Genomic DNA, 144,179 nt, shown 5'->3' on the forward strand with positions numbered 1-144,179 from the left:
ACAATAATAAGGTTGAGCAGGGAGAACAGCATAGTTAATACATTACTACTTTATCCTTGTGCTCTTAATGCAACCAATTCATTTTGTGGCTATTAATAAAAGGGAAAATAGCGGCTGAACAGAGCCACTAGATGCTCATCTTCATTCAAAACTGCTTGAGAGACTGGAGGAAATTGACACTTTATTGTAGCTCCCTGGTGCTTCTTCCAGCTCCTTTAGTTAGTGGCAGAAGTGGGACCTTCCCCACATTTCTAGAATGCACCCTTTTTACTCTATCCAAACTCTTACCATACTACTCCAAGCAGTTATTTGCATGGCTCAGTGGAAAGAGCACGGGCTTGAGAGTGAGAGGTCATGGGTTCGAATCCCACTCTGTCACTTGTCAGCTGTGTGTGTGGGCAAGTCACTTCACTTCTTTGTGCCTCAGTTCCCTCATCTGTAAAATGGGGATGAAGACTGTGAGACAACTTAATTACGCTGTTTCTCCCCCAGCGCTTAGAACAGTGCTCTGTACATAGTAAGCACTTTACAAACATTATTATTGTCTAGACTCCTGCCACAACCTCCCTGCAGACCTCCATGCCTCCTGTCTCTCCCTTCTGCAATCTAATACTTTACTCTTCCCCTTCCAGTCTTCACTTCACTCTGCTGCCAAGATCATTTTTAAAAAACCACGTTCAGGTCACATCTCCCCACTCCTCAAAAACCTCCTGTGGTAGCCCATACATCTTCACATCAAACAGAAACTCCTACCATCAACTTTAAAGCACTCCATAGCTTGCCCCATTCCTATCTTACTGCACTGATTTCCTACTACAACCTGGCCCACACGCTTCGCTCCTCCAAAGCCAATCTACTCACTATATCTCGATCTCGTCTATCTTGCTGCTGACCCTCTGCCCTCTCCTCTTCCCTCTGGCCTGGAACTCCCATCCTCTTCAGATCTGACAGACCACCACTATCTCCTCAAGCAAAACCTTATTAAAATCATATCTCCTCCAAGAGGCCTTATTGAACTGAGCTCTCGTTTCCTCTACTCCCTCTCCCTTCCACTTCACCTAAGCACTTCGATTTGTACCCTTTAAGTGCTTGATAATCACCTCACCTTCAGCCCCATGGCACTGATGTACATATCCAAAGCCTACTGGCAAGAGCATGGCCTTGGGAGTTAGAAGATGAGGGTTCTAATCTCAGCTCCACCTTGTGGCTGCTGTGTGACCTTGGGTAAGTCATTTAACTTCTGTGCCTCAGTTGCCTCATCTGTAACAGGGAGATTAGATTGTGAACCCCATGTCAGACAGAAACTGTATCCAACCTGATTACCTTGTATCTATTCCAGCGCTTAGAACTGTGCTTGACACAAAGCACTGAAATACTGTTATTATATCCATAATTTATTTCAATATCTGTCTCCCCCTCTAGACTGTAAACTACTAGTGGTCAAGGAAGAAATGTTCCTCCCATATCTGTCGTATTATAATCTCCCAAGTGCTTAGTGTAGTGCTCTGCACATAGAACGTGCTCAGTAAGTATCATTGATTGTACTACAATATCGCCAAGATCCGCCCTTTCCTCTCCACCCAAACGGCTACCTTACTATTACGGGCTCTCGTTATATCCCGGCTAGACTACTGTGTCAGCCTTCTCTCTGACCTCCCTTCCTCCTCTCTCGCCCCGCTCCGGTCTATTCTTCACTCCGCTGCCCGGCTCATCTTCCTGCAGAAACGATCTGGGCATGTCACTCCCCTTCTTAAACAACTCCAGTGGTTGCCTATCGACCTCCGCTCCAAACAAAAACTCCTCACTCTAGGCTTCAAGGCTCTCCATCACCTTGCCCCTTCCTACCTCTCCTCCCTTCTCTCTTTCTACCACCCACCCCGCACGCTCCGCTCCTCTGCCGCCCACCTCCTCACCGTCCCTCGGTCTCGCCGATCCCGCCGTCGACCCCTGGGTCACGTCCTCCCGCGGTCCTGGAACGCCCTCCTTCCTCACCTCCGCCAAACTGATTCTCTTTCCCTCTTCAAAACCCTACTTAAAAATCACCTCCTCCAAGAGGCGTTCCCAGACTGAGCTCCTCTTCCCCCTCTACTCCCTCTGCCATCCCCCCTTCACCTCTCCGCAGCTAAAGCCTCATTTTCCCCTTTTCCCTCTGCTCCTCCACCTCTGCCTTCCCATCCCCACAGCACTGTACTCATCCGCTCAACTGTATATATTTTCGTTACCCTATTTATTTTGTTAATGAATTGTACATCGCCTTGATTCTATTTAGTTGCCATTGCTTTTACGAGATGTTCTTCCCCTTGACTCTGTTTATTGCCATTGTTCTTGTCTGTCCGTCTCCCCCGATTAGACTGTAAGCCCGTCAAACAGCAGGGACTGTCTCTATCTGTTGCCGACTTGTTCATCCCAAGCACTTAGTACAGTGCTCTGCACATAGTAAGTGCTCAATAAATACTATTGAATGAATGAATTCACTCTGCTGTGCAGATGATCTTCTGAAAACCCATTCAGTCCACATCATTCCACCTCTAATAGCTGCCCATGTACCTCTGTGTCAAACAGAAACTCCTATCCGTTTTAAGGCACTAAATCTGCTTTACTAAGGTAAATCTATCTTACCTTGCCAATCTCCTACTACAACTTAATTCAACATCTCTCTTCTAACAGCCACTCATTCTCTATACCTCAGTCTCATCTATCCTCCTTCCAACCCCTTGCCCACATCCTCTTTCAGTTCTAGAACACCCTCTCCTTTCATATACGAGAAGCAGCATGGCTCAGTGGAAAGAGCATGGGCTTGTGAGTCAGAAGTCATGGGTTCGAATCCAGGATTTGCCACTTGTCAGTTGTGTGACTGTGGGCAAGTCACTTAACTTCTCTGTGCCTCAGTTACCTCACCTGTTAAATGGGGATTAAGACTGTGAGCCTCATGTGGGACAACCTGATTACCCTCTATCTCCCCCAGCGCTTAGAACAGTGCTCTGCATGTAGTAAGTGCTTAAAAAATACCAACATTATTATTATTATATACAATAGTAGACTGCTCTCCCCACATTCAAAACCCTCCTAAAATCACATCTCCTCCAAAAAGTAATCCCTGACTCAGCCCTCATTTCCCCTAAATGCTCTCCCCTCAGTGTTGCCCACACACTTGCCTGTGTACCCCCTTAAGCACTTCAATATTCACCCTAGTCCCACAGCACCTATGTACATAACCTTAAACTCTACCATTTCCTCTATCATGTTAATAGCTCTCTCCCAGTGTAGACTATAAGCTTCTTGTGGGCAGGCATCGTGTTTACTAACTCTATTGCTCTGAACTTTACCAAGCACTTAGAATTGTGCTTTTTTGAGACAGCAAAGACTCAATAAAGAAGCAGGATGGCCCAGAGGATAGAGCATAAGCCTGGGAGTCAGAAGGTCCTAGCTTCTAATCTCTGCTCTGCCACTATTCTGCTGTGTGACCTTGGGCAAGTCACTTCACTTCTCAGGACATCAGTTACTTCAACTGAGAAATGGGCATTAAGATCTTTGAGCCCTGTGTGGGACAGGACCTGTGTCCAAACTGAATTACTTATATCGTCCTCCCTCTGCCCCTGCAGTACAGTGTCTGGCACATTATAAGCATTTAAAAAATACCTTTAAAAAAAAATTTATATCATTCTAAGGCCCTCTAGATTGTAAGCTCCCTGTGGGCAGGTAATATTTCTGTTATACTATTGTATTCTACCAAGCACATAGTGAAGTAATTTGCACACCATAAGTGCTCAATAAATATGATAGATTCAACAGTATTCATTAAACCCCACTGAGTACAATGTACTTTACTAGGTGCTTTGAAAATACAAAACAAACATGTGACACATTCCCTGCCCACAAATAGCTTATAGTCTAATGAGGTAGCCAGATATAAAAATATTTACAGATAGCTATGTAACTAATGTATAATTAAATATATACAGCATAGATGTTGGAAATTTATGGGAGTTTGTAGGATTTGAGGTGCTGGGAAATAATCGAGGAAGACATTCTTTATGTCCGCCACCCACTCATCCCTTCAACACACTAATATTTCTTGTGTTCATATCTGGTTCATATAAATTCAACCTAGTTGAAGTAATTAAATTGCACTCTCTCTCCCTCTCTCTCTCTCTTTCTTCCTTTTTCTCTTTCTCTGCCAGCCACACTGTCTCATCAAACAAGGCAAAAATGACAGCAGGGTGCAGTGGCAGAAATATGATTTGTTAATTTTAAATGATGCATGAAAACTGAACACAAAGATTCATTTATATCTTAGTTTGATTCCACAGGCCTGGAAATCTCAGTAAAAAATGTTTGAATAGGAAACTAAGGGAAGGTAAAATTGAAGTTATAGAATCACCACATAACTTTAATAATACTAACTGTTTTCCACCAATGCTGCTTTTGAAGTTATCTAACTTTTCTATTTAATTGTATTTCTGACTAAATTTTTATCCATCAATCAATGATATTACTGAATGCTTACTGGGTGCAGAATTCTGTACTAAACTCTTGGCATTGTTCTAAGATGCTTATGTACAGTCCTGTAATTTTACACAGTTATAAATGATTATATTCACTTATGTGTTCTTGGGAGTACGTTAGGAATTTGTACTGTAGGAATTCTTATCCTTCTTATTCTTCAGCAGACACTAGAGCATTATAAAGCAAGAATCAGAAGAGGGCAGTATGGTGTAGTGGAAAGAGCACAGGCCTGGGAATTACAAGATCCTGGCTTCTGATCCTGGCTTCTAATCCTGGCTCTTCCACCTGACTGCTATGTGACCTTGTTAAATCACTTCATTTCTCTATGCCTCAGTTACTTAATCTGTAAAACAGGGATTAAAGGTGTGAACACTATGTGGAACATGGACTCTGTCCAACCTTATCATCTTTTATCTACCCCAGTATTTATTATAGTGTCTGGCTCATAGTAAGTGCTTAATAAATACTATAAAAAAAGAAAAGAAAAAGAACACAGGCCTTGGAGTAGCTGGACCTGATTCTAATCCCAGCTCTACCACGTTTTTTTCTTTTTCTTTCTGGTATTTAAGTGCTTAATATATGTCAAACACTGTTCTAAGCACTGGGATAGGTACCGGTTAATTACGCCAGACTCAGTCTTTGTCCCACAAGGGACTCACACTCTAGTAGGAGGGAGAACAGTTTACAATTTTACAACTGAGGAAACTGAGGCACAGAGAATTTAAGTGATTTGCCCAAGGTCACACAGTAAGCAATTGGCAGAGCCAGGAATAGAACCCTGGTTGTTCTGTCTCCCAGGCCCATCTTCTCTCCACTAGCCCTGCTGCTTCCCACTGCAGTATGATCTTAGGCAAGTCACTTAACTTCTTTATGCCTCAGTTACCTAATCTGTAAAATGGGGGCTGAATTATCTGATTCAGATTGTGAGTCCCATATGGGACAGGGATTGTGTTCAACTGGATTATTGTATATCTACCCCAGAATTTAGTTTAGTGTCTGGCACATAGTAACTACTTTAAGTGCCATTTAAAAAAAATCAAAGGTAACTTGGGCAGAATATTGTACAAAGCAGCTGGGAGAGTAACATAGTGAACACAGTCACTGCTCTTGAGGAGCTTAATTGCAATACAGTAGTGGAGGCAGACCCTAAGGTGATTTAGACAGAGGACCAAGGAGGAAAGTGGACAGGTAGGGTCCTTATGTAGTGGCCTATATTCTACCACTCCCACTAAAGTATAGCAAAGCCTGAACCACCAAACCACCAACTCACTCCAGATTCAAGATCTTCATTCCCATCTCCTCCTGGATGATCTGTAGACAAATCCACAGGGCTAAGCAGATCTGGCCTATTATCAGTTTTCCCATGTGCATAATCCTATCTGAAACCAACCCTAACCGACATAGTCACCTTCCCCTGTCCTTCACTAATGTGCTCCCACCAGCATAACTCCTCTGTGGTCTATCATTAGTCCCTGAGCTGTCAATCTGTTTCTTTTGCCTGCATTGGTGGTTGGACAGGAAGTCTGATCCCTTTAATCTCTGACACTGCACATGTATCATACCTAGTCCCTCCTCATTGATCCTGTAGTCACTAAAACCCCTGAAGTTCCCTGTCAGTGGCCTCAAAGCCCATTTCTTGAATTCCTGCTCATGCCCCAATCTATCTCCTTAGAGGTAGTGCCATCACCAGCGGGCCCTATAAAATGCTAAGGCTCCTACCCTAAGAATTTTCCTTCATATTAGACTGTGAGCCCGTTGTTGGGCAGGGATCGTCTCTATCTGTTGCCGAATTGTACATTTCAGGTGCTTAGTACAGTGCTCTTCACATAGCGTTCAATAAATATGATTGAATGAATGAATGGGCAACTTTCTCATTTTACAAGAAATTCAATCCACATAGACCAGAGTGGTTTTTTTTGAATCAACATAATATCACCTGCCAAAGTTGTTCATTGTCCATGAAACCTATTTAAATCTTTTCTTAAAAAAGAAAAACTACCAAAGAAATGGAAATTTTACTTGACCACTGATGAAATTCAGCTTAAATTTTTCACCAGGAAGCTTTCAAGTGACTTGGAGAATTAGTAAAGTCTTTTTACTCATTCTTCATATTGTCCAGTCTTATTCTGTTTACTGGACCTCATTCTTATCTCTCCTATTGGCAATCTAATAATAATAATGGTATTTGTTACTGTGTGCCAAGCACTGTTCTAAGCACTCTCTTGTGCACATCTTCCATCTTGCTTTAAACTCCTTCCCTCTTCACGTCCAACAGACAGCCATTCCCACAGTCTTCAAACACCTTCTGGAGTCACCACTTTCAGAAGCTTTTCCCAATAAATCAACCACAACTCTTCCAGAAAGTCTTCTTGACTGCTTTCTAAACTCACAGTTTATATCCTCCTTCTGCCATTTCAGCACTCCCACGTCACCTAAAACAATTAAGTACTCACAACAACCTATAGCACTTATATACAGATCTTTATATTAGAGTCCAGAGCAAAATTCAGTTTTCCTCTGAAGAGCATTTAGGTTCACATTGCTATATATCTGCCAAATCAGATATATAGCAATCCCTGCCAACCTGTGTTTAGAGACTCCAAGAAACATATGGACCTAGATAACATGGGTCTGGGAGTCAGGGTAACTGGGTTCTAATCCTGACTCTGCCACTTTTCTACTATGTGACCTTGGTCAAGTCACTTAAATTCACTAGCCTCAAATTCCTGAACTGTGAAAAAATGAGGATTCAATACCTATTCTCTTTTCTGTCTAGACTTTGAGCCCTATGTGGGAAAGGGACTATTTCCGACCTCATTGTCCTGAGTATGTACCAGTGATTAGAACAGCGCTTGACATATAGTAGGCACTAAACAAGTGCCATCTTGGCTTAGTGGCAAGAGCACAGGCCTGGGAGTCAGAGGGCCTAAATTCTAATCCCTCCTCAGCCACTTGTCTGCTGTGTGACCTTGGGCAAGCCATTTAATTTCTCTGTGCCTCAGTTATCTCATCTGTAGAATGGGGATAAAGACTGTGACTGCCACATGAAATGACCCATTTACCTTGTATCTACCCCAGCGCTTAGAACAGTGCTTGACACACTATAAGTGCTTAACAAATATCATTATTATTAATATTACCAAGATATTGAGAAGTAGCATAGCATAGTGGATAGAGCATGGGCCTGGGAGTCAGAAGGTCATTGGATCTAATCCTGGCTCAGCCATTTGTCTGTTATGTGACCTCGGCCAAGTCACTTCACATTTCTGTGCCTCATCTGTAAAATGGAGATTGACACTGTGAGCCCAATGTGGGAAGGGGACTGTGTCCTAACCAATTAGCTCGTGTCCACCCCATTGCTTAGTACAGTGCCTGGCACATAGTAAGTGCTTAATAAATACCATAATTATTATATTCCACCTGGGTATGCTCTTACAAAGGTGTACAAGCTACAGTGGTCACGACTGGGGTGCAACCACAGACAGTCTAGAGAAACAAACATGATCTAATTGTGAAAAAGATAAAAGAAACAAATACAGAATATTGGAGGAGAGAGTCCCAAGAAAATTATATGTAGCACTAGAAGGATTTTAGGACTTGAAAATATACCACCTTCTAGAAAACAGATATTCACATGGTCATGTGCTCTGAAGCCTGAGTGACTTGAGAGAGCCCTGAAAACTTGGATTTAAGCTGCAATTGATGTACCACTGAAATACATAACTAAATTAACCCAGTCCAAGCTTCCTTTTTAATCCCAAAGGAAACTTCGAGATAAATCATTTGTCACATGTGGTGAAACCGAATTTTGGTTTCTAAGGAAAGAAGTAATTCCTAGTTCCAATGAAAGAGGCACAGAGCTCAGCTTAACCACCAGGATGGGAGATTTTTCATCCTATTGGCCAAATGCCTTCATGTCATCTTACATATCTGTTAATTAATCAATGGTATTTATTGAGTATATACTGCATGCATAACTGTATTGGGCAGTTGGGATGGAGAATTAGTAGACATATTCCCTGTTCACAAAGAGCTGACAGTGTTGACGGAGAGACAGACATTAAAATTAATAATGGATATGTACAAACGTGCTATAGGGCTGGGGGTAGAGTGAATATCAGATGATTAAAGGAAACAATTTCAAGTGCAAGGGTAACACAGAGGGAGAAGGAGTGGAAATGTGAGCTTAACCCAGGAAGGCCTCTTAGAGAGAAGTGAATTCAATATGGCTTTAAAGGTAGGGGGCGAGCCATCTTCAACCATTCACTCTCCAATGGCTTCTTCCCTACTTCCTACTTCCCTTTGAACATTCCCATGTCTCATAATCCCACAGCTTCCTACAGTTATCACACAGTGTGGCTTAGTGGACAGAGCATGGGCTTGGGAGACATAGGTCGTGAGTTCTAATTCTGGCTCTGCACTTATCAGCTGCGTGACTTTGGGCAAGTCACTTAACTTCTCTGTGCCTCAGTTACCTCATCTGTAAAATGGGGATTAAAACTGTGAGCCCCACGTGGGACAACCTGATTACCATCTATCTACCTCAGCACTTAGAAGAGTGCTTGGCTTAACAAATACCATTATTATTATTCCTCTCCAAACTCCTTGAGCAAGTCACCCACACCCACCGTTTCCAATTCCTCTCCTCCAATTCTCTCCTGGACCCCCTCCAATCTGACTACTGTCCCCTTCATTCCATTGAAACCACCCTCTCAAAGGTAACCAGTGATCTTCTTCTTGCCAAATCCAACAGCTCCTACTCCATCCTAATCCTCCTTGATTTCTCAGCTGCCTTTGGCACTGTGGACCACCCCCTTCTCCTGGAAACATTATCTAACCTAGGCTTCACTAACTCCGTCCTCTACTGGTTCTCCTCTTATCTCTCTGGCCATTCATTCTCAGTCTCCTTCACGGGTTCATTTATTCATTCATTCAATCACATTTGAGTGCTTACTCTGAGCAGAGCACTGTATTAAGCATTTGAAAGTACAATTTAGCAATAAATAGAGACAATCCTTGCCCAATGGGCTCACAGTCTAGAAGGGGGGATGGGGGAGATAGACCACAAAACAAAACAAGTGGACAGGCATCAATAGCATCAATATAAATAGAATTACAGAAATATACACATCATTAATAAAATAAATAGAATAATAAATATGTCCATATGTACACAAGTGCTGTGGGTCAGGGAGTGGTGGTAGAACAGAAAAGTGAGTAGGGGCAATGGGGAGGGGAGGAGGGGCAGAGGGAAAGGGGGATCGGTCTGGGAAGGCCTCCAGGAGGAGGTGAGCTTTCAGTAGGGCTTTGAAGGGGGGGTGGGGAGTGTGCCCACCCCCTAACTGTGGGGTTCTTCAAGGTTCAGTTCTGGATCCCCTTCTATTCTCCATCTATAACCACTCCCTTGGTGAACTCATGTGCTCCCATGGTTTCAACTACCACCTCTGCAGATAATACCCAAATCTACATCTCCTCCTCTGATCTCTCTCCCTTTCTTCAGGCTCACATCCCCTCCTGCCCTCAAGACATCTCTACTTGGGTGTCCTCCAGTCACCTCAAACTTAACATATCCAAAACAGAGCTCCTAATCTTCCCACCCAAACCCTGTCATCTCCCAGCGTTTCCCATCACTGTAGACAGCACCACCATCCTTCCCATCTCACAAGCTTGTAGCTTTAGCATTATCCTTGACTACTCTGTATCATTCAACCCACATATTCAATCGTCACTAAATCCTGTCAGTCCCACATGGTTAAAACCCGCCCTTCTCCATTCAAACTGCTACCACTTGATGCAGTCACTGATCCTATCCCTCATAGATTATTGCATCAGTCTCCTTGCTGACCTCTCAAACGCCTGCCTTTCCCCATTCCAATCCATACTTCACTCTGCTGCCCAGATCATCTTTCTACAAGCATTCAAGACGTCACCCCACCTCCTCAAAAATCTCCAGTAGTTGCCTATCTACCTCCATATCAAACAAAAACTACTCACCATTGACTTTAAAGCCCTCCATCACTTTGCCCCCCTCCCTCCCCAACCCCACCTTGCTTCTCTCCTTCCACAACCCAGCCCATGCACTTCGCTCCTCTGGTGCTAACCTCCTCACTGTGCCTCAATCTCACCTGTCTTGCTGTCGACCCATGGCCCAGATCCTATCTCTGGCCTGGAACTACCTCCCTCCTCAAATCCACCAGACAGTTACTCTCCCCACATTCAAAGCCTTACTGAAAGCACATCTCCAGGAGGCCTTCCCAGACTAAGCCTCCCTTTTCCTCATCTCCCACTCCCTTCTGTGTCACCCTGAATCGCTCCCTTTGCTCTTCTCCCCTCTCTCCCAGCCCCAAGTACTTGTGTATATATCTGTAAATTTATTTATTTGCATTGATGTCTGTTTATTTGTATTGATGCCTGTCTCCCCCCACCCCCCAGACTGTGGGCAGAGATTATTGCTCTTTACTGTTGTACTGTACTTTCCCAAGCACATAGTACAATGTACACAGTAAGCACTTAATAAGTATGAATTAATGAATGAATCTGTTTTATATGAAGATGGAGGGAGTTTCAGGACAGAAAGAGGACATGGGAAAAGGATCAGTGATGTGATGGATGATATCGATGTTCATTAAATTGGTTGGGATTAGAAGAGCATAGTGAATGTGTTGGGTTGTAGTAGGAAATCAACCAGGTAAAATAGGAAGGGGAAAATAGGACAAATGCTTTGATGTCAGTGGAAAGGAGTTGCAGAGGTTGATGGACAATTACTGGAGGGTCTTGAGAAGTGTGGAAACATTGAATTTCTTTTAGAAAAGTTATCTCGGTAGGAGAGTGAAGTGTGGACTGGAAAGTGGGGAGAAAGGAAGCAGGGAGATCAGCATGAAGGCTCATGCAGTAGAAAAAGCATGATAAGAACTTGGATCAGCCTAGTAACAATTTGTATGGAGAGGAAAAAGTGGAGTTTAGCAAGTTAGAACCAACAGGATTTGCTGAAGCATTCAATATGTGGTTTAAAAAAATGGATGAATAGAGGGTAATGCCAAAGTTATGGGCTCATGATATGGAGGTTACTGGTGTTGTCTACATTGATTGGAAAGACTTGGGGTGCACAGGGTTTGGGTGGGAAAATGTGTTCTGCTTTGGACATGTTAAGGTTGAGGTTTCAGAGCAACATCCAGGTAGTCTGAAGATAGGAGGAAATGCTCTATTGCAAAGCTGGAGAAGAAGACTTGGGAATTGTACATGTAGAGATGGCATTTGAAGCCATTGTCTGCTGTGTGACCTTGAGCAAGTCACTTAACTTCTTTGTGGCTCAGTTACCTCACCTGCAAAATAGGGATTAAGGAAGTGAGCCATATGTGCGACATGGACTGTGTCCAATCTGGTTACTTTTTATCTACTTCAACACTTAGAAAATTCTAATAATGTTGGTATTTGTTAAGCACTTACTATATGCAGAGCACTGTTCTAAGCACTGGGGTAGATACAGGGTAATCAGGTTGTCCCACGTGAGGCTCACAGTTAATACCCATTTTACAGATGAGGTAACTGAGGCACAGGGAAGTGAAGTGACTTGCCCACAGTCACACAGTTGACAAGTGTCAGAGTCAGGATTCAAACCCATAACCTCTGACTCCCAATCCCGGGGTCTTTTCACTGAGCCACACTGCTTCTACCCCAGTGCTTAGAACAGTGCTTGGAACATGGAAGGCGCTTAACAGATACCACAAAAATTGAATGAATCCTCCAAGAGACGACGTGTAGATGAAGAAGATGGGAACCCAGAACTGAGCCTTAAGGGCCTATCAAAATTAGAAAGTGGGAGGCAGAGGATGAGTCCACAGGGCAACTGAGAAGGAATAGCCAAGGAGATAGGAGGAGAACCAGGAAAGGACAGTGTGAGTGAAGTCAAGATTTAGATAACGTTTCCAGGAGAAGGGGTTGGTCCACAATGTCAGAGGATTAAGTTGGAATAAAGGCCATTGGATTTAGCAAGAAGGAAGTGATGTGTGACTGTAGAGAAGCCAGTTTCTGTGGAGTGAAGGAGACAGAAGCCAGATTGAAGGGGGTCAAGGAAACACTTTGAGGAGAGGAAGTGGAAGAAGCAGGTGTAGACAACTCGGTCAAGGAATGTGAAGAGGAATGATAAGACGAAGTGTGAAGAGGAATGATAAGACGAAGGAGTGGTAACTAAAGGGAATCGTAGATCAAGGGGTTTGGGTGCTTTGCTTTAATCTCTCCTTATGTATCTGTTGCCATTCTCCTCTCCCCCTTTTTATTTTTAGATTGTGACCTCCCAGAGAGACAGGGACATTTTTGAATCCCCACTTGTTATATTCTTCCCCTGCTCTTGATCAGTGTTCTCCATCCAGAAAGCAATTAATAAATGCTATTAATACTACTACTACCCAGGTTATTCCAAACATCTTGGAGTGAGCTGATGGGAGAGAACAGTACCAATCTATTGGCCACCTGTGGCTTGGTTAACGCTTTATTACTTCCCCCATCTATAATTTATTGGGGATCTGTCTCCCTGACTAGATTGCTAACTCTAAGGTCAGGGATCATCTTTATTTAATTCTATTATACTCTTTCAGGTGTAAGTGCAGCAGCCTGTACACAGTAGGTGCTCAGTAAGTACTATTGGTTGACTGATTTTAATTCAGTCATTCTGTTGGCTTCCTCTAGGGTTTGACTGCTCAGTCTAGGAATTCAAATTGCAAACTCTGAAGAATGACTTTAAGAAGCACGGAATGAAACCATCCCTAATTTCTCTGGAGCATAGACTATTAGCTAAAGCATTTTTTTTTTCAGATGCTATAGAAGGCAAAACTCCTCACTCAAAAAAAAAAAAATTAGAATTGGATTGATCCAGTCCACTTCGTAAATGTCACTGCTTAGAAGCCTAAAGCTTCTAAGAAGGTATTTTGGGTCAAAATTTTGCTCTTTCCTTGAGGTGACTTGATAAACTAGAACAGTTCCCTGGGCTCTGCTGAGTACTGAATCAATCAATTAATGATATTTATAGAGTGCTTAATGTACAGAACACTGCACTAAGCGCTTGGAGAGTACAAAACGACAAAGTTGTTAGACAAGTTCCCTGCCCCCAAGGAGCTTACAGTCTAGAGAAGAGCTTATAGTCTAAAGGAATGGTTGAAGAGGGTATATAAATGGTGTGTAGTAATGCCAAAATCCCTGACTTCTTCCATCAGGCCTGATTTAGCCTAAGTATCTCCTACCATGGCTGCTTTGTCTGGCCACACCTGGCCACCAAGGGCCTCTGGGAGCTTACAAATGTACCTGTCTTAGCTAAAAGTTATTAGACAATGAGATTCTCTTCAAATCTTCCCTGCTCCATGCTCACTGCTGGGAGAGTGGGGCCCCCGGCCGGCTCCTCACCTGGGTCACAACACTTAGTATAACAAACGAAGACCTTCCTGGAAGATTTAATCCTCTCCCCGAGAACTCCTAGAAACCACAGATCCACAACTGTCTAAGGGTGACCCCTATTTTGGAAGGTAGACCGCAAGAGGGCAGACTTGATCCAGCTCTGGAACAAGACCAATTTGATTTCTCCATTTTAATCTCAGCCAATTTGGAAAACAGCGTGACCCTGACTAAGATCAAAGCACAGTTTTCATCCTAAAACAAATATTTGCAGTTTTGAATGCTCTCTGCTGTTCCTTCTCCTAGCTATCTTCCAGTAGAAATCCTGCCAGTGTATAGTGCTAGGACTTTTCTGTCAAAAGTCTGTTAAAGATGACACTGTCAAATTTTGAAGAAAACAAGAGATTACTGTTGACAAACTTTGAATTAAATGAACTCTATGCCAATTAGTCATTGTTCCACTGAGGCAGGTGTGGGTATGCCCTGATGGAAGGGGGTGGAATGAGGGAAAGGAGAGAAGGAGGGAGGGAGAAAGAACAGTCAGGAAGATGAAGTAGCCCTGGGTGGTGGCCTGGCCCACACAGCCCACAGAAGAACACATCAAGAAGCAGGCTGCAAGGAACCAGACTGTCCAGTCATGAGGAACAATAATAGGAGGAGCTAGATGGATGAGGGATGTTTCTAGAGCAGCAGACTGGAATAATAATAATAAAAATTAATGGGATTTGTTAGGCACTTACTATGTGCCAGGCACTGTACTAAGTGCTGGGGTGGATACAAGCAAATCAGGTTGGACATAGTCCCTGTCCCACAAGGGGATCACAGTCTTAATCCCAATTTTACAAAAGAGGGAACTGAGGCCCAGTGAAGTGACTTGCCCAAGGTCACACAGAAGACAATTAGTGGAGTCAGGATTAGAACCCATTCCCTTCTGACTCCCAATCCTGTGCTTTAGCCACTATACCATGCTGCTTCCCTATAATTATGGTATTTGTTAAGTGCTTACTATGTGCCAAGCACTGTTCTAAGTGCTGGTGTAGATACAAGGTGATAAGGTTGTCCCACATGGGGCTCACTGTCTTAATCCCCATTTTTTACACATGAGGTAACTAAGGCACAGAAAAGTAAAGTGACTTACCCAAAGTCACAGAGCTGACAAGTGGTAGAGCCAGGATTAGAACCAATGACCTAGACCCATGGCTAGAGAAGCAGCGTGGCTCATTGTAAAGAGCACGGGTTTGAGAGTCAGAGATCATGGGTTCTAATCCCACTCCACCACTTGTTAGCTGTGTAACTTTGGGCAAGTCACTTAACTTCTCTCTACCACAGTTACCTCATCTGTAAAATGGAGATTAAGACTGTGAACCCCACGTGGGACAACCTGATCAACTTGTATTCCCCCTGCCCCCCAGTGCTAAGAACAGTGCTTCACACATAGTAAGCACTTAACAAATACCATCATCATCATTATTATTATTATTAGTACTAGGCCACGCTGTGACCCCAGCCCAGGGAACCTATTCAGGACTGGTGAGCCCTTGGAAGCAAAAGTGGGGATAAAAGAGTCTTGGGAAATGACTTCCATGTAACCTTTCTTATTATTATTATTATAGTTAAATAATAAATTGTTCAGCACTCTCTATGTGCCAAGCATTGCATTAAGATTAATAACAACAACAATGGTATTTAAGTGCTTACTATATGCCAAACATTCTTCTAAGTGCTGGACTGGGAAACTTAGTCCAGTGCCTGCCCTCATCAAAACCCAAGGGCCCCATGGGAGTTGAGGGTCAGGCCAGTAAAGAAGGAGTTATGAGATCCACTGTAATTGGGCTCATGAGAGCCCACCAGATGGACCAATGGAAAAATCAGGAGATTGTGAATGTGGAGTTCTAATTCCGGCTTTCAAGCTCTCCTGCTGTGTGACCTTGTGCAAGTCGCTGAAATTCTTTGGGCCTATCTCCTCATTAGCAAAATGGAGATTAAGTACAGTTCTTGCTCCCTTTAGACAGTCAGCCCCATGTGAGCCAGGGCTTGAGCAGATCTGAGTATACTGTATCCACCCAAATGCTTGGCACTTTGCTTAGCATATGGTAAGTACTTAACAAGTACCACAGTACTATAGATATTATTATTATCACACGGTTAATCTGGAAAGATCTCCAGTCAAAGAGAGGGAGCCCGGAATCAATTTAAAACTGCACCATCTTCCTCCAATTCTGTCAGTCCCTCAGGAGAGGAAGCCGGTGCTCTGAACCAAAGCCACATCTGGACTCCTTGTTACCTAGATCTGGCTTTCCCAGAGACCTCATCTTCTTATCTGCAGTGTGCCCAATACACATTTTACCACAAACCTGCTCTGCTGGAAACCAGGAACAGGGCCATAGACAGGCTGCTTTCATTGTCACCCATGGACCCCAGAAGGCCTAGTGACTTCAGCCTTTAGCGCTAACCCCTATCCTGTGCATTCCAGCATGACAAAAAAAATATTTAAGCAGTAGCTGAGGGAGGCATAGGAACATAAGCAACGTAGTATCATAGAGGACCAGACCTATAGCCTGGTTTGGGGAGAAAAACAGAGGCGGAGAGAGGAAGTCAGTTAGGGAAAGGGGCTTTACTTCTAAAACATGTGATGTTCTTCTGATTTATCTATTAGGACTTAGGGACACTGTTTTTTTTTTTATTCATTTGTGACAATTTGGAAGTTTCCTAGTGCTTCTCCATGACCCCAAAGCCACTGAAAAGAGAATTGTAGGGTGACTGGAATTGTCTCCCAGTAATGAATGCCTTATTGGTCTACCTTACAGGACAGAGGGAGTTGAAAATCTATGAAAAGAATCCTTAAAATTGTCCCTTCAAATTACTGCCACTACCCTTTGCTTCTCCAAATAAGCACCTTAAGTAACAAGGGGATCATTTGGGGGTCCAGCCAGTCAGTTCCTGCTTTGAGAGATCAGGTTTCTGGTGAACCAGAGAGGTTTCTTTTATCCTTCCTCCCGCTTATACTTCCAAGGTAATGAGCCTGTCCCTTCAGCTGGGGCCATGCACTTCCTAATTCATTCAGAATACTATCTTGGTTATAATAAGCTTTTAATAGATCATTTAACAAATAAATAAAAGCATGATTCTTAACTTCCTATCTCTAAATAGTAATTAAGAGGTTAACTTTCCTCCCTTTACATTATCAGAGTCCATATACTCCCTTAAAGAAATTCCTCCCAGGATCTGCCAACCTGAGGTATTTTTGGACAGTTCACTTCAGCTTGCCCTTTCTTCACTGGATTCCACAGTGAATTGCCACAGTTTGTGTGATGACACATTAATCAGGCAAAATCCTTCAGGATGATCCACTAAACGAGCAGTTTCTATCGGGTTCTGATCGATCATCTTCACAGTTCAGATCATGAAGTCGCCCAATCTTCCAACCGGGGCAGCACTGAGGAACAGGGAGAGAGACTTTCCATGAAGCTCTGGAGGAAGGGTCCCAGGCCAACAGCATCAGGAGTGTCAATCGGGGGGCTACTCCATATCCAGGAGGGACTGCTCCCTGGGGAGAAAACTGTTCACAGGGGACTCAGACAGGGGTTTCCACCGGAGCTGCTCAGATGATTCCACCAGAACAGACCGGGGTTCATGTGAAAAGTAAAGTGGGCCTTCACAATGGGTCACATCCACTAGGAACATATCCTCCAGATATCCTACCTGGAGGTTGCTGCCCCTTCAAGGGACAGAGAGAGGCTGCTTCAGCGGGGCAGGGGTACAAAGTTTCTGTTGTGGCTGGGGTTGTGGACCATCCCCTGGTGATGTGAATCCAAGGAGGGCACCAGGCTGGCTTCTACTGGCCGAGTTTCCATTTGCGGTGCCATTTGCCAGTTTGTGCTTTGAGAGATCTGGTTTCCAGTTTCTCTCCAGGGAGGTTTCTTTCATCCTTTTCCCCACTTATACTTCCTAGGTAACAAGCATGTCAAGTCCTTTCAACTCCTACTAGGGATTGGTAGATTTGTTAGGACACCCAGGACACAACTGTAATCCAAACAAACTCCTCTCATGTAAGTAACACTGTCCTTGCAGGCCCTCTTTAAACTCCACATCCTCAGAACTGTACTCTGGTTTTCCTTCCTTCAGAATTTCCAAAGAGAGATTCCAATATGCCTCCAGTTCTGGATCTTTTACTGTACTTATTTTTCCCTCCTTTTCCATACTTAACTCCTTCTCTTCTTCTTATCCCTGCTATCTATCCCACTCTCCTTGCCTAAACTACCTTTCTGATTGGCTTTCCCTTAGTTATCCAGATGGGGTCAGCAAGTCACCTAGTCACTGGTGACGTCTCTCCAACGTCACCAATGACCTTTTCTGGCTAAATCTCTTAAACTCTGCTCTCATAGACTTTCTCAACCTCTTGGCCTTTGTCAACACGGAACAATATCTAACCAATATCTGATTGGTTTTCCAGACTAAGAGTCTTCTCTTGGTTAATAATAATAATAATAATGTTGGTATTTGTTAAGCGCTTACTATGTGCCGAGCACTGTTCTAAGCGCTGGGGTAGACATAGGGGAATCAGGTTGTCCCACGTGGGGCTCACAGTCTTAATCCCCATTTTACAGATGAGGGAACTGAGGCACAGAGAAGTTAAGTGACTTGCCCACAGTCACACAGCCGACAAGTGGCAGAGCTGGGATTCGAACTCATGAGCCCTGACTCCAAAGCCCGTGCTCTTTCCACTGCGCCACGGTTCTTCTGTTCCTGTTCTATCCCCTCTTTATTGATGGCTTTCACCAGTTATTCCTCTGTCTCCTACTCCCTAAATTTTGGTGTTCCTCAAGACTCTGATGCTGGTCACCTTTTCACTTTACACTCATTCCCTTGAGACACTTAACAATTCCCATAGTTTCAACAAAGAACTCTATAAAGATAAAACACAAATGGATGCTACAAGCCTCATCTTTTCTAGAACTTTCAGAGAGGGTGCGAAAGGCCAGGAAATGCAAATCTACTTTCCTTCATGGTATCAGTTAATGTAAAAGACTTGAGAGAGGAGGCTGAAACAGACTCACATGAGGTTTTTGGTGTATTTGTGTTCAATAATTTATGCCATCTTCTTCCACTCTGTACTACAGATAATTGCAATTTGTCAGTGGGTATCACTGAGAAGAAATGGGATGTGATGCTGATAGTCAAAGGGGCCTAGAGAATGAATATCAAAAGCAGACTCTGCAAACCGTATAAGCTTATGGGCAGGGAACGTATCTCCCAACTCTGTTATATTGTTATCAATATAACAATCAGTGGTATTTCTTGATCACTTACTATGTACAGAGCATTATTTTAACTTTCCCGAATGCTTAGTATAGTGCTCTGCTAACAGTAGGCACTCAATAAATATGACTGGTTGATTGGCAGGGAAATTCAGATTAGAGCAGTGGTGAGGACTTTCAACTCACCATGGGAACTGAACAGATCGAACCCCAAAATGGAGATGTCAATTGTTAGGTTCTTTTTCTGAGCTGACTGATTCTTCCCTATGATTCTATAATGAAGAGGAACACTGTCTAGTTGGAATCTGTATCTTCCCTAAATAACTCCTTTAATAAATCTCTAGCAAACATCACTTTCTTTGTGGCCTTAAAAGTCTGCTTAGTAGCTACTGATAGACTAGACTCTTGTCAAATGAATGATCTTGGGATTCATACCTGAAGTGACAATTAAGACCTAAGCTAAATATTTTCTGACTGAATGAAGACTAGCAAGACAGATTGCTCTACAATGTCCTTCATGTAATTTGCAAGCCCAGAAAAATACTGCATAGATTCTTTAATGATAATTTAAATGTATTTGAGATATATTTGACATAATGATAATTATAAATACTGATTACCATAAATCACATGTAACATGTGTATACATAACTCCTTTATTCCTTTCATGATCCTTCTCTTCTTCCAATCCTCCCTGTCTTATTTCATTTCCCCCCATCGTAGTTTTGTAAAAAGTTATTAAAATCCTAAAAACTACCAAATTTTGCTGCTATACATAGAGGCTGTTGTGACAGAATGTCCCTTGTTGACAGTTACCCTTTACAATCAATCAGTGATATTGATTACATGCTTACCCTGTGCTGAGCATTGTATTAAGTGCTTGGGAGAATACAATATAGAATACAATAGAGGTGGTAGACATGAACTCCTTTCTGCATCACCCAAACTTGCTCCCATTTTTCATTCCCCCCTCTCAGCCCCATAGCACTTATGTGCTTATCTGTAATTTATTTATGTTAATGTATGTCTCCCCTTCTAGACTGTAAGTTCACTGTGGGCTTGGGTTCTCTCCCAAGCGCTTCGTACAGTGCCCTGCACACAGTAAGTGCTCAATAAATACAGTTCACTGACTGACTGGAGCTTATACTCTCAAAGGAGAGGTTCACCTGTGGGTGGGTGTGACGAATAAGGACAACAGATGCTGTTAAATTGTGAGCACAAAAAAGCTGTCCCGTTTGATGTTCATAGCAACTGGCATAGTTGTTGCTTTGCCCTTATTTTCTCTAAATCCTCACAAAGTTATTGCCTAAACTGGCATGTCTAAGCTCTAGCTGGGAGGAAGCCAAATACTAGCATTGCTAGTATTACTATTACTTTTCTGAGTCTAAGTTTCCTCATCTGTAAAATAGAGATTAAATCTTTCTCCCTCCTACTTAGACTGTGAGCCCCATGTGGACAGGGATTAGAGCCAATCTGATTAATTTATAAATATCCCAGCACTTCAGTGCTTGGCACACAGTAAGCCCTATTATTCTAAACATATTCTCACTGACTTCCTGTATGCTGAGAAAAGTAGGTGAACCGCAGAGAGTCACTGGGTAAGTTTATAGTCACATAGCTAAATGAAAAGAAACCACAATGAGATTTCCAATCTAATATTTCACAATTTAAGATCGTGTGGCCCATGTGGGACTAGGACTGTGTCCAACCTGATTATCTTGTAGCAGCATGGCTCAATGGAAAGAGCACGGGCTTAGAAGTCAGAGGTCATGGGTTCTAATCCCAGCTCTGCTGCTTGTCAGCTGTGTGACTTTGGGCAAGTCACTTAACTTCTCTGTGCCTCAGTTACCTCATCTGTAAAATGGAAATTAATACTGTGAGCCCCACTTGGAACAACCTGATCACCTTGTATCCCCCCCAGTGCTTAGAACAGTGCTTTGCACATAGTAAGCACTTAACAAATACCATCATTATTATTATTACCAAAGAGTTTAGAACAGTGCTTTGCACAGAGTAAATACTTAACCGTATTTTTTATTATTGTTATCATATGAATGGGAATTTGCACAGACTGAATACCTCAGGAAGTCAAAGAGTCAGTAGGAAGTCCTAAGCCCAAGGATTCGGGATAGACACTATTCAGAGATATTCAAAATGAATGACTATAGCAATGAGAGCAACCTTTATAAAACTTAAGGGCAAAACCCAAGAAGCTAATTTTCATCAGAAAGCTGTAAATCCTCTAAACAATCATCTGAAAAATGCAGGATCTGTTCCGTTGTTGAGAGTATCGAAATATCTCTATCTTCTTCAAGTTCCCAATTGAGAGGAATAATTTATCAGTCAAGATGTTAAAAACAGGAAAACCCAGTTTTTGGTTGACTCTGTAAGAAATAAAATTATCACAAGATACAATCTTACCTTTTGTATAGTCTTCAAGAAAATTTGAAAATCAAAAGCTCAACAATTTCTCAAATTTCAAAAGCCCCATTTGGTATTGGGATGTCTAAGAAAATGACCTCCTAAAACATTTCTTGGGTAAACAAGTGGAAATGAATTTTCACTCACACCATTCAGCTAAGTGCAGCCCTTTTTGAAATTAGTCTCAGTCTTGTCAGCCAGGTCAGGAAATGCTTAAAGTGTTTTCCTAAAGACAATTTTTAGTAAACGCTGCATTGTATGTTCTACCAACATCTTGAATGATCAGGTGAAGAGCTCTCATTAGCCCAGTTTAAAAAGTTGACCCCATCCTAGTTGCAGTACAGTAGTAGTTGTGTGTTTCAGAATTTAGCTCCCATTTTGTGCATGGTTCCCCGCTATGTGATGAGGAATTACAATTGAAGCACACAAGAAAATCTCTGCCCTCCCAAAGCATATTGCCTAATGGAGAAGAAAATAAAGAGTAGCGGAGATGTAGAAGCATAGAGGATTACATTTACCGGAGACAGGTAGGTGAATAAAGAATTTTGTGTTAGGAATTTGAGTGAAAGATATTGTTACCCACTACTTGTTTGCACTCTACTTCATCAGAGGCTGCTTTATTCATTATGGTGTCAAGTCCTCAAGGTAAAATATATGTAACCAGCTGTGCTGCTTAATGCCTGTGCTCAAGGGATTGGGATACTATTTAAGCTAAACTAACTGGATCCCTGCAATTGGTCCTCATTAATGGACCACAAAATAACAAGTGGGCCTATTTGGGGATCCCTCTTCTCAGATGCCCTGAGAGCTTCTGGGAATGGGCATTTAATCCCCATTTTACATACGAGGAAACTGATGCACAGAGGAGTTAAGTGACCAGCCCAAGGTCCCAAAGAAGGCAGAAGACTGAGCTGAGCTTAGAATCCAGGCCCTTGAACTTTCAGGCCCACACCAACAAGCTTAAGACACAGGATCCCTACCCTTAAAGAATCTATGGCCTAGTTGGAGAGAAACTCATTGAAATAAATTACAGATAGGAGAAAATAATAGCATATCAGACGTACATAAATGTTCTGGGTGAGTGGGTCTAGTTAAGGACAGGTGTCATGAAAGTGCTGACATAGCATTTTGGAGATATAGAAATTAATAGGGAAAGGCTTCAAGAAGGAGATGTGATTTTTGGAAGTGCTGTGAAGAGGACAGAACTGAATTCTGTTATATATGAAGTGGAGAACATGAGCAAGAGGTTGAGGGTGGGAGAGATGAGAATGTGGCACTTAGTACAGTGCTCTGCACATAAGTGCTCAATAAATATGATTGAATGAATGAATGAGTAGGGTAACTTAAGAGAAATGAAGAGGACAAGCTGGAGTGTACTGGGAGGAGAACATCGAAAAGCAGGAGATAGCTTATTGACTGCCTTAAAACCACTGTTAGGAGTTTCTGCTGGTTTAGAGATGAACGGGCAACCATTGGAGTATTCTGGGGAATCGGGGAAGTTGTGCAAAATGATGTTTTATAAAAATGATCTGGGCAACAGAGTGAAATAAATGTTGTGGAGGGAAGAAGAGAGTGGCAGTGAGGAGGCTGAGGAAAATAACTATGTCAGTGTAAGCCAAGTACCTACTCTGGCAAGGTGGCTGTTTGGATGTGGAGAGGAAGGGGTGTGACCTAGAAATGTGGAGGAAAAAATGATGAAATTTGGTGAAACTGAATTTTGGGGTTGAAAGAGAGGGAAGAGATTACAGGCTGGAGAGATGGGAAGGATGGTGGTGGTGTCAATTATGATGGTAAATTTAGGCAGAGGAGAGGATTTGGGAGGGAAGATGAGGAATACGCTTTTGAACATATTGAATTTGAGATTCCAGTTGAACAACCATGTAGAATTCCACTGAAGGTAAGAGGGAATGCAAAATTGCACAGAGGGGAGAAGTTGGGGCTAGCAAGTGAATTTTGAAGTCAGACACAAAGACGTGGTAGTTGAAACCCTGGGAAACACTCAATTCCAGGGTTTTTCCTCTTTTAGTCATTCCTGTGGCTGGGAAATGGATTCTTCTAAGTGAGGTAGTGTTGCCTATGCTAGAGTAATCTTGCATCTGAAGTTTCAGTTTCATTCAGAGCTGACCCATGATTTCCATGTTCTGTGAATTGGTAGTGAATCCACTCACCAAATCCCAAACTCAACAATCATCATCTCAGAAGCAGCGTGGCTCAGTGGAAAGAGCCTGGGCTTCGGAGTCAGAGGTCATGGGTTCGACTCCGGGCTCTGCCACTTGTCAGCTGTGTGACTGTGGGAAAGTCACTTAACTTCTCTGTGCCTCGGTTACCTCATCTGAAAATGGGGATTAATTGTGAGCCTCATGGGGGACAACCTAATTACCCTGTATCTACCCCAGGGCTTAGAACAGTGCTCTGCACATAGCAAGCGCTTAACAAATACCAACATTATTATTATACATCTGAATTAAGAATTAGAAATAAGTTTTAAAAAATTACTTGAAGAATAATCAGAAATACAAAGCATTTCTTTCTGTCACACTTACTTCCTGAGTACAGAAGAAATGGGGGGAGATAACAACCCTGGGGCAACACTCCATTCAACTATCTAGTTTCCCAAGATAAAAAGGTAGCCATGCAATACCTCATGTTTCACTGTGATACTTTGGAACACATTCCATATGCTTGTGCCAATACGTGAATTGATGGCATCCACTTTGGTTAACAAAACCAGATTCGCTTAGATCTAGAAAACAAATAAGATTTTATATATCATTAGCTTCAGTTAGTTTTTCACTAAAATGCTTAAAAATAATAATAATAATGTTGATATTTGTTAAGCGCTTACTATGTGCAGAACACTGTTCTAAGCACAGGGGGAGATACAGGGCAATCAGGTTGTCCCACGTGAGGCTCACAGTTAATCCTCATTTTCCATATGAGGTACCTGAGGCACAGAGAAGTTAAGTGACTTGCCCATAGTCACCCAGCTGACAACTGCCAGAGCTGGGATTCGAACCCTTGACCTCTGACTCCCAAGCCCAGGCTCTTTCCACTGAGCCACGTTGCTTCTCTAGACAGTACTTAGTACTTAAATGGCTCTTAACCTTGAGTAGTTTATAATCTAAAACTATGAGCACCCACCTAATATGTACTGCCTGGCTACTGCTGGAATTCAGAAAATGTGTTTCTTTTTAATGAGACAGCATGAAGACAACCATTCCCTTCTATGATTCTTTCAATCCACTCAAAACCCATTTTGATCCTACTGCCCTTGAATATGTCTAAACCCTACTTGAATCTCCTAGGATTTCCATGATTTCCCTGTAAAAGCTAATTATGAATTTTTGACTATTAACATCTCAGTGTCACTTAAAAACTTAAAGCTATTCTTTCTGGTAGCAAACACTGTATTTACCACCTGCTGTGTAAAGAAGTGTTTCCTTTTGTTTATTTTCAATCAATCATTTTCTAGGCTTGATAGCTGTCCCCTAGTCAGAAAAAAGTACAGGCCTGAGACTGAGGACCTGACTTCTAATCCTGGTTCTGCCTCTTCTCCGCTGTGTGGCCTTGTACAAGTCAATTTATCTGTGCCTCAATTTACTCATATGTAAAATGGGGATTATGAGCCTTTGTGGGACAGGGACTCTGTCCAACCCTATTATCTCTCTCTATCCTAGCGCTGAGTAGCGTGCCTGGCATATAGTAAACACTAAACAAATATAATAATTATCATGATTATTATTATTATTAATCCTGGTGAACAACACAATGACCCCAACATTCTGGGAGTCAGGATACCTGGATTCTAATCTCAGCTCCATTTCCTGCCTGCTGAGTGACCTTAACCATGTTATTTAACCTCTCTGTGTCTCAGTTCCCTCATCTGTAAAAAGGGGATTAAATAACCCAATTAGATTATGAGGCCGATATGGGTCAGGAGATTTTGTATCTAATTTTTTTCTACCCTAGAGATCAACACAGTGGTTGGCACATAACAAGAATGTAACAAATACCATTATTATTGTTCATAGTTTTGTGAATAATAAACTTCAGTCATTCCCCTTTTTTTGTTTTTCCAGACTGGAAAGTCATGTTACTTTTATTCTCTCCTCTGGTCTATACTTCTGATTTTTTTAGCTGTAATTTCTTGCATTTTTCCTCCCCCCTTTATGATGGTCTTTAAATATGGTGTCCAGAGTTCCACAAGGTATTCCAGATGCAGATACAATGGTTTCATTTAATAGCAAAATATTCATTCAATGTGCTTTTGTTTTCAATGCTTTTACTGATAATGTCTGACAAATTTGATATTCTTTTTGGCTGCTGCCATTTGATGGAACAGTCAACAGGGACTCAAAGATCGCATTCCTAAATCATGATTTATAGTTTAGACCAGTAGTGCAATTGTAGTTAAGATTATTTTTCTGAGATTTATGATCTTCAAACTTGATCAGGAATAATAATAACAATTATGGTATTTAAGTGCTTGCTTTATGCCAAGCACTGTTCTAAACACTTAAGTAGATACAAGGTTATCAGGTTGTCCCACATGGGGCTTAGAATCTTAATCCCCATTTTAGAGATGAGGTAAATGAGGCACAGAGACTTGCGCAAACTGGCTTGCCCAAAGTCACATAGCTGACAAGTGGCCGAGTCAGTATTAGAACCCACGACCTCTGACTCACAGCCCATGCTCTTTCCACTAAGCCACACTGCTCATTAAGCCACGCTGCTTCTCAGGAATGCCTTGCCTACATTAATAATTCTGGTATTTGTTAAGCACTTACTATGTGACAAGCCGTGTTATAGGTGCTGGGGTAGATACAAGGTTGGTCAGGTTGGTCGGCAGCGTGGCTCAGTGGAAAGAGCACGGGCTTTGGAGTCAGGGCTCATGAGTTCGAATCCCAGCTCTGCCACTTGTCGGCTGTGTGACTGTGGCGAGTCCCTTAACTTCTCTGTGCCTCAGTTCCCTCATCTGTAAAATGGGGATTAAGACTGTGAGCCCCACGTGGGACAACCTGATTCCCCTATGTCTACCCCAGCGCTTAGAACAGTGCTCGGCACATAGTAAGCGCTTAACAAATACCAACATTATTATTATTATTATTATGGTCACAGTGTAATCAGGTTGGTCACAGTCCATTTCCCTCATGGGGCTCACAATCTTGATCCCCATTTTACAAATGAAGTAACTGAGGCACAGAAAAGTGAAATGGCTTACCCAAGGTCACACAGCAGACATGCAGCATAGCCAGTATTAGAACCCATTACCTCTGATTCCCAGGCCTGTGCTATTTCCACTAGGACATGCTGCTTCTCATATATGGTATTTGTTAGGCACTTACTTTGTGCCAGGCACTGTAATAAGCACTAAGGTAGATACAAGTTAATTAGGTTGGATATAGACCCTGTCCCACATGGAGCTCAGAGTATCAATCCTCATTTTACAGTTGAGGGAACTAAGGCACAGAGATGGTGAAGTGACTTGTCCAAGATCACACAGTAGAAAAGTGGCAGAGCTGGAAATAGAAATCATGACCTTCTGAGTCCCAGGCCCTTGTGTATCCACTAGGTGATATGCTTCACGTATGTAACCTCAGACTCTGTTAGTGATTTATAAAAGCCTCTTCCCATCACTACAGGAAGCCATCTATTACTGTGGTTGGCATGTTACAAGATAGTTATTCTGATTACAAATGCATTCAGATATTTTCATAGAAAATAAGTATAATTAAACTCACTATGTTTTGTGGCTTTTTTTATATGTTGAGGCTTCATTGCCATTTCATATGATAGGTTTTTGACAGAGTTTATATCCAGAACATATTCAACACAATGAATCCTGTTCCTCAGCAATGGAGATTTGATGTAGTTAGGGCTATCAGATGTAATGGATTTCTCTGGATCAAACTGTAAAGCAGGGAAATCATGTATCCCATCAAGAAGTGATAAATATGCAGTTTACTCATCCCTCAATTTGGGCCTTAGTAAATGAACATATTTATATCAATCAATAGATCCATATGTGTATGTATATATTTGTATATATAGATAATTATAATAATAATGGTATTTGTTAAGCACTTACAATGTGCTAGGCACTATTCTAAGTGCTGGGGTAGAGACGTGATAATTGGGTTGGAAATAGTCCCTGTCCCACATGGGACTCACGGTCTTAATCCCCATTTTACAGATGGGGGAACTGAAGCACAGAGAAGGTAAATGACTAGCCCAAGGTCACACAGCAGATCAGTGGCAGAGTGAGGATTAAAACCCATGAGCTTGTGACTCCCTAGCCTGTGCTCTATCCACTAGACCACGCTGCTTCACATGAAGCAGTACTGACTGGTGGAGCTGGAATGATGGTTATAAAGATATGGGCAATACTAAAAGGGAGGATCAGTGTGCAGTGTTGCCCATTTTGCCATCTGTATCTGCCACAAAATCCAATAAGGATTTTGATAATCACCAACAGGAACTTTTTGCCTTCAAAAGAAAAAAAGACATCATAGAAACAAAGCCCTAAACAAAGACATTTCACAGATTGGATCATCTACCATTAGCACAATTTGAAAAGAACTAAATGTTAGAGGATGATCTGAGTTCTAACTTTGAGGGAATATATTCCAGTTTCAAAATAATGAAAAGGGAAAAGAACCTTTTTGGATGGCATTTTGATAGCAACCTGAAAGCAAGGGAAAAAAATGATCCTAAAATAGCTGCACAGATTCTTTTTAGAAGTGATGATATTTACTGAGCACTCTCTTGGCACTTGGAAAGTGTGTTGACAAACAGATTTATTTTTACCAAATATTCAAAACGTGCAAGTCCAAGATGTTGACGTGATCCAAACTATTTGAAGGCATTGCCCCACACCCCGCCCGCTCTAGACTGTAAACCCAACGTGGGCAGGTTATGTCTCTATTACTGTATTATATTTTCCAAGTGCTTAGTACAATGCTCTGCACACAATAAGCACTCAATAAATACAATAGAATGAATGAATTTCAGACTAGTGAGCAATTAAACTCAGACAACCTCCTACCTCAGATTGATCTGGAATATGACCTTTCAAAATGAGGGAATATCATCTGTGTATAAGCCTCCCTTAATTGCCAAACATATTGTGTCACATAAAATAAAGGGCAATGGTTTGCCACCTCTTCTATCTTTAATTGCATATGTCCTGTACTATTAAAAAAAATTTAAAATGGCATTTATCTTTATGGGAAAGCACCAAAACCCAAACACCTATATTAATTCTTAAACAAACATCAATTTCTACCCGTGAATATAGGTCAAATTGAGCAGTGGCCCAGTGGAAAGAGCACAGGCCTAAGAGTCAGAGAACCTGCTTTGTAACCCCGGCTTTGTGCATTTCTTGCCTTGCACCATTGAGCAAATAAAACAAAAGTGTGACCGAGAATAGCCTGAAAGTTAAGGGACCTGGGTTTTAATCTCAGCTTGACCACTTGCCTGCTGCATGAGCACAGGCAAGTCTTTTAACTACTGTGTGCCTCAGTTTCATCATGTGTAAAAATGGGAGGTTCTTTCCCTCACATTAGATTGTGGGCCCCATGTGACTCAGGGATACTGGATCTACTGGGTCTACCACAGTGCTTGGTAATAATAATTATAATAATAATAGTAATGGTATTTGTTAAATGCTTACTATGTTCCAGATATTGCACTAAGCGCTGAGATAGATATAAGCAAATTGGTTTGGATGCAGTCCCTGTCCCTCTTGGGGCTCAGACTCTTAATCTCTATTTTGTAGATGAGGTAACTGAATCTTGGAAAAGTGAAATGACTTGCCCAAGGTCACAAAGACAAATAGAGCGAGGATTAGAACCCAGGCCCTTCTGACTCCCAGGCCCATGCTCTATCCACTAGACCAAGCTGCTTTTCTTCTAGACATAGGGACTGTTGAACAAATATCACAATTATTATTAAGTGGATAATTGACCATTTTTAGTCAACCTATTTCTTGCATTCAGCCAACGCAGTTAGCCCCAAACATAGAGTGAATTCTGGGTCTAAAATTTAGAGCTATCTATTGTTAGATTAAGATAAGCTAGTTAAAATCATGAATAATCACTCTTTTGAAGAAAGTGTTAATAGATGTTTCAGTGACTTTGGGAGTGGCTCTGTAAAAGCCATGAATATGCCAATGTACATTTTAAGAGCATTTTTACAAGCTCACAATTCACAAGCAAAATCAGGAGAGGCCTAGAATTAACAGAGGAAAAGAAAAGGAAATTCCCAGAAAATTCCAACCCTCGTTTGCCTAACCCAAGGTTTTCCATAAAATTTGCCCATTTAGCAAGTTGGTTAAAGGAAGACACCAGACATCATTAAATGCTCATCATGTGAATGGACCTACTGAAAGGCCTATTCTCAAGGAGAAAAGCAGACAGAGAAATGGAATAGAGCAGAACAGGAAACAGCCCTTTGCATCCTGGTAAATGTAGTCAAACTCCTTTTTTTCTTTTCCTCCCATAGCTCACTATCCTACAAGAGGTTTGAGCAGGCTGAAAATTAGACAATGCGTATATATAAACTCAACACATCTAAGAATCATTTCTCAACAATAGATGATAACATTGTGTTTGGCTCATGTTCAGATGTTACTGATGTGTATGGATCAGAGTAACATGAGAAACCTCAAAAGAAAAGTGTGTCATTAGCTTGGTAATTGGGGTACTCACAGGCAGAATGGCTCAGTGGAAAAAGCAAGGGCTTGGGAGTCAGAGGTCATGGGTTCGAATCCTGGCTCTGCCACTTGTCAGCTGTGTGACTGTGGGCAAGTCACTTAACTTCTCTGTGCCTCAGTTACCTCATCTGGAAAATGGGGATTAAGCCTGTGAGCCCCACATTCAACAACCTGACTACCCTGTATATACTCCAGTGCTTAAAATAGTGCTCTGCACATAGTAAGCGCTTAACAAATACCAACATTATTATTATTATGCTCTGTTACACTTTTTTTCATTTCTTTTTCTTTTTTTTTCATTTCTGGTAAGATCCTTGTTAATCACACGACCTCGAAAAACGGAATTCACTGTATTGCCTAAGCTGGATTTCCCACCCCCGCACGGGTCCCAGCAGCAAAATGTTTGTTTGGGGAACAGATTTTGCAATTGATTTGTACTATCTAATTTCCTCCATTAGAGTTGTTCTTTTCCTGTAAAAAAAAAAAAAATGAATTCCAAAAAATCCACCCCTATTCTTCATCAATACTCCATCCTTCAACCCTTCAACTTTTAGGTACACATACTTGGAATTTTAATGAGAAATTGAATGAAATCCACTAAACTACTGCCAGAGTAGCAGTGTATAGGAGAAGCAGTGTGTCTTAGTGGATAGAGATGAGGATTAGGATAATCTGAAGGATTGGGGACCAGTGGCAAAGATTCTGGAAGAGCGAGGCTGGTGCCCCTAAGGGAGAAAAATGGCATAGACCTGCCCTAGCATCCAAAGAACCTGGAAAGGAATATACAGAAACTTAAGACACCCCAAGAAAAGAGGGTAAAGACCAGGACAACATGAACACTGAGGTGCCTATAAGGAAGAACAGAGGGTCCTTGGGGAAAAAGACCAAGAGCTAGGGAAAGGCAGTTTGAACCAGATTTCTGCTTTATTTTTATGGCCTAGTGGATAGAGCACGGGCCTGGGAGTCAGAAGGCCTAGGGTTCTAATCCTGCTCTGTCACTTGTCTGCTATGTGACCTTGGGCAAGTCACTTCACTTCTCTGTGCCTCAGTTACCTCATCTGTAAAATGGAGATTGAGAATGTGAGCCCCACATGGGACAGGGACTGTGTCCAACTCGATTTGCTTGTGTCTCCTCCAGTGCTTAGTACAGTGCTTTACAAATACCATCATCATTATTATTATATTTTAGCAGACTAGTAAACATGACTGGCAGCTAACATTCCCTTCACCAGTCTCCAGCTCCCCACTCAAACAGGTACCACCTTGCTCTTAGTTTTTGTCTTGCCTTGGTTAGAGTATTATATTTGCCTCCTCACCCATCTTCCTACTCCCAGTCACTCTCCACTTCAGTCTATATAGTTCACATCCTGAAATACTGCTAGGTAGACATACCCCCAATCTTCTAAAACCTCAAATTGCTCCCACCCATTTCCTCTCACATCATGCAGAAACTCCTTATCATCAACTTCAAGGCTCTTAACCAGCTTTCTCCTTCACAGTGGAGAAGCAGTGTGGCTCAGTGGAACGAGCACGGGCTTTGGAGTCAGTGGTCATGGGTTCGAATCCCAGCTCTGCCATTTGTCAACTGTGTGACTGTGGGCGTCATTTAACTTCTCTGAGCCTCAATTACCTCATCTGTAAAATGGGGATTAAGACTGTGAGCCCCACATGGGACAACCTGATTCCCCTGTGTCTACCTCAGCGCTTAGAACAGTGTTCTGCACATAGTAAGCGCTTAACAAATACCAACATTATAATTATTATTATTATTTATATATTGGCTCTTTTCACCTGCTGATAATTCCCAGCTTTCACTCTGCTTGTGTCAAGTTGACCTCCTAACCATATGTCACTTGTGACTCTCCCATCTCCAATACCTCCCTCATACTGCTCCAGGAACTCCCCCTGCCCCAAACCCACCAAACTACCTTTAAATCCCTTCTAAAATCCCACGCTTTCCATCGGACTGTCTCCGATTAATAATTCACACCACCCCTATTATGCCCATCCAACACCCAACACCTTAGCCTCAGCACTCATATACATATATGTGTATTTGTATTTACTGAATGTTAATTTTTAAAAGGATTTATACTTTCAATTCTTTATTTTATGTGAATCATACATAAAGGTCACATATACCTTGACATAGTTCAATAATAATAATAATTGTGGTATTTGATAAGTGCTTACTACATGCCAGACTCTGTACTAAGCCCTGGGGTCAATACAAGCAAATCGTGTTGGACACAGTCCATGTCCCCCTGGGGCTCACAGTCTTAATCCCCATTTTACAGATGAGGTAACTGAGGCACAGAGAAGTGAAGTGAACTTATTTCCAGTTTCATCTACCTGCTCCTAATATCGGTAAATATTTTGAATCTGTCTCTGCTATGTGACTGTTTGCCACATGATGGCAGTGGATGCAGGTCTCAATTGTGTTTTACTCCCCCCATGCATTTAATGCAGAGTTTATCACTCAGTGAGTACACAGTAAAACTCACTGACATTAGTGCTAACCATTCATTATCATTCAGAGGGTGATAATAATATTAGTAATAATAATGATAATAATAGTAGTGGTATTGGTAAGTGCTTACTATATGCCAAGCAATGTAATAATACGAAGAATTATTATTACTATGGTATTTGTGAAGCACCTGCTCTATGCCAGGCACTCTACTAAATGCTGGGCTGGATACAAGTAAATCAGGTTGGATACAGTCCCTGTCCCATGTGGAGCTCACAGTCTCAATCCCCATTTTACATATGAGGTAACTGAGGCCCAGAAAGCTGAAGTAATTTGCTCAAGATCATTCAGCAGACAAGTGGTGGTGTCAGGATTCGAACCCATGACCTTCTGACTCCTAAATCTGTGCTCTATCAACTATGCCTTGCTGCTTTGTGCAGGGGTAGATGAGAGATAATCAGATAAAATACAGTCCTTGTCCCATAGAGGGATCAAAGTCCAAGTAGAAGGGAGAACAGATATTGATTCTCCATTTTACAGTTTGTAAACCTGAGGCACAGAGAAGCTAAACGACTTGCCCAAACTTACAGTTCAGTTCTAGCAGAAAACTGGTAGAGCTAGGATTAGAACCCAGGTCTTCTGGCTCACAAGCCCAAGCTCTTTCTACTGAGCCATGGTGTTCAGTAAATACCATTTTAACAGGGGAAAATCTATGCCCAGGATGAGGTTGGGAGACTGACATAGTAGAGTCAGAATGAGAGGACGAGCTGCAGGGGAGCCTACTTAAAGGAGGGTGGGGTGACTGGGGGCCGAGTGGGACTGGGGATGGGTGGACCAAACAAGATAAACTGCAGGGCCTAGTGGAGGGAGCACAGGCCTGGGAGTCAGAAGGACCTGGGTTCTAATTCCACCTCTACCAATTGCTTGCTGTGCTAAGCTCAGGCAAGTCACTTGACTTCTCTGTGCCTCAGTTTTATCAACTATAAAATGGATACCTGTTCTCCCTCCTATTTATACTGTGAGTCCCAAGTGGGACAGGGACTTTGTCTGACCTAATTAACTTCCCTCCCAGCCCCACAGCACATATTCTGTCTCCCCATCTAGTCTGTAAACTCACTGTGGGCAGGGAAAGTGTCTGTGTATTGTTAGATTGTACTCTCCCAAGCATTTAGTACAGTGCTCTGCACAAGGTAAGTGCTCAACAAATGTGATGGACTGACTGATATGTATATATCTGTAATTTATTTACTTACCCATTTACTCATTTATGTGTATTAATATCTGTCTCCCCCTCTATAGATGCAGAGCTCATTGTGGGCAGGGAATGTGTCTGTTTCTTGTTGTATTCTCTGAAGTGCTTAATTATGTGCTTTGCACATGGTAATCGCTCAATAAATATGACTGAATGAATTAATTAATGAACTTGTACCTCTACCAAAAAGAACAGCATGGCATAGGGCATAGAGCATAGACCTGGAAGTCAGAAGGTCATGGGTTCTAATCCTGTTCTGTCACTTGTCTGCTATGTGACCTCGGGTAAGTCACTTCACTTCTCTGTGATAAGTCACTTCACTTCTCTGTGACTCAGTTACCTCATCTGTAAAATGGGGATTGTGACTGTGAGCCTTATGTGGAACAAGGGACTATGTCCAACCCGAAATTATTATATCCACCCCCGCGGTTAGTACAGTGACTGGCACATGGTAAGCAAGTAATAATAGGAGCTTAGTACAGTGTTTTGCCCACAGTAAGTGCTCAATAAATACAGTTGAATGAAAAGCTTCCAACAGTGTTTGGGCACATAGTAAGTGCTTAACAAATATTATTTTAAAAAAAAAGAACAGGTGTTTTAGAGTATTTACCAGGAACTGAGTTAAATTTGTGTTGAGCTGGCAAGCCACAGTGGGAAAATACAGTCCAAGCAGCTGAAGTAGAACTTGGCCATAGTTACCAGCCCCTTCCTCTCTCCTTTTCTTTCTCCTTTCCTCTCTCAGATCTGCTATGTGTGACAATGTAGTCTGTCTGTCAAAGAGTCTGTCTTAGTCACACCCACCATGCTAATAGCTAAGCCCCAGGGAAGCTTTTTCTTAGCCTGTAGTAGTGTTTTTCTCATAGTGAGTACTCACTAAATAATATTGCTACTGCTATCACATTACAATGCAAGCATAACAAGTGTCAAACTTATTCCGAAGTCGATGTCACTAGCCTCCACGGAAAGGCAGCAGTAATACCTAAGGAAGAATAGTAGGAAAATTAGTTTCGTAGGCTTAGAAACTGTACGTTATATGTTCATTTTAACCTACCTTCAACTGCAAATGCTTCACATTCTCTCAGGGGGACTTGAAAAAATCTCCTGCTTAAATCCTTTTCAAATTTGTTGTTAAGCTTTAGCCTTGCAGATGATGTAGACATCTCTAAACACTGCCAGTGAAACAATAAGGAAAAAAAGGCACTCTCCAAATGAATGACTAATTTGCAGCCAATTGTTTTCAAATGCATCTTTCAAGAAATAGGTGGGCACAGTGATTTTGTCATTTTCCTCAATAAGGGCAAAGAGAAAGGCATACTTGTCTTTTTCCCAGACTGAACAATGTGAAGCTGCATAGTGTAGTGGCTAGAGCCTGAGTCAGAAGCTCATGGGTTCTAATCCCCACTCTGCCGCTTGTCTGCTTGGTGACCTTGGGCAAGTCACTTCACTTCTCTGGGCCTCAGTTACCTCAACTGTAAAATGGGGATTGAGACTGTGAGCTCCACATGGCACAGGGACTGTGTCCAACTGATTTGCTTGTATCCACCCCAGCGCTTAGTACAGTGCCTGGCACATAGTGACTATAGTGGGCTCCTGGTTACTGCACTTTTCATAAAACTCCTGAGGTGACAATCTATGGAGGTTTCCCTTATAGAGCAGGCAGAAGTGTAAATTTCCAAAGATCATTTGCAGTTGATCCAAGTGTGCATACATCAAGCAGGTTTGTACAGACCATCTTTCATTCCTAGAGAGAAAGCAGTGCAGATTCACATTGATATACATTGATTAAATTCCTTTCGGGTCCTTGGATAGATTAAAGAACTGGGATGCTCTCATTCATTTCCAAACACTGCCCACTCATTCTCTTTCTGTCCCCCACCCTCCCTCTCCCAAATAGCCTCCCTTCTGATTTACTAAAATATAAACCTTGAAAGAACTTGCAGAAAATCAGATCATTCCTTATTTAGTCTGTGAGCTCCGCTTGGGACAGGGATTATGTCCAACTTGATTAACTTCTATCTAACCCAGCACTTAGAACAGTGCTTGATTCGCATAGTATCACAACAAATACAATAATGATAATAGCAATCACTTACTGCTGCTCCGCAACATCCATATGTGAAAGATTTTTAATAAATCCTTTTCCCAACCTAACTGGAAAACAGGTAGGTATCTTGAAGGTAGTTTATTGAAAGTCCTTTCCCAGTCAACATGGAGCAGGTTCAGAGGAAAAACAACAAAAGTAGGAGGAGCTGCTGAAAAACAGAAGTAAATCTCAGTGAGGAAATGAAACAAAGTCGGAGCAGCTAACCACTCCTCATTTGGCAGTAAAACAGCTGTAGGTCTTCCACTTCTTCCTCCCTCTCATCCCAGTGTCTTACCCCACTCCACTTCTTTCAATCCCACCCACTCCTCCCTTCTTTCCTCTTCCCCTCCTCTCCATCTTTCTCTACCTTTCCTTTCCTCCACCTATCTCCCTCTCATTTCCACCTTTATCTTCATCTCCCTTGCCCTCCCTATCTTAGGATAACCTCTTCACTCCCCCATCCTCCTCTCTGCCCTTCCCTATTCCCTTCCTTCACCCTCCTTCCCTCTCCATTTCCTTTACTTTGTCTCTTCTCTTTCTTCTCCCTCTTCCTAGTCATTCAGTAGTATTTATTTCTCTCTCTCCCCCCTTCATTCCTCACTTCCTTCCTCTTTTTCCTTTTCTCTTCAGTCACCCCACTCCTCTGCCTCCTCAGTTACCTCTCCTACCCCTTACCCACCTTTCCTATCCCCTCTTTACTCTCTATTCCTTCCTTTTCCACCACTGGTCTCTCCACTCCTCCCACTTTTCCTTTCACTTTCCATACTCCTTCCCCTACCTCCTTTCTCTCTCCTCTTCCACTTCCCTTTCTTCCTTTCTCTAGTCTCTCCTTTTCCCTTCCTTTTGAACCTCTTCCATGAAAATCCTTCACTACTTCACTTTCCCCTTTTCTTCCTCATATTGGGTTCCACTAAATAGACTAGTGCACTAGAGCACTGATACTTAACAGATACAGGGATAGTGATGTTCAGATCTAAAGCTCCTTCATCTTCTCAAAAGGTTGACTGGTCACTCTATATCATTTTCTAGAATTTGGGCATTTAAAACTTGATATATTTGGGTTCTAATGCTGGCTCCACTATTTACTGGCCTATGTGACCCCTGGGCAAGTCATTTAATGTCCCTGTGTCTCATTTTCCTACTATGTAAAAGGGGAATAAAATTTCCATCTCCATTTTGGATAGGATTGTGTCCGCCACTTGATTTATCTTGTACCTATCTCAGCAATTAGTATAGAGCTTGCACATAATAAGCATGGGAAGCAGCATTGCCTATTGGATAGATCATAGGCCTGGGAGTCAGGAGGCCCTGGGTTCTAATGCCAGCTCTGCCACTTGTCTGCTATGTGACCTTGGCCTAGTCACTTAACTTCTCTGTGCCTCAGTTACTTCCTCTGTAAAATGGAGATTGACTGTGAGCCCCAGCTAACACATGGACTGTGTTCAACCTGATTATTTTTATGTAACCCAGTGCTTAGTATAGTGCCTAGCACATAATAAGCACTTAATATATGCCATAAAAATTTTTTAAATTTACAAAATTTTAAAAATACCACCATTATTGCCTTCGACTATTTCAACTTTTTGTTAGATACAGAGGAATTTTTAATTGGTTTTTCTCTCTGAGTAAATTTATTTCTTCAAAACAATATTGTTTTTAACAGGGAAAAAAAAGCTATATTTCTCTCTCACTCTGTACTGTCTTCTGCTATTATCTTTCAGATATAAAAGAAAAGCTCCAGGGAAGCTAGGGCCTATTCATACACTGTCATATCAAAATAAGGGGCAGAGTGTTCTTGTTCCTATATAAGAACGATTTGGAGTATCAGATCACACAACTGATTTTTTCAGGTAACCCAGATGTCCCATTTGGAATTTCTCTACTCATTACAAAGGCACCAGAGAGGTGGACTAACGAGAATTCTTCACAGCAGATAAGCGTCTGTTCTTGGAAAACTAGTTAGTCTGCTATACAAGATTCACTGAAGTATTGTCATGTGGCTAAGCGTTTTTCAAAGCTCTGACAAAAGAATCTGAATTGTCCCTACAAGAAAAATGGGGATGGTCCTGAGTCAGACAATAAAGCAGAAAGCAGATCAAATATGCCAGGATGAAACTGATGAAGAAATAATTGAACATTCAGATAAATATATGAATGATGTATAAATAAATATAAAAATATGTTTGTACCCAAGTGCTGAGATCATTCATGCCTGAGCTCACAACAAATGGAGACAAGTATAGGAGGGGGTTGCTCTTGGAAGGCTACATTTTAATTATGTTTTATCTGAGATTATAAATATCAAAGTAACCTTGAATTTATACCTTGTATATTGAGGTTCCTTGCAATCTTCTACTCTTTCTTGCTGACTAGTATTCATTATAAAAATGAGTTTTTAGTTTTTAGTTCAATGGTATGGTTCGTTGGCTGGCTAAGAACTATAATTTGTGCAGTGACGTCACTTCAAAAAAAATTTACGGGAGAAAAATGCATCCTCCCTTAGACTGTTAACTCGTGGAGGGCAGGAATTGTGTCTACCAATTCTGCTGTACTCTCATAATCTCTTAAAACAGTGCTCTGCATACAATATGTTCTCAATAAATACCACTGATTGATTTTTTTATGGTATTTGTCAAGTGCCTATTATGTGTCAAACACTGTTCTAAGCACCGGGGTAGATAGGAATGAATTAGCTTGACAAAGTCTCTGTTCCACATGAGACTCACAGTCAAAGTAGGAGGGAGAACAGGAGAACAGAGGCACATAGAAGATATGTGACTTGCCCAAGGTCACACTGCAAGCATCTGGCAGAGCCAGGATTATTCTTCCATTCATTGTCATATTTACTGAGCACTTACTGTGTGCAGAGCACTGTGCTAAGCACTTGGAAGAGTATAATACAGCAAACAAACAAATTCCATGCCCACAACAAGTTTACAGTATAGATGGGGGAAGAGAAAAACAATGCAAATAAATTACAAATATGTACTTAAGTGCTGTGGGACTGGGAGTGGGGAAGAACAAAGGGAGCGAGTTGAGGTGAAGCAGAAGGGAGTAGGAGAAGAGGAAAGGGGGTGTTAGGGAAGGCATCTTGGAGATGTGCCTTCAATAAGACTTTGAAGGAGGTAGTGGGGGGGGGAGGGAGTGTTTTTCAGTCCAGAGACAGAAGGTGGACAAGGGGTCAGCAGCAAGATAGGCAAGATTGAGGCACAGCCAGAAGGTTAGCATTAGAGAAGTGTGTGGGCTGGGTTATAGTAGGAGAGCAGCCAGATGAGGTAGGAGGGGGCAAAGTGGCAAGGAGTTTTTGTTTTATGCAGAGGTGGATGGGCAACCACTGGAGTTTTTTGAGGAGTGGAGTGACATTTGAGAAGCAACATGGCTTAGTGGAAAGAGCACAGAATCGAGCCCGACTCTGCCACTTGTCAGCTGTGTATCTTTGGGCAAGTCACTCAACTTTTCTGTGCCTCATTTATCTGTAAAATGGGGATTAAGACTATGAGCCCCACCTGGGATAACCTGATAACCTTGTATCTCCCCCAGTGCTTAGAACAGTGCTTGGCACATAGTAAGCATTTAACAAATATCATCAGCATTATTATTACGTCCTGAACGTTTTTGAAGAAAATGATCCAGGCAGCAGATTGAAGCATGGACTGGAGTCTGGGATGTCAGCAAGGAGACTGATGCAGTAATACAGGTGGGATAGGATGAACGATTGTATTAATGTGGTAATCGTCCAGACAGAGCAGAAAGGGGGAATTTTAGTAATGTTGTGAAGGTGGGACAGACAGGATATAGTGATGATTTAATAAGTGGGTTGCATGAGAGAGGAAGAAAGGATAACACCAAGGTTATGGGCTTGTGAGACAGGAAGGATGCTGGTGCCATCTACAGTGATGGGAAAGTCAAAGGGAGGACAGAGTTTGGGTAAGAAGATAAGGAGTTCATTTTTAGACATATTGAGCTTGAGGTTATGGGGAGACATCCAAATAGAGATGTCTTAAAGGGAAGAGGAAATGTGAGATTGCAGAGAGGGATTGAGATCAGGACTGGAGATGTAGATTTGGGTATCATCCACATAGAGGTAGAGGTTGAAGCCATGAGAGTGAATGAGTTCTCCAAGGGGGTGAGTGTAGATGGAGAATAGAAGACCCAGAACTGCACCTTAAAGGATCTTTGCAGTTAGGGGGTTGGGAGGCAGAGAAGGAACCCACAAAGGAGACTGAAAATGAATGGTCAAAGAGATGAGAGGTACTAGGAGAGGACAGCGGCAGCAAAGCCAAGGTTGGATAGTGTTTCCAGGAGAAGGGGGTGGTCAACAGTATCGAAGGCAGCTGAGCAGTCGAGAAGGATTAGGATGGAGTAGAGGCCTTTGGATTTGGCAAGAAGGTGATCATTAGTGACCTTTGAGAAGGCAGTTTCTTTGGAGTGAAGGGTACAGAAGCCAGTTTGGAGGTGATCAAGGAGAGAATTGGAGGAGAGGAATTTGAGGCAGCAAGTGTAGACAACTTGCTCAAGGAGTTTTGAGAGGAATGGTAGAGAGATGGGGCAATAACTGGAGGGAGCTGTGGCATCAAGTGAGAGGTTTTTTAGGATAGGGGAAAGATGGGTGTGTTTGAAAGCAGTGGGGAAGAAGTCATTAGAGAGTGAGCAGTTGAAGACAGCTGTCAAGGAGGGAAGAAGGGAGGGAGTAAGAGTTTTAATAAAGTGCAGAGGAATGGGATTAGATGCACAGGTGGAGGGTGTGGATTTTGAAAGGAGGCCAGAGATGTCCTCTAGAGATACTACTGGGAAGAATGGGAGAGTTGGAGGGGGCCAGAAAGGGAAGGGACTGAGGAGGGGCAGGGGAGATTTTAGGGAGCTCACACCTGATTATGTCAACTGTATTGATGAAGTACGTGCTCAGGTCACTGGGGGCAAGGGATAGAGGAGGCCAGGGGGACAGGGGGCCTGAGGAGGAAGTTAAATGTCTGGAACAACTGGTGAGGGTGACAGGCATGGGTGTCAATAACTGTGGAGAAATAATTTGGGGAGGACAGAGGAGAAGGCACACAAGGATAAATTCGGATGAAGTCGGCCTGATATTTAGATTTCCACCAGCTCAAACACAAGGAAGGCGGACTATAAAGGTGATCCAGGGCTGTGGGTTAGTGCTACAAGAGAGATGAAGGGATAGGGGAGCAAGTGAGTTGAATTCAGTAGAGAGGGTGATGTTGAGAGTGTCAATTTGGTCATTAAGAGAAGGTAGTTTGGGTACAGGGGCATGATGAGTTGAGACAATTGGATGGAGTTAAAAGATCAGAGGTCTTCGTGGGAAAATAGTACTGATTTATAGGGCATAGGTGTTTGAATACAAAGACCAAACATATGTGTAGATATACATATACAAGCATTTATCTCCACACTTATTTTGATAATGATAATTTTCCATTAGAGACAATAGACAAAACTTGGGACAGTCATGGAAGCTTTTGGACTGTGAATCTGTGCAAAGAAATTATTTATAATAATAACTGTGACATTTGTTAAATGCTTAGTATGTGCCAGGCACTTGCACTAAACGCTGGGCTGGATACAAGCAAAATGGGTTGGACACAGTCCCTGTCCCAAGTGGAGCTCACAGTGATAATACCCATTTTACAGCTGAGGCAAATGAGACACAGAGAAGTGAAGTAACTTGCCCGAGGTCACACAGCAGGCAAGTGATGGAGCTGGGATAGGAGCCCATAACCTTCTGAATTCCAGGCCTGTGCTCTATCTACTATGTTGTGGCACTCCCTGAACCAAGCCAGTTAAGTTCCCATTAGGAAAGAGAGTGTGTCAAGTGAGGCAAGGAAAAGTATGCAGCATACTGCAAAATACACACAACAGTTGTACAATGATATCCACTACGACCTAAGTGACCCCATCTACTGGGACTATTGCCACCCAAATCAGCCAGAAATTTTGGACTTCTCCTGAGCCTGTGAACACAAGAGATTCTCAAGGTAATTCATGAGTCAGAAACATTATTGCTGATTTCTTAACCTCATTAGTTTGGTGGGGGTGGGGTTGGTAATGATATTTGTTAAGCACTTACTATGTGCCAGGCACTGTACTTAGTGCTAGGGTAGATACAAGATAATCAGGTTGGACACCATTCAAGTCCCACATGGGGTTTATAGTCTTAATCCTCATTTTAAAGATGAGGTCACTGAGGTATAGACAAATGAAGTGACTTGCCCAAGATCACACAGCAGAGAAGTAGCAGAAAGGAGATTACAACCCAGACTCCCAGACCCACACTCTTTCCACTAGGCTACTCTGCTTCTCCCCTATTCTGGGGATTCTCCCCTCCTGCTTGACCCATTTCAGTCTTCTCATCTTGCAGTCAGGTGTGGTTGAACTTGGGTGAGGCAGAATGGGGGATTTGACATTTGAACATTGTTAGGACATCAGAGAAGAAACAGCTGTGTGCATAACATAGAGAAGCAGCATGGTGTAGTGGATAGAGCACGGGCGTGGGAGTCAGAAGGTCATGGGTTCTAATTCTGACTCCACCATGTGTCTGCTGTTTGATCTTGGGCAAGTCACTTCACTTCTCTAGGCCTTGGTTACCTCATCTGTAAAATGGGGATTGAGACTATGAGCCCCATGTGAGGCAAGAATTGTGTTCAACCCGATTTGCTTCTATCCACCTCAATGCTTAGTATGTGCTTGGCACATAGTAAGTGTGTAACAAATATCACAATTATTATTATTATTATTAACATGGCATTCATTCAATAGCATTTATTGAGCATTTACTGTGTGTGGAGCACTGTACTAAGCACTTGGAGTGTACAATTCAGCAACAGATAGAGAAAATCCCTACCCAATAATGGGCTTCCAGGCACTGACCAAGGTATGTTTACTATAATGGGAGTTTTTCTGAATGCAGATTCTATCATTCTATGATATTTATTGAGTATTCACTATGGGCAGAGCAGGGAACCAAGAATTTGGGAGCCTGGAGTACAACAGAGTTGGTGGATGCATCCCTAGCCCAAAATGAGCCTACAGTCTAGTTACAGGATAAGAGAGTGTTTTGGGTTTTCAGGCAAAACTCCTGTGGTCTAAACATCTGCTCTGAGTGTTTCTCTCTGTACTGCAAGATAAACCAGATAAGAAAGCACCAGTACCTGCTGTGCTTGATGAAGTGTCCTGAATCTTATCAAGAGTTCAGATGTCTCCCACTCTTTTTTTTTACTGAAATGGTATTTGTTAGGCAATTACTATGTCTCAAATGCTGCTCTAAGAATTGGGATGGATACAAGTTTATTAGGTTGGGCATACTCCCTGCCCCGCTTGGGGCTCATAGTCTAAATAGAAGGGAGATCAGGTAAACTGAGGCATGGAGAAGTTAAGTGACTTGCCCAAGGTCATGCGGTAAGCATTTGGCAGGGCTGGGATTAGAACTTTTTATTTGCTATTGTTTTAATGAGATGTTCTTCCCCTTGATTCTATTTATTGCCATTGTTCTTGTATGTCTGTCTCCTCCGATTAGACTGTAAGCCCGTCAAAGGGGAGGGACTGTCTCTGTTACTGATTTGCATATTCCAAGTGCTTAGTACAGTGCTCTGCACATAGTGCTCAATAAATACTATTGAATGAATGAATGAATGAACTCAGAGTTCTCTGATTCCCCAGCCTGTGCTCTTTCCACTCGGCCACTTTGTGTCTCTTGTTTATGCCTACCCTCAGATCTTGTGCATTTATAATAATTATTATAAGAATAATTGTGGCATTTGTTAAATGCTTACTCTGTGCCAAACACTGTTCTAAGCGCTGGGGTAGATGCAAGATAATCAGGGTTTTTTTTATGGTATTTGTTAAGTGCTTACTATGTGGCAGGCACCATACCAAGGACTGGGGTGAATACAAGGCAATCAGGTTGGACATGATCCCTGTCCCACATGGGGTTCACAGTCTTAATCCCCTTTTTATCAGTGAGGGAATTGAGGCATGGAGAAGTGAAGGGACTTGATCAAGGTCACACAGCAGACAAGTGGAAGAGGCAGTATTACAAACCAGGTACTTCTGGCTCTCTGACCCATGCTCTTTCCACTCTGTTACTAAAGGATGCTCAGAACAGTCTGTTTCATGGCCACAGACTGCAATTTCATCCCAGTGAACCATCTGGCAATCTCAGCCTAGTGGGAAAAGCATTTTCTTGAGATGCAGAGCATCTGGGTTCTAATCTTGACTCTGCCACTTTCTTGCTGGACGATCTTGGGAAGGTTTAGTGAAAAAAGCATCTGCCTATGAGTCAGAGGAGCTGAGTTCTAATCTCAGCTCTTCCACTTGCTTGCTGTGTGACCTTGGGAAAGTCACTTAACTTCTCTCTGCCTCAGTTTCCACAACTGAAAAATGAGGATCCCTCATACTTATACTGTTTGGCCCATGTAAGACAGGGATGGTGTCCAACCTGCTCATCTTCTATCTAACCCAGGACTTAATGTAGTGATTGACCTATAGTAAACACTTAACAAATACCATTTTATCATTATCATGAGGATTTGGGCCAAAAAGTGTGAAGACTCAGTACCAACCTTCAGCATTACTAGAAAAATCACTCAATGGATTCTGCTCCTGACAATCCAACACCTTTCATTAATTTAGTCAATAGTATTTATTGAGAGCTTACTATGTGCAGAGCACTGTACTAAGTGCTTGGAATGTACAATTCAGCAACAGATAGAGACAATCCCTGCCCAATGATGGGCTCACAGTCTAAACTGGGGAGACAGACAGCAAAGCAAAACAGAACAAAACAAAAACAAGACAACATCATCAAGATAAATAGAATCAAGGAGATATACACCTCATTAAGAAAATAAATAGGGTAATAAATACATACAAATGAGCACAATGCTGAGAGGAGGGGAAAAGGGAAGAGCAGAGGGTGGGGGAGCAGAGGGAAAGGGGGGCTCAGTCTGGGAAGGGGTCCTGGAGGAGGTGATCTCTCAATAGGACTTTGAAGAGAGGAAGAGAGTTAGTTTGGCGAATGTGAAGAGGGAGGGCATTCCAGGTCAGTGGTTAGACGTGGGCCAGGGGTCGACGGAGGAACAGGTGCGAACGAGGGTCCATGAGGAGGTGAGTGGCAGAGGAGCAGAGTGTATGGTGTGGGCATTAGAAAGAGAGAAAGAAAGTGAGGTAGGAGGGGGTAAGGTGATGGAGAGCTTTGAAGCCAAGAGTGAGGAGTTTTTGTTTTGTGCAGAGGTTGATAGGCAACCACTGGAGGTTTTTGAGGAGGGGAGTGACATGCCCAGACCATTTCTGTAGGAAGATGATCCAGGCAGCAGAATGAAGAATAGACTGGAGCAGAGAGAGACAGGAAGAAGGGAGATCAGAGAGGATGCTGACACAATTATCCAGTCAGGATATTATGAGAGCTTGTACCAGCACAATAGCAGTTTGGATGGAGAGGAAAGGGTGGATCTTGGCAATATTGTGAAGGTGAGACTGGCAGATGTTTGTGACAGATTAGATGAGTGGAGTGAATGAGAGAGCGCTACACTCTCTACTCACCTGTACTCCGTCCCCCTATTGTCAGTGGCATTGTCTTGAATAAGGAAAATAATTCTTGGGTTTTGCAATCTTTTTTTTTTTTTTTTGCCTTTCAATGGCATTTTGCATTAAAGCAGAAGAGACTTCCAACTCCTAGTGAAGTCAGCCCAGGTGCTCCATTCAACAGTATTACATGAAATGGGTGAAGGCACAGCAGTGTCTGTTGCTGATGAAGTCTCTGGGCTATTGTGTACATTGACTAAAAAAGTCAACTACTATCCTAGCCAGACATCTCCCAGTGTGTGCAACTGGTAATGGTGGGACTGTGGTCACGAGGGTGGATGACAGTGCTAGCCATCACTCCTACAAAGACAACCTGTGTGCATGTCTTGCTTGCGGCATGGTATGCTGCTTCCTGTCTCCTCCTCCCAAATCTAAATTAAGTCTTCCTGCTGAAGGAGAGACACCAAATGCATTTGATTATGCCCCTGATGTCTGACCTACCCTAATCAAGAGCAGAATAAGCCCCTCCTTTTCCTCTGCTCCTCCTCCCCTCATCACCCAATTCTCTCCCTCTGCTCTACCCCTTTCCCCGCCCCACAGCACTTGTGTATGTATGTGAAAATTTATTATTCTATTTTATTAATGATGTGCATATATCTATAATTCTATTTATATTGATGTTATTGATGCCCATTTACTTGTTTTGATGTCTGTCTCCCCCCTTCTAGACTGTGAGCCCGTTGTTGGGCAGGGATTGTCTCTATGTGTTGTTGAATCATACTTTCCAAGCACTTAGTACAGTGCTCTGCACACAGTAAAAGTTCAATAAATACGATTGAATTGAATGGATGAAAGAGCACACTGCTAATTCTGAAAAGCAAAGCATGAAAAAGCTTTTTTACTATAGTTTTAAGACCATGGTAGACAAGAAGCTCTCTCTCAATGACACTCATCCATATGGATGTAATTCAGTGTCAGCAGTAACAACTTTGAAAAATAGACAACTCATTCAATTCTTTCTCCCCTCTATGATCCTGCAGACCCAAATAGAAGAATGGTTTTTAGAATATAAGACTGAGGAAAACAGACCTTTTTAATTAAGTTTTCTCATGAAGGCAAAGTAAAGAGATGAACAATATTCTATGGATTTCATCAATATTAAAAATGACTAGTTAAGTTCCCAAAACCCTTCTTCTTCTTCAAAAATGAGGGATGTTTGGCCAGAATTATTTCAGCGAGGAAATTAAGCAGGGTACAGGCACCCTTTCCAGCCAAGAGAGTCATCTGTTTTACCCTCTGAAAGGAGCCTTGGGCAAGTGCTCAGATATCTCCCTCTGCCCATCCAAAGCAGGCCCAAGCTTCACCCATCTGGCCTAATTTCCTAGGGCCTGTACAGGGCAGCTGTTGTCGCTCTGACTTTTTCAAAACAGATCAAGTCAATCACAGATTCCTGATTGAAACATGAAAGGGTTAGAGGTCCCCTGAATAGTGATCACAAGTCTGGCCACAGAGAAGCAGTGTGACTCAGTGGATAGAGCACAGGCCTGGGAGTCAGAGGTCCTGAGTTCTAATCCCAGCTTTGCCAGATTTCTGCTGTGTGACCTTGGGCAAACCACTTAACTTCTCTATGTCTCAGTTACTTCATCTGTAAAATAGGGATTAAGAGTATGAGTCCCATGTGGGACAGGAACTGTGTCCAACCTGATTAACTTGTACCTACCCCAGCACTGAGAACAGTGCTTGGCATTTTCACTCATTCATTCCATCATATTTATTGAATGCTTACTGTGTGTGAAACACTGAACTAAGCACTTGGGAGAGTACAATATTACAACAAGCAGATGCATTCCTGCATACAACGAGCTCACTCTAGAGGGGGAGGCAGAAATTAATATTAATAAATGAATACATACATAAATTACAGATATATATATATATATATATATATACACACAGATAAATAAAAAATATGGTTTTTGTTAAGCACTTACTATGTGACAGGCACTCTGTGTTGGGGTGGATACAAGCAAATTGCGGGTCCCTGTCCCACCTAGGCTCACCTTCATCTGCATTTTACAGCTGAGGTAACTGAGGCACAGAGAAGTGAAGTGTTTTACCCAAGGTCACAAGGCAGGTAAGTGGCAGAACTAGAATTAGAATCCAAGACCTTCTGACTCCAGGCCTAGTGCTCTATCCACTATAAATTTGTGCTGTGGGGATGGGAGGGAGGATGAATGAAGGAGCAAGTAACAGTGGGGCCGAAGGGAGTAGGAGAAGACGAAAGGAGCTCTTAGCAGGCTTCTTGGAGGAGGTGTGCCTTCATTGAGGTTTTGAAGTGGGGGAGAGCACTTATCTGTCTGACATGAGGAGAGAAGCTACCTACCAGGCCAGAGGTAGGATGTAGACAAGAGGTCAGTGGTGAGATAGACGAGATCTAGATACAGTGAGAAGGTTAGCATTAAAGGAACAAAGTGTGTCGGCTGAGTTGCAGTGGGAGAGTAGTGAGGTAAGGTAGGATGGGGAAAGGTGATTAAGTGCTTTAAAACCAATGGTGAGAAGTTTTTGTTTGATGCAGAAGTAGATGGGCAACCACTGGAGCTTCTTGAGGAGTGAGGAAGCATGGTCTGAACATTTTTGAAGGAAAATGATTTGAGCAGCAGAATGAATTATGCACTGGAGTGGGGAGAGACATGAGGTAAAGAGGTCAGCAGGGAGGCTGGTACAATAATCTAGGCAGGATAGGATTAGTGCTTGCATTAACGAGGTAGAAGTTTGGATAGAGAAGAAAGTGTGGATTTTGGCAACGTTGTAAAGGTAGAATTGACAGGATTTAGTGATGGCTTGAATATGTCGGGGGGGTGGATTTTGAGAGAGAGTAGGAGAATTCCTCTAGAGATAGTGCTGGGTAAGATGGAGAGTTAGAAGGGGCAGGAGAAGGGAGGGACTGGAGAGGGGAAGGGGAGATTTTTGGGAGATCATGCCCTATAATTTTGTTAATGAAGTAGGTGGTCAGGTCACTGGGGCAAGGGATGGTGAGATGGTGTTGTGAGGCCTGAGGATGGAGTTAAATGTCTGGAACAACTGGGGAGGCCAATGGACATGTGTGTCAATAAGGATGGAGGAAAATTTTTGCCGGGGAGAGGAGATGGCACAATAAAAGCATGCAAAATTAAACTTGAAGAGGACAAAAATCAGCCTATCTAGATTTTCGCTAGCAACACTCTGCAGCTGATGCAAAGGAGCAAAGGGGGAGGACTGTAGAGGTGATCCAGGTCTTTGGGTTAGTGGTACAAGAGTTGAGTTTAGTAGAGGGAGTGTTGTTGAGAACATCAATTTGGTCATCAAGGGAAGGTAGTTTGGGTATGGAGGCTAAATGGGGCATGATGCCTTGAGAAAATTGGATGGACTCAAAAGATTGGCAGTCTCTGTGGGGGAACAGTACAGATTTATGGGGAGGAAGTGTGTGGGAGAGAAGGCAGGTACATAGTAAGCACTTAAGTATTATTATTAAGTGCTGTTGACTCATTTCCAATTCATAGTGACTCTATGGGATATACTTTCTTCAGAACGTCCTGTCTCTGCCATAACCCGTAACCTTTCTAATGGTCTTTCTATTATTGTTGTCATGGTCTCTATCCATCTAGCTTCTTGGTTGCCTCTTCCACGTTTTCCACGGACCTTTCCTAGCATTAGCGTCTTCTCCAGAGTGTATTAGTCATTCTATGTGTCCAAAATATGCTAATCTAAGTGGAGTCATCTGGGCCTTCCAAAGACCACTTTAGTTTAAATTTGCTCTAAAATCCATTTGTTTTTTGGGCAGTCCATGTCCATGGTATATGCAAAAGCCTTCTCCAAGACTGAATTTCAAAGGAATCGTTGTGCTTTCTGTTCTGTTTTTTCACTGTCCAGCTTTCAGATCCATACACTGTCACTGGAAACACCATAGTTATTATTAAGGAAAGCCAGTGAAGCTGGCTTCATTGCCCATGTGAAACCTCCTCACTAGGTCCATCCCCTTCCCAGGACCTCCTCTTACTATGGGGAATGTGTGTGTGTGTGTGTGTGTGTGTGTGTGTGTGTGTGTGTGTGTGTGGTGGGGGGTGAGGGGAAGAGAGAGAGAGAGAGAGAGAGATGCAGTTTCAGTTTTGTAAACCTGGGAACACTGGCTTAACCTGCCGGCCCCTCTGCAGGAAAGGCAGGGTCAGGGTCAAATATGAGCTAACTACACACGTCCCCAGTAGGCCTTCCAGGCAAATAAGGTAAAGCAGATACGGTGGTCAAGAAAACTGTCATCAGCCATCATTTTAATAACAGGAGCAGTTAGAGCTTCATCACAAATGATTGGGCCTCCCAGAGATTTCCAAATTAGTTTCCCAATCTCAGGCCAATCCTTGAGAGAGAGAGATCCTCCAAAAGGTCAGAACCACAGAACCATTAATGCTTTTGAAGATTCAACAAGAAGCATTGCGTTCTCATCAAGAGTCAAATACTTCTGCCTTTGTTCAGAGTTTCTAGGGGTCACTGTATCAGCATGTCATTGTCTCAACATCAGGTCACTGGATGCAAGAGTTTGGTAAGGTGAGGTTAGGGGTGAGGTTCAGTAACCAACCTCCAAGGCTTTCCCTCATCAAAACACAAGTAAATTATCAGACTAATAATAAAGATAATTTCACTTTTTGTTAAGTGCTTGCTATGTGCTAAGAACTCTACTAAATGCTGGGGAAGATACAAGATAATCAGGTCCCACATGGGGATCACAGTCAAATTGAATCCCTATTTTTCAGATGAGGGAACTGGGGCACAGAGAAGTTAAGTTACTTGTCCAAGATCATACAACAGATTCGGCAGAACCAGGATTGGAATCCAGGTTTTTTTTGACTCCCAGACCCATGGGTTCTTTCCACTAGGCCATGCTGCTTTTCTAGTAGTCTGACTCTGCGGTTGTGACTATAGGCTACCAGTCCTTCCTCCCATCCATCAATCAATCATGGGATCTATTGAGCATTTACTGTGTGCTGAACACTGTCTCAGGTACTAAGAGAGCAATATATGAGAGTTAATAGACATGTTTCCTTGCCACAAGGAGCTCACAGTCCAAAGGGTCTTACAGAGGTGGCCCTCTCCGCAACCTAGATCCCACCAGTGTTTTTGATAGTGATGAGAGAGATGAAGATGACAACGATGATGATGATGAAGTTTCTAGTTATAAACTGACAAGCCTTGGTATAGGCCCAAGGACTTCATTAACAAGAACCTTCATGAAGAAATTAGTTCCAGCGGTAATGGTTTGCTTTGGAGTGACTGATAATCTCTCTCATGCCTGCCAGTTGTGTTTCAGCCAAAAGTGTAGAAAACCAGTCAGGCTGTGGGGTCAGGGAAAGAATGAGATGATAGAGATCACAGAAAGTTTCACTTTGCAAGATTAGAACTGGAGAATATCTGCAGAAACTCTTGAGAGTGTCTCTTTTACCTAGCCTCATACTGTGTAAATTGAAAATGAAGCTCCCATTACTCAAGGAATTATAACTTTGTTGCTTCATCAACTCAAGTTATCCAAATTCCACTAGGACTTTAAACCTAATCAGGTTTCTAGTATCTTGTATCTCCCTTGTAACCTATTCATTCCCACCAAGTAATCCAATGGCTACTATGAAGTAATTTTCCCACAATGCAGTAGGGTTTAAAATAAGGTAGATCTCAAAGTTCATTACTGAATTTTGGATCTGAGAGACTGTCACCTTGATTAGAATACTTTTAAGTACTTTTGGAGTGCATTTATTAACTTAACATCATCTTCCCAATGCAATTAACCCAATGATTGATTGGGGTATTTTATCTAGGATTTTAGGAAGAAAGTAAATTTAAAGGAGTACAGTAAATATTTGAGGTCTGAGGAGGAGAAGAATAAACATTTCCCACTTAGGTGATATTAGGTTCCAATTTGCTCCAATTGTTAGAGCAGGAAAATTAAGCTCCTATTTTAGGCAGTTATAGTGGAGCAAAGACCAGGAGGTGGCAGATGTAGTGATTAATATGAATAAATATGCCTGCTTCCTAATGATTGATTTCATAGCAATTCCCTAAAGCCTGATATCTTCTTTGGTGGATTAGGAAGCTGGACTAGGCTTTTAATTATTTATGAAGTCAGGAAAACTTAGCTCAGATGAAGCAAATATTTTCTAAGAAGGTCGTGCTTACCGTCCCCAAAACTTCTAATGGAGGCATCAAGTTCATTCATTCATTCAATAGTATTTATTGAGCGCTTACTATGTGCAGAGCACTGTACTAAGCGCTTGGGATGAACAAGTCGGCAACAGATAGAGACAGTCCCTGCCGTTTGACGGGCTTACAGTCTAATCGGGGGAGACGGACAGACAAGAACAATGGCAATAAACAGCGTCAAGGGGAAGAACATCTCGTAAAAACAATGGCAACTAAATAGAATCAAGGCGATGTACAATTCATTAACAAAATAAATAGGGTAACGAAAATATATACAGTTGAGCGGACGAGTACAGTGCTGTGGGGATGGGAAGGCAGAGGTGGAGGAGCAGAGGGAAAAGGGGAAAATGAGGCTTTAGCTGTGGAGAGGTAAAGGGGGGATGGCAGAGGGAGTAGAGGGGGAAGAGGAGCTCAGTCTGGGAACGCCTCTTGGAGGAGGTGATTTTTAAGTAGGGTTTTGAAGAGGGAAAGAGAATCAGTTTGGCGGAGGTGAGGAGGGAGGGCGTTCCAGGACCGCGGGAGGACGTGACCCAGGGGTCGATGGCGGGATAGGCGAGACTGAGGGACGGTGAGGAGGTGGGCGGTGGAGGAGCGGAGCGTGCGGGGTGGGCGGTAGAAAGAGAGAAGGGAGGAGAGGTAGGAAGGGGCAAGGTGATGGAGAGCCTCGAAGCCTAGAGTGAGGAGTTTTTGTTTGGAGCGGAGGTCGATAGGCAACCACTGGAGTTGTTTAAGAAGGGGAGTGACATGCCCAGATCGTTTCTGCAGGAAGATGAGCCGGGCAGCGGAGTGAAGAATAGACCAGAGCGGGGCGAGAGAGGAGGAAGGGAGGTCAGAGAGAAGGCTGACACAGTAGTCTAGCCGGGATATAACGAGAGCCCGTAATAGTAAGGTAGCCGTTTGGGTGGAGAGGAAAGGGAGGATCTTGGCGATATTGTAGAGGTGAAACCGGCAGGTCTTGGTAACGGATAGGATGTGTGGGGTGAACGAGAGGGACGAGTCAAGGATGACACCGAGATTGCGGGCCTGAGAGATGGGAAGGATGGTCGTGCCATCCACGGTGATAGAGAAGTCTGGGAGAGGACCGGGTTTGGGAGGGAAGATGAGGAGCTCAGTCTTGCTCATGTTGAGTTTTAGGTGGCGGGCCGACATCCAGGTGGAGACGTCCCGGAGGCAGGAGGAGATGCGAGCCTGAAGGGAGGGGGAGAGGACAGGGGCAGAGATGTAGATCTGTGTGTCATCTGCGTAGAGATGGTAGTCAAAGCCGTGAGAGCGAATGAGTTCACCAAGGGAGTGAGTGTAAATGGAGAACAGAAGAGGGCCAAGAACTGACCCTTGAGGAACTCCAACAGTTAAAGGATGGGAGGGGGAGGAGGCTCCAGCGAAGGAGACCTAGAATGATCGGCCAGAGAGGTAAGAGGAGAACCAGGAGAGGACGGAGTCCGTGAAGCCAAGGTGAGATAAGGTATGGAGGAGGAGGGGATGGTCGACAGTGTCAAAAGCAGCAGAGAGGTCAAGGAGGATCAGAATGGAGTAGGAGCCATTGGATTTTGCAAGAAGGAGGTCATGGGTGACCTTAGAGAGAGCAGTCTCGGTAGAGTGGAGGGGACGGAAGCCAGATTGGAGGGGGTCTAGGAGAGAATGGGAGTTAAGGAATTCTAGGCATCGATTGTAGACGACTCGTTCTAGGATTTTGGAAAGGAAGGGTAGTAGGGAGATAGGACGATAACTGGAGGGGGAAGTGGGGTCAAGAGTGGGTTTTTTTAGGATGGGGGAGACGTGGGCATGTTTGAAGGCCGAGGGGAAGGAGCCCTTGGAGATTGAGTGGTTAAAAATAGAAGTTAAGGAAGGGAGGAGGGCAGGGGCAATGGTTTTAAGAAGGTGAGAGGGAATGGGGTCCGAGGCGCAGGTGGAGGGGGTGGCACTTGCGAGGAGGGAGGAGATTTCCTCTGAGGATACTGCAGGGAAGGATGGGAAAGTAGGGGAGGGGGTTGGTGGGGGGGAGGGGAGAGGCGGAGGGGTGACTTTGGGGAGCTCAGACCTGATCGTGTTGATTTTCGTGAGGAAATAGGTGGCCAGATCATTGGGGGTGAGAGATGGGGGAGGGGGAGGAACAGGGGGCCTAAGGAGAGAGTTAAAGGTCCAGAACAATCGGCGGGGGTGACGGGCATGGGTGTCGATGAGGGAGGAGAAGAAGCTTTGCCTGGCGGAGGAGAGGGCAGAGTTAAGGCAGGAAAGGATAAATTTGAAGTGTGTGAGGTCGGCTTGGTGCTTGGACTTGCGCCAGCAGCGCTCAGCAGCTCGAGCATAGGAGCGTAGGAGACGGACGGAGGAGGTGATCCAGGGCTGTGGGTTAGTGGAGCGAGAGCAGCGGAGGGAAAGGGGGGCGAGAGAGTCGAGATGAGTAGAGAGGGTGGAGTTGAGAGCGGAGACCTGATCGTCGAGAGTGGGAAGAGAGGACAGGGCGGCAAGGTGAGGAGAGATGCTATTGGAAAGACGGATGGGATCGAGAGAGCGGAGGTCTCTGTGGGGCAGTAGCGAAGATTTGCAGGGGGTGGGAGTGTGACAGATGAGGCAGGTGAGAAGGTTATGGTCAGAAAGAGGGATTTCAGAGTTGGTGAGGGAGGAGATAGTGCAGCGGTAGGAGATGACGAGATCGAGGGTGTGACCGAGTCGGTGAGTGGGCGCGGTATGGTGGAGGAGGAGGTCGGCAGAGTCGAGGAGGGATAGCAGGCGGGCGGCAGAGGAGTCGTCGGGTACATCCGTATGGATGTTGAAGTCTCCAAGGATCAGAGTGGGCAGAGAGAAGGAGAGAAGGAAGGTGAGAAAGGGGTCAAGGTGGTTGAAGAAGTCGGAGGTGGGACCGGGAGGGCGGTAGATGACAGCGACAAGTAACTGGAGGGGGTGGTAGAGGCGAATGATATGGGCTTCGAAGGAGGGGAAGGGGGGGGGGAGGAGGGATAGTGCGGAAGCGGCAACGGGGCAAGAGGAGGAAGCCGACGCCTCCTCCCTTACCGGTGAGTCTGGGGGAGTGGGAGAAGGAGAGGCCTCCGCTGGAGAGAGCGGCGGCGGAGACCATGTCTTCGGGAGAGAGCCACGTTTCCGAAAGGGCGAGGAGGAGGAGAGAGCGAGAGAGGAAAAGGTCATGGATGAAAGGTAGCTTGCCTGTAATAGAGCGGGGGTTCCAGAGGCCACACTTGAAAGTAGCTGTGGGTGCAAGGGGAGGAGGGGGGGAAGGGCGGGGGGAGGAGAGGGTTTGGATGGGAAGGAGGTGGCGGAGCCCTGGACGGGGAGAGGGGGATGAGGGGTGGCGGTGGGACAAGAGGACTGGGATGGGGCATGGGTGGGGAAGAGAGAAGGGGGGAGGGGGTGAAGAGGGGGTTTGGTGGGGGGAAGAGTAGGGGGAGGGGGAAGAGGGGTAGCGCTGGTAAAGTGGGGTTCTAGGGCGGGAGAGGGGAGGGGGGGAGGAGACAGAGGAGAGAGCGGGAAAGAGCTGAGCAAGAGAGGGGAAGGGGAAGGGGAGGATAGGAAGAGGCGGGAGGGGGGTGGGGGGGAGGAGGGACATGGCGAGGCCAGAGAGGTGGGTGGCAGCACTGACAACAATAAATAGTAATAAACGAAATCGGTGTCTTGGCAGAACCATCAGTCAATCATTTGATCATTAATGGTCTTTAACTGAGCATCTACTGTGTGCAGAGCAGTGTACTAAGTGCTTGGGAAAGTAAAAATGCCATAGTTGGCAGACACATTCATCTCCCACAGTGAGCTTACATTCTAGAGGGGGAGACAGATATTAACATAAATGACTAAATTATGATATGAACATGAGTGCTCAAGGGTGGAGGGTGTGGTGACTATCAAGTGCCTAAAGGGTAGTAATAATAATTATAATAATTATGGTATTTAAGCACTTAATAATAATAATGTTGGTATTCGTAAAGTGCTTACTATGTGCAGAGCACTGTTCTCAACGCTGGGGTATACAGGATAATCAGGTTGTCCCACATGAGGCTCACAGTCTTAATCCCCATTTTACAGATGAGGTAACTGAGGCACAGAGAAGTTAAGTGACTTGCCTAAGGTCACACAGCAGACAAGTGGCAGAGCCAGGATTAGAACCCATGACCTTCTGATTCCCAGGTCCCTGCTAGGCCATGGGACTACAAGTGCCTAGATGATGCAGAAGGGAGAGAGTCAGGGAAATAGGATTTAATCAGGGAAAGACTCTTGGTGCAATAACCATGAGCCAATATTTACCCTTTAAACTGAGAATCAGAATGACCATGCTACTGAGACTCAGGAGACCAAGGTTCTCCTCCTGGTTCTCCAAATAGAGGGATGCCCATTGAGACTACTAAGTAATCAGTCAATAAGTCAATGATCATGATTCCCAAATCTACATCTCCATTTTTAATCTCTCTCCTTCTCTGCAGTCTCATTTCCTATTGCTTTCAGAGCATCTCGATTTGAATGTTCCACTGACAAATCGAACTTATGTCCAAAAGAGAATACTTCACCTTCCCACCCAAACCCAGTCCTCCCTCTGACTTTCCCATCACTGTAGACAGCCACACCATCCATCCTCTCTCTCAAACCTGTAATCCTGGCATTATCCTCAATTCATCTCTGTCATTCAATCTGAGAGATTAATCTGTCACCGAACTTTCACGATCTTGCTGAAACTGCCCTTTCCTCTCAATCCAAACTGCTCCCATATTAATCCAGTCACTTATTCTATCCCTCTTTGAATGCCAACCTATTTACTGTACCTTGATCTCATTTATCTCCCCACCCACCTCTCATCCACATTCTGCCTCTGACCTGGAATGCCCTTCCTCTTCATACCCAACAAATGATCTCTCTCTCCACCTTCAAAGCCTTATTAACAGCACATCTCCTCCAAGAGGCCTTCCCCGACTAAACTCTCATTTCTCTTCTTCCACTCCTTCCTGGGTCTTCCTTGCACTCATTTGCAATCTTTATTTACCGCTCCCTTATCTCCACAACATGTATCTGCATATCTGTAATTCATATATATGGAGGAGGAGAGGAATGAGAAAAAAGAGAAGGGGAAAGGAAGAGGAGGAAAGAAGGGAGGAGGAGGAGGAAGAAGAAAGTGGAAGAGAAGGAAGTGGAGGAGGAAGAGGAGATAGTGGAAGGGGAAGAGAAACATACCAAGAGGAGGAGGATGACGAAGAGGAGGAGGAAAAAAAGAAAAAGAAAGGAGAAAGAGAAGAGGAAGAGGGACTTTTTATGGGTAGGAATGAAAAGTACCATGGTCTAGTGGATAGAGCACAGGCCTGAGAGTCAGGATTTAGGCTCTAATCCTGCCTCCACTACTTATCTGTTGTATGACCTTGGGCAAGTCCCTTAACTTGTCTGTGCCTTAGTTTCCTCTTCTGTAAAATGGGGATTAAGACTCTAGGCCCCATATGGTACATGGACTGTGTCCAACCTTAGCTTGCATCTACCCCAGCAATTTGTACAGTGCCTGGCACACAGTAAGCGCTTAACAAAATACCATAAAAATGTTAATAGATATTCCCACCAAAATGCATTAAAACAAACAGAGGTAAGTGATTGCAAGTATGAGAGCAGGACAGTTTGTTCAAGTCTTGTGGTTCCATGTAGTCTTGGGTACAAGCAGAATGGTCTATGGACAACTCAGATGGCAACAGATGTTTCTGTTTAATGTAGACAAGAGGCCAAAAAAACAACTCATTTTTCCTCCTTTTCTCTTGGTTCACACTGCCATCAGTAATAGATAAAAGGCCAGTCCCAGAGGTCAGATTTTCCTTTGGATACTTGAATCGATTTAAATGACTAGGTTTTTTTTAACCCTTTAGAATCTTGCATGTCCAAAATATCCCCTAAACATAGGATAATTCATCTTTCCTATAGTTTCTCAGGAAACAAACCATACCTATACTTAGCTGTAAGTATATCTGTGTCTTTTTTTCCCCTATAGAATGTAAGCTCCTTGTGGGCAGGAGGCAAGACCCTGCCTTTTGTTTCTAAGCATTTAGTACAGTGCATAACATAACCCACATTACAAGCATTGCATTGGGCTCTCAATAATACTATTACTGACATTACTACTAGTATGACTACAAACTATAGCTAGCCTATTATTTTGGGTTAAAAATGGGATGTTGAATGTGTGACAGGTTATTGATAGAATCCACAGGGGTTGTTTCACCCTATTGATGGAGCAAACATTACCAGTGGGGTCAATGGAAATCCTTTAAATTCTATCAAATATTGCTACCCCAGTGTAATGTTTCCATTAAGGCTTAATTCCAAAAACCTTCTAACCTTAAATGTTCATTTAAAAAGTATTAATAGAAAACTAACATAAAATTTAAGTCACTTGGGTGTTTGTAATATTTTCACTCCATTACCTAATTTAATTGTCTTTTATTTGATGTATTAGAACCATTTTCAAGTTTACAATATGAGAGAGCCACAGAAAAGATTATTTCAAGCTCCTGTAAATTGTGCAGTTCTGAGTAGTTAAAACCATCTCAATTTTTAGTAATCTTTGTACCTACTAGTAACAATGCACTCATATCTAATATATCTAACTCATGTCTAACAGTATCTACATTTGTTTAGGGACTAGTAAAAATCAGAGAAAGCTTATTACAAAAACTAAATTTTGAAATATTTGGGAGGGTGTTCCAGCTCACATTAAATAACATTAGCATCTCTAAGTGTAAAGAGAAAAATAAAAGTGCTCTAGGAAAAACATGGCAAAAAACTAAACTCTGACCTTCGCAGTACCAAATGGAAATTCTGAAGTGGAAGTTCTTTTCAGCATTGTTGTAAATCATGGGATGTTAGTAACATCTTCCCATCTCCAGTACCAACTACTCTCACTTGTGCCTAAGATATCCAAACTTCTAGTAACTCCATTTATAGATCCTGAATCAGTGTGGGTGATGGGAGTGATGGACCCACTTGGGCTGGCTGTTAGATATGGCAGGTGGCTACAGCTGGCCTCCCCTATTTCATCGGAGCCAAAGAAGACCAATGGTGGATTCAAAATGATAGCACCACCTTTTGCCCACTTCCACTCTCCTCTCCTCTCATGGTTCTCCTTCTCATGTCTCGGGTTGCTCATTTTCAATCTCTTTCAAGCATCCTTTTCTGCCTCCCACCCTTTAACTATGGGAATCCCTTAAGGTTCAGTTCTGAGCTCCCTTCTATCCTCCATCTACACCCACTCCCTTGGAGAACTCATTTGCTTTCACGACTTCAACTACCATCTCTATATGGAAGATTTCCAAATGCCTTCTCTCCAGTCCTGCATTTCCTCCTGCCTTCAGGACAACTTTACTTGGATGCCCCACTAGCACTTCAAACATAACATGTCAAAAACAGAAATCCACATTTTCCCAACCAAACCCAGTCCTCCTCCTGACTGTTTTGTCACTGGAGTCAGCACCACCATCCTCTGTCTCCCAAGTCCATAACCTTGGCTATCCTGATTTATCTTTCTCATTCTACCTACATATTCAATCTGTCACCAGATTCTGTTGGTGCATTGCTAAAATCCACCCTTTCCTCTCTATTCTAACACTACCATGGTAATTCAAGCACTTATCCTATCCCATCTTGATAACTGCAATGGCCTCCTTGCTGACCTCCCTACTTTCTGTCTCTCCCCTCTTCAGAACATAATTCCCTCTTCTGCCCAGATCATTTTTCTACAAAATCATTTAGTCCAAGTTTCCCCACTCCTCTAGAAGCACTTGGGAGTTTTCCATCCATTTTTGCCTCAAGCAGAAACTCCATACCAATAACTTTAAAATATTCGATCACCTTGCCCACTCCTAACTTACTTCCTGATTTCCTAATACAACCCAGCCCACACACTTCACTCCTCTAATGCCAACCTACTCACTGTACCTCAATCCCATTTATCTTGCTGCCAACCCCTTGCCCATCCCCTGCCTCTAGCTTGGAATGCCCTTTTCATATCCAACATATCTCTTTTCATATCCAACATATCTCTTACCCCTTTCAAAACCTTATTGAAGGCGTATCTCCTCCAAGAGGCTTTCCCCAACTAGGCCCTCATTTCCTCTTCTCCCACTCCCTTCTCTCCCTTGGATTTGCACCCTTTATTCACCCCTTCCTAGATCCACAGTACTTATGTACATACCTGTAATCTATTTATATTAATGTCTGTCTCCCCTTCTAGACTTTAAGCTCACTGTGGTAAGGGAACCTATCTACCCACTTTTTTTACATTATACTCATATTCTCCCAACCTCTCAATACAGTGCTCTGCACACAATAAGCACTCAGTTAATACAATTGATTTATCCGTTGATTATCAGCAGGTTGAGGAAGAGAAAGAGGATAGGATGCTGCTATCAACACTGTTGTTCTTGTCCTCCCCAGGCTCTACGGTTGAGCATGGGCAGTTTCTCACTCCCATCCCCCAGTCCTCGAGGAGGATCCACCTGTCCCTGGACCCCAGCCTGATCCCTCTCCCTGGAAAACTGGAAGATCCTCCAGGGAAAGGAAGCTGTCAGCTGTCTGGGCCACAGATGCTACGGCTCTGGGGCCACGCTCTGTGGTCACAGAGGTGGAGCTTCTATTTCCCCTTCTTCTTCAAAATCCTTCTCTCAGTGCCCCATTCCCAGCTTAAAAATGAAAAATCAGTACCCCAGCTCCAGTGTTCAAGGAAGGCAGGTGCTTGAGTTACTGTTCTCTATACATATCAACTTTCCTTCTTCCTCTTTTCTATGAATTAAAGCTCGCTGTAACATGTGACGCTCGCAGGGAACTTGTCTCCCAACTCTGTTTTACTGTACTTTCTCAAGTACTTAGTACAGTGCTCTGAACACAGTAAGCACTCAATAAAAATGATTCATTTACTGATTTCAGTATCTGTGTCCCCTGATAGATTGTAAGTACCTTAAGGAATTAACTCCAGTGTAATCTCTCAAGCATTTAGAACAGTTTTCTCCACATGGCAGGCAAGCCCACAATAAATACTTCTGACTGAATGACTCTATTCCTTCAAGCCTTGAGCAGGTTATGAAGAGATGCAGGGTTCTAAATAGTTTCCTACTCCTAATGTTCACATCATAGTTGAAAATATTATCATCCTCTTCATCTCTCAAGCCCACAGCCTTAGCATAATCCTTGACTCTTCCCTGTCTTTCAAATTTCATAGTCAGTCTGCCACCAGATCTTGAGTGTTGTTGGGTTTTTTTCCCATAGCATTAATCCCCATTTTATAGATGAGATTACTGAGACATAGAGAAGTTTAGTGACTTACCCAAGGTCACAAAGCAGAGGAGTGGTGGAGCTGAGATTAGATCCCAGGCCCTCTGACTCCCAGACCCTTCTGACTCCCAGACCCATGCTCAATCCATTAAACCACTCTCCTTATCAAAGCAGCATGGCTCAGTGGAAAGAGCCCAGGCTTGGGAGTCAGAGGTCATGGGTTCGAATCCCAGCTCTGCCACTTGTCATCTGTGTGACTGTGAGCAAGTCACTTTAATAATAATGTTGGTATTTGTTAAGCGCTTACTATGTGCCGAGCACTGTTCTAAGCGCTGGGGGAGATACAGGGGAATCAGGTTGTCCCACGTGAGGCTCACAGTTAATCCCCATTTTACAGATGAGGGAACTGAGGCACAGAGAAGTTAAGTGACTTGCCCACAGTCACACAGCTGACAAGTGGCAGAGCCGGGAGTCGAACTCATGACCTCTGACTCCGAAGCCCAGGCTCTTTTCCACTGAGCCACGCTGCTTCCCACTTTACTGCTCTGGGCCTCAGTTCCCTCATCTGTAAAATGGGGATTAAGACTGTGAGCCTCATGTGGGACAACCTGATTACCCTGTATCTACTCCAGCGCTTAGAACAGTGCTTAGCACATAGTAAGTGCTTAACAAATACCAACATTATCATCATTATGGTGTTTTTTTCCTACAATATTTTAAAATTCCCCATCCATTTGTCCAGACCCTTGTGATATACCAGCTTGATTACCACATCAACTTCCTCCCTGGTCTTCCTGCCTGAAATCGCTACTTTCTAATCCATACTTCATTCCCTGTGCCCAGATCACATCATTGTCTTCAAAAACCCTCAGCAGTTCATTTTTTATTCCACATTAAGCATAAATTCCCGACTATTATGGCACTCAGTATGCTTGCTTCCACCTATCTTCCTATCCACTTTTTCCCTGCATACACTCTTTGCTCTTTTCAAGCTAACTTAATTGCAATGTATCATTCTCATCTATCCCATCACCATCTTGCTTACATCCTAGAGCCTCCTCCCACTTTAAATCCACCAGACCACAACTCTCTTCAGCTTCAAAGTCCTTCTAAAATCACATCTCCTCTAGGAGACCTTTCCCTACTAATTCCAAATCTTCCGACAATGCCAATTTGGCACTTCTGTGGAGACTAAGTAGATGCATACTTAATTAATGTTGGTATTTGTTAAGCACTTAGTATGTGCAGAGCACTGTTCTAACCTGTTCTAAGTGATCAGGTTGTCCCACGTGGGGCTCACAGTTTTAATACCCATTTTCCAGATGAAGTAACTGAGGCACAGAGAATTGAAGTGACTTGCCCACGATCACACAGCAGACAAGTGGCAGATCTGGGATTCAAACCCATAACCTCTGACTCCCAAGCCCGGGCTCTTTCCACTGAGCCATGCTGCTTCCCAATACTTTCCAAGCATATGTTTCTTGTAGACCATTCACTGCTCCGTTACCTACAAGCTCCTGTGGGCTGGGGTCATTTCTACTAACTCCATTGTATGGCTTTCCCAAGCATTTAATATAATGCCCTGCCCACAGTAAGTAATCAATATAGAGAAGCACTGTGACAATGGAACAAGCACAGGCCTGAGAGTCAGAGGACCTGGGTTCCAATCCCAGCTCTGCCACTTGTCTGCTGTGTGATCGTGGACATGTCATTTTATTTCTCTGTGCCTCACTTATTTCATCTGTAAAAGGATTAAGACTGTGAGCCTTATGTGGGATATGGACTGGATCCAACCTATTTAACTTTTATCTTAGTATTCAATGCTTAGTATTCATTCAATCATGTTTATTGAGCACTTACTGTGTGCAGAGCATGGTACTAAGCACTTCAGAGTGTATAATATAATAGTAAACAGACACAATCAGTGCCTGGCATATAGTAAACACTTAAGTACCTTTATAATATATATATATAGTGACTAGACCATCAATGCTATATATATAAAAGATCCCTGGGGAAATTCAGATGAAGTAAACACTACAAAATACACCCTTAAAAGTCAGAATCACTATTCTGGAAAATTACCAGCAGAGTTCATGTATACTTAGGACAGTGCTATGCCATCAGAGAAACAAATCTCTTGGGTGAGTTTTCCCTACTCTAGGTTGTTCTCCTCGGTTCCTTAGATATGCCTCCAAAAGAGGTCTGGGGTATTTGACTGTGCCTCATTGACTCATTAGTAACTGCTCTTTCTATGGTCACAAATGATCTGCTTCTTGTCAACTGCAATAGCCTCTATTCCAGCCAAATCCTCCTTGATCTTTCAGCTGCCTTCGACACCATGGACCACCCCCTTCTCCTGGAAATATTATCTACCCTTGGGTTCCCTGACACTGTCCTATCCTGGTCCTCCTCCTATCTCTCTGGCTGCTCATTCTTAGCCTCTTTCATGGCCTCCTCCTCTGCCTCGCACCCCTTAAGGTGGGAGTCCCTCAAGACACCTCAGTTCTGGCTCCCCTTCTATACCCCATCTATACTTACTTCTTGGAGAACTCATTCACTCTCATGGCTTCACTTACCATCTCTTTGGGATGAGAAGTCAAACTCAGTGTGATCTATAATCTAGAGCTGAGGTAAGGTCAATGGAGGTGACCCAGAGGGAGTGGGGCTGAAAAATGATAAAAGGTCCCTACTTAGCTCACCTGGAGTAGAGAGGAAAATGAAAGTATGAACCAAGAAGAAGGACCATGACCTAGTGGATAGAGCACAACCCTAGAAGCTTGGAAGTCAGAAGGACTTGGGTTCTAATCCTGGATCTGCCACTTGTCTGCTGTGTGACCTTGGGCAAGTGACTTCACTTTTCTGTGCCTCAGTTACCTCATCTGTAAAATGGGGATTAAGACTGTGAGACCTAGGAGGGACAAGGACTATGTCCAACCTGAGTAATTTGTATCTACCTCAGTATTTAGTACAGTACCTGGCACGTAGTAAATGTTTAACAAATACCATTAAAAAGAATATGAAATCAGACTTTGGAAGACACAGTAACAGAGGCACCTAGCTCCTAGCACATTACTCTGTACACAGTAAGGAAAGAACAGTCTAGACTGTAAGCTCCCGTTGACTGTAAGCTTGTTATAGGGAGGGAATATGTCTACCCACTCTCTTGTACTGAACTCTTCCAAGCACTTAATACTGTCCTTTCATTCATTCATTCAATAGTATTTATTGAGCGCTTACTATGTGCAGAGCACTGTACTAAGCGCTTGGGATGAACAAGTCGGCAACAGATAGAGACAGTCCCTGCCGTTTGACGGGCCTCTGCTTAAGGCAAGCACTCAATAAAAGCGACTGATTGATGCATGGCCTAGTGGATAGTGCACGGGCCTGGGAGTCAGAAGGACCTGGGTTCTAATCCTGGCTCCACCATTTAACTGTTGCTTGACCTTGGGCAAGTCATTTAACTTCTCGGTGCCTGTTAGCACATCTGTAAAATGGGGATTAAGACTGTGAGCCCCATATGGGACAGCAACTGTGTCCAACCTGATTAGCTTGTTTCTACCCCAGCACTCAGAACAGTGCTTGATGCATAGTAAGAGCTTAACAAGTACCATCATCATTACCATTATGAAATACCATTGATTGATTGGAGATAGGTATTGCCAGTGCCTCTCATGTGCTTAGTAGCAGTCCTCTGAGCACCGTTAAGTGTTCAATAAATAAATAATTGATCTCTAGGTATAAGAAGAAACAGGAGTCAGCCAAAGCTGTACAGGAAAAATCGCACTCCCAGAAACTGAAGAATTTAATATTTTATAGGTACTGCCTAGCCAATGAATTAACCTATTATTGATTGAAAATCTGAGGTGAGTTTTTCATCTTTGTTGCTTAAAATAACCCAAATATTCCCCTCCAATCCTCAACATTGCAATCACTGGCCAGCTCCATTAATGTTTTAGTGTTCAATAGGTGGTTAAATGAACAATGAATTCCTCTTTTATATCCACATTAATCCTAAATTTGGGATACCAGTAATTACCAAGTTTATATACAGTCAAATTTTAATTTATTTTCAACTTGCTACAATTCCTAAGATGCCAGTAAGACAGTTTCTTTCCCAGGTTGTCTTTCCCCTCCCTTCCAATTGTTCAGAAAAGGTCATAATTACAAGTTGGATTTAATATGAAAATGACTTCATCTCAAGGTATTGATACACCTAACAGGAAGAATGAGCTGAAGTCCCATTGATTTTCAAGAACCACATTATTTTTTCATGAAGATATCACCTGAAAAAATCCTATTTAATCACACATTGGGAATACAGCTGTAATTTAGTTATTGGTGAGTTCATTACAACTATAAAGGAAGAACATTTGCTGCATTCTCTACAAACCTGATGAATTTTTGAGTAATCCACTTCAAAAAAAAAAGGTTACTAAGGTATTACAGGCTCCTATCATGAGAAACCTTTTATGCATTTAAGTTTAGATAAATCACTGATTTAAGTAGACATTCAGGGAATGTTAATAGAAAGATTTATTAATAGAATAAATAATTCCACCTCACAAATTAAATTTAATTACACTAAAGTGTTCCAAAGAATTGGGGAAATGTCCATAATAAAACTGCTTCTAATTTTGGTTTGAAAATAACCAGTCAGTGGAAGTAAAGCCCTAAAGAGAAAACAGAAAGCAATATAAGAGTGCTTAAGTCACAAGATTTGCTATTAATGTTTGGGGTCTTGATCAGTATCAACGGTTTACGGAATATCATGCTAAACACTTAGTATGATACAAAAGAAACATGCTATCCTTCCAATTAAGTAGTTTACATTCTAATGGGATAGACAGTAGAAATTAGAGTGCAAACTCTTTCTGATTATGGAACACGTCACATGTACTTTCCAAGTGTTTGCTAGAATCACTGCACTCATTGGGTGCTCAATAAATATTAGTACTATTAAAACAATTCAACTAATGTAACTACAGTTAAGAATAAGTACATATGAAAGACAAGTGGACAAATAAATGAATAAATAAAAATAGCATGAGAATCCCTAAGGGAGTATAGAAATAAATAATAACAATGTTGGTATTTGTTAAGCACTTACTATGTGCAGAGCACTGTTCTAAGCGCTGGGGTAGATACAGGGTAATCAGGTTGTCCCACGTGAGGCTCACAGTTAATCCCCATTTTACAGATGAGGGAACTAAGGCACAGAGAAGTGAAGTGACTTGCCCACAGTCACACAGCTGACAAGTGGCAGAGCCAGGATTCGACAAAGGAGGAATGGATGAGGGCAGAAAGAAGAAGGAGAGAGAGACATACTCTAGCTCTCCCCATCTTTAAAGCCCTTGGAAATTACATCTCCATTACAAAGTCTTTTTTGATTAATTTCTAATCTCCCCTGCTAATGTCCTTCTCTATTGCCTCTTCAGGATGCCTGAACCACATAATCATTTAAGTCCCCATTATCATGAAGTACTATATGAAGTACTTTTGGAAGCATAAAATACTCATAGAAAAGCATTATAGCTTAGCCACGGGGCTGGGAGTCAGAAAGTTCTGGGTTCTAATCCCAGCTCTGCCACATGTCTGCTGTGTGACCTTGGCCAAATCACTTAACTTCTCCGGGCCTCAGTTACTTCTTCTGTAAAATGGAGATTAACTTCTCCAGGCCTCAGTTACCTCATCTGTAAAATGGGGATTAAGACTGTGAGCCCCGTGTGGGACAGGGACTATGTGCAACATGATTAACTTCCATTCATTCAATTGTATTTATTAAGTACTTACTTGTGCAGAGCAATGTACTAAGCATTTGGGAAAGTACAATACAACAATAAACAGTAACATTCTCTGCCCAAAACGAGCTCACAGTCTAGAGGTGAGGGAGACTGGACATCAATATAAATAAATAAAATTACAGATATATACATAGGTGCTGTGGGGCTGGAAGGTAGAGGAAGAGCAAAAGGAGCAAGTCAGAGTGACACAGAAGAGAGTGGGAGATGAGGAAAAGTATCTACCTCAGTGCTTAGAACAATGCTTAACACATAGTAAATGCTTAACAAGTATCAATCATTATTATTACTCATAACATCCAATATAAATTTTGCATAGCTTACATAACAAACACTAACTCATAAACATATCCCCTATTCCTTTCTTTTTCTTTCTGTAATTCATTTGAATGCGTGTCACCCCACTAGATTGTAAACTCCTTAAAGGCAGAGAACATGTCTAATTATATCACAATCTACCAGATGCTTAGTATGATGCTGCCTGAAGTAGGTACTCAAAAATACCATTGATTTGGGAAGGTGAAAGAGAGAGAGGGCAGGATAGAAAGAAAGGGAGAAAGAAAAGGATGAAGAAAAAACAAAGCAGTGAGGAGGGGGAAAAGAAGAGGAAATGAATAAATGGAGGATAAAGAGGGTAGGAGATGAAAAGAAGTGATCTCAGCAGCCAGACAACCAAGGTTGTCTAGTCTACTTCCACCATATTTTCTACCCTCATTCAATTGTATTTATTGAGCGCTTACTGTGTGTAGAGCACTGTACTAAGCATTTGGGACATACAATACAATAATAAAGAGAGACAATCCCTGGCTACAATGGGCTTACAGTCTAGAGGTGAAAAGGGAGAGTGGAGGAAAAGGCCCCAAGTTGGTTGGTCCAATGGAGTCACGAGCTGGGGAAATTAACCAAGCTTCCCAACAGTCTTGTGGATGAAAAATCTTGGCTCCCATCTGCTTAGCCTCCTAGCCCTACTGTAGACAACTAAATGTAGACACTACTTTAAGCCACACAGTGATTCAATTCTCTCCTTTCTTACACAGAAGATACAATCCATTAGAGACAGAAAATCTTTTTCAAATTGCTAAAATAGCATCAACCTTTGAAAATGGGAAAATAATTTTACCTTTTCATCTAAATGGCTAACCCAAAAGGACTTGGGTACACCTAGCAGTTTGAAGATTTAGTGACAACAATTATTAGCTGTGGATTTACTGGTTTCTTAAATGTTAGTTTTCCGTGTGCCCTAATATGACAGTTTAGGATTAACACTGTGACAATCTTACATAGAAGTAAATGTGACAAAGAATCTTTAGATTCCACCAAATACAATCTTTAAAACATTGCAAAATTCCAGGTAAATGTAATGTTAGAGATTAAATTCCATCAAAGATAAACTTTGGAGATGTTTTTGGCAATTGCATTCCTAGATGGTGTGCATTTTTATTACCTTTTCACTGTACACCTACTATTTGGGGGGGTGGGCTCATAGGGGAAGTACTTAGTCATTCAGTTTGAACTTGAGTAAAATTATATTTTGCCAGTTAAGGATTCTTGGCCTGGATTCCAAATGATATTACCCATGAATTAAGAGATCACTATTAGATACAAATCTTCCTCCTCAAATCCACTAGAGAAATAAAAATCCTGAACACTATTCAATAATGAGCAACGTATGATGTCTTCATACAGGTTTTGAGAATTTGAAGATGACTTCTGGGGTTTAGGAAGTTGCTGACAAAATGTTTCTTCCCAAATCCACTTGTAGCTCACATACCCATTTTCTGAGCATAATTCCTGTCCTAGAAATCCTTGAACAGAATGAACAATGTGCTATTCCCAAAATATCTATCATGCAGCAGACCAAAATTACCAATTTTAGGCTAAGTAAGAAACATGAAACTTATCTTGCCCTCATTCCCTGAAAAGGAAACTGGAGAACCTGGGAAAAAAAGGACCTTAAGTCCTATTTTTTAATAGAATATTTTTATAACATTGAAGACTATAAATGTAATTTTATGTTGTGTATTTGGCCTGAACATAGGTCTGGGTTGGCATCCAAAGTGAACCTGAGGAGGTTCTATATTTGCAGCTCTCCAAAGCCCTGTGTGGGACAGGAACTATATCGGATCCCATAACTTCGTATCTATCCCAGTGTTTAACTCATAAAAAGAGATTCATAAATGTCATAATTATCAATTACTAAATGAGACTGTATATCATTATGACAACTAACTATGCAAATCAATGGTATTTATTAAGTGCTTTCTCTGAGAGCTCATTGTGAGCAGGGAATATATCTGCTTTATGTTGTATTGTACTCTTCCAAGTGCTTAGTACAGTGCTCTTGACTCAGCTCTCTCATTCACCCCACAGATCCAATCCGTCAACAACACCTGCCGGTCTCACCTTCACAATATTTTCAAGATCGGCCCTTTCCTCTCCCTCCAAACTGCTAACTTGCTGGTACAAGCTCTCATAAGATCCCAACTGGATTATTGTGTCAGCCTCCTCTTGGATCTCCCTTCCTCCTGTCTCTCCCCACTCCAATCTATTCTTCATTCTGCTGCCCACATCATCTTCCTACTGAAACACTCTGGGCATGTCACTCCCCTCCTCAAAAATCTCCAGGTGTTGCCTATCAACCTTCGCATGAAGCAAAAACTCCTTACTCTTGACCTCAAAGCTCTCCATCGCCTTGCCTCCTCCTACCTCAACCCCCTTCTCTCGTTCTACAGCCCACCCCGTACACTCCTCCCCTCTACCGCGAACCTCTTCACGTGCCTCGTTCTCGCCTGTCCCACCGTCGACCCCTGGCCTACATCCAACTGCTGTCCTGGAATGCCTTCCCTCCTCACATCTGCCAAACTAGCTCTCTTCCCCTCTTCAAAGCCCTTCCCAGACTGGGTCCTCCCTTTCCCTCTGCTCCTTCTCCCCTCCCCCCTTCTCCCACCCTCTGCTCTTCCCAACTTGTTCATTTCAAGCGCTTAGTACAGTGCTCTGCACATAGTATGTGCTCAATAAATACTATTGAATTGAATTGAAACTGAATTTTCCCCCTTCCCCTGCCCTCAGCACTATGTTCATTTGTATATATTATTTATTACAAGGAGTATATCTCCTTGATTCTATTTATCTTGATGATGGTTTCTTGTTTTGTTTTGTTTTGCTGTCTCCCCATTTAGACTGTGAGCCCGTTATTGGACAGGGATTGTCTCTATCTGTTGCCAAATAGTACATTCCAAGTGTTTAGTACAGTGCCCTGCACATAGTAACTGCTCAATAAATACAATTGAATAAGTGCTCAATAAATATGATTGACTAAGCACTTGAGAGAGTACTATACAAAAGACTTGGTAGACATGTTCTCTGCCCACAGAGATTCCTCCTTCAGAGTTTATTATTTTAAAAAACACATTTTATTATTAATTAGCTGAATGGAGGGAAGAGCTTTGAGAGACTAATATGAGTTGAACAACTTTGTAGACTCATTTCTGCTGGTTTTATTAGCATAGTTGCATTTACTGAGCACCCGCTTGGGGCTGTGAATTGTACTAGGCACTTGGGAAGTATAAAATAGAGAAGTGAAACAATATCTGGCAATATAAAGTAAAAAACAAACTCCCCCACTCCCAAATGTGTCACTATTCACCCATGCAACAATCCTTGTAAACAACGGTTGTAGAATAGCATATGAACTGCACAGCAGTTACCTCTAGTGTAGCCTCTTTGCCACTGAAATACTTTATTGATGGCTCTCATACTAAGTTTTGCCCATTTCATAGTCTTCACCATTCTTCAGAGAGAAGAAAACCTCCCTTATGGGACCCAGCTGGATGCTGCTAGGAGAACGTGGTGTCCAATAAATGCTTCTTGAGGGAGCCTTGTACAGTCATTGGCTGCTGTTTTTATTCTCTCCTGGCCTTCTTGACTAGGAAGGGGTGAAGAGATATTGCCCCATGAGAAAAGATTACTAATGGGGCAAACTCTAAGTATATATCACTTCAGATGATTAGTGCAAACAAAATAAATTTTAAATCAGGTGAAGCAGAAGGGTGATAATATGTAATACTAAAAATCTTTCCCATAGAAACTTGAAATACATGGTCAGAATATTATTTAAGCCCCGAGAGGGATTCTACAGATGAGGGAGGAGTGTGAAATGACCCAGTCCACTGTCATGTGCACTGTCAAGCAGTCTGAACTGTGCAGACTCCTCCCCTGACTCTGGGGCCAGGGCTTTACATTCTATATTCTTTGTATAATATAATAATAATAATGATGGCATTTGTTAAGTGCTTACTATGTGCAAAGCACTGTTCTAAGTGCTGGGGTTGATATAAGATAATCAGGGTGTCCCATGTTGGGCTCACAGGCTTCATCCCCATTTTACAGATGAGGAAACTGAGGCCCAGAGAAGTTAAGTGACTTGCCCAAAGGCTGTATGTCACACAGCCAAGTGGCAGAAGTGGAATTAGAACCCACGACCTCTGACGCCCCAGCCCAGGCTCTTTCCACTAAGCAACACTGCTCTACCTTCATCATTTATACTGTACTGCCACAATCACACTACTGACTTTCACACCCTCCTGTTCCTCCAAATTTCCAGACTAGGAGTTTGAATAACATATCTAGACTCTAAAGCACGCATAAAGGATTTGTGCAAGCATGGATATTCACACGAGCTACACTTTCCATAAAAGGCCTTGAATCAAAGGGAATGAACCAAATGGAAATATCTTCACAAATTAATTGAGCAGCATAAGAAAACCTCCAAATGAAAAAAGATAAAACTCAGAGTGTGCAGCAAGAGTTTTATTTTGCTTGACTGCAAATAGTGAATGAATCCACATCACATGTGCCTTTTACCAAACCAGACAGGTAATAGTTATACTAGAAATAGAATCTTTCTCCATTTAAAATTATATTGGGAAGTAAGGCTGAAAAGGGGGAGTATCTAGCTTTTAAATAGCAGATAAATCTGTTTGGCTGCTTCTTTTGCAACAGTGTTCTTAATAGTCATGGTATTTGTTAAAATTTCTAAACTCTTAGTACAGTGCTCTGCAAACACTAAGCGCTCTATAAATACGATTGAATGAATGAAACTTTCTATGTGCCAGGCACTGTACGAAGCACTGGGGTGGATATAAGGTAATCAGATTGGACACAATCCCTATCCCACAGAGAACTCACAGTCTTAATCTTCATTTCACAGATGAGGTAACTGAGGCATGTAGAAGTGAAGTGACTTGCCCAAGGTGACACAACATTGAAGTGGCATAACCAGGATTAAAACCCAGGTCCTTCTGATTCCCAGGTCCATACTCTATCCACTAGGACATATTGCTTCTCTAATTTCAATTCAGTATTCGTCTTCTACAACACATGTAACAAACACTGAGCTTCCAAGGAAAAATACTGTGAGAAAATCTCATATTATTAACAGTGGGAAGTCACTAGTTAATACCTTATACTAACCAAAAAGCAGGATTATTGGATGTGTATTTCCCTAGGTTTGCCTGGACAGAGCAAACTTAGACACTAGATGCTTTATTTGAAAAAAATATCTTCAAGAAAAGTTAAAGAACCATCATGACACACAATGCATGATTGTAAAACAAGACCAATTTCCCTCAGTGAGTCGATGGAGGGGATGTTTACAGCTGTGAGGCTGGTACAGTCACTGTCTTTTGTCCAATTAGAAGAATGACTACCCAGCAAGAACTCTAAAAGGATAATAGTAAATTCACAAACAAGCAAAGGGAACAGAATGTCAAGGCTTTAATCCCAAACTCTGTCTGGTTGAGAATAAACTCAGCTTCTCTCCAAATGCTCAGTAAATCAAGTTGATTTTGCAGCTAACTGCATTTATGAATTAGCTAAAGAAATGTGGAACTGATAATAGATTACCACTTTGTCAGACTTGTTAAATCATCAGGTCTGAACCAAATTGCCCTACAAAAATAATTCTTTGTGATAGGGATGTGAGGAGCAGTCGTTTCCCTGCCTTTCCCCTATCTTCCTCAAAGTGAAGTAGAGGTTTAGTGTATTTTGAAAAAAAATGTTTTACCATTTGAAAGAAAAATTCAAACAGTAGGGCCCTTTTCCTATGTGTCTCATTTTCCAGAAGGTATACTGTGAGTAAAAGTAATTATAATTTCCTTTCTTCCAAGGATATGGTGCAGTCTATGTTAATGTCTTTAGAGTTGAGTGGCAACCCTGGGTGCATGGCATTTTAAATTGTTATTCTTGGCTCTGCTCACCCCCATCCCAAAAGGAATTATGATCCTCAAACGGGCTTTATACTAAGTGCTTTGGCAAATTTGAAGCAGTACTCTAGACATCATTCAAAACTAACTAACTTTTTAGAAACAAGTAGAGAGACACTGGGGGTTTCAGGAAACTTCAGCTATAGAAGGACACATTTAAAAGCTAAGCTAAACCATTTGATATTCTTCCTTTTACCATCTGCTGCCTGAAAGCTGGCAGTGAAAGCTGATTTTGTCCCATCACATAGTCCCCATTTGATTAGTGTTCTATTCAATTAGTTCTGGTAATGTGTCTACCAACTCTATTGAAATGGACTCTCCTAAGCATTTAGTACAGTGGTATGCACACAGTAAGTGCTCAATGAATACCACTGAAGCTGCTGCTGATAATGATTTATGTCCTGTGTGTAACTACAACTGAATCTGGTCCCAAACTCTGCTGGAGTAAACAGTGTACTATATCTTTTTTGGTATTTCCAAAAACAGCATTTGATTTTAAACCCATCAAATGCAGGTTCCATGGCTACCAATCTAACCCTTCCACCTGCTAGTACTGTGACCTTAAGTCAGCTCACCAGCCATTTCAGAATCTGTTTGGTGTTCTTTGAATTTCCTCTCTGTTGCTTTACAGTTTTTATTTTATCATCGCCTTCTTCATCTGGGATGAATGTGGTTTTTATGTGATGTCAAAACACTCCAAAGGCCTTGAGCCTTGAATGGTCTAGTACCCATATTATTTGGGAGGCACCTCACTAGAAAAAAAAATCCCTTTGAATAGGAAAATGGTGATGTGGGGTGTGGAAAATCAAGACAGAGTAGAGGACAATACATTTTTATGGTTTACCTGAGTAATGGCTGACTCTGGTGGGAACACATTTTTTTCATTAATAACCCTTAAGTTCTTACTATTTGCTGGGTTCTTACTATGTGCTGGGCTCCGTACTAAACACTGGGGTAGATAAAAGATAATCGGTTTGGACACAGTCCCTGTAAGGCTCACAGTCTTTATTCCCATTTTACTGGTGCAGTTACTGAGGCACCGAGAAGTTAAATACCTTGCTGAAGGGCACACAAGAGACATTTGACGGATCCAGGATTGGATTTACTGCACTATCCCGGCAGCACTTGGAGAAAAGAACAATAAAGCCCAAACATCACCCCACTTCCCCTATCCCTTACCCCTTTTCCCTAAGAAGCCAATGTTCATTACTGAATGTTTCAAATACTAGAGAATAAATCAAATAATTGTGTGTTCATGCAGAGTATGTTTCACTCTTCCCCTCTTCTGTGCCCCCCTCCTTCCCACCCTGGGCAGCTGTTCACATTTCCCTCTGTCCCTTTCTTCCAGTTCGTTCTCTCTATCTTCTATCTTTCCTGCCTCTCCAGTCCCAGCCCCTGTCAACAGTGCTACTTCCCATTCCTCCCCCAGGCTTAGAGAGGGATGGATGCCCCATCAAGTATGAGCTCCCCTAGGCCTAGAAAGGGATGGATGCCCCATCTGGTATGAGCTGCCCCTCTCCCCTCTTCCCCTGCAGCAAGTTCCGCCTTTCTGACCCATCCCCCACAGGGCCACCCTGACTCACTGCTTCTCTGCCTCTGCCCGGGGGCCTGGCAAGGGCAAGTTTAAGCCAAGGAGGGACTCCTCGGGGACTCACATTTATCCTCCCACACACAAACAAAAATCTCTTCTTACCCTCACTCGACCACGCTCTCGCTCTCTCAAAGTCCGACCATGTCGGCCCTCTCACACACAAAAACCTCTACTGCCACATACCACTGCACGTTTGCTTAAAGCCCTTTAACACCCACTCACACACAAAAACCTCTACTTACCCACACATACCACTGCACACAAAGTAGCTCAGAGCCTGCCCAAGCCTCCTCCCAACGCACACATACACACACAAAAAAAACCCTCTACCAGGCTACACACTACTGCACACCTACTTGTTCAAAGCCTCATGCGCCCCGGCACAACAACTTCTACTTTCCCACACACCACTGCAAACAAACTCTTTCAAAGCCCACCCATGTCTGCCCATACAAAAAAACTTCATGCCACCACATGCATGTTAACTCAAAGGCTGCCCATGCCCACCCATACTCATCAACTTTTCACAGGTTTGAGCTGATGGGCAACAGTGGCCCCACACCATCTAAGTGACCACCTGGGAAGCTGTCTGGGCCCCTCCCCCCTGGACAGCCCCAAATCGGTACCAACCCCACTGACCATTCAGTTCCTGGTTTTATAATACTACTACTAATAATAATAATTATGGCATTTGTTAAGCCCTTACCATGTGCAGTGTTCTAAGCTCCGGGATAAAGATAATCAATTTGGAACCAGTCCCTGTCCCACATGGGGCTCACATTCTCAATCCCATTTTACAGATGAGGTAACTGAGGCACAGAAAAGTTAAGTGACTTGTCTAAGGTCACACAGTACACAAGTGGCAGAGCCGGGATCAGAACCCACGACCTCTGGACTCCCAAGCCCATCTACTTGCCACTTTGCCATGCTGCTTTTAGAGGTGAGTTTGCTTCCATAAACACTTCACTGTTTTCCAGGGTGCAGAGGCTGACTCGGTGATCAGGGTGAGGGGGCTAAGGCTGGAACCTCCACGTCAAATTCATGCAGAGGTACCTCTCTAGCTTTGGAGGTGAAGTGGCTGGGCAGTGACTCCCAGTACCTGCCGTAATTTCTGACTAGAAAGCCACCTGCCGTGAGGCTTCACATGCTGAGGGAAAACTGTAAATCCCTCAGACTGTAAGCTAGTTTGGGGCAGGTATTGTTTCTGTTATATTGTTCTCTCTCAAGTGCTTAGTACAGTTGACTGGAATACGAAGGAGTGGGGCAGAACAGCACAGAGCCAGAGCCAAAGGTGGTGCCGAGAGGAGCTAGAATCAACCTCCAGTGATTGCCTACCATACTCCATAAACAGAAGATCCTTATCATCACCTTTAAATCATTCAATCAAATCTCACCCTCTTACCGTACCTCACGGATTTTTTTTACAATCCAGCTCGCACTCTTCACTCACTCCTCTAGTACCAACCTATTCACTGTACCTTGATCTCACCTAGAGATACAATAAGGATAGAAAATAGGGTGGAAGGATAATAGTAATAATAATTATAGCACTTGCTAAGTGCTTTCTATGTGACAAGAACTGTTCTAAGCACTGGGGTAGATACAAGGGTATCAAGTTGGAAACAGTCCCTGTCCCACATAGGGCTCACATTCTTAATCCCCATTTTACAGATGAGATAACTGAGGCACAGAGAAGTGACTTGCCCAAGGTCACATAGCAGAAAAGTGGCAGAGTTGGGTTTAGAAAATAGGGTGGAGAGATGAGAGATTCATTAGGAAAGGTTATCTGGAGGAGATGAGATTAGAGTAGGTCTTTGCCTTCTAATTGACATGCACTGAAATATGGTCAACTATAAAGTGCGCTGTCCCAGATTACAACCTTCATTATTTTGTAGGTAAAATCATGTATCAGCTTTTCTCATTCTCAAGGAAGAGGCCTATTCTTTTTTGTTCATACTCATCCACATTAGCACCTGATTATCATTATCATCATCCACGGATCTTATTGGTGGCATAAATATTACACCCAAAAAGCTCTACTAAAATCACATCTCCTCCAAAAGCCCTTCCTTGATTAATCCTTCATTCCGCCAATCACCCTCTCTTTTACATCACTTTTACACTTGACCTGTACCCTTTAAGCACTTGCTATTCCCCTATCCCTAGACCCATTGCAGTGAGAAGCAGTGTGACATAGTGGAAAGAGGTTGTGGGTTCTAATCCCAGCTCTTCCACTTATCAGCTCTGTGACTTTGGGCAAGTCATTTAACTTATCTGGGCCTCAGTTACCTCATCTGGAAAATGGGGATTAAGACTGTGAGTCTCATGTGGGACAACGTGATTACATTGTATCTACCCAGATCTTAGAACAGTGCTTGGCACATATTTAGAGCTTAACAAATACCAAGATTTTTATTATTACCTATAATTTATTTTAATGTCTGCCTGCCCCTCTAGACTGTAAACTCCTTGCGAGCATGGATTGTGTCTACCAACTATATTGTATTGTGCTCTAAGTACTTAGTACAGTGCTCTGCACACAGTAAGCAAACAATAAATACCATCAATTAATTGATCAAAAGTCACTTGAATGCTGTTAATAGCAATTGGCTGTATGAAATATTTAGGGGATAACCAAACAGTCCCACTCACGTGGACTTAAATCAGCAATGATTTTCCCTGAATCACTCCAGCAGATGGCTGCATATCTCCTCTGGACACCCGCCATCTCTAATTGCACATATCAGGGCTCTCAGTGTCCTCCTCTACCTGCCTCATTGGGATCCTCCACATCACCCAGGAGATTCCATCCTGGCCTGCTTCGCATCACCCAGGTGGACCCAGAAAAGTAGCTATGGCCTGGCCCAGTTACCATAAAACCTCAGGAAGGCTGTGGAGGCTGCTGCTGTTGTCATCATGGGGCCACCATAGCTGTGACTGTGGACCCTCTGCTATGAGGCGCCTGAAATTCTCCCGCCTGAAATTCTCCCCTTTCTGCCACAGCTCCTTACTTATCTTCAATTTGGTTTTAATAATTACAGTATTTGTTAAGCACTTATTATGTACCAAGCATTGCTCATGTCCTCTTAATGCTTGGTTTCATCTCTCCTTATATTTCTGTTTTAGTGGATTGAGAGCTTGGACCTGGGAGTGAGAAGGTCATGGGTTCTAATCCTCATTCTGCCGCTCGTCTGTGTGGCCTTGGGAAAGTCATTTCACTTCTCTGTGCCTCAGTTACCTCATCTGTGAAATGGAGATTGAGACTGTGAGCCCCATATGGGACAGGGATTGGGTCCAACCCAATTTACTCATGTTTACCCCAGCACTTAGTACAATGTCTGGCACATAGTAACTGCTTAACAAATACCACATAGTAAGCACTTAACAAATACCACAATAACTATCATTATTATTATCTGTCACCAGTCCCCTCTCCCCCTTTTCATTTTTAGATTGTGAACCCCAGAGGGACAGAGACTAATTCCACACATATATTTTGTCGCAGGGTTTAGTACAGTGCTTTGCACAAAGTAACAGTTCTTTGTGGTGTGCTTATTGTTGTATTGTACTCTCCCAAGTGCTTAGCACAGTGCTCTGAACTCAGTAAGTTCTCAATAAATACGATTGACTGATTATTAATACTTCTACTATTGAGTTTATTAATAATAATAATAATGTTGGTATTTGTTAAGCACTTACTATGTGCCAAGCACTGTTCTAAACGCTGGGGTAGATACAAAGTAATCAGGTTGTCCCACGTAGGGCTCAAAGTCTTCATGCCCATTTTACAGATGAGGTAACTGAGGCATAGAGAAGTGAAGTGACTTGCCCAAGGTCACACATCTGACAAGGGGTGAAGACAGGATTAGAACCCATGACCTCTAACTCCAAGCCCGGGCTCTTTCCACTGAGCCATGCTGCCTCTCACTACCAGCATCCTAGGATATCAAAAGACAAAGTTAGGCAAGTTTACCCTGACAGCCCAGATACGATTGTTTGATTTTACCTCAGTAACTCATATTTTCTAGTACAATTTATACAAAAAGAAGTTACCATCTCACCTGACTGTCCAACTGGTGTTTTCATGCTCTTACAATCTCTGTAAAGCTAGTGTCTTTTCATATCTTTCCTTTCTCTAAGTTTTAACACATATTCATTTGAATTTCTGAGCTATTGGCAATTTTCTTTTTCTCCTAGAAATAAACGCATATCTTTTCTTATCCAATGTGAATCTTACTTTCAAAGAAATAGGAGGTGGAACTAAAATGTGGCACTGCTGAGTAACTTAACTAAAATGTCAATGACAAGCAGAAAGAGCTAGTGTCCTTACTGGTACTGTAGTGCATCATCATGAAATGAAAGATTAGATCTTACCTTTAGGCACTGGCTTAAAATATCAGCATAGAGACTTTATGGTCCCAAGAACTGAGGTGTCACTTTAGTATAAGTGTTTGTATATGTAAAATTTATTGGGTACTGATAAAATCCTACTTTCAGTACCCTGTTGGGTAATATAAACCCTTTCTTCCTTTTCAAACTCCTTGAAAGGGGCAGGAATAAAAAATGTAAATCATTTTTGATGGGCTGAACCACTAGATGAGAATTAGATAAGATTTCCCATAGGTCCAAGGGAGTGACCTGCCTTTATTTTAATGACACTGGTCTCCCAGTTACACACCCAACTCCCTCCCCACAACCACAATTTTTATTACATTCTGAAAAGTCCTAGTCCAGGAAGGGTTAAAACAAAGTCATTTCTTGTTGTGGAAACATTTACCAAGCAAAAAATGGGAAAAGAAAATATCAGTTAGAGGAACAGTAATCAAGGATCACATTTACCTTCCCTATTGCATTTTATTCTTTTCAAGGTCTAGTACAGCATTGTGCACATAGTAAGCACTCAAATATTATTGATTGACCCACTCAAAAAGATAAGTATCCTTTTAGGAGTCAAGGTAAAAGGATAATGGATTTATTTGGGGTGATTTATTTATTCATTCAATCATATTTATTGAGCTCCTACCGTATGCAGAACACTACTTGGGAGAGTACAGTGCAACAACAACAGTGATAATAACAATAATGGCATCCGTTAAGCACTTACTATGTGACAAGCATTATTCTAGATATAAAGTAAGCAGGGTGTCCCACGTGGGATTTACAGTCTTAATCCCCATTTTGCAGATGAGGTAACTGAGGCACAGCAAAGTTAAGTGGTTTGCTCAAAGTCACACAACTGACAAGTGGCGGAGCCGGGATTAGAGCCTATGACCTCTGACTCCCAAGACAGTGCTCTTTCCACTAAGCCATGCTTCCTCTCTATGGTTGCATTCCCTGCCCATAGTGAGTTTACATTCTGCGGGGGTGGGGAGCGGGTGGGTGCAGAGATAGACCTCAATCCAAATGTAGAGATATGCACATAACTACTGTGGGGTTGGGAGCAGGGAATAACAAAGGGAGCAATTCAAGTCAAAGCAGAAGGGAGTGGGAGAAGAGGAAAGGAGGGGCTTAGTCTGGGAGGCCTCTTAAAGAAGATGTGTTCTCAGTAAGGCTTTGAAGTGGGGGAAAGTAATTGTCAGATTTGAGAAGGAAGGATGTTCCAAGCCAGAAGTGGGACCTGGGCTAGGGTAGGCAGTGAGATGGATTGAGGCACAGTGAGAAGGTTGGCATTAGAGGAGCAAAGTATATAGGGTGGGTTGTAAAAGGAGAGTGGTGAGGTAGTACAGGGCAAGGTGGTGGAGTGCTTTAAAGCCAATGGTAAAGAGTTCTTGTTTTAACCATGTCTAACTATTTGAAGTATTATCGCATAAAGAAAGGGAACCATTTGCCTTCAATTTCAGGAAACAATGAGTGTAAACCACCACTGAAAGGAATTTAGTTTAAAATAAGTTTTCCTGACAGAAGCATTTTAAGAGTTGGAAAGGGTTGGTAGTTAATGGAGAGCCTCTTTGACATCTAAATGGATTCTTATCCATTCGGGATCATTTACATGAAGTTCTCCCTGAAGGCAGATGACCTCTAGAGATCTTTTCCAGAACCAGATGATGTTTTTTCCAGACCTAGCTGATGTTTCAGATTAATTTAGGCTTCTTGACGCTTCCTTCTGTGTTTCTGTCTGACTTATAGCTAATGAGATATTAACAATAATAATGGTATTTGTTAAGCACTTACTAATGTGCAAAGCACTGTTCCAAGTGCTGGGGTAGATACAAGATTATCAGATTGTTCCATCTGTGGCTCACAGTCTTAATCCCCATTTTACAGATGAGGTAACTGAGGCACAGAGAAGTTAAGTGATTTGCCCAAAGTCACACAGCTGACAAGTGGCAGAGCCGGGATTCAAACCCACAACCTGACTCCCAAGCCCGTGCTCTTCCCACTAAGCCATGCTGCTGCTGGGGAGGAGGTAGAGGGAAGGGATGTATCACCACCCAGCATTAAAGGCAGGGAATCTGTTACTTTCCTAGGGGAAGCAGCATGGCTCAGTGGAAAGAGCTTGAGCTTTGACTCAGAGGTCATGGGTTCAACTCCCTGCTTTGCCACATGTCAGCTGTGTGACTGTAGGCAAGTCACTTAACTTCTCTGTGCCTCAGTTACCTCATCTGTAAAATGGGGATTAACTATGAGCCTCACGTGGGACAACCTGATGACCCTGTATCTCCCCCAGCACTTAGAACAGTGCTCTGCACATAGTAAGCACTTAACAAATACCAACATTATTATTTTCTGTTCAGGCCAGTGGTCAACCAACTCTGCAGTCCTTCACAATCTCATTTTACATCCAGGGATCCAGTTCCACTCTTTCTGGATGGAGAGAAACTAGCACAGTGCTCAAGGGCTTAGTACAGTGCTCTGCCCAAAGAGCTCAACAAATATGCTTGACTGGCCATATGCAGTTTTTGTTTTGAACTGATGCAGAGAAATGTATCTTGAAAGAAAAAAGTTCTAAACAGTTGCTACAAAAAGGAATTTGAATCTCAGGAATCTGAATTCTTCAGACTAAGTGAGGCCACAGTGATGCCTATAGATCATCATTTAAATTTTATAGGAATTCTTCACTGTGGCTAGCTTTCCAGCAGTCTGAGTTAATAGCATTTATAACATTACTTCTTGCAGAACTGAGTTGTGTTTCTTCAGATGGCTACCCTTCTGGAACTAAATAATATGAATTATAGGGGACGGTATTGACCAAAATTTTTTTCAATTTGTCTTGGTGTACAAAACTACTCTCTTTTGCCAGTGAAATGGAATTATTTAAATCACAATTTAAATAATCATTAATAAAATGCTTATAAATAAAAATAAACTTGTAATTTCATGTGCTTATATTTAAGAGAATATGTGAAATATAGAATTTCCCCCCTAAAAATTTCCTGCATGGTCTCATTTGTAGTTTCTTATGTCCTTTCTGAGGACTACAGGTTTCAGCTGACCCGTTTCTTCTTTTTAGTTCTCTGGGAAGCACCTGCAGTTGCCAGACACCCATAGTGAAATGAAAGAAGCCTAGAAAAATCAGGAAAGCCTCCCTGAAATGCACCCTTGGAAGTTTTGTAGATATCCAGATACTTTGCCTACAGTATTTGGGTATTTAGGTTCATGTCATGCTTTTTAAATTTTGACAAATCATTTTTAGCATGGATATTTGGATAGGAAACCTAAGGCATTAGTACAAGATAGTGGAGTGGTATATTGTGATTCCTCATTTATATTCTCCAGGCTATTTAAAATAAAAATACAGGAATTGTCTCCTCTTACAACAGCACAAAAGTGTATAATTTTTTTTTCAAAAATCCCCAAATTTTCATATCTATGATCTCCTATAAAGCACCTTTGCATGGGGGGCTTGGAGTCAGGGGAATGAGCCATTCATTCATTGGTCACTGAATTCAAAGCCTAGAAAGGATCTGCAGAGGTCATCACATCTATCCCTCTGCTTCCTAGCGGGAATGTATCCAGCCAATAATGGAGTGATGAGTATCTACTACCCTCTTTAACTTCTTCAGAGAAAGATTCCTTCACTTCTCTGTGTGACCTGCTGTCCATCAGGAAAATAGTTGCTCAACTACATTGTTCTCTCAGGCTATGGGTGGCATCTAGTTTTCTCAGGACAATGATTTATACCTGTCAGCTCCAAATAGATAGGAAAGGTAAGGGCAGTCTTTAGACATCACAGGTAACTGCATTTGATTTAGCCATCTGTTAGAACAGCCAGGAAAATCATGAGTACAAGCTGAACAAAAAATGTGAAGGTGATTGTCTTTTTTCCCCCATGAATCTTTATGAGCATTTTGAACAAGTAATTTTTCCAAAGAAAAAATAAATTATGTCTCTTAGGTTAATAAATTATGTCTAATGCTTAGGTTCTAGGTGGTTCTAAGTTTGTTGAAATCACTGCACAGTGCTGCCTCTGAGGAGGGTAGAATGTAGAGAAAACCTCCATTGACATGTATGCTCTCTTCCCCAGTGAGGTCATTATCAATCATATTTACCAAGAACTTGCTGTGTGCAGAGCACTGTACTATGTTCTCGGGAGAGCACAGTAAGTTCCCTGCTCACAACAAGCTTATCATGTAGAGGAGGATACAGACAGTAATATAAATAAATCATGAATATGTACCTAAGTGCTGTGGGGCTGAGAGAGGAGTGAATAAAGACTGCAAATCCGAGAGCAAGGATGACACAAAATGGAGTGGGAGATTATGGGAATCTGAATTCAGTAAAGAAAATCTTATGTTGCTACTTCTAGCTATCTTCTCAAATGATCAGAGAATTCATTTTATTGTGGGTTATTTTTATCAGTTGGTTTTATTTCTTAGCTTTCAGCCTAAATGTGTGTAGGCACACCTGCTTTGAAGTGTTCCAGGTTGATCTGGTCAGATACTGATGGAAAAGTAGAGTAAGGCACTGCTCTCCCAGGCTACTCCAGTGACTTTATGAAGAGTGACCTGGGCGGCAGCTTGCTATCTTCTCGCCTTCCCAGCCATGAACAAGGGGCAGGTGAATGGCAGTTATTTGAAAAACTTGATGATGGTGATCTCTACTTCAGTCATTCATCTATCCTGAGGCAGGAAAATGAATGCTGCCCCCTCCCTAGGTTATAGATTCTGGACCTTCAGAAGATACAGTGGCACAATAACACAGACATGAATTGAATATAATGATGCCATGAAGAATTTCCCCCAAATTTGCCTGAACCTAGAGATTCAGCATGGCCTAGTAGAAAGAGCACAGACATTGCAGTCAGAGGATCTGGGTTCTAATCCCAACAACACCTGTTGACTACTGTGTGATGTTGGGTAAGTCTTTTAACTTCTCATTTTACTGATGAAGAAGTTGAAGCACAGAGATTAAAATACTTGTCTTTCCTCCTACTTAGACTGTGAGCCCCATGTGGGACAGAGACTGTGTCCAACCTGTGCCTGTGAAGTGCTTAATGAATATACAATTATTATTACATTCACTGAGCTCTTACTGTGTGCAGGGTATTGGGCTAATAACCTAGATAAGATAAGGAAGTTATTAGATGAGGTCTTAAACTATATCAAATCTTTTTATAAATATTTTATAAAGCCATTTCAAAAGGTGGTCTAAGAACCTGCCTGATTAGCTCTGGAAATCAATCATATTTACTGAGTGCTCACTACATGCAGAGCAATTGATGACGTGATTAGGAAGAGATGAAATAAATGAGAAAACATAAGTTCTCTACTTACTAGGTTTCAAACATTCAGGATTCATCAATCCTCAGGTTAATCAGCCTCTTTTTAATGGTATTTGCTAAGCACTTATGTGCCAGCCACTAGGTAAATACAAGCTTAACAAGATGGATACAGTCCCTGTCCCATGTGGAGTTCACAGTCTTAATCCCCATTTTTACAGATGAGGAAACTGAGGTGTATAGAAGTTAAGTGACTTGCCCAAAGTCACACAGCAGACAAGTGGCAGAGTTAGGAGTAGAACATATGTCCTTCTCATTCCCAGGCCCTATCCATTAGGCAACACTGCTTCTTATGCCTCTCCAAGCAGTAGTTATGGTGGTTCTTAAGTGCCATACTAAACACTTTGCTAAACTCTGGAATAAATACTAGATAATCAGACCAGATAGATCCCTAATGTCCCAAACACTAAGAGGGATGAAGAGCATATCTTATTCCATGTACAGGAACCTGAAGCCCAAAGACACTGGGAGCCTTGCACAGGGTCATATAACAGGAAGAGGCAGGACTAGACTCAGGCCTCCTGACTCCCATCACAGTGCCCTTTCCACTAACAGTGTGAGGAGAACAACCAATCATACTAACTCTGCTGAAGGGAGATTAGACCCCACAACAACCAGAAAGAAAACAACAACAGAAAAGCCAGATATTTCAGGCCACTCATCAAGTGGAAAAATATGGAAACACCACTGAGATTGAAAAGCATTGCCATCTATATCCCAAGAGCTCCACACTCACCTTGGCCAACAGAGGCAGTCTTCCAACACACATTTATTTAGGCTCTTATCAAAAGTAATAAGAAAAAAGAATTAGCATCTCTGGAAGCTAATAATCAAAGATACAGAACTAAAAGTCCTGGAACCACTTGCTGAAAGCAATCACAAATATTCCTTCCTCTGGATCGGACCTCTGCTTCAACTGAACTGAAGAAAAAAGTCAGTTCAGTTCCTGGCCAGGAAACATAATTGCTGCAAATTAGCACCTGCTGTGCCTCAACTGTGTTAAAGAGGCCATTTCCCATTTAAGCAAAGAAAAAAAGTGATTGTGAGCCCCAAGAGGCTTGCCATTCCATAAAATGACTTCAAAATTCATATAAAATGTAACCCAGAGGCAGTTTTCTAATAATGAAATTTGATCTTATATAAGATTTATCAGAACTCAAACCACTGTAGAAGCTAGATTCTAGGAACAGCCTTTAAAAACTCCATCTCTCCTGGAGATTCCATTGGGAAAAAGTTAGGTCAGAATAAGAAAACTTGGCTTCCCTGCCTGTTTCCACTGAATTGTTGAAAGAAAATTGATTACCGAGAGAATATTTTAAAGGAAGATTTTGGAGAATCCACTGCTGTTCAATTTTAGTTGAGCACAGTTTTAGCAAGTTAAGCCAAGCCCAGGATTAAACCAGTTCTCTAAAGTTTAAAATCAAAACAAAGCAATAAAAGCACAGGAAATAAATGACAGTAAAATTCCTGTCACAGTTAATGAAAATAATGATCCATTTTATTGGTAACATAAGTAGTCAGTCCTTCAATTGGCATTAAAAAAGAGAGCTATGTGGGATTCATGTTATGCAACAGCTGAATAAATTTTGCCAAACTCTAGTAGAACTAGCAGGACCTGGGAGTCAGAGGACCTGGGTTTTAATCCCATCTCTGCCATTTGCCTGCTATGTGACCTTGGGAAAAGCACTTAACTTCTGTTTCCTTATCTACAAAGCAGGTATTCAATACCTGTACTCTCTCCTACATAGAATGTGAACCCCATGTGAGATCAGATTATCTTGTGTCTAACCCAGAGCTTGGTACATAGTAAGCCCTTAACCAATACCACAGTTATTATTAAACTGGAGAATTTCTGTTGCTATGAATCTAATAAATCCGGCTACCAACATACATGTCCACAGTCATCTTATGAATCCTAGGGAATCCTTGGATTGGGGAGGGGCCCACACCTTGAATTTTTTCCAAATCAACTACATATTAGGGGAAATAGGGGGAAGGCATAAGGCTATATTGATGATTTCACAAGAGACTGATTCATTTTCTGGTCACAAATGCTTTGGAAGAGCTCATTAACTCTTTCAGATTATTGGCTTGGCCATGTAAAATGAAACCCAATGTTTTTGATTAAAATGTATAGCCACTGTGAGGTATTTTCAAATTCCTTACCATCTAAAGGAAAATTTCATCTATTTGTCATAGGAAGGCATTCATTATTTTTCTCCACAAGTAATAAAGAAGTAACATGAAAAAGGAAATCAAAATTCAGAAGTAAAGATTCCCTGCAGCTTGTTAGTTAACAGTCCATCACCAGTCCTGATAAGTGTCTGCAGAGGAGAACTCTAATAATTGAAATCAATTTTATAGAATCTAGTAGTAATGGAAATAGTATTTAATAATTACCTCCTGGGGACAAAGCACTATACTGAGCATTGGGAAAGAACAGTTGGGTGAGGTCCCTGGTCTCCAAACACTCGCAATCTAATAAGCAGCCAGGGGAGTCTGGCAGTAGCCACTTAAAGAAACAAGAAATAATAAAACTGCAAGAACCACATGAAAGGATAAATGAATAAATTCACTTAAATGCATCAAAAAGGTCCTGAGACTAGAGTAGTTTGGGGCTCCCTGTGGCTCAGAGTTCAGATTTTGAGACCACAACCTTCCTAATAGTAACTGTGGTATTTGTGGTGTTTTTTCATCACTTACTATGTGCCAGGCACTGTACTAAGCACTGGGGTGGATACAAGCAAATCAGTTTGGACACAGTCCCTGTCCCATGTGGGACTCACAATCTCAATCCTCATTTTACAGGTAAGGTAACTGAGGCACAGAGTAGTGAGTGACTTGCCCAAGGTCACACTGCAGGCAAGTGTTGGGGCTGGGATTAGAATCCATGTCTTCCTGACTCCCAAGCTCGTGTTCTATCCACTATGCAACACTGCTTTTCTAGTAATGTCCTCAGTCATGTGAATGAGCACTTAACTTCTCTGTGCCTCAGTTACCTCATCTGTAAAATGGGGATTAAGATTGTGAGCCCCACGTGGGACAACCTCATAATCTTGTATCTACCCCAGTACTTAGAACTGTGCTTGGCACATAGTAAGTGCTTAATACAATTATTATCTTCTAAACTGTGAACTGGACTTTGGACTGTGAGCCCAATGTTGGCTAGGAATTGTCACTATTTATTGCTGAATTGTACTTTCCAAGTGCTTAGTACAGGGCTCTGCACACAATAAGCGCTCAATAAATATGACTGAATGAATGAATGAGTACTCCTGCTGCTTTGGTTCCCCCACTGGTGCAAGGCAAATCAGGATTCAGGACCCAGGATGACTGGGTTAAGACAGATGGGAAACTCCCTCTAGTCTGTGAGCTCACTGTGGGCAGGGAATGTGTCCATTTATGCTTATATTGTACTTTCCCAAGTGCTTAGTACAATGCACTGCAAACAGTAAGTGCTCAATAAATGTGAATGACTGTCTGATGTACTGATGGAAGACAAGAGTTCAAGAAGTATTGGTCACTTAAGTAATGGTCAGTTAATCAATCGATCAATGATAATTATTGAGCAAGTATTGTGTACAGCAGTTCATTAAAGACTTGAGGTGCAGGAGGAGAGCTAGGAAATGAGAGCATCAGTGAACCCAAGGTTTGATAATGTTTTCAGATAAAGGGGATAATCCACACTTTCAAAGGCAGCTGAGAGGTAAAAAGAAGACTGAAATAGAGTCCATTGAATATGGCAAGGAGGAGGCTATTGGTGAACTTGACTTGAAAAGAGCTGTTTCAGTGGAATGAAAGAGATGGAAGCCAGATCTCAGGGGGTCTATACAGGAGTTGCCCCTCTCAGGATCACAACTGGAGAGTTCCCAGTACTCTACCAGCCTCGACTACAGGAGGGAGAGTCAGGCAGAGGTGTATCCATTCCATTCCTAGCTTAGCCAGTGGCTAGAGAGTGTAAGGCAATCTGCTACAAGTCAGAACTCCCCTGTGATGGACAGCAGTGGCATGGGAGAGAATAGAGGTCTAAGACTCAAGTTTACTGCGTGGAAGGAGGCAATGGTAAACCACTTCCATATTACCAAGAAAACTCTATGGATACACTACCAGAACAATTGCAGATGGAAGTGGGGAGTTCTGAGAAAGATGTGTTCATGGCGTCACTAAGGGTCGAAGGTGATTCAACAGCATAAGAGAAGACAATACGGGAGTAAGTAGACATGATCCCTATCTTTAAGAACTTCCAATCTAGCTGGTGACCCAGGCATTAAAATACATTACAAATAGGGGAAGCAATCAAGTATAAAGATATTGTACATAAGTGATGTCTAAGTTTCCTCATCTAATAATAATAGTAATAATTAAGGTGTTTGTTGAGTGCTTACTATGGTTTAAACACTGTACTAAGCACTGAGGTGGACACAAGCAAATCAGAGTGGACACAGTCCCTGTCCCATGTGGGGCTTACAGTCTCAAACAGAAACTCTCTGGGCATGTCATGCCCATCCTCAAAAACCTCCAGTGGTTGCCTTGCAACCTTCGCATGAAGCAAAAACTCACTCTTGGCTTCAAAGATCTCCATCCCCTAGCATCCTCCTATCTCACCTCCCTTCTCTCCTTCCCACCTCGTACACTCTACTCCTCTGCCACTCACCTCCTCACGCTGCCTCGTTCTCGTCTGTCCCGCCATTGGCCTTTGACCCTGGTCCTACCACTGATCTGGAATGCCCTCCCTCCTCACATCCGCCAAACTAACTCTCTTCCCCTCTTCAAAGCCCTACTGAGAGCTCACCTCCTCCAGGAGTCCTTCCAAAACTGAGCCCTCCCTTTCCATCTAATAATAATAATAATAATGTTGGTATTTGTTAAGTGCTTACTATGTGCAGAGCACTGTTCTAAGCGCTGGGGTAGACACAGGGGAATGAGGTTGTCCCATGTGGGGCTCACAGTCTTAATCCCTATTTTACAGATGAGGGAACTGAGGCACAGAGAAGTTAAGTGACTTGCCCACAGTCACACAGCTGACAAGTGGCAGAGCTGGGATTCGAACTCATGAGCCCTGACTCCAAAGCCCGTGCTCTTTCCACTGCGCCACGCTGCTTCTCTCCCTCCTCCCATCCCCACTCCCCCTACTTCGTCCCTCTGTTCTACCCCCTTCCCCTCCCCACAGCACTTGTGCAAATTTGTATATATTATTACTCTATTTTATTAATGAGTATACATCTATGATTCTATTTATCTATTTTGATGGTATTGATGCCTGACTAGTTGTTTTATTTTGCTGTCTGTCTCCCCCTTTTAGACTGTGAGGCCAATGTTGGGCAGGCATTGTCTCTATCTGTTGCCGAATTGTACATTCCAGGCACTTAGTACAGTGCTCTGCACACAGTAAGTGCTCAATAGATATGATTGAATGAATGAATGAATCCCCCTTTTACAGATGAGGGAATGGAGGGACAAAGAATGAAGTGACTTGCCCAAAGTCACACAGCATACATGTGGGAGAGCGAGGATTAGAACCCATGATCTCTGACTCCCAGGCCTGTGTTCTATCCACTCTGCCATACTCATCTGTAAAATGAGAATGAAACATTTGCTGTTCTTCCCTTATTCTGGGAGCAGAATGGGAAATAGGGACTATGTTCAACATGATTATCCTGTATTCACCCCAGTGCTTAGTGGAGTCCTTGGTAAATGCTTAACAATACCACACTTTATTGTTATTAGTATTACAGAGTATCTTGTTTGTACAAAGCATTGCAGAAGCAGCATTTTTGTAGTGGATATAGCTTGGGCCTGGGCCTGGGAGTCAGGAGGTTATGGGTTCTAATCCCAGATCTGCCACTTGTCTGCTGTGTGACCTTGGGCAAGTCACTTCACTTTTTGTGCTTCAGTTATCTCATCTGTAAAATGGTGTTTGAGACTGTGAGCCCCATGTGGGACAAGGACCGTGTTAGACCTGATTTATTTGTATTTACCCCAGTGCTTAGAATAGTACTTGGCACATAGCAGCGTGGCTCAGTGGGAAGAGCATGGGCTTGAGAGTCAGAGGTCATGGGTTCAAATCCTGACTCCGCCACTTGTCAGCTGTGTGACTTGGGGCAAGTCACTTAACTTCTCTGTGCCTCAGTTACCTCATCTGTAAAATGGGGAGTAAGACTGTGAGTCCCACGAGGAACAACCTGATCACCTGGTATCCTCTCTAGCGCTTAGAACAGTGCTTTGCACATAGTAAGTGCTTAACAAATTCCATTATTATTATAGTACGTGCTTAACAAGTACCATAGTTATTATTATTATTATCATCATTTTTATTCCCTGATTAATCTATTTCCCCATTCCATTTCCCCCATTACTGCCACTTAAATACTTCCACAGCCATCTATGTCTTTGAGTCCTTAGTCCTTAAGCACTTGGATACTCATCCTGTCCCCTCCCTCTTTTATTTATCTGAAAATATGCCATCCCCGTTTTTTAGATGAGAAAGATGAGTCACACCACTTACGCACAGTATCTTTAAACTCTGTTACTTCCCCTACCTGTATGTAATTTATTTTAATATTTGTCTCACCTGCTATAAGCTTCTTACTGACAGCAATCACATCTACAAATGCTATTGTAGGCTCCCAAGGGCTTATTCCAGTGTCTTGCACAGAATAAGCATTCAGTAAGTACAACTGATTGATCAGTTGAGTCAATTATTTTTTTAATCAGCATCTTAATAGTGGCTCAGTGGAAAGAGCATGGGCTTTGGAGTCAGGGCTCATGAGTTCGAATCCCAGCTCTGCCACTTGTCAGCTGTGTGACTGTGGGCAAGTCACTTAACTTCTCTGTGCCTCAGTTCCCTCATCTGTAAAATGGGGATTAAGACTGTGAGCCCCACGTGGGACAACCTGATTCCCCTATGTCTACCCCAGCGCTTAGAACAGTGCTCGGCACATAGTAAGCGCTTAACAAATACCAACATTATTATTATTATTATTATTATTAATAATAACAATAATAATGATGATATTTGTTTAGCACTTACTATGTGCCAAACACTTTTCTAAGCACTGGGGTAGATACAAGGTAATCAGGTTGTGCCACATGGGACTCACAATCTTAATCCCCATTTTACAGATGAGGTAACTGAGGCACAGAGAAGTTAAGTGACTTTCCCAAAGTCACACAGCTGACAAGTGGTGGAGCCAGGATTAGAACCCATGACCACTGATTCCTGAGCCCGTGCTCTTTCCAATAAGCCAATCTTACATAAATGAATAAGCTTTTCATTTCATCAGATGTCTGTCTCCCCCTGTAGTCAGTAAACTTTTTGTGGGCAGGACACCCTTTTACCAACCAAGCCCTTAGGACAGTGCTCTGCACATAATAAGTGCTCAATAAATAACACTGATGATAAACTTGTCTCTAGACTGTAAATTCCTTGTGAGCAGGAATCGTGTCTACCAGTCTATTGTACTGTACTTTCCCAAGTGCTTAGTACAATGTTCTGCAAAGGAAAACACTCAATAAATACCAATGATTGATGAACTGAGAATTCTCAAAGGCATTTGTGTTAGATAGAGACTTGTGATTCCTGATTTCTGCTCCTAGACACAGGAAGAAAGGGGATCAAGACATTAAAGTGGATGAAGAGGAGAAGGAAGAGGAGAAACCCAAAGTGGATGTGTTTGAAAATGAACTTTTTTTTACAGGGTATTTGTTAAGCACTTACCATGTGCCTGTCATTCATTCATTAAATCGTATTTATTGAGCGTTTACTGTGTGCAGAGCACTGAACTAAGTACTTGGAAAGTACAATTCAGCAATAGAGACCACTGGGCTTACATACACTGTACTAAACATTGAGGTGGATACAAACAAATAAGGTTGGACACAGTCCCTGTCCTACTTGGGGCTCACAGTCTTAATACCCATTTTACAGATGAGATAACAAAGGCATAGAGAAGTTAAGTGACTTGCCCAAAGTTACACATCAAGCAAATTGGCAGAGCAGGGATTAGAACTCGGGTCTTCTGACTCCCAGGCCTTTGCCCTTTCTACTAGGCCACAATGTGTTTTTTTTAATTTCTTTTAAATTTTTTAATTTCACTTTTTAATTTACTTTAATATTGTGAAACTCTCTCAAATATATGTTGAGATCACTGTTTAAAGCATGGAATTACACTTGTCTACAAGTTCAAGTTGTAAAAGGATTTCAGCAGTTGTATAACCATTCAAATACATTTAATATCCTTCTATTGCTTCCTTTAACTATTTAATGACTTAAAATATATATTTCATTTGATACCTCTTCAGTCTTCAGACTTTGAAATCCCAATGCTTTGAGTCAACATGCATATCTCTTTAATTGTATCACTTTATATATATATATATATATATATATATATATATATATATATATATATATATAAATACTTAAAATATCAAAAGGTGACCCAAAGCCTGTCAGGCACCTCTTTCACAATTCACCCTTTTAAAACTCAAGAATATGTAGTTCTATTGGACAGTCTTACTCTTAAAGCTCTCCAGTTAACAATAATCTTTTCATTACTGTTTCTATAGACTCTTCTTGGTTCAGAGAATTTGATTAGTATGTTGTCTGATTTGAATTGCATTTATGAGGCAGTGAAAACCACAATATTCTTCAAATTATATTTTCTTTTGGCAGAAGCTCAAAAATCAAAATAAGAAAAAAAAGTACCACACTAATTATTGACTAAGCTGAACTGAATGTCCAATATTTTTCAACAATATAAAAGCCCATGTTGAAGCCCATGTTGACAGTCAATATGTACCCAATGTTTCTCCTGAAAATTTTCCTGTATGCATCATTAAAATAAAGTTTTCAGCAATAACAGAGTGGCAAAGCTTTTCCTTTTAAAATGTCATTTTAGGACTGTGACTAAAGATGATCATTTTCAACTAAATGCTTTATTTAGTCCAAAACACGTTTCCCATCATATTTTGCTTTTCAACATCAAATATAAGGAAACAATTAGGGTTAAGTAATTAGTAATGATTATGGTATTTAAGTGCTTATTATGTGTTGAGCATTGTTCTAAATGCTGGGGTAGCAACAAGTAAATGAGGTGGGACACAATCTGTCCCACATAGGGTTCACAGTATAAGTAGGATGGCAAACAGGTCTCTAGACTGTAAGCTCATTTCTAAACTGTAAGCTCTTCTCTAGACTGCAAGCTCGTTATGGGCAAGGAAGGTGTCTGCTAATTCTGTTGTACTGTACTCCTTCAAGTGCTTAGTACAGTGATATGCACATAGTAAGTCTCAATAAATACTATTGATTGATTGAAGTGGTATTTCATTTACAGTTGAGGAAACTGAGGCACAGAGAAGTTAAATGACTTGCCCAAGGTGACAGCAAGAAAGCGCTAGGTAACACTGCTAATAATAATAATAATGTTGGTATTTGTTAAGCACTCACTATGTGCTGAGCACTGTTCTAAGCACTGGGGTAGATACAGGGTAATCACATTGTTCCACATGAGGCTCACAGTTAATCCCCATTTTACAGATGGGGTAACTGAGTCACAGAGAAGTGAAGTGACTTGCCCACAGTCACACAGCTGACAAGTGGCAGAGGCAGGATTCGAACTCATGACCTCTGATTCCCAAGCCCGGGCTCTTTCCACTGAGCCACACTGCTTCTCTAGCCACACTGCTTCTCTACCGTTATCTCCCTCCCATCCATTGACTGTAGGGGTTCCTCAAGGGTCAGTTCTTGCCCTCTTCTGCTCTCCACTTATACTCACTCCCTTGGTGAACTCATTCACTCCCACAGCTTCAATTATTATCTCTACGCAGATGACATCCAAATCTACATCTCCTCCCCTGTTCTGGCCCACCCCCCCCTTCAGGCTTGTATCTACTCCTGCCTTCAGGACATCTCCACCTGGATGTCTGCCCGCCCCCTAAAACTCAACATGTCTAAGCCTGAGCTCCTTATCTTCCCTCTCAAACCCTGGCCTCTCCCTGACTTCCCTGTCACTGTGGACGGCACTATCATCCTTCCCATCTCACAGGCCCACAAACCTGGTGTCATCCTTGACTCTGCTCTCCCATTCATCCCATACATTCAATCTGTCACCATCACTGGCCGGTCTCACCTTCACAGTATCGCCAAGATCTGCCTTCTCCTCTCCATCCAAACTGCTACCTTGCTAGTACAAGCTCTCATAATATCCTGACTGGATTACCGTGTCAGCCTCCTCTCTGATCTCCCACCCTCCTGTCTTTCCCCACTCCAGTCCATTCTTCATTCCACTGCCCAGATCATCTTCCTACAGAAACGCTCTGGGTATGTCACTCCCCTCCTCAAAAACCTCCAGTGGTGGCCTATCAATCTTCGCATGGAACAAAAACTCCTCACTCTTAGCTTGAAAGCTCTCCATCACCTTGCCCCCTCCTACCTCACCTCCCTTCTCTCCTTCTACTGCCCACCCCCTACACTCTGCTCCTCTGCCACTCACTTCTTCACAGTCCCTCATTCACATCTGTCCCGCCGTCGACCCCTGACCCACGTCCTACCACTGTCCTGGAATGCCCTCCTTCCTCACATCTGCCAAACTAACTCTCTTCTCTTCGAAGCCCTACTGAGAACTCACCTCCTCCAGGAGGCCTTCCCAGACTGACCCCTTCCTTTCTCTCTGCTCTGCCTCCCCTTCCCTCCCCCTCCTCCCACCCTCTGCTCCTCCCCCTTCCCCTCCCTTCAGTACTATACTCATTTGTATATATTATTTATTACCCTATTTATTTTGTTAATGATTTGTTTATATCTATGATTCTATTTATCTTGATGATATTTACTCCAGACTATTTATGTTTTGTTCTGTTTTCATTTGTTGTCTCTCTCCCCCGTTTAGACTGTGAGCTGTGAGTTGGGCAGGGATCGTCTCTGTTGCCGAATTGTACATTCCAAGTGCTTAGTACAGTACTCTGCACATAGTTAGCACTCAATAAATACGAATGAATGAAGGAATGAGTAATGGAATACACAAAAGAAATCAAGTTAACTTAGTAAAAATTGTTTGCGTTCTTTCCAAGTTAGGTGGGAAAAAGCTGTTAGGACAACAGAGGTGTCCTTCAGTTCACAGATGACACTACTAATGGTGAAACTGTAGCCATTACTGTGAGAGCCCCTGAAAATGTGTTGTACACATTGTCAGTCAGTCAGATGTATCTATTGAGCACTTACTGTGTGCAGAACATTGTACTAAGTGCTTGGGAGAGACAATATAACAATAAAACATGTTCCCCATTATCTGCCAAGCACTCTTCTAAGAACTGGGGTAGATACAAGGTAATTAGTTTAGACACAGTCCCTGTCCCAGATGGGGCTTGCAGTCTTGATTCCCATTTTACAGATGAGGTAACTGAAACACAGAGAAACTAAGTGCCTTACCCAAAGTCACACTGAAGACATGTGAAAGAGCTGGGATTAGAACCCGCGTCCTCTGACTCCCAGGTCTATGCTCTTTCCACTAGGCCATGCTGATTCCTTCTTTGTTGCTCTTGCACTTAGACCGGTAAATTTTAAGCACTTGATATGCACCCCTCCCTCAGTATCAAGGCACAGATATATATGTCTGTTATTCATCTAATGTCTGTCTTTTCCTCTAGACTCTAAGCACCTGATGGGGAGGGAACTCTGTTACATTCCACTCTCCAAGGAAGCAGTAGAGACAGACATAAAAACATTTACAAATCTAGTATATCAAAATAAATACTTAACTTTACAATTAATAATAATAATAATAATAATAATGGTATAGTTTAAGGCTTACTACGTGCCAAGCACTGTTCTAAAAGTTGGGGTAGATACAAGGTAATCAGGTAGTCCCACATGGGGCTCAAAGTCTTCATCCCTATTTTACAGATGAGGTAATTGAGGCACAGAGAAGTGAAGTGACTTGCCCAAGGTCACACAGCTGACAAGTGATGGAGCCAGGATTAATAATAACAATAATAATAATAGCATTTGTTAAGCACTTACTATGTGTGAAGCACTATTCTAAGCCATGGGGTGGTACAAAGTAATCAGGGTGTCCCACGTGGGGCTCACGGTCTTAATCCCCATTTTACAGATGAGGTAACTGAGGCACAGAGAGGTTAAGTAACTTGCCCAAAGTCACACAGCTGACAAGTTGTGGAGCTGGGATTAGAACCCATGACCTCTGACTCCCAAGCCCCTGTTCTTTCCACTGAGCCACGCTGCTTCAATTAATCATGTTTGTGTACTTGTTCTCCCTCCTCACTAGACTGTGAACCCCATATGAGGCAGAAATTGTTTCCTATCTGTTTATATTGTACCTACCTCAATGCTTCCCATAGTACTTGGCACATAGTATGTGGCAAGGCCTTAATGAATACCTTGGATTTGATAAATGCTGCTGAAGAAGGATATAAGTTAATATCTTCCTACCAATGACTATCCCCTCTCAGGATCTCACCTGGAGAGTTCCCAGTACTCTACCAGTCTCAACTACAGGAAGGAGAGTCAGGCAGAGGCATATAATAATAATGTTGAAATTTGTTAAGTGCTTACTATGTGCAGAGCGCTGTTCTAAGCGCTGGGGTAGATACAGGGTAATCAGGTTGTCCCACGTGAGGTTCACAGTTAATTCCCATTTTACAGATGAGGTAACTGAGGCACAGAGAAGTTACGTGACTTGCCATAGTCACACAGCTAACAAGTGGCGGAGCCGGGAGTCAAACCCATGACCTCTGACTCTGAAGCCCAGGTTCTTTCCACTTAGCCATGCTGCTTCTATTCCTAGCTTGGGCAGTGGCAAGTGAGTTGAAGGCAATCCATTACAAGTCAAAACTCACCTGTGCTGGGCAGCAGCGTCATGGGAGAGAATCAAGGGTGAAGACTCAAGTTTACTGCATGGAAGGAGGCAATGGTAAACCACTTCCGTATTTTTACCATGAAAACTCTACGGATACACTACCAGAATGATTGCAGATGGAGATGGGGCATTCTGGGAGAGATAGGTGCATGGCATCACTATTATCACATAGTAAGTCTTTAACAAGAACTATGAAAAGAAAAAAAAAACTGCCAAGCAGAGCCTTAAGCCAGTATTCAAGACCAAAGAGTATTTAGGACCTAAAATAGTATGATTCTTGACCTGGAAAGACCCTTCAATCCCTGCTCAGCTCCTCTGAGAAAGTACGGAACTAAGTGATTGGTAAGAAGTATAACTGAAACAAAGTACATTGTATTTACAGGGAGTTTACAATCCTATGAGAAGTTTACAATCTCATAATCACTTAATAAGTGTCTAATAGTAAACATGACGATCATCTCTCTCTGTGCTTATATGATGATGGGGCTTGACAAAAGCTTTTCCCTTCCTCACCCACCTTGACAACCAGAAACAGTATGGCTGAGTGGAAAAAGTACAGAACTGGGAACGAGAAGACCTGGGTTCTTATCCCAGCATCACCATTTGCCTGCTGGTTGTCCTTGGGCAAGATGCTTTACTTCTCTGTATCTCAATTTCCTCATCTTTAAAACAGGGATTAAATAACCATTTTCTCTCTCTCTCTCTATTCAGATGACACTGAATCTCACTGTGGGCAGGGAATGTCATTCTTTATTGTTGTATTGTACTTTCTGAAGCTCTTAATACAGTGCTTTGCACACAGTGAGCACTTAATAAAGACAATTGAATGAATGAATGAATCTACACCAAATACCACATTTATTACTATTACTACATCCTTGGGCTGGACCCACCACTGTTAAGTTCTGAAAGGACTGTAAAGCACTTGGAGAATGGATGGTCCTTTGCCCATGCAATTGAGTAGTCAAAACACAACTCCTGAAAACCCATCAATCAATCAATGGTGTAATAAATCATCACATCACAGATCTACTGAAAAATAAAGAAATGTGAAAGCAAGGGGAACCACAGCTGTCCTGGGACAGAAGATGCCCCTAAATTCAGGATAAATATTCCCCAAAACTTTCAAAATCCTCAACCAAGAACAACCTTCTTAAACAGGAAGACAAATAGCCAACTACAGTTCCACCATTACCCACCAGCTGGAACCTCTGTGCAAGGAAACAAACATTTTCAGTCCCCTCCTCACCTGCCAGGGCCCCATTTACAGCTGGACCAGAGACTTTTCTTCAACATTTCTCTGTGGAGAAATGTGTCATCCTGTTGGATTCTATTGCACCATAAGTTTGCTCCCAGATGGAATTCATTTATCAAGAATGGGTAATGACATTCTTACCTCCCAAACTAGCAAAATGCCCTGGGAGTCTGAAACTAATTGCTTGATTTTTTTGAGAGGTTAAAATCCATGAGAGGATTACTGGTAGTGTCTGGGAGGGTTGTCCCCTTTCCAGAAGCTGTGTTGTAACAGAGAGTCAACTATGTTTCCTGAAATCCCTAAAGAACCTTCATTGGAGGGAGGACTGCTTCCAGAGCCAAGAATGAGGAGGGGGAGAGTGTCTGTGAGTGGATGACTGAACTCAGGCAGTGGTTGAGTGACTCAACTTGTACTAGAAAAAGACAAGGGGGCTGTTGCCAGCCATTCTGGATAGGCAGCATCTCTAAACTGAGCCATTTGAAAATAAACATACAACCTGGGCCAAAAATGTGTTTATGTTTTAGAGGACTGGAACCTTGAATATGCATATTTCAACAGTAACTTCCAGTATGGAAGGGCTGAATACACAATAAAAAAGGTTGTTTTCAGATTCAGAGATGCTGCTGATGATGAAAGTGTAGTCATGGAGGTTATTTGTCACTGAGAGAGAATTTCTTGCACACGGTACCCAGGAAAATATTTTAATGCAACCTTTTCTGGCCCCTCGCTAAATTGGTGAGTCAATCAATCACTAGCAATGGTTGAGCACTTATAGAGTGCTAAGCACTATACCAAGTATTTAGGATACAAAAGTCCAGCTATATTTCATGATGGGTATTGTTGGGGAGTATGGAGGACACGTGCTCTGCTGTATCTCTCTCATTCTCTGTCTCACTTCTTGAGTATGAATGAATGCATCTATGTGCTGTTTAACTGTGTTTCTGTGTTGTGTGTGTGTTGTGTGTATGTGTTGTGCGCATTTTTGTGTAGCAGCACTCTTGTGGGAGATTCCACATACTCTTGTATATTTTTTTGTGCTTAGTGATGCTACAAAATATCTAATTAACAATTTGTTACTTCGTTCCACATATGGATGCACATATAACTGAATAAGTGATCCATACCCAAGAGTGAGTTTGACACCAGCTCTATGAGATTATATTACGCTGCTCATTTCAACCAGTTTCTTTCTGTTTTTAAAATTTTTTGCTGAGCTGGATCGATAAAGAAACAAAGTAACCATCATTTTAGTAAGGCACAGTTAACAATTATAGTACTAATCACTTATTTGCTATGTCCTAAAGTCTGGGGTAGATACATACAAGGTTATGAGATCAGACAGTCCCTGTTGCACACACGGCTCACAATCTTTCTTTTCCCCATTTGACAAATGAGGAAACCGAGGCCCAGAGGTTAAGTGTCTTGCCCAGCATCATAGAATAGGATAGTAGAAGAGCTGGGACTCAAGCCTGATGCTTGGCACATAGTAAGTGCTTAACAAATACCATTACTATTATTATTATTATGATCATTTTGGTGCTCAGTTCCATGCTCTTTCCCAATTAAAAAATCTTCAATAATTATTTCATTCATTCATTCAATAGTATTTATTGAGCGCTTACTATGTGCAGAGCACTGTACTAAGCGCTTGGGATGAACAAGTCGGCAACAGATAGAGACAGTCCCTACCGTTTGACGGGCTTACAGTCTAATTGGGGGAGACGGACAGACAAGAACAATGGCAATAAATAGAGTCAAGGGGAAGAACATCTCGTAAAAACAATGGCAACTAAATAGAATCAAGGCGATGTACAATTCATTAACAAAATAAATAGGGTAACGAAAATATATACAGTTGAGCGGACGAGTACAGTGCTGTGGGATGGGAAGGGAGAGGGGGAGGAGCAGAGGGAAAGGGGGAAAAGAGGGTTTAGCTGCGGAGAGGTGAAGGGGGGGTGGTAGAGGGAGTAGAGGAAGAAGAGGAGCTCAGTCTGGGAAGGCCTCTTGGAGGAGGTGAGTTTTAAGTAGGGTTTTGAAGAGGGGAAGAGAATCAGTTTGGCGGAGGTGAGGAGGGAGGGCGTTCCGGGACCGCGGGAGGACGTGACCCAGGGGTCGACGGCGGGATAGGCGAGACTGAGGGACGGTGAGGAGGTGGGCGGCAGAGGAGCGGAGCGTGCAGGGTGGGTGGTAGAAAGAGAGAAGGGAGGAGAGGTAGGAAGGGGCAAGGTGATGGAGAGCCTTGAAGCCTAGAGTGAGGAGTTTTTGTTTGGAGTGGAGGTTGATAGGCAACCACTGGAGTTGTTTAAGAAGGGGAGTGACATGCCCAGATCGTTTCTGCAGGAAGATGAGCCGGGCAGCGGAGTGAAGAATAGACTGGAGCGGGGCGAGAGAGGAGGAAGGGAGGGAGGGACATTTCAAATAAATATCACAGCTACTATGGTAGATAAACAGAAAAAGTAGCCTAGTTCATTTATCTGCTTTTGAAGGCCCCATTTTCTTACTACACAAAGCTTCATTTTCTTACTCAGTCCCAGAGGAACATATTTTCAGAGCTTTTGAAATGGTGCTATATCGAGTTCATATCTTTCTCTTTCACTTTTGTCCATTTTTACTCAACTATTTCCATAATTGCATTGAAGCCTGCCCATTTCAGTGATTTATTCATCCCAGATGAAAACCACTAGTATTATATTTTAATTTGGGACCACAAAAGTAAAATAAAAGTCCTCTATAGTACTAAAAAGTCAAGAACTGACTAATGATTTACCTTACTAAAGTGGGAAATCATTTTAGAAACCCAAGTGGATCCAACCAAGAGGAAAGTACTAACATCAGAGAAAGAAAGAAAAATTGGAATTGCTGGGAGAAAAACCTAAAATTAATCCAAATCCCTTGGCACTGTTCTTAAATGAATTCTTTTTGGTGGAAATATAAATGCCAATGCTATTATGTAGGATTGAGTTACTCCAAGAGAACTTAAAGTGAGTTTTGCCTGTCCACATGCCAGCAAAAATAATTTGAAAGCGATTTATTATGTAAAAGGCTGAACTGACAATATCTATATTCATTTCAAAATATTTGAACCAGCAGCTGCCTTGCCCAGCTGCTGGATTGAATAGGAAACCACAAATATTTGACCCACAAAGAAGCGGGTGGAATCCACTCAAATACTTTGATTTTCTTCATTTGTTTGTATTCCTCCTTCCTCCCTGTTGTTTGCCTTGTTTAGGCACTGAAACACACTTTATTTGTAGCGTGATCAACAAAAGTAACAATGATTCATTCCAAATAAATCCCAACCCCTGTGCCCCACTTCTACTTTCCACAAATTTCCTGTCATCATCTTTCTCATTCTCTGCAATTCACTTAGCAGTCATCAGAAGAATCAAAGCACTATTTGGCTCTCTCTCACTGGGGTTGGTAAAAGATGGCTCTTTGGTGTGGCCACCTGATTAACGTCTGTTTTGCATTACCTTTTTTTTTTCCTTCTTTACAAAAAAAGAATGGGCTCTAGGTTAAAAAAAAACCAACCTCACTAGGGAGTTTTCTTAAGCCAAACAAGTTGTCTCTTGAAGCAGCTAACCCCATACTTTACTGGAGAGGTCATGGCCCCAGGCAATCGCAGTCTATGGACTGTTGAATTCATGGAAAATACGCAGTACAAATGAAATAAAAACATTTACAACTAGTAGATGAGTATTTACTCTTAAGCAAGGAAATAAAATTATATTCCTCTTAAGCACAATTAATTCTCCTTCTATATAACCTTGAAAAAATACAGACATACATTAATTTCATGTTTCTTACATTAGCAATTCCAAATGCGAAATAAAAATATGTGTCAATATGGGATATGGTGTAGGATTGTTTCAACAAAAATAGACATTTAAGTTATGATCACAAAATGCTTCTTAACAATTTTGTGGAGCTTTTCAGATAACAATAGATGGAAAGACTTCCAGGATGTTTTTGAGGTAAATTTTTTCAGGACTTGTATATACTGACCTGACACGTCAGTTGGCCACTGCTTAGGAAATGAGTTTACATTATGTAGCTCTTCTTAAGTTCCAAATGAAGAGCTGTTTCTCATAAAATATAGCAGCCAAGAAACGCAGGTTGGCCTTATGAAAGTGCCATTATACTTCAAGTCGACATTCTCTTATTTTGACAGTTTCATCAAATTTAACAAAATGATGGACTGAATATAGGATCCATCATTGTACACTCCAAAATTTGGTTTACATTCCATTTTAAAGAAACTAAAAGAGAAACAAGGAGAAAGAAATGCTTTTAGTCAAATCTGTTTATTATTTAGAAGACAGTTCATTTTAGGCTGGAGTACAGTTTGGATTTTCAGTCCATGTACCTTTAAACTCCAACACATTGAATTTTTAACATCCTTAGTTTCCCCATTTCATTTGAGCGTATTCTTTACGACTTGACATGTCTACAATAACATTCATGCTCTCTACAGATTAAAGAGAAACTTTTTCAATAACTTCATGTTTAACATTTTATTCTGTATTTGAATTTGTCACAAGGTAGCTAAGCTCTAATTAATTAATTTATCAAAGCACTAAAATTACACTTGTTAGGTACTGGTATATAGGATACATGTAACAAAATATACATAACAACATTTAATCCTTTATACAATTCAGCAAGTATCACAGAACACAAAATACATTTATTCACATAAATGCAATACTAATCAGTGATGAAGTTTTTCAACAATTTTAATTCCAATGTTTCTTGGAGGTGTGATAAAATATGATTTTCTCACCAAAATGATCAATGAAGACATAATATAAAACAATATTTACATTCTGCAATATGTAGTAGTTATTTGAATGATGCAGATGATACTGACTAGATTTACAGCGTTCACAAAAATTAGTTTATCACAGATCAGACACAAAACAAAAGCCAATTTTTCCTTTTACCTTTTATTTTGAAACTAACCAAGTATTACTAATTACTGCATTACACAATTCAGCTACAATTTTAAGTGTTTTCCCTTTTCTCTTGGTTATTTCTACAGGTTCTGAGAAGGTCAAATTATCTGTGTGCTGAAAAGGTCCTACTTATATTTCTCCAATGTCTTGCTAAAATGTGACCAAAATCTACACACTCACATACACACACACACACACATAAAGAAACAAACACAGTTTACAGAAGAATATATTTCTAAAATTACAATCACATTTGGACCTTACACACTGTGGAGTCTGTAATTACAAATGAAGAAATCTGTGGGATTAAATTGTTTCCTTCTAAATTTACATGTACCTGATCTATAAACCAAAACAAAGCACTGGTTACAAAATTACTCAGTTAATGGAAAGCAAAACCTTATGTTTCATATCAAGGTACAAGAAATCCAAGCAAAAGTAGATTTATTTTTTTTTGGAATTAGCTAAATAATACACTGCCAAACCTGATTTTGTGTATAGACTTCACCTAGGAGAAGGAACTGTTTCAAAATACAGATCTACTTTGGCAATTGAAGTGGAGACCTGAGGCAATCATTCCAGATCATTCATCCCGGCAAAAGAAACATTATTTGTTTTTTAGGTGAAAGTGTCATATCCCATAATCAAAATAATTAAAGGCATGTGGTCTAAACCTGAAATCCTTGACAGCAGCAGAAGTTGAATCAGCCTGACTAAAAGTCAGTAGATGCCAACAATCCATGGATAAAGATCTGTTTTACTTTTTCAAAGGTTTTTTGAGGAACATTGGATGATTTGATTTTTCAGATGATTCAATTTTAGTTGCTTCATATTCCACCATTTGTCATGGAATCATTACTCTGACTTAAGTTACCTGAATAATTTGATCAATTGTCCTCTTTCCGTTTCCAGTACAGGCAAGGGCTTACTCACCTAAGGAAGCATGCCAAACTTTTTAGATTTTTCAATCAACAAGTATTTAAGTAGTGATGGCAGAGCTCTGCCATCACCCTCCATAAGAGGCTATGAAAATAGACAAATATATCTTTTTCTACATATTCCCATACACCATTAAATTTAAACTACCCCTTAAGAAAGTGTAAATGATATACCCGATAGGCATTCCTATACCATACACTTCTCCCTTAGATATGGGAGAGGTACACACAAGGGAAAACAAATTTTTAATTACCCTCTCTTTCAAATTATGCAACCCTGATTCGATGATCTGTGAAAGAAAGCTTTATAGTCTTTCTCCCTCCAAAGCAGAGGCCATTTGCAAATTGCCAATCCTCCACACTATTTTTGGTTGCATTACAGATATATGTAGCAAAATTGTGATGCAAAGCCCTGCTTCTCATTTAGTTTTGTTCCCCTAAGACAGACCAAAACTCTGAGATGATAGTCCACAACAGGCTGGTTGCTACTTTTCCTAAATGAACACATTCATATTCTTACATTCACACAAGAAATTTAAACTTCACAAGACAGCTGACCATTCTGGTTGTAAAATGTGGTCATTCAGTCCACGTAATTCTGTGTTTTAATACACTGGCTTTGATCCTGAACATTAATTTCCAAACCAGCTGCACGAATCCCTCTTCCTGTGAAACATATGAAACATCCATCATGATTTTAAGAGCCATATAATTATATTACTAAACTGTGTAATTACATAGTAACTACATGTCTCCAAACATTATTACACAAAATGCACTATTACTCCCAAGAGCCATGGTAATCATACTGTGACTAATGCTCTAGAAGAAATATCTTAGAAGAAATATAAAATAACATATCATTTTGCTATTTTATGTAATTCACTAATAAAAATATCCTGCAATATAAACTACTTACTATTCATTTAAATGTTTTTTTCCGACCTCTTACTTCTTATTCCTTTCAGAGCTACAACGTTGAATCAAAAATTCTGGTCCAAATCATTGTTCCACTTGACTTTTCTATCCTCAAAGGAACTCTTACATTCATAGGAGTCCTTCCCTTCTGTTGCCTTCTCAAACCTGCCAAACTTCTTCTCTCCCCACCATTAAAGCTCTCCAAAAAAACCAAAAACAATTCACCGACTGAACTCCTGCCTTACTCATACTAGACCATCAGCTATTTTAGCACTAATGTATTAATCTGTTTACTTATATATTTATTTGATTTAGTTATTTTATCACTTAAGCTCCTACTCCTCTTGGTTCTACAACATGCTGGCAAACTGTGTCCACTTGTCTACTCCAAGCTCTTTGAGAGCAGGACCACATCTTCTACTTGTATCCTATGTTCCCAAGCATCTAGTACAATGCTCAGCACACAGTAAGTGTTCAATAAATACTGAATGATGGTGATGATGATGATGATGGTGGAGGTGGTGGTAGTGATGGTAGTAATTCCCCTTATTAGGTCATAAATCCCTTGAGGGCAGAGTTCATATCTGCCAACTGATTTGTACTTAGTTCAGTGCTCTGCACAAAGTAAGCACTCTATAAATACCACCGATTGATGATCTGGCATGAGGGAGGACTGGGGATTTACAGGACCTGGGATGGGGAGAGGTGGGCTCAGGCAGTCCAAGCTGTTGGCAAGTTCACTTCCAGGAAGAGTCTGACAGCAAGTTTACTTCCAGAAAGTGTCTGATAGAACTCATAACAATAGTAATAATGATGGTATTTGTTAAGCGCTTACTATGTGCCAAGCACTGTTCTAAGCACTGGGTGGGGGGGTGGATACAAGGAAATCAGGTTGTCCCATGTGAGGCTCACAGACTTAATCCCCATTTTCCAGATGAGGGAACTGAGGCACAGAGAAGTGAAGCAACTTGCCCAAAGTCACACAGTTGACAAGTGGCAGAGCAGGGATTAGAACCCATGACCTCTGACTCCCAAGCCCGGGCTCTTTCTACTGAGCCACTGAGCCACACTGCTTCTGCCCTTGGCCTGCTCCAATCCCCTTCTGCCCCACCCCCTGGCAAGGGTGAGAAACTCTAATCCAAGCCCTCAACAGGAAATTATCCTGGACCCTAACATCTCCCTCTTTGGGGTTTGGTAAATCCATGATATGCAAGCCCAGGGAAATAGCTGCTAATTTTTGTGTTCACTGAAGTTTCTGTCAAATAATTAGACTTTGCCACCCCAACTGACCATTCGGCCCAGAAATGATGCCTTAAACAGCAATTGAGTCACTTGTGCAGAAACATCCAACCGTATTTAAAAACATAGTTTGGTCACATTTGGTTAAACGGTTAATATATAAATAAGAACTATAAAGTGCCTATACCTAAAAATGGCTATCTGCTGGCTTTTGCTATTTTGTTCTGTTTTGGATATATACACAAATTATTCATGGGAATAAGAATACATTTCTAAAAAAATACCCCTATCTGTACAATTCACAAGCCAGGTTAAGAATGTTTTGTACAGAATAAGCACTAGTGTGCATTGTCTAATGATCATTTAAGTTCAGTTCCACAAAAAAGTGAAGAAATTGATAGTTGAGTCAATTCAAAAAAAGGAAAAATAATAGGTTCTGTTGTATAATTGGGCTCAGTCTACATCTATTTTGTGGAATATCTTCTATATTACAGAAGCTTGATAAACATTTTTAGGCTATGCTACCTTGACCAAGAAGAGTGGAGGTTTTAGCAACTTCCAATTTAATTCAGACCAACAAAGAATTTGGTCTGCATTAACTGGATTGACCTTCCAAGAAATCCTCAAATTTACTGGGAATTTGTAATTAAGCTTTAGCCATGAAGCTGTTGTTTAGAAAATAGAGTATTTCTTTTTAAATATTTACAAACCAGAAATTATAGCCACTTTCTCATGTTAAATTATTAAGATTAGAAATTCCCTACGTGAAAAGGCATACATTATGGATTTGGAAAATACTAACAGGAAATTGTTGGGCTTTAATGCTCTTCAAATGGCCATCTTCACTAATGTCAGCTTTAAGTCTTCCAACTGCAGCTTAAAAACTGTAAGAGCCTGCTAACATCAGAAGTTGGTATTAGGCTTTTGTAAGCCAACTCATACTAGCAGAAAACACTAATTTTCTTTTTTCATTTTCTCTTCTGAACCAGAAAAAAATGTCTCTTCTGAGTGTAATTTACACTTGGCATCAGAATCAGTGCTCTGAGTTGCATATGTGGTCAATTACAGAAACTATATTTAAAGTTTTCAAATTAAGCCTTGTAATGTAAAGACAAACAGCAATGTTTCCCAGGTTGGTCTGCTGAAACTTAATCAGTAGCACACCCTCTCCACAAAAAGTGTTTCACATCAATACAGCATCATTATATTGGGTATGGAAGAAGGATTAAGACGGCAATAGTAAAATTACATCGAGTACTTATTTGTAAAGAAATTCCAAAGTGATGAACTAGAATGAAAAACGTCAAGTCGGCCATTTATCCTCTCCATAAGACACAAACCAAAATTGTTTAAGGTGCTCTCAGTATATGGTTTTCATGCCTCTGCTCTCATGATATATTTATTTCATTGAGCTGTTAAGCTAGGGGGCTGTTGATTTATTTTGTCGATATGTGGTGATTCAGAAATGGCAGCAACCTTTAAGGAGTTTTTAATGGAGCTGAGCTCCCAAATGTGTAAGTTTATGACGTGGACTCCACAGCATCGTCTTGCAATCTTGTAAAGGTTCTTCAGCACAGCTTTCCTCAGGAGGATATATACCCAGGGGTCTAGGATCTGATTCCACGTTGCCATTCTGAGAGCAAATAGGATTGTTTCACAGGTTTCCAGTGAACGATTTCCATTGATTCCAATATTGGCCATTGTCACCTGGAAAAGGGAAACAAAATCAGTGGGCTTTGTATTGATCAGGAATTGGGTAAAAACTGTTTACAAGAAAAAATTTCATATTAAACAAAGTCAATTAGGAGTTCAAAAAAAGCCCTGTCAATATTTCTACCAAAACAACTATGCGTTATTAGGCCTAAGGTGACCTAAAATGCAGGATGGCAGCAACAGTCATTTCAGATATTTTTTTTTTCAGAAATTTACCAAATGAAATTGATGGAATAGGTTGTTACTGTTGGACTCTGAGCTATGAGAAGGGAGACATGATGCGGGTGAGCTTTGGCTAAACTATATTTGATTGATTACAGGTATGTCTGAGCACACTCCCTCCAGTTGAAGAGGTTTGTTTATGGCACACTCCTGAGCCACATTTCTGATTGATTCCTCCAGACAGGGTCTAATGCTTGGGACCGTGTTTAATTTCCGCCTTTGTATTTTTTTCCCATTGCTTAGTACGGTATTAGCACAAAATAAGCCCTTAAGAAATAAATTTCTTCTACTATTACTACTATTTTTATTTCTATATCAGAGAAGCAGCATGGCTCAGTGGAAAGAGCCCGGGCTTGGGAGTCAGAGGTCATGGGTTCTTGCCTGCTGTGTGACTTTGGGCAAGTCACTTAACTTCTCTGGGCCTCAGTTACCTCATCTGTAAAATGGGGATTAAAACTGTGAGCCCCATGTGGGACAAGCTGATCACCTTGTATCCCCCAGCACTTAGAACAGTGCTTGGCACATAGTAAGTGCTTAACAAATACCACCATTTATTTATTTTATTTTATTATTATCCTCATTGATCTTATGGACCCCAGTTGAATGTTGAAAGAATCAGCCTTCATAGAGCACAATTGAAGGCAAAATAACCAAAATTGAGGAGGAAGAGAAGAGTAAGGGAAAGATCAAACCTTTCTATCAAGGTTTTATGACTAATATTTCTAAGTCAGCTCCCTTGCCCCACATCTGCTTCAATTACCATTGCTACATGACGACTCCCAATTCTACCTCTCCAGGCCTGATCTCTTCCTCTCTCCCTTCAATTTCTCATTCCCTCCTAACTTCAAAACATCTTTACATGGATATACAGATCTGTCACTTCAGGTACTGACACTGTGTTCTCATTTCTTTCATTGACATTCTAGACATGGGCAAGAACTGATGTACTTTCATCATTTGCTAATCTTTATAATAGCTCCATCTTCATTTCTCACAGTAATGTTTGTGGTTTTTTTATTAATATTTGCTGTTGATAGAGTCATGCAGACATTTTTGAAATCAGAATGTTGCTTTCACTATGCTGTAATATGTATATTTCTGCCTACCTAACATTTGTATATCTAAACTTCACTTTTAAAAAATAACACTACTGACAGTGATATTCAATCGTATTCATTGAGAGCTTATTGTGTGTAATCTTATCATGCACGGAAAAGTGGCTTTAGAGACTGATACATGACCCATAAATCCATTTGCATTGTACTATGGGCATGGGAGGATAGGTCACCACTGCACTGATGGATTTCAGAATGATTGTTTTCTGAGTGTTGCTTGATTTCATATTTGTTCTTACACCGCAATATAAAAAGTTGGCCAGGCCCAGTTTTTAACTGAGAAAGTTTTGCATTTAGTGAGGTGCCTTTTCGAGCATTATGTACAGCAAAAACAAATCTTCTGGAAAAGACACACACACACACACAAACACTTTTAACACATTCCACATTTACTAGTGAGTTCATCTTTTGCCCTCTCTTCCTCTCATGTTCAGTTGAATTGCACCATGCTGCAGCAGAAATAATTGAGCATAAGCATGGCTCAGTGGAAATAACCCGGGCTTGGAGTCAGAGTTGATGGGTTCTAATCCCGGCTCTGCTGCATGTCAGCTGTGTGACTTTGGGCAAGTCACTTAAATTCTCTGTGCCTCAGTTTCCCCCATCTGTAAAATGGGGATTAAGTCTGTGAACCCCACATGGGACAATCTGATCACCTTGTATCCCCCCCAGTGCTTAGAACAGTGCTTGGCACATTAGTAAGCACTTAACAAATGTCATTATTATTATTATTATTTAATGATAAAATGGCAATTCATGTGGTTTGCTTTCTATCCTTTCCCTTGATCAATCGTATTTATTGAGTGTTTACTGTGTGCAGAACACAGTACCAAGGACTTGGGAGAGTGCAATGTAATAGAGTTGGTAGATATGTTCCCTGCCCACAATGAGCTTAGAGTCGATATTTTCCTCGGCCATTTGTATTAAAGTTATTCTCATTACTCAAAAAATTTTAGTGCTAAGAAATAAACTGTTGAGGTGCAGAATTGGCCCTGTAGAGATTGGTTTGTCAGAGGAAGTAGAGTGAAGTGCCAGAAACAGTCAGTACTTACCAAATATTTACAGTTGCAGCTGCTACTAATGATTAAGTAAACACACAAAGTGCAAATCTACACCCACTGTGTAAATGAACATGGATTGATCTCTCCATTTATTTATATTTTTGGAGGGATAATACTGTTATTACCATATTCCTGACAACAAGGCACTCTTTTTCATGAATTATAATGCATTCAATTGTAAAATCCTAATACAAAGGATTTATTGAGCACCTACATATGAGCAAATCATTATAACAGGTCCCTTCATCCTCTAGGGACTGGAGAGACTGATAAGTGAATTTGCCATTACTGTCATATTCTTTGAACATGAGTCAAAACTCATGAGTCAAAACGTGTGTGTGTGTATGTGTGTATGTGTATATGTGCGCACACATTAAGCACTCTGAAGAGTGATAAAGAAGTAGAATACTTGACACCTGCCCTCATCAATCAGTGGTATTGACTGAGTGCTTACTATGTTCAGAAGACTGTATTAAGCACTCAGAACTCATGAAGTTTATTCTCCCAATACCATGTGCCATAAATCCCTGATGGCTGGCTGAACAATTAACTTAAAAGTAATAATACATTGTATCCTGTATTATCATGAATTCTAGTATATGGTATAATCTTGGGCCCCAATTTAACATTGAGATAAACAATTTTCAGCTAAAGAAAAAGGACTAAAAAGGAATGCGAAACATTTGAATGTCCACCAGCATGAGACTGCAACATTAAACTGGAGAGGCCAGCAAAACTCTTTCAAAAAATGGAGAGTTAGTGAGATTAGCAGGACAAATGTGGGAGCTGGTGTAAGAAAGAGGAATTTCTAGCTGTTCTGCCAGGATAAGCAGTTGGAAATCCTTTTCCCAGGACTTACACTGACAATTATTCTACAAACCTTTTGTGCATTCCTCTCAGGCGTCACCCGCCCAAACTTGGATGGCGCCTTACAGTTGTATACAGATTCTTGTCACAAAATGTCATTGCGACTTGTTTTATGAAAGCAACAGAACAAATAACTGTGAAGAAAATTACCGGCAGAAGTTGGAACTCTCATGACCTGGGCCATAACCCCTGAGGCTTTTACTACCTCTGTGGGACAGCTGAATAATGAGCATGAGCTTTGCAATTTGGGCACTTTAGTACTCCACTGAAAAATTGAATCAATTTATTTGCCACTGTTAGCATCTGCCCTTTGTTGTTTGTGGAGTGAATAAACTCACGGTGACATACGTTCCGGTCTTGATAGGGGCAGTCATGCTTTCGAACTATTTACCCAGTTGCCACCACTTTGGATAAAGGCACCGCTCGCCATTCCTACCTAGTTACTAGGGAGTAGTAAATAGGAGTGGGAGAGGGGTCAGCGACCTAACCACTGTGCTGCAACGCTTCACACATGTGCATGTGTGCACACATGCACATACACCTGCCAGATAGAGGGCATCCCAAGAAGGAACACTGACAGCTGCTAACGACTTAACATTCACCTATTCACTCTGGGGATCCAGACTGGCTGCTGCAGCTCCAGATTTTCTTCCTCAAACGCCCTCCTCATGTACTCTTAGTTCCTTCCATTTGGTCATCCCATCCCTGCCCCTCTCACTAGTAGCCGTCCTTGCCCCCGCACCAATCCCCATCAGCATGTTCCCATCCTCTCCTCATGTTATCCCTTACCTGCATCCCACCCTACAGCCTAAGCCAAGTGCTAGCTGTAGAACTCCTACTCCTTCCTGGGAAATCCGGACCCGTTCCTGACCCAATTACTGCTTCTCCTTGCCATCACTGAAACATGGCTCTCCCCAAATGATGATGTCTCCCTAGCACTCTCTCTCTAAAGGGGTAGCATCTTCTCCCATACCCCAAGACTCACTGGAAAAGGAGGAAGAATTGGGCTTCTTCTTGGTCCCGAGTGACACTTTTGTACAATCTCAATCCCACCATCCCTCTCTTTCCTTTCTGAGAAGCAGCATGGATTGAGCAGGGGCCTGGGGTTGGAAGGACCTGGGTTCTAATCCCAGCTCATCTCCCCATCGCCCCGACTCCCTCCCTCTGCTCTACCCTCGTCCCTGCCCCACAGCACTTGTGTATATATGTACATATTTATTATTCTATTTATTAATGATGTGCATATATCTATAGCTCTATTTATTTATAATGATGCTATTGATGCCTGTCTACTTGTTGGTTGTGTTGTCTGTCTCCCCGCTTCTAGACCGTGAGCCCGTTGTTGGGTAGAGATTGACTCTATCTGTTGCTGAACTGTACTTTCCAAGCACTCAATACAGTGCTCTGCATACAGTAAGCACTCAATAAATACGATTGAATGAATGATTAAATGACTTGTCTGCTGTGTAACCTTGGGCAATTCACTTCACTTCTCTGTGCCTCAGTTACCTCATCTGCCAAATGGAGATTAAGACTGTGAACCTCATGTGGGACAGGGACTTCGTACAACTCGATTTACTTATATTGATCCCAGGGCTTAGTACAGTAACTGGCAAATAGTAAGCATTTAACAAATACCACCATTATTAGCACTATTACTCTAGAATTAGCCTTTCCTCTCCATCCAAAAGTGCTACCACTGTAATTCAAGCATCATCATTTCCCACCTTTACTATTGCATCAGCCTCCTTGCTGACCTCCCTGTCTCTTGACTCTCCCCATTCCAGGCTATACTTCACTCTGCTGCTGGCATCATTTTTCTGCAAAAACGTTCAGACCATTACTCCCCATGCCTCAAAAACCTCCAGTTATTGCCCATCTACCTCCATCTTAAACAGAAACTCCTTACCAGCTTTAATCAGCTCTCTCAGCTTGCAGAAACTCCTTACCTAGAAGCTTAAAGTACTTAATCAGCTCTCTCAGCTCTCTGCCTCCTACTTGACCTTGCTGATCTCCTACTACAAGCCAACCAGGACACTCTGCTCCAACACCAACCTACTTTCTTGCTTCAAACTCATACATCTTTCCAAAGACACCTTACCCACATCTCCCTCCGGCCTGGAACTTCCTCCCGCTACATATCTGACAGTTCACCCTCTCCCAGTCTTTGAAATCCACCTAAAATCATATCTCTTCCAAGAGACCTTCCCTTTTATTTCCCCTGTCCGCTTCCACTCTGCATCAACTGTGAACTTAAGCACTTTGAAACTCATTCCAGTTCCACACTTCTTATGTAAATATTCTTAGACTCTACCATGTCCCCTATCTGTAATTTATTTTAATGTCTGTCTTCCCCTGTAGACTGGTATTTGTTGAGTTTGTTGAGCACTTTTTTATGTGTAAGCCACTGTTCTAAATGCTATGATAGATACATATTAATCAGACTGAATACAGTCCCTGTGCCACATGGGGATCACAGTCTGACTAGGAGGGTGAACAGATATTGGGTTGAGGAAACTGAAGTACACAGAAGTTGTGACTTGCCCAAGGTTACACAGCAGGCAAGTGACACAGATGAGATTCAAACTCTGGCTCCTAGGCCCATGCTCTTTCCACTAGGTCATGCTGCTTCCCATTTGACCATGATGCTGTCTTGTGGGCAGGAATAGTGTCTCCCAACTCTGTTGGAGAGTACTTTCCCAAAAACTTAGCATTGCTCTCTTCACCCAATAAGTGCTCAATAAATGTCACCGATTGAATGACTGAGAAAAAAAAAACAACACAAGCCAGTGGTAAGACTGGGAAGTTCTCGGCAGGAGAGGCCCCTGAGGTACTGGCCCATTTCTGGAACTTTCAACATATGCCTCAATCCCATTGCTGACCCCACTCTGCTATTCCTCCTCCCTCACACACAACCTCTTTGGGGATAATAATGCCTGCCTTTCCTGGTATAACAGGAGATTGAATAAGATCTTGTCCCACTGACCTGGCAGTGCAAATAGAAACAGGAGCAATGGTGGGTGGCAGGGCTGATTTTAGCTGATAAGCAAGAGAGGTAGTCAGCTCGGAGTCCCCTAAGGAAAACTAGCCCCAGGACCGGATGGACGAATTTCCGATTGATGGCAGGAAGTTTTTGTTTGTTTGTTTGTTTTTATGGCATCTGTTAAGTGCTCACTATGTGCCAGGCACTGTACTAAGCGATGGTGTAAATACAAGTTAATCAGATTGGACTCATAGGACTCACAATCTTATTCCCTATTTTACAGATAAGGTAATTGAGGCACAGAGGTTACTTAGGTGACTTGTAGAATAGTAATAATTATGGTACTTGTTAAGTGCTTACTAAATGCCAAGAACTGTTCTACGTGCTAGTCATGATAGAAGTTAATCAGGTTGGACACAGTCCCTGTCCCACATGGGGCTCACACTCTTATCCCCATTTTACAGATGACAGAACTGCGGCACAGAGAAGTTATGTGATTTGCTCAAGGTCACGCGACAGACATGTGGCAGAGTCGGCATTAGAACCCAGGTCCTTCTGATTCCCAGGCCTGTGCTCTATCCACTAGGTCAAATACTTCCTAAGGAAGTTACCCTGTGTATCCAGAGTGTTGCACAGTACATCACCTGATCCTAGAGAGATGGTGCGATTTTCATTTACCTCACAGAGATCAGATATCTGAAGTGTGACCTGCGGGTGGGAGTGGGACAGTGAGCTTATGTCCAGAGCCCTAACTGCTTCTCTTTCTTGGTAGGACTAGGGAGGACAGTGTGGAGATGGGATGGCATCACTCAGCCAGCATATCAAGCCTTTTTAGAATCGTGTGGCCTACATACTCTGGCCTCTTTCCACCCACTCAGAGTGTTCATACTACTATTTCTATTACTATTATTACTACTACTAATAATAACTATAACATTTATTAAGCATTTACTAAGTGCCAGGAGCTCAGCTAAACACTGAGGTAAAGAGACAGGATAATCAAGGAAAACATAGTCCCTGTCCCAAATGCAGCTCATTAAATTGGAGGGAGTCTAACTAGGAGGAAGAATAAGTATTGAATTCCCAATTTACAGATGAGGAAACCAAGGCTCAGAGAAGTTAGTGAATTCTCCAGGGTCACACAGAAGGTAAATAAGGAAGCTGGGAGTAAAGCCCAACTTCCTCTGACTCTCAGGCCTGGGCTCTTTCCCCTCATCCCACAGATTATCTGTATTTGGAAGTTCACTGAGTTATCTTTTAGACTAAGCTAGTGCATGCTGAAATAATTAGATGGATAAGTGCTCCCCCTCTTTTCTTCCCTACGTAAATACCACACACACCACATGGCGTAGTGGATAGAGCATGGCCCTCAAAGTCAGAAGGTCATGGATTCTAATCCTGGCTCCTCCACTTGTCTGCTATGTGACCTTGGGCAAATCACTTCACTTCTCTGGACCTGTTTCCTCATGTAAAATGGGGATTGAACTGTGACAAGGACTGTGTTCAACCTGATCTGTATGAGTCTATCAGTACAGTGCCTGGCGCACAGTAAACACTGAACAAATGCCATATACTATGCACACCACACTTGCACTATGCATCCCATCAGGGAAGAGGGGTTCCAGAAACACAGTGAGACCTCAAACATGGCGGGGACAGACTTGGAGGAATGAAGGTACCGTTTTTTCAGGAAGCAGGGTTTGGAGCTGAGCCTGAAAAACTTCTCCCTACTCCTTCCTAGATTTCTGCAAATCTGAGCACCCTGGAAACCCTTGGATAGTTTGAGGAAAGGGACTAGGGAAGAGAAAAAGGAAGACCCCCTTTTGCACTTCACAAAACTTCTGATCTTTCTCAAACTCTCATCTTTCTCCTGGAAATTCTTCTTTAAACTCTCACCAGTTCAGGCAAACAAAACAAAAAAACATTTTCTTTCCCTTCTTACATGCAGAAATTCCTAACATGGTGCAAGAATTACATAAAAAAAAGGGAACGTGTCCCCCTACTCTGTTGATTGTACTTTCCCAAGTACTTAGTACAGTGCTCTGCACACAGTAAGCACTCAATAAATACCATTAATTGATTGATTGATTGATACAAACTAAAATATCTGGGAGATAGATACTCCACTAGCTTTAATCTTCTTGAGGTACTCTACTGTCTTCTCCCAAGAGCTTAATCAATGGTATCAATCAATCAAAGATATTTACTGAGCACTTTCTATGTGCCAATCACTGTACTAAGCACTTGGGAGACCATAATACAACTGAGTTGGCAGACATGTTTCCTGCCAATAACAAGTTTACATTCCATTGCTCTGCACACTCTAAGGGCTCAATAAATATCCTTGATTGATTGACTGCTGGCATTTCTGCTCATGTGTCTTATTCTCACAGTAAACACTTCAAGTGTGTGTGTGTCTCCATGCTCAGAAATGTCTTGTAAGACTAATTGCCTGCCTGAGGCAAGTGAAGGAAAGAGAAGATTTTTAATTTCAGAGACCCTATGGCAGGTTCTCTTGAGTCTTTCCTACTCCTTCTATTCCTTCGCTGAATGGACCCTTCTTAAATGATAATAATTATTATTATACTACTTGTTATTAAACAGAAATAATAATAGTGGGTGTTTATGGTATTTACTATGTGCCAGAAACTATATGAATTAATAATAATAATAACAATTATGATATTTGTTAAGCACATGCTATGTGCCAAGCACTGTTCTAAGCACTGAGGTAGATACAAGGTACTCAGTTTGTCACAAGTGGAGCTCACAGTCTTAATCCACATGTTACAGAAGCAGTTGAGGCACTGAGAAGCTAAATGGCTTGCCCAAGGTCACAGCAGACAAGTGGCAGAGTCAGAATTAGATCCCACATCCTCTGACTCCCAAGTCTGTCCTATTTCCACTAAGCCATACTGCTTTTCAGATTGGACATAGTCCCTGTCCCACATAGGCCTCACAGTCTTAATCCCCATTTTACAGATGAGGTAACTGAGGCACAGAGAAGTAAAGTGACTTGTTCACTATCACACAGCAGACAAGTGGTGGAGCCAGGTTTGGAACCTAGGTCCTTCTGACTCCCAGGCCAGTTTTCTATCCACTAGGACACGCTGCTTCTTGTGATTCTTCATTTTGTGCTTACTCTGTGCCAAGAATAATAATAATAATGGCCCCGCTGCTTCTCTACAATACTAAGCCCGGAGGCAGATATGAAATAATCAGGTGGGGCACAGTTCCTGCCCCACATGGGCCACACTTTCTTAGAGGGAGGGAGAACAAGTATCAAATTCTCATTTTACAGACGAGGAAACTGAGGAGCAGAGAATTAAAGTGACTTGGCCAGAGTCACACAACAGGCAGGTGGAAGAGTGGAGATTAGAATCCAGGTCCTCTGACTTCCAGGCCCATGCTCTTTCCACTAGGCTAAGTATGTCATCCCTCATCTGCCTCTTAAAATTTTTTTCCGGGACTCTGGCAAGCACTTGGGTAGATATAAGTTTGGTCCCTGTACCTCATGGGGTGCACGATCTAGAGGGTAGGGACAGCAATTACTTTACCCACAATTTATAGATGAGGAAACAGAAGCCAAGAGAAGGTAAAACTTCTCTAATAAGGAAAGACTTGCCTAATATACGTGAAAGGATAGAACTGGGATTAGAGGCCAGTAGTCCTGACTCCCAGGCCCAGGCTCTTTCCATTAGACCACAGTGCTTTTGGTGTGGTTGTGTTGGTTTAGTGGCTTTGTGAATGTCAGAAGAAATCCAGGCACTGAACTCGAGGAGTTCTGTAGCAATCCCAGGTCTCAAGAAATCCCATGACATGGCCCTTTCCTCTGATCTGGTACATGAATCGAGGAATATCATTAACTATATCCCTAGGTTCTTTGAGGGCTACCATTATTGTGTATGAGTGTTTTTTCTATTCCTCTCAGCCTTCTATTCCTGCCCTTTCCTTTCATCTCTTCCCCATTCATGCCTGAGCATTGGCCTGGCTTCTTGGACAATCTCATGGTGGGAAAATCCAACCATTACCATGTAAGTTTCCTGTGAACATGGAACATGCCACTTATTATTCCATTCTTCCCAAGCATCCAGTAGAGTATGCCACAAGTTGGCACACAATAAATGCTGTTGCTACTAATGTTAATATTACTATTGATCACCATTATTACCACCACTACTATTACTATTATTACTACTACAATGTCCTACCACCTCTGGAGTGGGTAGACTGAACGTCGTTGGGAACGTTGTTGAGATTTAGAGGAAGAGACTTCACATCTTCATTTCAAACAGAAACTTCTTACCATTGGCTTTAAGACACTCAATTAGCTCTCCCCATCCTACCTACCCTCACTGATCTGCTGCCCGGATCATCTTCCTACAGAAATGCTCTGGACATGCCACTCCCCTCCTCTAAAACCTCCAGTGGTTGCCCATCAATCTTCGCACGAAACAAAAACTCCTCATTCTGGGCTTCAAAGCTCTCCATCACCTTGCCCCTTCCTATCTCACCTCCCTTCTCTCTTTCTACTGCCCACCCCGTACACTACGCTCCTCTGCCACTCACCTCCTCACTGTCCTCCGTTCACGCCTATTTCACAGTCGACCATGACCCTGGCCCATGTCCTACTGCTGTCCTGGAATGCCCTCCCTCCTCACCTCTGCCAAACTAACTCTCTTCCCCTCTTCAAAGCCCTACTCACCTCCTCCAAGAGGCCTTCCCAGACTGAGCCCCCCCTTTTTCTTCTGCTCTCCCTCCAACCTCTGCTCCTCCCCCTTCCCCTCAGCTGAGCTCCCTGTCCCTCTGCTCCCCCTCCCCTCCCCACCCCACCCTCTGCTCCTCCCTCTTCCCCCTTCCCCTCAGCACTGGGATCATTTGTATATATCATTTATTACCCTATTTGTTTTCTTAATGAGGTGTACATCCCCTTGATTCTATTTATCTTAATGATGTTGTCCTGTTTTTGTTTGGTTCTGTTTTGTTCTGCTGTCTGTCTTCCCCCTTTAGACTATGAGCCCATCATTGGGCAGGGATTGTCTCTATCTGTTGCCGAATTGTACATTCCAAGTGCTTAATACAGTGCACTGCACATAGTAAGCACTCAATAAATACTATTGAATGAATGAATGAATGATCTCCCACTATAACCCAGTCCACACACTTTTCTCCTCTAATGGCAACCTTCTCATGGGACCTCAATCTCATCTGTCTCACTGTCAACACCCAGCTCACATCCGGCCTGGAGTGCTCGGCACATGGTAAGTGCTCAATAAATACGATTGAATGAATGACTGAATAAATGAACTCCCTCCCACTTAATCGATCAAAGGTACTTATTGAGCACTCACTGTCTACCGAGTAATGAACTTGGGAAAAGTCAATACAACCAAGTGGGTAAACACTGTCCCTGCCCTCAAAAAGCTCACTTTCTAGATGGGGAGACAGACATTAAAATAAATTACTGATAGGGGAACGGGAGAGCATAAATATATTTAAATAAGGGTTGAGGATGAAGTGAGGGTCAAGTGTTTAAAGGGTACAAACCCAGGGGCACAGACAACATTGAGAGGAGAGCAAGTAGGAGAAATGAGAGCTTAATCAGGGAATATCATATCTGAGAGCCCACCCACCACTCTCTCCATCTTCAAAGCCCTATTAAAAGTATATGTCCTCCAAGAAGCCTTCCCTGACTCATCTCTATTTCCCACCTTATGTGCCCCCTCTTCTGTGTTGCCTATGCACTTGGACTGTACACTTTCAGCACTGTGATAACCCACCCCCATCCCACTGCACTTATGTTTTAGAGTATTAGAGGCTTTCCTAGACTAAGCCCCCTTTTCCGCAGCCCCCCCTTCCTTCTGAGTCACTCAACTCACTGCCCCTCTCCACACCCCACAGCACTTATTTTTTATTTACATATATCTATAATTCAACTTATTTATATGTATGCCTATTTACTTGTTTTGATGCCTGTCTCCCCTGCTCTGGACTCTAAGCCAGTGTGGGCAGGGATTGTCTCTCTTTTTTGCTGTATTGTACTTTCCAAGCACTTAGTACAGTACTCTGAACATGATAAGCACTCAAAAAATACAACTGAATGAATGAATACAATGAATGAATGTACATCTCCTTGTACTGTTATGCTTCTCAAATCAATTCATTTCAGTGTCTGTCTACCCCACTAAACTCTAAGATCCTTGAGGGCAGAAATCACATCTATCAATTCTCTTATATTGTACTCCTCCAAGAATTTAGTATAGGACTGTGCCCACAAAAAGCACTTAATAAATACCATTGAATGATTGATTGATTGAAGAGCACTGTGATACATCCACATATAGCCCTGGGCTGCTGAGCAGCTGTTTAGATGCCAGCTCTTACATTAGCTCCTGGACTGCAAACTCCCTCTAGACTGTAAGTTTGTTGTGGGCAGGGAATGTGTCTGTTATATTGTACTCTCCCAAGCATTGGTACAGTGCTCTGCACACAGTAAATGCTCAATAAATACAAATGTCTGACTAACTAGGCCTAGAAAAAGTTCCTCAGTCCCGCTGTCCAAGTTGGTACCCACGGCTCTGGACAGGGAGGGCAGCCAGTCTCTCAGCACAGAGTGGGTGGCATTGGAGAGACAATATTAGAAGTGGTCTCTTTCCTATACACTTTGCCAGTCTCAGTGAACTCCTCAAAGGGGCTCCTGGGTCCCTGTTGCACAGCAGGCTGTCTCTCTGTCAGTGTTCTGGAATTAAAGATATGAATATGTCTGCTGCAGTAGCTAGTGGGTTCGTGGCTTTAAAATTCAAACAATATATGATTTTTGCATTCTAGATATCTCACTTCATTCAATCGTATTTATTGAGCGCTTACCGTGTGCAGAGCTCTGTACTTCTTTGATATAGATTTTGAGAAATGCATATGACTTTTTGAATCACTGATAACAAATTTAGTTCAATATGTGCCATTTGTGGTGGGAGTTATTTGCACTAGTTCATCTGTAGGATTTTCATCTTCATTCATTCAATCATATTTATTGAGCACTTACTCTATGCAGAGCACTGTACTAAGCACTTGGGAAAGTACGGCACAATAATGAACAGTGACTTCCCTGACCACAAGAAGCTTACAGTCTGGGAGCAGGGGGGGACGCAGACATCAATATGAATAAATAAAATTACAGATATGAACAGAAGTGCTGTGGGGCTTGAGGGAGGGGGGAACGGGAGGGAAGAGCATAAGGAGCAAGTCAAGGCGATGCTGAAGGAAGTAGGAGATGAGAAAAAGTGGGGCTTAGTCTGGGAAGGCCTCTTGGAGGAAATGTGTCTTCAATAAGGCTTTGAATGGGGGGAGAGTAGTTGTCTGTCATATTTGAGGGAGGGCATTCCAGTTCAGAGGGAGCATGTGGGCTAAGGATCGGCAGTGAGAAAAGCAAGATCAAGACACAGGGAAAAGGTTAGAACTAGAGCAGCAAAGTGTGCAGACTGGGTGGTAGAAGTAGAGAAGCTAGGTGAGGTAGGACGGGGCAAGGTGGTGGAGTGCTTTAAAGCCAATGGTGAGGAGTTTTTGTTTGATTCAGAGGGGGATGGACAACCACTGGACTTTTTTGAGGAGGGGGTGAACAGTTTTGTAATAAAATTAACTGGGCAGCAGAGTGATGTATGGACTGGAATGGGGCGAGGCAGGAGGCTGGGAGGTCAACAAGGAGGGCGATGCAGTAATCCAGGTGGGATAGGATGTATAGATTAGAGTTGAGTTGATTACAGAGAAGCAGTGTGGCTTAGTGAAAAGAGCCCGGGCTTGGGAGTCAGAGGTCGTGGGTTCTAATCCCAACTCCACCACTTGTCATCTTGTGACTTTGGGCAAGTCACTTAACTTCTATGGGCCTCAATTGCCTCATCTGTAAAATGGGGATTAAGACTGTGAGCCCCATGTGGATAACCTGATTATCTTGTATCTACCCCAGTGCTTAGAACAGTGGTTTGCACATAGTAAGCGCTTAACAAATGCCATCATTATTATTAGCATCAATAGTGATGCTTTTGATGCCTGTCCACTTGTTTTGTTTTGTTTGTCTGTCTCCCCCCATAGAGACTGTGAGCCCGTTAGGAAGGGATTATCTCTATTTGTTGCCAAATTGTACTTTCCAAGCACTTAGTACAGTGCTCTGCACACAGTAAATGCTCAAAAAATACGAATGAATGAATGAATAAGTGATTGTATTAATGTGGTAGCATTGTGAATGGAGAGGATAGAGTGGATTTTAGCGCTTTTGTGAAGGTGGGACTGACCGGAATTTGTGATGGATTGAATATGTGGGTTAAATGAGAGTCAAGGATATAACACCAAGGTTATGGGCTTGTGAGACAGGAAGGATGGTGGTGCCATCTATAGTGAGGGGAGAGTTTGAGATAGGACAGAGTTTGGGTGGTAAGATAAGGAGCTCTATTTTGGACATGCTAAGTTTGAGGTGACGGGAGGACATCCAAGTAGAGATATCTTGAAGGCTGGAAGAGATGAGAGACTGGAGAGAGGGAGAGACATCAGGGCTGGAGATGTTGATTTGGGTATCATTGCTTAGAGGTGGTAGTTGAAGCCATGGGAGCATATGTGACCACCAAGGGAGTGGGTGTAGATACAGAATAGAAGGGGATCCAGAACTGAACCTTCAGGACCGCCCACAGTTAGCAGGTGGGAGGCAGTGGAGAAGCCCACAAAGGAGACTGAGAATGAATGTCCAGAGGCATTAGATGAGAAATGGGAAAAGACAGAGTCAGTGAAGCCAAGGTTGGATAATGCTCCCAGGGGAAGGGGGCGGTCCACAGTGTTGAAGCAGCTGAGAGGTCAAGGAGGATTAGGATGGAGTAGAGGCAATTGGATTTGGCAAGGGTGGTTCTGTGGAGAAAAGGGGACGGAAGTCAGATTGGAGGGGGTCATGGAGAGAATTGTAGAGAGGAATTTGAGACACTGGGTGTAGACAATTCACTAGAAGTTTGGAGAGGAGTTGTAAGAGGGAGATGGGGGCGATACTGGAGGGAGCACAACATTCAACTGAAAAAAGTCACCTGATGTTCAATAAATGCTAAAATATCAACAACTAACACTAAGGTAGCTTCATATTCATTCAATTCATTTATTCAACCATATTTATTAAGTGCTTACTGTGTGCAGAGCACTGTACTAAGCGCTTATAAATAGTGACAGTCCCTGCCCACATCAAGCTCACAGTCTAGAGGGGGCAAGACAGACATCAGTACAAATAAACAGACATCAATACAAATAAATAAAATGATAGAAATGGACATAAATGCTGTGGGGCTGGGAGAGGGGGGAAGAGCAAAGGGAGCAAGCCAGGGCAATACAGAAGGGAGTGGGGTATGTGGAAAAGTGGGGCTTAGTCTGAGAAGGCCTCTTGGAGGAGATGTGCCTTCAGTAAGGTTTTGAATAGGGGGAGAGTAATTGTCTAGCGGATTTGACGAGAGAGGGACTTCAAGGCCAGAGGGAGGACATGGCCAAGGGTTGGCAGTGAGGCAGGTGAGAAGGCACAGTGAGAAGGTTAAGTATGCAGATAGCCTTATAGAAAGAGAGAAGCGAGGTGAGGTATGAGGAGCAAGGCTTTAAAACCAATGGTGAGGAGCAAAACTGAGCTCCTCATCTTCCCTCCCAAGCCCGGTCCTCTCCCAGAATTCCCTATCACTGTGGATGGTACGAGCATCCTTCCCGTCTCTCAGGCCCGCAACCTCGGTGTCATCTTTGACTCATCTCTCTCGTTCACCCCACACATGCGATCCATTACCAAGACCTGCCGGTCTCACCTTTATAATATCGCCAAGATCCGCCCTTTCCTCTCCACCCAAACAGCTACCTTACTGCTACGGGCTCTCGTTATATCCCGGCTAGACTACTGTGTCAGCCTTCTCTCTGATCTCCCTTCCTCCTCTCTCGCCCCGCTCCAGTCTATTCTTCACTCCGCTGCCCGGCTCATCTTCCTGCAGAAATGTTCTGGGCATGTCACTCCCCTACTTAAACACCTCCAGTGGTTGCCTATCGACCTCCGCTCGAAACAAAAACTCCTCACTCTAGGCTTCAAGGCTGTCTATCACCTTGCCCCTTCCTACCTCTCCTCCCTTCTCTCTTTCTATTGCCCACCCCACATGCTCCACTCCTCTGCCACCCACCTCCTCACCGTCCCTTGGTCTCGCCTATCCTGCCGTCGACCCCTGGGCCACGTCCTCCCGCGGTCCTGGAATGCCCCCCTCCTCACCTCCGACAATCTAATTCTCTTCCCCTCTTCAAATCCCTACTTAAAGCTCACCTCCTCCAAGAGGCCTTCCCAGACTGAGCTCCCCCCTTTTTTCCCTCTGCTTCCTCTACCCCCCCCTTCACCTCTCCGCAGCTAAACCCTCTTCTCCCCCCTTTCCCTCTCCTCCTCCCCCTCTCCCATCCCACCCCCTCAGCACTGTACTCATCGGCTCAACTGTATATATCTTCATCACCCTATTTATTTCGTTTATTTTGCTTAATGGGATGTACATTACCCTGATTCTATTTAGTTGCCATTGTTTTTATGAGATGCTCTTCCCCTTGACTCTATTTACTGCCATTGTTCTTGTCTGCCTGTCTCCCCCGATTAGACTGTAAGCCCATCAAAGGGCAGGGACTGTCTCTATCTGTTGCGGACTTGTACATTCCAAGCGCTTAGTACAGTGCTCTGCACATAGTAAGCGCTCAATAAATACTATTGAATGAATGAATGAGTTTTTGTTGGACACAGAAGTGGATAGGCAATCACTGGAGATTTTTGAGGAGGGGGGTGACATATCCTGAAAACTGCTGTAGACTTTAGAGAAGCAGTGTGGCTCAGTAGAAAGAGCCTGGGCTTGGGAGTCAGAGGTCATGGGTTCGAATCCCAGCTCTGCCACTCATCAGCTGTGTGACTGTGGGCAAGTCACTTCACTTCTCTGTGCCTCAGTGACCTCATCTGTACAATGGGGATGAAGACTGTGAGCCCCACATGGGACAACCTGATTACTCTGTATCTCCCCCAGCGCTTAGAACAGTGCTCTGCACATAGTAAGCGCTTAACAAATACCAACATTATTAAAGATGATCCGGGCAGCTGAGTGAAGTATAGACTACAGTGGGGAGAGGCAGCTCTTTCAGGATTATAATTCTTTCAACACTTAGCTGGAATTTCTGATACTATTAGGAAATGTGCCTACCAACTCTGTTGTATTGTACTCTCCCAAGTGCTTAGTACAGTGCTCTGCACACCCTAAACACTCAGTAATTACCAATGATTGACAGACTAGTATTTGATTGATTAGTATTTACTGGGATAATACAGGATAGTACCAAACTCTAAAAACTGAAAATACTTCTTTTCTACATACACCAATACCATTTCCAGAGCAGGGTTTTCCAGAGCAGGGTAACTATGCAAAAGATTGTCCACACCTAGACCAACATCAACACAGCCTACAAAATATATTCCTTTTCCGGTTTGTTTTGGGTGATATAAAATTGACCAGGAACACAGTTAATCAGCACATTCCAGTCATTGCTTGTAAACCTGCAAGCTAACAGTCAAAGCACAAGTAAGGAGAAGGACTGGCCATATTAATGCTTTTAATTATTTTAAGAAAAAAACAGCTCAAAAGTCTATTTTGTCAAACGTGTTTTTACTCTTCCTAGATTTACCAAAGAAAGATGTGTCAAGAGAACAGGCCTCTAGGAAGGAAAACTTCTGCACTGTGACATTTAGTATACTAAAAAGAAAATAATGTTTGAGGATTGAGAAAAGCAGTGCCAATAACTCCTGGGAATAATACCTTCCCAACAGTCTTTAAAGATAACATGACTGATTATTTGATACCATTTTTCACAGGAATACTCAAGATCATTTAGTGCAGAGAGCAAAATCTTACAAAAACCAGAGCATGTAAATTAACATAATGAATGTCACATTCTAGCAAGGTGGAGATAAGAAATTAGAAACAAATGGAATTGCAATACAGAATATACTTTCAAAAGTTCAAACAGGGATTTTAAATGGTCATGACAAAAATAGTAAAAAATGTGATATCCGTTAAGTGCTTACTAATTGGCAACCACTATATAAAACAATGGGGTAGATACAAGATAAGCAGGTCCTACACACTGCTCACAGTCTAAGTAGGAGGGAGAACAGGTACTGAATCTCCATTTTACAGATGAGGAAATTGAGACACAGAGAAGTTAGATGACTTGACCAAGGTCATACAGCAGGCAAATGCTGAAGCCAGAAATGAAACCCAGGTCTTCTGTCTCCCAGGCTGGTGCTCTGTCCACTGGGCCACATTATGTCATCTATTAAAGGATACATCAACACACAGAGAACAAAACTGGAAGCTGGAGGCTCAATCCCAGAACTTGAAAAGTGCATTTGTGATTAACTATAAGGGATCATTTGAACTGTGGGCCCCATTTGGGGACTGGGACTGTCTTCAACCTAGTGTTTGGCACCCGAGTACCATCATCCTCATCATCTTTATCAGCAGCAGCAACATCAATATTCTACATCGTTGTGGTGCTTTCAAATCATTTACATCTCAACTTCATCCTTAATCTCATAACTGTAAAATGTAACCAGCCCTCAGAAAGGCATCTATCAGGGATGGCAATGAGCCTCTATTACACTTCCACTGTGGCTGGGGGCAGGTTGGGGAGGGGAAATGAAAAAGTAGGAAAATGGAGCTGAGAGAAAAGTTTGGGTCTTGGATGGCAGCAGGGCATAGCAATGATGGACAGCAGAAGGAAGAAAATGACCAGAGGCTCCTTAATTCAGCAGAAGAGAGAGGAAGGGAGAGAGGTTCAGGACCAACAAAAGGAGGCTGAGATAGACTGGGAGCTTTCTCAGGGTGAGTGGGGATCAGCAATAATAATCCAAATAATAATGACAGTGGTGTTTGCTAAGGGCTTACTCTGTGTTAAGCACTGTGTTAACTGGTAGAGTAGAAACAATCAGATTGTGGTCAACTAAGGATTGGCGCATTTTGAGCTGAGTTGGTAATTGGGGGAAATCCTTGAAGATGATCCGATAAAGAGCAGTTAAAGGCAGCTCCTGAATGATTTTCTTCATGGTTTAAATAATTAAGTCTCCCAATCTTACAACCAGGGGATGGTGCCAGAGAAGAGGGAGGCAGGACTTTCTGCTGCAGCTGACCACCCCCAGCAGGAATAGGGGGACAGAGTCTGTCCGGAAATATGTGTGGATTGTGGGAGCGGGATCAGACCAGGGCATGTGCGCAAACTGAAGTGGCTCCATCCGGGCCCTTCAGGGCAGCCGGGGTCATTCCTCTCTATACATCCTGGCCCCTCAGAGCAGTCGGAGGTATTCTTCTCTGTATGTCCTGGCCCCTCGGGGTTACCACCTCTCCATATGTCTCAGCCCTGGGGTTACCACCTCTCCAGAATTCAGAGAGGAAGGGGAGAGGAATGCCCCTGGAGGGCCTGTGTAGGTGAAGCGGGGCACGTGTGGCTTCCACTGCAAGACCCGGGGGCATGAGCAAACCAAAGTGAAAGGGAACATGCACACCCAGGGCATTTCCTCGCCTACTACCTCACCTCACTTCTTCTATAAGCCGGCCCGCACACTTCGCTCCTCTGTTGCTAATGTTTTCACTGTGCCTCGATCTCACCTGTCTTACCGCCGACCCCTGGTTCACGTCCTATCTCTGGCCTGGAACCCCCTCACTAACATCCATGGGGGAAAGGTCGGGAGTCAGTGAGAGAGAGGCTGGGGAGGGCAGACTAAGCCCCACTTTTCCTCAGCTCCCCTTTCCTTCCGTGTCACCATGACTTGCTCCCTTTGCTCTTCCCCCATCTCCCCACCCCACAACACTTATGTATATATGTATATATCTATAATTCTATTTATTTATATTGATGTCTGTTTACTTGTATTGATGTCTGTCTAACACTTTCCAGACTGTAAGCCCGCTGTGGGTAGGGACTGTCTCTTTTTATTGCTGTATTGTACTTTCCAAGCACTTAGTACAGTGCTCTGCACACAGTTAAGAGCTCAATAAATACGATTGAATGAAAGAATGAGAAGGCTCCAAGTCAATAGACCACAGATATTTACTTAGCACCTACAGTGTGCAAGGCACTGAACTAAACAGAGCAGACAGGCGAGCCTGAGATATTCGGGGGCTGCTGCTCTGAGAGGCACTGGCCAGCAGCCTACTCCCATAACTGCTACACCAGGGAAACAGCATGGGTTAGTGCGTAGAACAAGGGCCTGGGAGTCAGAGGGCCCTGGATTCTAATTCCAGCTTCACCATTTTTCTGCTGTGTGACCTTGGGCACGTCACTTAGTCTCTCAGTGCCTCAGACATCTCGTCTGTAAAATGGGGATTAAGATTGTGAGCCCTATGTGGGACAGAGATTGGGTCCAGCGTGGCTTAGTGGAAAGAGCTTGGGCTTGGGAGTCAGAGGTTGTGGGTTCTAATACCAGCTCTGCCACTTGTCTGCTGGGTGACCTTGGGCAAGTCACTTCATTTCTCCGTGCCTCAGTTACCTCATCTGCAAATATGGGGATTAAAAAATGTGAGCCCCAAGTGGGACAATCTGATTATCTTGTATCTACCCCAGCGCTTAGAACAGTGCTCTGCACATAGTAAGCGCTTAACAAATACCATCATTATTATTAGCCTGTATCTACCCCAGACTTCCGAACTGTGCTTGACACATAGTAAGTACTTAACAAATACCATCATTATTATTATTAGGAGGAAAGCACTCTAGGCTAAGGTAAAAGTAATTGGGGGAGCCACCCACAAAAGTCCTAGATGAGGAGCCCTTTTAGATCGTTCCCCTTTATGTTGCCACTATCGGGCAGCACAGAGCAGAGACAGGAGTGCTCCAGGACTCTAAAGCTCAGGGCCAGACATTTCTTAGGATCTGTACACTGTGACCCACCAAAGTCATGACCATTGCTGCCATTCCCAGAGAGAAAGTCTCTGTCTGTCACCAGTTGCCATCAGGAAATAATTATTTTTCCTCATCCCACTTCCCCCACAACTCCACCCTAATGGTTCTCCACTTCCCAGTAGAGTAGGACAGGAGGGAGGGAACTAGCCAAGACAAGTTTCTGAAATGGCAGGACTGCAGAGCTGGGGCACAGAAGGGCAGCAGTAGAGAGCGAGGGGTTGGTCCACCCAGAGAGGCAGCAACCGCTCACCCTGGGAGTCAGAAGGCCATGGGTTCTAATCCTGCTCTGCCACTTGTCTGCTGTGTGACTTTGGGCAAGCCATTTTACTTCTCTGTGCCTCAGTTATTTCATCCTTAAAATGAGGATTGAGATTGTGAGCCCCACATGGGACAGGGACTGTAGCCAACCTGATTTGCTTGCATTTTCTCCAGCACTTAGTATAGTGCCTGGCACATAGTAAGCACTTCTCAAATATAATAATAATAATAATACTAACAACAATAACCTTACATGGTCCCTGGCCCAAAGCTTATGCCTCACTAGTCCCCACATCGACTGAGTGCCTGGAAGTGGTGGATCTGGAGCTGGTAGACTTGATGAGGTACAGCAGTGACAAGATTCTTAATTGAATTTCCATGATGTGTTCTTGCTAGTATTTTCAGTGCATTAATCATTTTTTTTCCCAAAAGAGCCCTAAAATGTTGTCAACCATTCCCGTCCCCACTATCAAAGTCCTTCTCAAAAACTACCACTTCCTCCAGGAACCATTATATCTGCTAAAATCCACCTCCCTCAACTTATTTTGTTTACTTTTGTTACTTTTTTTTTTTGCGGAGGCAGGGGGATATTTTTTAAGTATTATGTGGCAGAGAATGTACTAAGCACTAGGGAAGATACAAACTAATCAGACTGGATACAGTCCATGTCCCACATGGGGAACACAGTCTTAATCCCCATTTTACAAATGACAGAACTGAGGCACAGAGAAGTTTAGTGACTTGCCCACAGTCACACAGCAGACAAGTGGCAGAGCGGGGATTAGAACACAGGTCCTCTGACTCTTAGACCTGTGTTCTCTCCACTAGGTCATGCTGCTTCCCAGTTGTGTCTGTTTTCCCTTTTGTTCTCACTGCATGTGTATGGGCTTGTCTCTTCCATTAGACTGTAGGCATCTAGTTGGCAGGGACTGTATCTTCAGTCAATAAAAAGTACTTATGAGCCTCTACTATATACACTGTACTTATGAGAGTACACATAAGTGTATATTATTAAGCATCTAATGCAGTAACTGCATCGAATAGTACTCCAGTAACTCCTGAAGATGATGATGATAATGGCATGGTGAATCTATTCAGGAAATACAGCCACCTCATTTACATGGAAGAAACGTACCTTCAAGGTAGGTTTTTGGGAGAATAATTGATTGAATCCTGAATTTGCACAGAGACAACCTTACAGTTGGACTATGCAGTGCAGATAGGAGTACCCTGCTTAGCACTGGCCTGGCGAAGTGCTGTTAAGCCTAAAAAAAACCCATCAGAAATCAAAAGCATAGGGCTGAAGTAACACACTGAGTTTGTGCAGAGAGATCACTGGACAAGAAGGTGCAAGGTCAGAAGACCATTAGACAAAAAGCCATAGTTTAATTAGCATTTAAAGTAGAACTGGGCAGGACTCTCAGGGACAGTGATCCAGTATAGGCAGAAGCAATGGCAGGGAGAGGAAAAAAAGCCCCAGAGGCAGGATGAGTGTGACAGATGCAGAGATAAAATTATACCCTGAGATTTCCAGGGGCAGAAACAAGGAAGAGTATCACCGCCTATGCTTTCCACAGCTTTTCAAACATATGCAGCTCCTAATGTCCAGTGAAAAGCAGTGTGACATAATGGAAAGAGCATGGGCCTGGGAGTCAGAGAACCTGGGTTCTAATCCTAGCTCCATCACTTACTTGCTGTGTCACCTGAGCATATCATTTAACTATTCTGTGCCTCATTTCCCACACCTGCGAAATGGAGAGTCACTATCTCTTCTTCTTCCTACTTAGGGACCTTATTATCTTCTGTTTACCTTAGGTTTAGTACACTGCTTGGCATATAGTAAGTGCTTAACAAATATCATAATTATCAATTATTATTACAACACTGATCCTTCTGTGTACCACCCTTTCAGGGACAGTGTAACACAGGAAATTTAAGGGGTGCAGCACCAGGCTTTAGGCTAGTGGGGGACCTCAGCCAGCTTGTCTCTTTGATTCAAGCTAAGCAACTCTCTTCCCCTTTTCAAAGCCCTACTGAGAGCTCACCTCCTCCAGGAGGCCTTCCCAGACTGAGCCCCCCTTTCCCTCTGCTCCTCCTCCCCGCCCCATTCACCCTTCTCCCGCCCTCTGCTCTTCCCCCTTCCCCTCCCCACAGCACTGTGCATATTTGTATATATCATTTATTACTCTATTTATTTTGTTAATGATATATATATATATATATGATTCTATTTATCTTGATGATATCTACACCAGACTACTTGGTTTGTTTTGTTCTGTGTTGCTTTGCTGTCTCCCCCATTTAGACTGTGAGCCCGTTATTGGGCAGGGATTGTCTCTATCTGTTGCCAAATTGTACATTCCAAGCACTTAGTGCAGTGCTCTGCACATAGTAAGCACTCAATAAATATAATTGAATGAATGAATGATTCACTTCATTCAATCAAATTTATTGAGCACTTACTGTGTGCAAAGCACTGTACTAAGCGCTTGGGAGAATTACAGATATGTCTACACATACTGTGGGGCTGGGAGCGGGGATGAATAATGACTCTCTCTGTGTCTCTGATGCTTCAGTTGTCTTAAGTGCATTACGAAGATGACAGCTAAACAGACCTTCCCTTGGAAATCACAGCTCAGGCTCAATGTCAGCAGAGGCTGTACCTCCTCCATCCAATGCCCTCCCTATCTCATTGACATTTTGCTTGCACGGTGGCCTTTTAAATTTCTCCACTTTATGAAGGAATGGGCTATTGATGGAGCAGGTGGGGCTGGGAGACCATGTGGGATCACCTGCTCAGAGCTCAGCTCCAGCTCCAGAAGCCGCTCTTCCACCACCACTACCAACTCCCTGCATCCTCTCAGCTGAGCGCTACCTCAGAAGTGGGACATTCCTCTTTGGGAACGCTGCTGTCTGCACTAGTCCCAGCATGGCTGTCTCTGAAAATGGATACGACCTACAACTGGCTGGCTCAGCTGTGGTTGAGGTCATGATGAGATGGGCGGCTTGAGAGAGAGAGAAAGAGGGAGAGAGGGAAGTTGGCTAGCCCAGAGCCAGCAGACAATATGGCTGTGGGATCTTCTCTGCCTTCACCTGAAGACCTGATAAAATCTGTTGGGAAGGGGAATCCTTGGGTAGGTGGGGAATGAGGACAGAAATGGCAGCCTTAGCTTTGTGCTAAAGAGGAATCCCTGTCAGTGCAGAAGTAGCGTAACCTAGTATAAAGGCACGGGCTAGCAAGTCAGTGAAACTAGGTTTGAATTCCACATACCTGCTGTGTGACCTTGGGCAGGTCATTTCACTTAATCTGTGCTTCAATTGTTTTATGTGTAAAATGGGGCCTAACTACCTGTTCTCCATTCCCACCTAGACTTTGAGCCCCATGTGGGCAGAGACCATGTCTGACCTGATTATTTTGCTCAGTGTTTACTACAATGCTTGGCATGTAGTAAGGGCCTATCAAATGCCACCAACTGTTATTGCTCCTGTTCCATCTCCATGTCCAGGACTGGAGCAAAAGTGGCAGAGGGTGAGGGGTGTAGGAGATATGATTTGGCTGCCAGGATGGAGGTTTTCTGATGCCCCCCACCTCTCTCTCACATTCCTAAGCTTCTGTACCATGGCTTACCCTATCTCCTCCCATAGTGTCCAAGACCTGGTGTTGAAGCAAAGAGCTGGGGACCCTAGATCAGAATAGGAAGGAAAATCCACCTTTCTCCAACATTTGAACCAGAGCCATTTCCCAGCCACAGCCCCAGGCTTTGCTGAAGAAATCCATCCCACAGGAGCTGCAGTGTTAGAGGCCCTGAGAACAGAGGGGATGTGCAGATGAGCAAGTCAAATTCAAGGGCTTGATAACTCAAGGACCTCTCACGACACATGAAACAGTCTTGCAGATGGGAAATTCATATGGACATCAAAACAATTTATGGAAAATAACCATCAACTCAATTTATGTTATGTGATAGTGCCACAGAAATTATCTGAGTGTTACAAAAAATATGTCAGGAACCTAAGAGAAGAATCAAAACCAAGGCTAAAGGAGGAGTTTTTCTCCTCTCTGCCTCGGAGGGCACATTTCTAGTGTCTTCTTGCCTGAAAAGAGAATTGCACTCATCACCATTTTCCAATTTGTCATTTACCGCTGAGACATTTCAATGATCTGTCTATTGAATAATGAAAGCTATCAAGATTTGTTAATGTACAATTTAATACTTATGGCCACAAAACTGCCATTTCAAAATATAGTGGGAAAGGCAGCTAGCAGTCCCAGTGATGGGTGGAGCTTCAAAGAAGCACTTTTAAGTTGATGTGACATTTTGCTTCAGCTTTTTCAACCTGAAACACTGGCATAATCACTTAAATGAGAAGATCAAATTTTCCACTCTTAATTTTATCATAATGATAAGAGTTCCATTTATTCAAAGAGCACGAAAAGAGTTCCTGAAAGTTATTTTTTATTTTTAGATACTTAAAATCCTATAGATCTCCAGGCCTCTCTATTGATCGATATTTTACAAGATGAGCCACACTGTATCTAAAAACTTGGACAATGCAAATAGGACATCATAAGATCTGAATGCAAGCATACCATCCAAATGTTTTCAAACACATCATATGTTGAAATAGATTTTTTTTTCATGGATCAACAGGGAGCCAACAGAATAGATTGTTAGACTTGTGTTTTGCCTGCATGCTCGTGATTTGTCAACCAAAGCTCCCAGTCATGCAAGATTACTAAGTCTATCTCTTTGCCTTTCGACATAGTATCCACTGGTTAGAATTATGTATAGTAAAGGACATGGAATAAGCTGGCACAACCCATTGGGTAAATTTGTCCTTACTTCCTTCCAGACTTAGTGCCTATGAGGATATATTTCCCATCAATCCCAGCTTGCTTTTCAAGCTTCCACCCCCATACACCTTCTTCGACCCTCAGCTTGTGAAATGAGGCAGAAAAATGAGAGACTGCCCTCTAGACTGTAAGCTACTTGTGGGCAGGGGTGTGCCTGTTTAGTTTTATATTTTACTCTCCCAAGCATTTAGTACAGTTCTCTGCACCCAGTAAATGAGCAATAAATACAGTTGACTGACTGACTGAGAGAAATGCTGGGGCTAATGAGAAAAAATAGTCCATTCAAGGTTAGCTGAAGGGACTAAGGGGCAAATGCATTTTAAATCCCCTGGGAACATCAGAATATTTGTCTGCTGACAGTATTTCTTTTGACTCTACTCATGCTTTATTCCGAAAGGGCTCTGACCATGCCTTGCCATCTCTTGGAGGCTTTTTGAAGGGATATAGGGAACTTGAGGAAATGTATATTTTCAAAAATGACTGTCCTGTCAGATGGATAATTGACCAAAAACGAAGCACTGCAGCTTTACAGAAAGAGAATGGTCTTGGGAGTTGGAGGACTTGGGTTCTAATCCTGGCTCCGTAGCATTCCTGCTGTGTGACTTTGGGCTAGTCACTTCACTTTCCTGTGCCTCAGTTTCCTCATCTGTAAAATGGGAATTAAGACTGTGAACCCCATGTGGGACATGGATTGGGTCCAACCTATCTCAAATCTAGCTCAACATGTAGAACAGTGTCTGGTGCATAGTAAGCACTTAACAAGTACTGTTAAAAAACAAAACAAAACACGGTCTGGGATAAGTGGTCACTTTGCTGGCCAGAGAAGTGTACAGAGTTGAGAAGCAGCGTGGTTTAGTGGAAAGAGCATGGGGTTGGGAGTCAGAGGTCATGTGTTTTAATCCCAGTTCCACCACTTATCAGCTGTGTGACTTTGGGCAAGTCACTTAACTTCTCTGTGCCTCAGTTACCTCATCTGTAAAATGGGGATTAAGACTGAGCCCCATGTGGGACAACCCATTGCCATATATCTACCCCAGAGCTTAAAACAGTGCTTGGCACATAGTAAGCACTTAAATGTCACCATCATCATTATCATTATTATTATTATTATTATTAAATAGCGGCAGTTCCTGGGATCAGAGTTCAGACTGGTTTTAACATTTTCATAAATGTTTTGGAGGACAGAGTGCAAAGGGAAATGTCTGCATTTATAAGCTCTGGATAGTGAAATGTAGGGCTGATGGGATAAACTGCAGAAATAGCTCATAAAATTAAATGAGTGAGCAAAAAATGAAGCAGATGAGCTTCAGTATAAATAAGTGTTAAAGCAGTGCCCTTAGGGGGAAATAGCTCAGACTTCAAGTACATGATGATGGGCTCTGAGCAAGCAGTTATGACTCAGGAAAGGGATCGTGGAGTTATTGTTCACTTTTCCTCAAATCACTGGCTCAGTTGCTGCTGCAGTTTCAAAAAAAAAAAAAAGCCAACAGAAATCTGGACACCCTCAGTCAGACAGGCTACAGAAAACAAAACATAAAGCATATCTTTGCCGTTATGTAAAAATGATTTGTTTGCACCTGGAATATGGCATGCAGAACTGAACACAATATTTTGGGAAGGACATAAAAGCACTGGAAAAGATACAAGGAAAGACAATCAAAACGACTAAGAAAATGGAACAGCATTCATTTAAGAATGAGATGAAAAAGATTGGGAATCTAAGGTCTAAAAATGCCAGGGATGAAGGGTCCTAACTGAAATCAATGGAATTATGAATAGGCAGGGTGAAACAGAATTATCACACTGACCCAATCCCACAACACTAGGACTGGAGGTCCTCAACTTAAGAGTGAAGGTGTGTTGTTCAAGCCAAGCCAAAGCAAAACATTTCTTCACACTGGGGTCAATGCATCCTAAATTTGTTACAGATAGAAAACATCAATAGTTTTGAGAAGGGTTTGGATAAATCGTGAGTGAGAAGTCCAAAATGGCATTTTAAGGAGGAGAAATAAAGGATCTAGGAGGCAATCAAACAGTTGTGTTTATTTAGTGCTTTTGTGTGTAGAGCACTGTACTATGTGGCTGGAAGAGTACAATACACCAAAGTTGGTAGACCCATTCCCTGCCTGAAAAAGTGATGATGTAAGCTCCTTGCAGGCAAAGTGCATGTCTGCTGATTCTATAATACTCTCCTAAATATTTAGAATAGTTCTCTATGCACAGTAAAGTACTCAATAAACAATACTGATTGATCACATAACTCAAAAAAGACATAAATGAATCCATGAATGAAACATGCAACACCATATAAAATTAGCCAGGATTTGGAGGCCAAGGAATACAATCACCACACTGCTCCCTGAAGCATTTATGGGAACCACTGGCAGGCACAGAATTTAGGCTGGATGAGTCAATGATCTGATTCTATCATTTATTATGGCCTTATCCCTATTTCCCACAATGCCCCCAGCCTCCATCCTGCTCTCTTGACACCCACAGTGGTCATCCTCCTTGGTCTTCTGTGCACCTCTCATTCACCCAGACAAAACCAATTTGGTATATGCATTGCAGTTCTTTAGGTGGTGTTTACAAACATACTGTTGAGAGGATTTTTCTACTTTTATGAAAAGAACTGAGAGTAGACTTTCAAAACAGAGCAGTAGATAAAACATGAAAGCTATTTATAGTTAAAATGACATGGTGAGCCAAAATGATTTCACTTTTGAAAGAAAAGAGTTACCGGCTATTATTTAAATAATTAAAATTAATTCCCCCTTTCCTGCAAAATTCAATCATAATGAAATTTATAAAAATTGGAGTGTCCCTTTCTACTCTTTTGTGCAAAACTCTCAAATTACTAATATCAGTATTCTTGAAACTTTTTTCTATTTTCTGAAAATAATAATAATAATAATGATGATGGTATTTGTTAAGCTCTTACTACATGCCAAGCACTGTTCTAAGCTCTGGGGTAGGAACAAGGTTATCAGGTTGTCCCATGTGGGGCTCACAGTCTTAATCCCCATTTTACAGATAAAGTAACTGAGGCACAGAGAAGTTAAGTGACTTGTCCAAAGTCACACAGCTGACAAGTGGAGGAGCCGGGATTAGAATCCACGACCTATGACTCCCAAGCCCGTGCTCTTTCCACTATGCCATGCTGCTTCTCACGGCCTCGCTGCTTAATTTCAAAATAATTTTTTTCTGTAAAAAGCTCAATATCACAGAAAATAAGAAGAATGCTATATTATTTACTACCTCATAAACCAACTGGAATAGTAAATAAATGACTTTCTGTAATATTTATGACTGCACTGCAACTATAGCTGTATATTTCAAATTGCTCTTCTGTGGTTAACGTTTCTTAAAACCACTTGGGCGATACTGTAAATAGTAGAGTATTTCGACACAGCTGAACAAGTTTTTAGAGGTGGATTGCTAGGTGGAACTGGAGGTCGGGAAAGCTGTTGTTTGTGTTAGCTTGCAAGCAAAACGTGCTTCCACTTCAAAGCCTGCCCTCTTGAACTCCCTTATATCTACCCCAGAGTTTAGAACAGTTCTTAGCACATAGTAAGCACTTAACAAATGCCATCATCATCATCATTATTATTATTAAATAGTGGCAGTCCCTGGGATCAGAGTTAAGACTGGTTTTAACATTTTCATAAATGTTTTGGAGGACAGAGTTTAAATAGCTTTAAAGGGGCTTGAAATCCTGTGGGGGTCTTCAGAATGATGGACAGCAAGCATCACAGATATGAGGAAATTCAAAGCAAGGAACAACACTCAAAGACCCAGGGCATACCAGGAGAGGAAAAGACAATGGAGAGGTTATGGAAGACAAGGGAAGTAGCATGAACGGATGGACCAGACACAAGACTGAGCCTGGTTTCTAAACCTAGTTGTGGCACTTTCCTGTTGTCTGACCTTGGCCAAGTCGCTTAAACTTCCCTGTGCCTCAGCTTCCCCATCTGCATAATGAGTATTAAAATTCTGTTCTGTCCTCACCCCATAAACTATGAGTTCCATATAAAAAAAAATGGGAGAACACTATTATTCCACTTTCTGTAGGAAATATGACCAAAGAGCTCTGGTTACCCTTTTCTCTCTCATCATCAATGGTACTTATTGAGTGCTGTGTGCCGAGAGAACACTGTACGAAGCACTCCTTCCCTTCTGCTTTTCCTTTCCCTACATTTACAGTGGATTTGCAATGCAGGAAAGAGGTGTGGCAAAGGTGGATTATCACTTCAAAGCAGGATAGCAGATTTCCAAAGCAGTGTCTCTTCACTTGACTAGGGAGACCTGATGTCCCAAGAGAAAACCAGGACTTCATATTCCCAGTTTCCTTATGTGAAGCTGTAGCAGTGCCACATTCCTAAGGTGTTGGGACTTTAATTTTACTTACTTTTTCCTTTACCAAAAAATCTGACAACTGGCAGCAGAAGCTGCCATCTGGAGAAGGAGGAGGGTGCTCTCTGGTCCGGGAGCAAACTGTCCAGGAAACTTGGGAACATGGGGTGTGAGCATCTCCCAGAGAAGTGAGCTTGACATTCTGTACCAGGAAAGGTGTTACTTCATGTGTGTGCATGTGCTTATGTAAAAGGACTTAGTGAGTGGTCAGGGATCACGTGGTTCAGAGAAGAGAGAATCAAGCAAAGAGTTTCCATTTGATGTGCAGGTGGATGGGTAACCACTAGAGGTTCTTGAGGAGTGAGGAGATATAGATTTAACATTATTTTATAAAGATGACCAGGACAGAAAAATGAAGGACTGGAGTTGGGAGAGACAAAGGCAGGGAGGTCAGTGATGCAGTAGTAAAGGAGGGATGAGAAAGATGAGGGGAGGACAGAGTTTGGGCAAGAAGATGAGGTGATCTGTTTTGGACATGTTAGATTTGAGGCTTCAACGGCACATCCAAATAGAGATGTCCTGAAAGCAAGATGAAGTGTGAGATTGCAGAGATGGGGAGAGGTCAGGGCTGGAGAAGTAGGTATGGGAATCATAACAGGGAGATGGCAGTTGAAGCCATGGGAGTAAATGAGTTCTGCAAGGGAGGGGGTGTAAATGGACACTAGAAGGGGACCCAGGATTGAGCCTTACAGGACTCTCACAGGGATTGGCAGGGAAAGGAGAAGTCTACGAAAGAAACTGAGAAGGAATGGCCAAAGTGATAGGAGAACCAGACAGTGTCAGTGAAGCCAAGGTTAGATAATGTTTAAAAGACTAAAGTCTGGTCCACAAATGTTGAAGGCAGCTGAGATGTCGAGGAAGCTTAGAAGGGGGTCATTGGTAAACTTAGAGGGCAGTTTCTGTGGAGTGAAGAGGATGGAAGCCAGATCGGATGGAGTCAAAGAGAGAATCCGAGGAGAGGAAGCAGAGGTAGCAGGTGTAGATAATTTGATCCAGGAATTTGAAGAGGAATCCTAAAAGAAGATGAGGTGATAACTGGAGGGTGTCTTGAGGTCAAGGCAGGGTTTTTTTTATCAAAAGGGATAATTTAACTTATTTTAAAGTAATGGGGCAGAAGCTATTAGAAAGTGAACAGTTGAAACTGTGGCAGTCAGGGAGGGAAGAAGGGTGAGAACAAGTGTTTTGAAAAGTTGTGAATGGATAAGGTCAAAGGTGTAGATGGAAGGGGTGGATTCTGAGAGGGGGCAGAAGATCTTCTCTTGAGATACTGCTCAGAAATATGGGAAAGTCGAAGAAGGGAGGAGGAGGGAGGAACTGGAGAGGAGCAGGGGAGACTTTAGGGAGATTATATCTGAGAGCTTCAATTTCATCTATAAAGTACAGGTCCAGGTCATTGGAGAAAAAAATAGGAGGGTTGTGGGACCAGGATTTAGAGGAGAGAATTAAACATTTGAAACAACAGAGAAGGGCAACGGTCAATGGGAGCCAACAAATAGGGAGAGGGCAGAGTTAAAGCCCATGAGGATGAATTTAAGATGGTTGCGATCAAGCCAGTGTATGGACATCCTCCAGAAATGCTCCGTAGCTAGAGGATAGGAGTGGACGCAAGCATATTGTGGAGGTGATCTAGGGCTAGATTAGTGACACAAGATCAATGGAGGGACAGGGAAGTGAAGGAGTTGAGTTCAATGGAGAAGGTGATGTGAAGAGTGCTGACGTCCATCAAGAAAAGGTAATTTGGGTATGGATATCAAAAGGACTATAATAACTATAGATAGTTGGAGCAGTTCAAAAGATTGAAAATCTCTATGGGGGAACCAGACAGATTTGTGGGGATAGGGTGTGTGGGAGAGAATACAGGTGCATAGGCTGTAGTCCGCTAGAGAAATTTCAGAGTACTTGAGGGTAGAGATTGAATAGTGATTAGAGATGAGATCAAGCGTGTGTCCAAGTTGGTGAATGGGTAAGGTGGGGTGGAGCAAGGAGAGTATAACAAAAATAAAAGATATGATCCCTGCCCCAAAGTTTTCTATTTAACTAAAACTTCCATGAAGCTTCTTTAATATCCACATTGCTAATATTTTAATTAAAGATTTTAGTTAAATAATTTTTTTCTGCTTTTAATAAATTCTGCTTGATGAAAAGGCTATTCCAAAAGCATTCTTTATTAAGGTGTGTGCTTTCATTTAATATTTTCCCTAGTTACGTATTTACTGATGAAGCAGCATGGCTCAGTGGAAAGAGCACGGGCTTAGAGAAGCAGCGTGGCTCAGTGGAAAGAGCCTGGGCTTGGGAATCAGAGTTCATGGGTTCGAATCCCAGCTCTGCCACTTGTCAGCTGTGTGACTATGGGCAAGTCACTTAACATCTCTGTGCCTCAGTTCCCTCATCTATAAAATGGGGATTAACTGTGAGCCTCACGTGGGACAACCTGATTACCCTGTACCTACCCCAGCACTTAGAACAGTGCTCTGCACATAGTAAGCGCTTAACAAATACCAACATTTTTTTTTTTAGGAGTAAGAGGTCATGGGTTCTAATCCCAGCTCTGCCACCGGTCAGCTGTGTGACTTTGGGCAAATCACTTAACTTCTCTGTGCCTCAGATCCTTCACCTGTAAAATGGGGATTAAGACTGTGAGCCCCACATGGGACAACCTGATTACCTTGTATCTGTCTCAGTGCTTAGAACAGTGCTCGGCACATAGTAAGCGCTTAACAAATAACTATATTATTATTATTATTATTATTATTAAACTGATCAAATTATATTTGCTCTGAGATTTTAGTACTTCGATATTTCCCAGTATTTTGAAAGTTGTGCTAGCTCAAACACAAGGGACAATATAGGGCAAAGGAGTCCTAAATTGGTAAGCAGCTGTGATTTATGTGTGAATTTACTTTTGGCCCACAGAGTTCCAGAGCTGGATTTATGAGGCCTTCAAAGCACAGGAAAATTGAGTTCACTATTCCTACTGGTATATGATTACTACTAGTACTCGTTCTTAAATCCCTTCAAAATCCTTAAAAAATAATAAACACCACAAAAAATAAATTATTTTTAAATTACAACATTATCCCAAAAACTAAAGCATTACTTTACACTTCTCAATTGTTGTCTACATCTACTGTCTCCACTTCCTCTCCTCCAATTCTCTCCCTGATCCTCTCCAACCTGTTTTTTGTCCCCTACACTCCTTAGACACTGCCCTCTCAAAGGTAACCAAGGACGTACTTCCCTCCAAATCTGCCAGCCTCTACTCCAATCTAATCCTCCTTGACCTCTAGGCTGCCTTCGACACTTTGGACCACCCCCTTCTCCTGGAAACAATATCCCACCTTGGCTTCACTGATTCTATTCTCCCTTGGTTTTTCTCCTATCTCTCATACTGCTCCTTCTAAGTCTCTTTCTCAGGCTCCTCCCCTGCCTCCCACCCTCTGACAATGGGGAGTCTTCCAAGGTTCAGTTCTGGGAGCCCTTCTATTTTCCATCTACACCCACTCCCCTAAAGAACTCATTTGCTCCCATGGTTTCAACTATCATTTCTATGAGGATGATTCCCAAATCCCTGACCTCTCATTTTCTCTTCAGTCTCTCATTTCCTCCTGCCTTCAGAACATCTCCACCTAGATGTCCTGCTGACAACTCAAACTAACATGTCCAAAACAGAACTCCTCATCTTCCCACCCAAACCTTGTTCTCGCCCTGTATTTGCCATCACTGTAGAAAATAGCACTATCTTTCCTATCACACAAGCTTGTAACCTTGCCATTTTCCTAGTCTCATGTCTCTCATAGAACCCACGTATTCCATCTGAATATGGTCTACTTTTAAAACATCACTTAAGTCTGCCTTTTCCTTTCCATCCAAATTGCTATTACATTGATCCAAGGACCTCTCCTACCCTGCCTCAACTACTGCATCTGCCTTCTCGCTGACTTACCAACCTCCAACCTCTCCCCACTTCACTCCACACTTCACTCTGCTGCCTAAATCATTTTTCTAAAAACATGTTCAGCCCTTGTTTCCCCACTCTTCAAGAACATCCAATGGTTGCCCATTCACCTCCACATCAAACAGAAACTCTCTCCTTTTGGCTTTAAAGCCCTTTATCATTTTGCCCATTTCTATCGTACTTGGCTAATTTTCTACAGCGATATAGCATACTCCGCTTCACTAATGCCGCCATATTCACTGTACCTTAATCTCATCTATTCGCCACCTATCTCTCGCCCTATATACCACCTCTGGTCTGGAACTCCCACCCCCTTCTTATAAGACACATCACCCTCTCCACCTTTAAAGCTATATTAAAATCATATCTACTCCAAGAGGCCTTCCCTGGCTAAGTCCCACAGATCTTCCACTCCTGCTTCTTTCTGCATCATCCTTTCACTTGGATTTGTAACCTTTATTCACCCCACCCTAAGCCCCACAACATTTATGTATATATCCATAATTTATTTTAATGTTTATCTCCCCTTCTAGCTGTAAGCTCCTCGTGAGCAGAGAACATCCTGTGTCATACTGTACTCTGCCAAGCATTTAATACATTGCTCTGCACACTGTAAGCCCTCAATAAATATGGTTGATCGATAGTTTTATCGTATCTTTTCCCACTACTCTCCTACTACAACCTAACCCACACACTTCACTACTCTAGTTCTGACCTTCTCGCTGTACTTCAATCTCATCTATCTTGCTGCCGACCTCTCACCCATCTCCTGCTTCTGGCCTGGAACACCCTCCCTCCTCATATCTGAAACACAATTACTCTTCCCAGCTTCTAAGCTTACTGAAGGCACATCTCCTTCAAGAGGCCTTCCTTGACTAAGTCCTCATTTCCTTTTCCCCGCCCCCCCATTCTGTATCACCTTTGCACTTGTATTTACACTCTTTATTCACCCCTTCCTCACTCCCACAGCACTTAAATACAGATCTGGAATTTATTTATTTATATTAAAGTCTGTCTCTTCCTCTAGACTGTAAGCTCATTATGGGTAGGGAAAGTGTCTACCAACTCTGTTATATTGTACTTTCCCAAGCACTTAGAACAGTGCTCTGCACAAAGTAAGTGCTCAGTACATACCATTGACTG

General features: G+C 42.4%; 1 long non-coding RNA gene and 1 other non-coding gene across 3 annotated transcripts; one reads left to right on the plus strand and one right to left on the minus strand.

Annotated features, from left to right (window-relative positions):
- Positions 1-21,303: 21,303 nt before the first annotated feature.
- On the minus strand, positions 21,304-85,326 carry LOC114811286. Of its 2 annotated transcripts, none has more exons than XR_003758949.1 (5): positions 85,190-85,326; positions 36,098-36,253; positions 35,056-35,173; positions 24,211-24,312; positions 21,304-21,532 (listed from the first exon to the last, which is right to left on the minus strand). It is a non-coding gene; the product is annotated as an uncharacterized LOC114811286 (long non-coding RNA). The 2 variants fall into 2 exon arrangements; XR_003758948.1 differs by having other exon boundaries at positions 36,098-36,256.
- A 2,967-nt stretch (positions 85,327-88,293) lies between these two features.
- On the plus strand, positions 88,294-88,431 carry LOC114811506. Its single transcript, XR_003759204.1, has one exon. It is a non-coding gene; the product is annotated as a small nucleolar RNA SNORA7 (small nucleolar RNA).
- The last annotated feature ends 55,748 nt before the right edge of the window (positions 88,432-144,179 follow it).

Source organism: Ornithorhynchus anatinus, chromosome 4, assembly GCF_004115215.2.
Source record: "Ornithorhynchus anatinus isolate Pmale09 chromosome 4, mOrnAna1.pri.v4, whole genome shotgun sequence".
Classification (NCBI taxonomy): Eukaryota; Metazoa; Chordata; class Mammalia; order Monotremata; family Ornithorhynchidae; genus Ornithorhynchus; species Ornithorhynchus anatinus.